A 116,610-nucleotide genomic window follows, 5' to 3' on the forward strand; every position below is an offset into this window, starting at 1 on the left:
TTACACTTTAACGAAAATCGGCCCCGGGTGCCAAGCGTTCCGTGGCCAAGCGATTTCTGCAAAGAGCATTTGAGCAAACAGATTCTATTTTTTGTTTCAAAAACCGTTTTCTTGATTTTTGTGTATCGCAGTAGCACTTTCGCTCTACGAGAAGTAGGGAAAGGCCCAGAAAGGGGATCCACCTTTCTGTTTATTTTTTTCTATAAATACCAATTACTAACTCAGCCGCTTGGTCACCTCATCGTGGCACTGCTCCTGCCTCCCCGTGGCAGGGCTGGTAACCTGGGTGGAAAAGATAAACACCCAGTGCCAAAAGGAGCCATCATAGATTCTACAAATTTTCCACCCTTCAACAGAAGCACATTGTTCAGACATTCCTAATTTTTTGGTGATACACTCTGTCTATCCAGCCTGTGGGTAAGTTATCTTCATTCATGAGTCAAAGACATCTAGAATCTATTGCAGGATCACCAAAAATGGTAAAGCGACTACAATCCGGAGATCTAATTGAAACAGCCACCACCAAACATTCAGAGTGGCTATTAAAGACAACATTTGGTGGGTTGCCAGTATCTGTTACTCCCCCACAATACCTCAAATTCATCAAAAGGTGTCATCACAGGATGTGACTTAATTACAGTGTCTGAGGAGGAATTAGTACAAGAACTTAGCAATCAAAAGGTAATCAGTGCTAAAAGAATAATGACAAAAAAAGATGGAAATCTCATTCCAACTCGTTCCATCATTTTAACTTTTAGCACTCCTGATTTGCCATCCTCAGTAAAAGCTGGATATTTAAACTGCCGAATTCGTCTATACATCCCGAATCATCTTCGCTGTTTTAAATGCCAGAAACATGGCCATTCACAGCAGGCATGCAGAGATGACGCCATCTGTCCTGTTTGTGGAGCAAAAGATCATACACAGGCAGATTGTCCAGCCACAATTCCCATTTGCCCCAACTGCAAAAGCAATCACCCCGCCTTTGAAAACAGGTAGAAAAATACAAAGTAGAACATAAAGTCACATATCCTGAGGCACGCAGACAAATAATGTTTCTCCAATCCAGAGTCTTTATATCGAAGCGCATGATCCTCCATTACATCTTCGTTGGAAATCATTACTGCTCCACTACGCTGCTACGATCCAGAGTCTTTCATCTCACCCCAGTTGGGAGTATCTTTATAATACTCGGCGGGATTTGTTATATATGACAGCAAGCCAAATGAAAACAGTCCTGCTTCACTCAGGATTAAAGAGCTTTCTCAGAGTTGGAATATCAATTTAAGCGATATTATTCATGACACAATTGCACCTGTTCCACCTTGGACATACGTTTCTTCCTCCCATGATACACATTTTCTGGAGTGGGGAAAGAATACTGTACCTTCCTTTAATATCAGGCAGTTGCACTTAGCTCACACTATTCTGAACTCCCATGCCTGTAAAGTCTATACTGACGGATCCAGAACAGCCAGTACGGTTGGTGCTGCTGCAGTTTTTCCTTCTCTAATGATTACTACTGCAGCGTCTTCACAGCCGAATTATATGCCATCAAATTAGCACTTAGTAAAATTATTGAACTTTCCATCTCACCTGCCATAATTTACACTGACTCGCTCAGTGCTGTTTCTGCCATAAGGAAGAATTTTTCATCTTCTCATCCTACCTTGAAACACATTCATTCTCAGCTATTTTCCTGCAGTGTGTCCAATCAATCAATCAGTGTTTGCTGGATCCCTGGCCATTCTGGTATTCCGGGAAATGAGAGTGCCGACCTCGCAGCTAAAAATCCTCAACCAGCTGTCCCAGAACATCCTCAGATTCCTTACACTGATTATAAGCCTGTTATTCGCAAAGCAAGTTATGACAACTGGTCACAGATCTGGAAAAGTAACCCCAACAATAAACTTTACCAGATAAAGCAAGAACCAAAGCTGTGGCTCTCAGGCTTTCGACAAAACAGACGAGAGAAAGTAGTACTGGCAAGACTCAGAATTGAACACACTCATCATACCCATCTGTTCCTGCTACTGGGTGAAGATCCACCCCAGTGTTTATCCTGTGACAGTCAACTTACTGTTAGGCATTTCCTCTTTGATTGTCCCTTTTATTCAACCATACGGTCAAACACTTTTCAGTCGGTCTCTAGGTTGAACTCATATGATTTAACTCATATCCTGGGAAATGAAGCAAACATAAAAGAACTTGTAATCTATTTAAAATGTATTGGCCTATATAGGAGTATTTAATAACATCTACAGCGGTATATTTCGACTAAATAAACTATGAGCAGACACAATTTGGCCTCAGTAGCCTTTGTGTCGTTAAGTCAAATAACAACAACAACCAACGAAAATCGTACACACAGAGAGAAAGAAAAGAATACTGTTTTTACACCGTTTTCTTGACTGGATTTAATGACTCGATTCAGCATGAGATCCAGAAATGTTACCACTTAACAAGTGGTAACATTTCTGGATGGAAGTTTAACTGGATGGAAGTTGCACTGGATGGAAGTTTAAGCTTACGAAGTAAATTGTAAACTTTTGTACATAATAAAATTTTCTTTCTTTTTTACAGTTTCATGTAGTTTAATTAGAATCATTCTTACTTTGCATTAAGTTAATCTGATTATTAGCTGCGTTAGCGTATATGCATAAGGCCCCTATTGTTTTCATGTCCGTCCGCATGTAAAAAATCGACTCCCCTTCAATGGATTTTCATGAAATTTTATATTTGGGCCTTTTAGAAAGATCTGTCTAATCATCCCAAATTTCATTAAAATCGGACCAATAGAAAACGATAATTATATTTATTTTCTTTCATATATATCATATAGGCTACTCATACTGTAGCTGAAGCACTGGGTATTGTTTGCTCGCCATGCGCTAGTTAGAGGCATGAATGGGCATTGTAGTGCCCATTCATGCGCAGAAACGAAATTTTCTCGGTTCGTGCATAAGTCGTTGCCTTTTGCTCTTTTTTTTTTTTTTTTGTGTTATAAATCGTGAATTATTACTACCTGTTAACGCCCCTGTAATGTAACGCTCTGCGTGCATTAACTAATTTGTTTCTAATTAGAAATAAAATATTTTTCTTCTTTCGAATACTTTTTTAGGACATGAAAAAATGAAGATTCAAAATATTTTAAATTATAATTTAATTCATTTCTATTGGGAAAAAAAGTTACATATGCTCCTCCTATATCTCTTTCCGTTAACAGCAGGTGGTTCTTCTAATAATCGTGACAGTCAGCGTGGAACATCTGACACAATGACCCCGCGTCACTGTCGAATGAAAACGTATGCGTGACCCTGCTTTGTCTATCATCCCTGCTGTCGATATTTTAACATCACAATGATCCTTGACAAAACATAGTGTCTGGTGTAATGCTCTACTGTACGTGAGATACTGAGCAGGTGAAACGTTACAGGTGATTTATGTACTGAACTCGTGGTGGTTGATTCCGGTAGTCAAGAGAGGTCAATAAGATGCTAATCAGTCTTTCCGTCTGCTTCACATGGCGTTTCTGAGAAATATGCTGTTGTTTTAGCCAACGTGCAATCAAACTCACTGAGATGATACAAGGGGCAGTGAAATTAGCCGCATCTATGAGGTGTTAGGGACTGTAGCCGGTTTACCTGTTTGCGAGATAAAACAGGAGGGGAGAGAGATGAAAAACCATGTGACATCAATTAAGAAGTTTCAAATTATCAACTGAAGGAAACAGAAGAATGATTTTGTCAAATCATATGTGATTTTTAAGAAAATTAGCATACATGCGTGGAGCGCCTATTGTCTTTACCTTATTCGTCGATCCGCATGTAGTAAATCTACTCTAAGTGGACGAATTTTCATGAAATTTTATATGGCTTTATTTGTCGATCTATACAAAATTTCATTAAAATCGGATCAATAGAAATCTGGCAATAATTTCTTTCCTTTTTTTTCTTTCTTCTTATTATTGTTATTTATTTATTATTTTTTTTTTGCATGCCATATATTGATATATACCCTATATTCCCCCAGGGGCTCACATCTGGTGAGTATGGGCTTGGCACATCCAGGGTCCTGAGCTGGATATCATCATTCTTCTCTTTCTTGGTGATTCCTTTCTATTCTCTCTCTCTCTCCGGAATTTTTTTTTGGCTGGTGCAGCATAAGCCTCAGGCTTCCTCGCACTATATGTCTAATAATAATAATTGCAGTTTAAGCACTCATATTACTTTTGTTGACAAAGGTAATATGGAGTACTTAAATGTTAAATCTGTTAAACAGATTTAACATTTCAAAAGGTAAAAGCAATTACTTTTTAACTAACTTGTTTACTGTGTTGGCACATGAACCGACGTAAAAATTCCTCAAAATGATAGGCATAATACTTGTATAGTTACTTACTTCTAACTACATGCTAAGCACTTTTGGAGTTAAGTTTAATAGCATTAAATTCAAATAAATCTAATAAAAATGAAGATAAGAATGATGGATGTTGGAATTTATCAATTTATAGCTCATAAAATGGTAATTCAAGTTAAAGCCACAATAATTTTGTCTTTAGTACGCTTTTTATTGCAGATGTTAACAGTTTCTGTCCCTGCAGAGACCAGATGCGACATGTCCGACATACCAAATTGGATTGAATGAAAACTTACTGAACAATTGTAAGCCTCAGTTCCAAGGTTAGATTCCTCATTCTTCATCATTTTATCTGATACAGAAATGATAATAGAATATATAATAGTGTATAAAATATATGTAGATAAAACTCATAAAATGAAATATTTAAAATTTATTTGCTATTAGTACAATTATAAAGTTACATGCAACGAAATGGATGATTTTGTAACATATTTATTCATCAAGAAATATCTCGATCACAGAATCATGTGACTGTACAGAATTGATGTGAATCTTCAAGGTCAATGTCAAGAACTAAAAAGCCTTTTAAACTGCATAAATTTTACAGTTATCGTCAATTAAAACAATATGGAATCTAACAGGCGTATTGAGGAATACTTTCATTATTCTCAGCTATTACCTCAACCCCTCCAGTGAGGTTAACTCCCAAGAACATGCGTATTAGAAGAAACCTGATCTGAAAAGTTTATATAATCCCTTCTGGAGAAGTAAATATTTCATAGTAAGATGAGTCATATTCAATATAATCTTCCAATTTAATTAAAACTTGGCAGCTTGCATAAGAGCTGTCAGCGTCTTTTCTAAACCGAGATATTATGAGTTGTCAAGTACTCAATATATGGATACTTAAAAAAAATATATCTGAGACAGATCAAAATTATGCTGCTATATTTCAATATCCTACGGGATAATTACGTCAAGAACCCGATTTCAATACAAAATTATAGAGTTAGAAATTCTGCGTGTAATTAAATCCATCACATCCCTAAAAATGAACAGGTATATTTAATGTTTATAGAAGTAACAAGATTTAGAGTACACTGAATGGTCACTTTATTAGGTACACCCATCCTTTTCATGAAACGAAAAGCGATTTCACTGACAGCACCATGCGATAAAGCAAGTCTGCTGATATCTAGTGATGCTGTTGTAACTCATTGAGAGAATGGGCAAGACTTGAGTGAAGTTGAATGTGGCCTTGTAGCGCGGGTCGCAAGGGCATGAGTCTCGGATACGGAAATCATGAGGTTTTCACGTGCAACAGTGTCTCGAGAATATCGAGATTCCAATAACCAAATAACATCCAGACAATGGCGATCCTATGGTTGCAAACAGTTCATTACTGACAGAGACCGACGGAGTTTAACTAGACTTGTATAGAGCTGGGGATCGAAAATCGGGTGCTGTTCCTCTGAGAGAAAAAAACAAGAAAGCAGTTGCAGTGTGTTCACGAACATCGATACTGGATGAAGAATAGGAAAAGAAGGTTGCGAGGTCTGACAAATCCCAGTTCTTGCTGTTTCTCCCTAATAGGAAGGCCGCAATATGACGAAGACGGCATGAGTCCATAGCCCCATCTTGCTAAATGGTAACAATGCAGGCAGGTGGTCGGCTGTAATGGTATGGAGAGTTTCTTGATGCCCAGCATCCCTGTGGCCTGCTTTCGACACTTCGTTGTGTCTGTACTACGAGAATCCAGGTTGCTCTGAGAGATTCAAGGGAGATTTACTCACTATCGATAGTAATGTGACTACTCAGTGTAAGCGTACAAAAAATTCAATACATTGGCTGAGTAAACATCACGTGAATTAAAATTTTAATTATTATTAGCCATATGGTGCAAGGAAGCCTAAGACATGTTGCACCAGCCAAAAAAAATTTAATTATCCCGAGAGAGAGAGAGAGAGAGAGAGAGAGAGAGAGAGAGAGAGAGAGAGAGAGAGAGAGTCAGAAGTAGAAGGGAATCACCAAGAAGAGAAGAATGATGATATCCAGCTTAGGACCCTGGGTGTGCCAAGCCCATACTTACCAGATGTGAACCCCCAAGTTCGTGCTTTTTTTCCTACTTATCATATGCTACAGAGAAACAGGTGAACGGGATCAATAACTCTTTGACCAAGAAGTATATTTATTCAATAATTTTGAATATAAATATATATATATATATATATATATATATATATTTGCATACGGATTGAACCATTAAAAAAAAAAACAGAACACTAAAGGAATTTCTCAATTAATTTACACAAAGTTAACAGAAGGTGGCGCTGTCATGAAGCATTGCTCTCGTCTGATGCCGGAAGCTATGTGTTTATAAATAAATTCTTGTTAAAATATGCATATAATTAAAAGAAACCGAACGCCCTTGTAGTTTATTTTAAGTCCAATTTAAAATATTCATATAGAATGTATATACAAAAATTTTAAATTGTATAGAGAGCATACCATAGAGAATAGTCTAACATGGAGGCTAAGACAACTATTCATATTGCAAAAGCAGATGACTGGCAGTGAATGTTAAAAATGCCCGTATGTTAAAAAATATTTTAAAAAATGGTACAATTGAAGTTTATTATACCTAAGTAAGTGTAGTTAAATAAGTTCTTGGTATACACGTAGCCTAAATAATAATAGTTATGTTTAGGTAGTATTAATTAATTATTTAAAAAAGGTTCTTATCTTCAATCCGGCTAATATTCAAAATGTTTTTAAATAGCGTTTGCTGATGAAAATCGTTCGAATTGGAAAATATTATGAGCATTTGGTAGCAGTTCATTAATTCTGATATTCGATGCTATGAATAATTAAAAATGTATTTTCGGTATTGACCAAATTTACTGTAATATTTGGTTTACGAAATTTCATATATGTGTTTTAAGAGATATTTGACAGTTGAAAATTTGAAGGTAATGTTTGATGTTTTCGAGTTGTATTGTAGGTTGCAGCCTCAGTTGTTTGGTTTTTCAGATTAATCTTAATTAACCATAAATATGGTTCGAAACCTGATGGAATTGAACAAAAGTATGTATAATTTCTTCGCATTTTCGAAGTTAAATATCTCTGAACTGGGTCTTATATTTCTTCGGTGGCGTAGGTATACAAAACCATGCCAAGTTAGGAATCAGTATCCCTGGAGAAAGAACTTAATTACAGCCACCTTTATATTAAATTTACAGGTATATAAACTATCCTACTAAATGTTATGGGATATTCCTCTGCAGGAACTTGTGTAACTACGAAATATGCAAATTTTTTGACCTATAAAGGTGATCAGTGATGCTCAAAATACATTTAAAATTGATAAGTACATGGAAAGAGATAAGGTTTCAGAATGGGGGGGATGGTCGTAGGGGAAGATACCTGTGCGTGCTATTGCCACTTTTTCAAAATCTCTTACCCGAAGACATTGATGGGAGGGGATGGCAAAAGGGAATACGCCATTTCCGGAATAACATCTCATCGTGGACAGCGCTGTGGGCTGAGAAAGGTGGTGGACGAACGTGGCCGTCTGTCTTGCATTGTTTCAGCCAACCGGAGAGCGAGCGACAGTGGCACAAATGACCGACTTCAACGAGGGAGGTGCCAGAAACGTCTCCACCAAGACCATCAGGCAATCATTTGGGTTATGGGAGCTGCCGACCCACCAGAGTCCCATTGCTACCACCACGACACAAGACTCTACGCTTCAACTGGGCGAAAGAACATCGGCACTTGACCTTGGATGATTGGAGACAGGTCCTCTGGTCCGATGAGTTCCGTTTCCAGTTATTTCGAGCGGACGGGAGGGTGCGTATCTGACGGAAACAGCACGAAGCTGTGCACCCGTCATGTCAACAAGGAACTGTCTAGGCAGGTGGGTGGTCGGTAATGGTCTAGGGTGTGTTCAACTGGCACACGTTGGGACCTCTGGTATGTCGACGCATCTCTAAACGGTTCAGGTTACATATTCATCCTTGCAGACCATCTGCCCTTCATGGTCATCGTGCCCCCACAGGGCAATGGACTCTTTCAGCAGCACAATGCCCCTTCCTACAGAGCCTTGGTGACTAGAACATGGTTCGAAGAGCATTCTACAGATTTTACCACCGTGGAATGGTCGTCCCGTTCATTGGACATGAACCCCGTGGAGCATCTTAGGGATGCTGTGGAAAGGTCCGTTCGAGCTTTGGATCCTCCACCCAGGAATGCGACAGAATTATGGACAGCGGTGCGGCAAGCGTGGATGGAAATACCTGCGGAACGTTTTTGTGAACTAGTTGACTCAGTGCCTCGCCGTGTGACTGCCCTTATCCGTGCGAAAGGTGGGCTTACCGGTTACTAGTTAGGTATCCCATAATTTCTGTCCACTCAGTGTACACATGGGCATATAAGTTAGTTCATTGTTATTGTTATTTCGTTTTTTTTAGGAGCATTAGCAACTAAGACCATATTGCTCCGGGGAATGCGGTGGTCATTCCCTGACATTTCCGCATCCTCCGTATTTGGTGGTCACGGGTTCGTACCCCAGTCTAATCAAGAAGCGTGTGCTATGCACTACTGCTCTTGGCCACGGAGGCGCCATAAGTTAGTTCATGGGTAGCCTTAATATGACAGTTTTGAAGTTGGAACGAGGAGAAGTGTCATGGTCTAAGGGTGTTTCTTGCAGCGCACAATACCACTGTCTTTTTGTCCACGTGAATAGCATAGTTGGTATAAGCACCACCCACCCTACATCGGGTGGAAAAGACTAGTTCGAATCCTGTCAATAACACGAGGAATTTATGGGCTTTTTTTACAACGTGGCTTAGTTAGTCGGTCTCAGGTGATGTTAGCATGGTTTTGTCTCCCCGAAATTTCCGTTTTTCGTCTAACGAACGGTAATCGACCACAGAACACACAAAATGTACGACATAATATATACGGTGCAGTATGGCCTAAGTTGCTGATGCGCCTAACCTTCCCCCCCCCCCCCCCCCACTGTCTTTCTACTAGAAATTAATAGAAAGTTCGCGACGCATCGATGCACTCACTTTAGCCAAAGATCGGTTAACAAGATGTTTTTTTTTTTTCAAAAATCCTTTTTTTTTTTTTTAATTTTTTTTATAACTACAAGTACCTGTGACTTTTGGTAGGATAGTGTATATTAACATAATTGGATTCTAAAGGTTCAATCCGCCAGGCCATAAAACATTTTAAATGGAATATAATGAATAATGTAAAATATAATCCAACAATAGCATTCGTCTAGTCTTGTTTCAATTGAGTAGCGGGGTAAAGGCCCCTGCTCGGTCGATTTTTCACTGATTGCGTACGTCAGTGTTTTTAAAGATTTCATGCCTAAACATTAAGAAATGCATACGCACAAATTTCATGTAGTATCACAAGATTATTTTCAGCTTAACGAAATTATATTTTCATTTGGAACTGTTTTTGTGATTTCTAACTGTAACCCTTTTGGAGTGTCAGATAGTTGTCGTTCTGTCGGCAATGATTTCTTTTTCTCTGTACCGAAGTAAAGTCTGAAGTCTGGCCTTTTCTATGTCGTCTGGATCAGGAGGAGGAGCTGCAAACACATGCTCATAAAGTAGCCCCGCAATAACACCTCCAAGAATTGGACCTACCCAATATACCTGTGGAGGGTAAGAAAGGGAAAACAAAAATAAAAAATTAATGCATTAGTTAAATATCATAATTTATTACAGAAGTTGCATATTTCCAAAGCATCTGATTTTTATCCACTCAATACTCACCCAATGATTGGTCCAGATGCCTGTAATTACAGCTGGTCCAAACGAACGAGCAGTATTCATACTGGAGCCAGTGTATTGTATCTAAAGAGGGATATTTTATATAAATAAATTTATATAAATAAATAATCACTATTTAATTATGAATAAAAAAGTGTATACAGTAGTGGCAAAGGCGCATCCATTAATTTTGTCTGGAGAGGGGGTGTACGTTCCACCTTGGTAGCTTTTACAAGTGTCAACATGTCACAGTAAAATTATTTGCAATTAAACGTACGGTATGCATTTAAGTTGTCACATGGTATGACACAAGTTCCTTGTTATCAGGTAGATGCTGTACGCTTGCGTTGGACTTAGTCGATCCAATCATCGAGAAGACAGGCGATTTTCAGAAAGGTGTTATTGTTGGAGCACGTTTAGCGGGAGCTACAATTGAGAAAACACGAAATCACTGGCGTGTTGAAAGCAACCATCTCAAAAGTATACCGTGAGTGGAAGACAAAATGAGAATGCAGCTCTCACTCAAAGGATAAAATTCCGTAGAAATTCGGTTTTTCAAGAACGAGACCCCAGGAATTTAAAGCAAATTGTGCATCAAAATAGATCTACTTTGCAGTAAATTGACTGAAAAATTCAATTTAGGAAAAGAAAGATCCATTTACAACCGAAAGAAAGATCTGGGATTTGGTAGTCGTACGAAAGCCACTTCTTTCTGTAAAAACACGAAAGCTTCGACTGGAGTGGTCCCGCCAACAGCAAGATTGGACTGGAACAGATCATATGGCTTGACGAGTCTCGATTTACACTTTATTTGCACGAATATTAGGGTGAAAGTGTAGCATGAACCTAACGAAGCCATGCATTCAGACTAACTCTTGTCCGCCGTCCAAGCGGTTGGAGGTGGTATTATGGTATTATTATGTTCTTTTAGTACGGACCAGGTCCACTCAAACCGTTAGAAGATACTATTACCTCCAGTGAATATCTTTCTGTCGTATCGGGCCATCTTCATCCTGATGTGCTTAATATTTACACGGATCGCGATGGATTCAAGACGACAACGCAACTATCCACCACACAAAAACTGTATCTGAATGGTTCTAGGAACATCCGAAATATTTCTCGCATAATTCTCCATATCTGAGTTCAATCGAGGATGTCTGAGATATATTGAAAGGGCAGTTCGGCTTCACATTTCTCTGCCGACCATAATACAGCAGCTGACAAATATCCCGATGGAAGAATGGTCAAACCTGGAGCTAGATGTCCTCAGATGCCTAGTGGGATTCATGCCACGACCTGTACAGGCTGTAATTCGGACAAAATGTGGTTCTGATAGATATCCTCTTTAGCGGGAATCGTGTCCTAGATTTCTATGAATAAAGAATTTTATTATTATTATATTTAATAAAGGTTTCTAATTTTTTGGGCAGTTAGTGTAAAGTCTACAGTGTACTTCTTGCTTTATAATGTTAATTGGAGTGTTATTGTTATTGTTGCTTTATAATGTTAATTGGAGTATCATAGGTTATTGTTATTGTCTGCTTCGTATTTTATCTGGGGATAAAATCAGTCATATTGCTGAGTTCTCATTAGGACCGTCTGTTCAGAGCTACAAACATGCATTACTAATCATTCCGGTAATTTATTCCAAAACCATTCTTGAATATATGTTTGTCCACGATTTATCCTCGTCATGACCTTTGAGTGATATATGATATGTCTTTGTAGTTCATCTACAATAACCTATCATATATCATTCGAAAGGTCTTCAAAAGGAATGGAGTTTATATTGAACAGAAATAAATAACTCTATTAAACATTATTCAAAGCCGTTCTTGAATATATGTTTGTCCACGATCTTACCCTCGAATTTTGCAGCTACAACGACATATCATATATCATTCAAAGTTCTTCGAATGTATAATATTAAACAGAATTAAATTAATATTTGATTACGAAATGATGTAAATGAATAATCACTTTTATCTCCAAGCTGAACAATTTCGCCATTTCATTATGATGTAATGTCGAAAGTATTGGAGCAGGCTGTAGATCTTAAGATTTTAACCGGTTGGTGGCCGAGTTTCATGCTTTAGTGTGATTTCTTAGAATCAAATTTCACTTACAACTTTATTTTCCACTTTTTTGATTCTTTTGACAAAAAATTGAAGGGAGTAATAAACGGCAACCGAGGTTCTTTACTTTGAATGTCGTGTTAAATTCTTGCTGTTAAAAAGACACGCTTGGTTATCATTTTATCATAATTCGCTGCATTGCTTCATTTTATGTACAGGGTGATTATAAAATAACTTCCAAGGTTTGAGTCGAATTGTGGAGTTAATGGTCGCCAAGAGCAAAGCAGCAATTTATCTACGATGATACTGACAAGGGTGCGACGCGTGGTGATTTAGTGAACCACTGATAGATGCTGAAGCTGTGTTATAATAATATCGACGCGTGCATAATCTCCTTCATAGTCCATATTCAAGTAACGTGGTGAAGCGGTAATACAAGTTGATAAAGAAATTTGAAGCCATAGGAACGCCTTCGTAGCCGAGTGGTCATGAGTGGGAATGCAGTAGCACACGCTCTTTGAGTTGACCGGAGTTCAAGCCCCTGACTGCTAAATACGGTCGATCTGCCAACCTGCACTGGACCAGCGTGGCGATTATGGTCCATTTCCCCTCAGTAATGAATTGTTGAGGAGATTTCCGTCCTGCAGTGATGGCAGTGATGATAATGGCTGCAGTTTAGGTTGCACTTTTGAATGATTGTGTAAAGGGTCTGCGTGGGTAGCACAGTGGTATCGTCGCCGTCCGCCTCACACTCGGTGGAAAAGGTCCTGGTTCGAATCCCGTCGATTGATGACGCGAGGAACTTTAATGGACTTTTTTCACTCAATTGCTGAATTAGTCGGTCTCAGGCGTAGATAGCAAAAAATTTTTTTTTTCTCCAGAAACGGGTTTTTTTGTTCAGCAAAACAGGCAAATCTTATACAAAGGGATAATCACCTCCTTATCCCTGCTAGCAAAATTCCTGTACATCATTGACACAACCCATGAGCTGTCCTGGCAGCATGTCCGCACTGCTCAGAGAACTTTATATCTGACTGCACAATTACTCCAGGTCTTTTTCATTCTCCAATTGCCTGAGTGCAGTACCACACAGTTGGTACGTTGTTCTGGGACTTTGCATTTGTCAATATTAAACTTTAGTTGCCACTTCTCAATCAATCTGTGTAACTTTTATAGATCCTGTTGCAGTAGCATACTGTCATTGCTGAAAACCTCGCTGCACTAGAAACACCAAAAGCAAAAGGTTTTAGCTAGTGCATGTGCTGTTTTTGTCAATATTAAGTGATATAACCCATAGTATGGTGATGTCTTAACGAGTCTCCACTTTCTTGACTTTTCACTAAATTTCTTACCATGTTGGAAGAGGATGAGGAATCGTCATACAAAATTCAATGGACAGATCAGATGAAACACACCGAAGTCTCCTGGGTGATGAAAATACATGAATTGTCTCAGCTAATTAGTCAAAATCGGATCCACATACCACTCATCAGTCTCCCTTTCATGACCTGAAAGCCCTCGTGGGTAGCATAGTTGGTAGATAGTCGTCCTCCCAACAGTGGGTGGGAAACTCCCGAGTTCGTTCGAATCCCGTCAGTGACGTTAGAAAGTTTTATGGGCCTGCGCCTCTTGATGATTGGTTGGTTTTTGTAGGGTTTTAGAGTATCATTTTTGTAGGTTTTGTAGGGTATCAGAAACTTAGGTCATATTGTGCCCTGTACAATAAGTCTATAAATTGCGTGTTGTGCTGTTTTTCTGGTTGAAAAAACCCGAGTTTCCGGAGGAAAAACTATGCTACCCTCTGCTGAGACCGATTTACTCAGCCACGTTGTGAAAATTACCCATTAATTACGCGTCATTGACGGGACTCGAACTCAGATCTTTTTCACCCGGTGTGGAGAGGATGGTGATTATACCAATTGTGCTACCGACGAAGGTGTACCTCTCGCCCGAGACCAACTAACTTAGCCAAATTGTGAAAAAACATTAAAAACAAAAAAATTCCTGCCATTATTGACGAGATGAATTCGACCTTAGGCCTTTTCCACTCAGCGTTGGAAGACAGTGATTATATCCACCGTCTTCCAACCGAAATTTTCGCCGTATGGTTGACTAATGTACAGGATCATGCGGAATACACGGACCGGAAATTGCGAGTGTTAATTTATCATCGACAACTTGATGGACTTCAATTCTGACTTTGGTACCACTAGAGATGTTTGACATATGTCAAGACATTTAGGAATACGCAGTGGTACAGTAAGTAAATTTTTCAGGTATTTTATTTACAAAAATTTTTAAAATAAACAATGTAATAAATGTTTATATTTAAATTGTCATTAATATTAAACTAACATCGTCCAGAAAATCAAAGCACACCCCTCGAAAACGTTAGCATTTCTAAATGAAAGTTTCAATCTGAAAATTGAGAATACTCTCTGAGTTCATAAATTACCGCCGGAAATGCTAGAAAATTAACCCAATCTGCTCGACAGATAGCGCTGGTCAGAATATTGCCAAGCTTAACCGGACTTAATAAGGAAATGCTTGTCCAAAGGAAATCCACTTGGCCAGCCTTATTACATTCCCCTTAACCTTACATACTGCATCGTTCAATTGTATTTAAGACAACGTGATCCTGTCATGGGAGTGATTCAAAAGTCAGAAATTACCGAGCACGAGGACACAGCTGTGTCATTTACCACAGGAAAAAACAAGTTGGATAATAGTTATCGTTAACTGAACCCAGCTGCCTACATAAAGAACAAAATGTCAATGAACAACACCACGTGAAGCAGCTGTAGCAGACGAACTGAATTGCGTGGGAATAGCAGACGAAATTGTGATCTGTATGAGCGTGAAGGGACGGCGCATGCAAAAACGCTTTGTCAGAAGTGATTTTTGAAAGTAAATATGCCGAAGGGTATAGCGTATTCATGAAGTTCGCACCACACATTTAACGCTACTATTTGTGCAAAAAAAAAAAAAAAGTCTAACTCGAGACTGGTCAGGTCAAATAATCTTTTTCCACTAACCATCGTGGCGTGGACGTCATCACTCCAGTCGAATCTTTTGATTTTTTACAAAAAGAAGTGGCTTACGTATAGGTACATGACTCCCAAATCCCGAATTCTTCAACTCCTGCCGCATAGTTCGGTTGGAAATGGGCCTTTCTTGGCCTAAATTGAATTTTTCAGTTATTTGATACACACTGAACCTATGCACAATTCGCTTTAAATTCTGCGATCTCCTTGGAATACCGACTTTTGCTGCATTTCTTCCTTTTACAGCTGCATTTTCCTTTCGTCTTCCACGCATTGTATACTTTTGAAATAGTTACTTTCGACACACCAGTGATTTCCTTTTTTTTTTTTTTTTTTTTGAGGAAAGTACATTATTTATCTGATACCAGGAACTTGTGATTATCGTGTGACAACTTACATTTGCATACCTACGCTAATTAAGCTACGTTTAATTAGCTGTTGTCGCCAATTGAAAAAGGTTTCTAATTTTTTGGCCAGTGAGTGCATTAAAAGAGAAATAAATTCGACGCATTTTAATGTAATGGAAACATAATGGACCGTTATCTGTAGTATAGCATAAAGAGAAAACTTAGGCGTGTGTTAAACTCCAAAACAATTAAGGCATGAGGCATCGGGATATTTGTAATTGCGCGTATCGCTCAGTCGGTTTGCTGTTTACTGGACGAAAATCAGAGTTTCCTGTAGAAAACCACGCAACCTTTTTCTGAGACCAACTAACTCAGTCATGTTGTGAATAAAAACCAACCGTTGCGTCCCCTGACTCTTCGATACTCTTCTCTTCTGTGACTGTTTGTCTTTTCATTTTCTGATCACTTCCTTCTAAACAATTCTTAAAACTTCGTACGATTGATAAAAAAAAAAGGCTTTTTATAAATTTATTTCTTTTTTTCTGATAATTCGAAACTTAAACGGTGACCTCAGTAAACGTCAGGGCACCCAAACACGCTGAAATGAACAGAAATCTCCAGAACGAATAACACGCTCTTACGCACCCACGTGACATATGACGTCACGTTGTTTATTTAATCGTGTCATTCATTTGTGACTACTATTCTCGATCCTGTTCTAATTTGTGCGAGTTCATTGCTATAATTACTGTCCTCAGCGTTCTAAGGATCAAGTAACGCTTGTCCGTCTGTCTGTCATCTCATTAACCCAACTTTGGCGAAGCCATTTTCAACTCGGAACAGATCCAAAATTGCGTGAACCGCTTGCCCTAAAGAATGCAGATAACGCTATCTCACTTGCTTGGCACCCTTTTAGTAGCCATAAATTTCGCTTACGTCGTTGTCTCTTTGTTCTGGTACAGCGATCCCCCCGAATTTGCACTTGATAAGATGGGCGAACTTTGTGGGAAATGCGCAGTAAAGCATGCATGATTGTAAAGAGATAACAGCCGAAAATACTGCTGTAAATTAGTTCGCATTGTTCCAGAAACATAATGCTCAACTAGCCCTGTATAAAGCAGAAAGTATTAAAAATATTTCGCTCAATGAACAGTGATCCAATCGTAAACTGTAATTAGGGCAAAGATTCTCAAACTTTGCGCACCCTCAAAAATATCTTATATTTTACGCCCCCAATCTTCCAGAACAAGAGATTTGATAGACTTTTATAGATTAATATTTACTTCAGTACATTTAATCTCAAATATTGAAATAAAACACGCTTTATACCTTGAGACAACAAAATGTAAGGTAAATGCCTTATTTTATTGCGGTTTGATTTGGTATGAAACAACAACAATATAAGACATTTGCCTTATTATATACACTGAGTTGGTTTTGCATTAGCAACATCTACGTAATATCCCCTGGGGCCTCCTTTTGGCCACAATACATCCCGTACACGTATTGCATGGACTGCACAAGATGTTGCAGGCTGTCCTGTGGCAGTGCTGCCCATGCATTGCACAATGTGTTCAGCAATGCTCGCACATTGTTAAGTGTATGGTCGTAGCATCGAATGGCCTTTTCCAGTAGGTCCCAAACATGCCCAATTGGGTTGAGATCATTGAGTTTGGCTGCCATGGGTTGTTGTTGTTGTTGTTGTTGTTATAGGGTTTTAGGAGCATCAGTGACATGCTATTCTCGCCTGAGACCGACTAACTCAGCCATGTTGCGGAAAAGGCCCATAAAAATTCCTCACGTCGTCGACAGGACTCGAACTCAGGCCTTTTCACACCCGATGTGGGGAAGATGGCGTTTCTACCAACTGTGCCGCCCACGAGGCCGCTGCCATGGGAGGACGGAAAATTCATTGTCATGTTTCTGAAGCCAGTTAGCAATCTGCGAACTTTGGGGAATTCATGACGCGTAGTCATGTTGATAGATGCAGGAGTTGTCTAGATACGCTGTCATACTTGGTCGGCAACGATAGAAATGTATGCGTTTTCTTCGAGCCATTGATTAACGGTGATCAGAGTACCCAAGGCATATCATCAAAACAGTCTCCAAACTATAATACCACGGGCGGAGATGGGGGAACCCCCTAGCGTCGTTAGACATCAATACACTTACTATAATACCACCGCCTCCATCCTGCCGAACACCAACGTTGAATTCAGGTGTTCCTTTCCTCCAATGCAGATATGCCCATCAGCACGATAGAGTTGGAAAGGGGATTCATTAGACTACTGACAGATATCCACATGTCAGTGGTCCAGTGTTGTTGCTGACGTGCCCATGCAAGGCGCAGTTTTTTGTGTCTCGCAGTGAGCATGGTACCTGTGATGGCTGTCAGAGGTACCATGTTCGTATAAGCTATGGCAGTTGCCATAGCTTATAAGAACTAATACAAACTAATGTCCCACGCATATTTCAGTTGGATATTGGTCTTTCTGTTCCAATGTTGTCCTGGGTAGTTAGCTGGGCTATTGTGCTGAGTCGCTGCCGCGACACGAGACGAGACACAGGACATTCACCGTTGGTGTCGACCTCACGTGGCTGTCCCTGTGACCTTTGGCTAGTTGTTCGACCGCTGTTAAGACAGTAATGGTCTGCGCGGTAGCACAGTGGTATCGTCACCGTCCTCCCCACACTGGGTGGAAAAGGCCCGAGTTCGAATCCCGTCGATGACGTGAGGAACTTTAATGGGCTTTTTTCACTCCGTGGCTGAGTTAGTTGGTCTCAGGCGTAGATATCAACGTTATTTTCCCCCACAAACGGTTTTTTTCGTCCAGCAAACAGGCAAATTGACCAGAGAACACACGCAATTTACAGACAAAATAGATATATGGGTAGATGTAATCATTTGCTTTCTTGCATCACATGCCACTACTACTACTACACATGCCACTACTACTATTTACAGGGGACCCTAATATCATAATTTTGTTAAGCCAGTCATGGTAGACTCGTGACATCACAGAATGGGAGTATTTAACCGTGTTGGCTGTTGTCGAGATACTGGCACCCACACGTCTTAACCCCACAACCATTCCCCGTTCGAAGTCGGAAAGATCTCTATGCCAACCCATTATTTTTCGCACTCAAAACTGATTACCACGTGTGCGAACCACAATCTTATATCAGCCGTTCCCGACTTTGAGTCTTCACCAGCTTCACAGATCAGTTCATTTCACACAGAGGATCTTGCTAATGTAAACCCAACTCAGTGTATATAATAATAATAATATTTCATATTAGGGTTACCCAAGAGAACTACTTTGTATTCGCCCACGTGTACAGTGTTATGTCCATAAATTGCTTATGTACTCTAGTCCATTTGCCTGTTTTGCTGGACGAAAATCCCTGAGTTTCGTGGGGAAGACCTTGCAGTCCACGCCTGAGGCCAACTAGCCCAGTCACGGAGTAGAAAAAAAAAAAGAGTTTATTACGTCATTGACAGGATCCGAACCCGGACCTTTTCCGTCCGCAAGGGGTTTTATATATAGTTTAACGGAACAAAAAAATTATAAGAAAGAATCCGCCTTATAGCTTTTTATTGCGCCACATCGGGTCCTCAGAAGTCTACAGTAAATATTATAGGTGTTTCACTGAGATCAAAGTTCGTAAGATATGATTCCACATCCCCTCTTTTCACCTGATAAAACTCTCTTCAGAGAAGTGAGCGTGTTTAACTTTGTTTGCCGTCTGCTGGGAGTGTGTCCCAGCGTCGTGTGTTTATCGCTTCTGTCTCCTGTGTAGAGGACCCAAGGGTTGATGTTCCGAGAGCTCGAAGCTGCAACTGATATCGGTAACTCAAAGTACTGATTAGAAGCCCTTTGGGTTATTTAGGATATTTCTAAATCCATTCCAAGTAAAATGAAAGTAAGGGGTCTTAAGTTTGCAACTGCCAGTTTTGGGCTTTGCAATTTTTTATAACTCGTCTCAACAGGATAAAATTTTGGTTGGATTGTTATATTATCCTAATTTATAATAGGTGACATTGGAAATGTAAAAGAACAAATTTCACTTTTGGAGATGGGTGTAGTCACTTCGAACACTTACTAGAGTAAGGAGTGTCCACTTTTCCTCCCTATATAATTTTCCTGCATCCATAATGCAATTTTTTTTATCATAAATATTTTCACGTTATGTGATTATATGATTATATAAGAGTCAAGAAACTTTTTCAGCATCCAGCATATATCACAGTGGGTTGTCTATTGGAGATTTTAATCCTCATATTCCTATGAGTGCCTCTTTAGCTATGCTATTTGTCATCCTTCAGGGAAGGTCACAGTTCGAATCCTATCGATGGTGCAAAGAATTATCGATGTCTTTTCAAGTACGACTGACTAAGTCTTAGGAAGGTGTTGGGTTTGCTTTAGATCTTTCACCCCACAAGAAAATAAATCAGACTTAGAACACAAATTTACAGAGCAATTACAGATCACTCGTGATCTCAGTTCCTTGGCACTAAACCAGAACAGCTTATCTACCCAGGGATATACTACCATTGGATCAGTCGGACCAATGAGAGTCTGTTGTAAGATTTTCGATGGATTGTCTAGTTAGCTGTTAAAAAATTAATTATATGTAATGAATAGCTGGTCTCAGTTGGTAGATTCAACCGAGATCATTAATGAAGCTGTACCTCCCTCCTTTAACTGCAGTGGGAGTTAAAGGAGGGAGGTACAGCTTCATTTTAGGAAGGATGCGATCTGTTGAAATGGGTGCAAAGAACAATGAGATTAGTTATGTTATGGAACAAGAGGGTGCTTTTATCAAGAAAGGCCTCAGTTCTGCAAATTGCAGCGTCTGGAGACTAGGCCAGTGACGAAGCTACCATGTAGGCAGGCAAGGCAATTGTCTCCTTGCCCTTTAGGGGCCCGGCGTCTTTGGCTGTCTCCTCTTTTTACAATTTTCATTAATTAAGTAGGGGTCCGAACATGTTCTTCGCCTCCGGGCCCGAAAAAGGGTATCTACGCTACTGGACTAGGCTACTTGCAAGTATATCTAATTGAGGTGTTTCAAGTTTCGAATGTTGAGTAAGCTGAATGCTGATAGAATCCTTCTTGCTCAGAGGAAGGATTCTATCAGCACTTGAGGGGGCATAAATTCAAATTGAGGAAGGATGGTTGCAGGATAGATGTGTGGGAAATTGCTTTCAGTTATTGGAACAAACTTTCATCTGGTTGTGGAAGTGGGAAGCTTGAATAAATGTATGGAAAAATTAGGAAAGTTATTAGAGGATGGACAAGTGATCTGGGAAACTTTTTTATTTTTATTATTATTTTTTTTATTGTGTTGTACAAGCTTTCTTCCTTTCTTCATTTGTCACTACTAATACATGCCGAATTGAAGAGTCACTCCCAATTATAAATAGCCGACTTACAACAATCATGCATGCGAACAAAACTCCATAAGATAAACGCCTCTTTTCCTGCTGTTGATGCTTTCTCACTCCCTTGCTGTTGTAAACTAGAAGCGATTTAGCGACAGCCACTTCCCGTAGCAACAATTTACGACACTGTCATGACTTGGGTTTTAGTGCATTAAAGAATATTCTCCCGTGTCATGCTTTGGACAAACAAAAGCTTTAAAATAATCTCAGTTTCCTCATATCTCCAGATGCATGTGCAGGAAGAAAGTATTACAGATTTTAATGAATTAAGACAACAACATCAGTCCCTTAATTCACTACACCACAGAGAGTTTCAGCAATTGTTATAGGCGCATCAGGCAACTTAAGCCATATTGCGCCTGTAAAATATGTCTGTAAATTGCGTCTTTCTGTGGTTGACTTGTTATTGGACGAAAAACCCGAGTTTCCGGAGTAAAAAACTATGCTGCTCTCGCCTAAGACCGACTAACTCAGCCACGTTGCGAAAAAGATCCTCGCCTCATTGACAGGATTCGAACTCAGGTTTTTTCAGCTCGTGTGGGGAGGACAGCGATTCTGCCAACTGTTCTACCCACTAGGGATAATCTGTGATATGAATTTTATAAAATCGAATCTAGCTAGCTATACTGGGTAAGCAAAAATCAGGGTTACCTATTCTCACGAGTAGTCCCTACGAGCGTTCTTTACCAGCTACTCCTCACACACACACACACACACACACACACACACACACACACACACACACACACACACACACTCTCTCTCTCTCTCTCTCGAATATACATCGGAATTGGAGTAATATGTAGTACTCGAATAATAGACAACGGTGAAGCTATCATACCGCCAGGTGTGCCACCGCGCGGGGGTCCGAAGGGTCACAGCTGATTCAATATGCTGAAGATCATGTGGGGACCGTTGAACAATCTGGCATTGGCACAGAATTTATAGTGTCACAAATAAATGTCAGGGTTCGAATCCTGTCGATGATGCGAGAAAATTTTATGAGCTTTTTTTTCACTCCGTGGCTGAGTTAGTCGGTCTCAGGCGTAGATAGCAAGGTTCCCCCCCCCCCGCCCAGAAAAGTGGGGTTTTTCGTCTAGCAAAGCAGGCAAATCGACCAGAGAACCCGCGCAATTTACAGGCATAATACATATATGGGTATATGTAAGGAATTACCGGGTGACCCTAATATAATAGTTTAATTTTTTAGTGTCACAAATAATGCATTAACTACCCACTAAAAAAGTCCTAGTTCATTGGACTTTCCAGCTAAACAAGGGATTCAGACCTGTATAAGGAAGGTGCATGAGCTACACAAGTCAGTTGTTCGTATCATAGTACGTAAAGCCGAGCTGAATGATTTCGAGTGCATTATAGCCCAAGTTGCTGATGCCCCAACAAATCTAACAACAACAACGACTGGTTTTGAGGGAGATATTATTGTTGGATGTCGCATTGCTGGCTTGCCCATGTTATCGTGTTTCATGTCATCATGAAATAGAAGTGTGGCAGTACCAGCAAGCCCAAAGATCGCAACGCTCACTACCGTGACCAGGGGTACTCGGATGGATAGTACAAAAATCTTGTCGGACATTCCTTCAAAGCATCACCCAGGACATTAAGGCATCAACAGAGGCTGAGGTCTGTATAGACACATTACGTTCGGAGCGCCACAGCCTCTGTTTTCATGAGAGAGCGGCGGCCCATAAGCCAAAGATCACCAACTGCAATCAGCGGCTTCATTGCAGTTGTATTTTGCCGTTCACCCCAGACAAAATTCGTAACATGCTAAAGAAGGGATGAAGTTACAGGATTTGCCAGAGCAATACGAAACGAGGAGATAAAAACAAATATACAATGCAAAGGAACAAAGTCACTAACCGCATTCGGTCAGAGAAGAGAAAATTTTATAGTTCCCAGCTTGCAGGCATCATAAACAAGCAAGGAAAAATGGGCAGTTTTGAATAAGCTGTTACCTGGACGGAAACTGAAATCTAATAACTTCATTAGAGATGTGATTGAGAATGACGCACTCATTTCAGATGACCATGAAAAAGCTTCATCATTTAGTAACCACTTCGTCTCAAGTGTGAATAAGCTTATTCATGGTGAAGGTAACACCAGAGACACCCACGAGAAACTGCCAAACATTCAATGAGAAACTTATTTTCCTGGCTCCACTCTCTGATCTGGAGATTTTAGAAGGACGTCAAATAAAAATTAAAAGGGGCCCCTAGCTTTGATGAAATCTTTGTTTCTTCGCTGAAAAAGATTCCTATCTCAATTCTGGTACAGCACTTTAATTGCCCCTTTCAATCTGGTAAAATTTCTTCAGTTTAAAAAGCAGTTATTATCCCTGTTCCAAAGGGAGCCCAATGCAACTCTGTCAACAGCTTCCGTCCAATAGCTCTCATCTTAGTTTTTGCAAAACTCTTTGAAAAAATTCTTCGTGGCAGACTCGTATTACTTGAAGCTAAATCAGGTTATCTATCAATAGCAGTATGCCTACCATTCAAAAAAGATCCACTGATCTGGCAATTGTTGACTTTTGTTCCAAGATCACTGATAGTCTTGAAAATGGCCACAGTGCAATAGCACTGTTCCTAGACTTATCTAAAGCTTTCGATTGCATAAATTATAATCTGCTCCTCAAAAAAACGCAACAATAATGGCTTGAAAAATTAACCTTCTTAAAGATTACATTACCGCGTGTCCATTTTCTGTAAAAGCAAATCAGTCTTATTGAGAAATTTCTCCGAGGGGGAGTACCTTAAGACTCACTTCTTGAAACTCTTTTATTTATTATTTTCATCAGTGAATTTCTTCATATTCTTCATATTCAACAAGCTGAAGCTTTTTTAAAATCATTTTTAATAAAAAATAAAATTTGAAGTAATTACAAACTTTAAAATCTAACTTATATTTAAAAAAAATAATAAAATAAATTAACTTTTAGTTAGAAATTTGATGAAACAGAAATAACAAAGGATAATATACCGGATGTTAATAGAATTAAATTATTTATTACAATTGTTAATTGAATAATAATTACATTATCCTCTTGTCAGATTTGCAGTTTAATGCAATGCAGAGAAAATATAATTATTATCAGATTACGGCAAATGAATAACTTCTCTGTTGAAGGGAATATGTAATTACTCTTGACACGTTAGTTGTAATAATGAGTTCAATTGTAATAGAGTAATGTCTATTTTTTTATAAGGTACGACGCCCACGTCTTCTTTGTTCAGTTATTAATATAAAATAATAATAAAAATAAAAAGAAATTCTGCTAAAACCATCACTTAAAAATCATGGATAAAGACGTCTACGAATATAAGAGAAATATAAGAAAAAGAGCTGTCCACACTCACAGAAACTGTTGTTGGTGTCGTAGGGCGAATTTTTGCTGCGTCAGCTTTCTGAATTGTTCGACTGTGACGTCATCTTATTTCGTAAATGGAGAATGCGAAGGTATAAGCACGGTGAATATGTAAATCTTAGTTATACCATGTTTGTGGATTGTAAACTTGAGTCAGTTTCCTTTCGTTCATTTTTCATTTGAACTAATTCTTGCAAGTTCCTTGCATCTATATGGCTTATTCCGTTCTCATTTCCAAATGGGAAAGGAACCAAGGAAATACGAATGACTTCTTAGAGATATCACAACCCTCTTACGTCTCCTTTTCTGTTTCTTTCCATTCAGATGACACACAGTCTTCGACTTTGCCGTTTCAGCTTATCTAATCAAAAACCCTACACGACATCTTAAGAGACTCGTGATATGTCTTTCTTAGAGCAATGCAGAAACTAATTCTCATGATTGTGTACATAAATAAAGAGAGAGAGAGAGGACAAGACATATTTCTCATTTATATTTTCATCTTCTATATACCTTCGACAAATTTAATTTCATTGAACGGCACTAGTGTGCTTTAAATATTGCGTGAAAATGAGGAAGAATCAGCTGATGCAACTAGCATTTGGAAAGGAACAGTGCACGAATTTTTGAGTGATACCCTTGTAATGTCTGTTGAATCAGCCTGCTTTCTGGATGCCCTTCAAGCAATGATCAGTAGCTGAAGCGTATAATGACAGAATAATGACTATTCGTGAAATAGCTGAAGAGGTAGGCGTTTCTTATGGCACATTGTCTAGCCATTTTAGCCTAAAAAAATGCGCCTGCAAGTGAAACCTCCATACTCATAGGATGTTTCCTTTTGACTTTATTTTGTTCCTTAAACTTAAAAAAACCTCGAAAGTCAAAATATTGATGATGTGGAAACCATTAAACAAAATACAACGGTAAAGCCGCCTGGAAATTCTGCAAATTGAATTTGTGAGGTACTTTCACCATCCGGCTACTGGAGAAGGGTGGAATAGGTGTACATGCTGAAAAAGCCTTTGAAAAGGATTAAACCCACCTCTGTAAGTACAATATCTTAGTTTTCACAGATTAAGGCTCGATACTTTTTTTTTATCACCCCTACAAGTTTCTGGTTTTTTCCACCGCATATGCGTGTATGTGTTTTCAAGGCTGGTTTGTGGAACAAAGCTCGGAATATTTCAAGATGAAAACGTAGTAAGATATATTTATTTTATAACTGTTCTATAATATCTGCACGATCCCAAGACTTGCCACTCCTTGGTTACAGGCTAGAGCCCAAATATAAAGGTCTTTAAGAACCCTTCCCAGTCATCGACAGGATTTGAACCATGACGTTACCATTTGAAGGTGCCAATGAAGTATCCTTTTAATTCTATCTCAATAGACATTACCTGGATTAAACAAAGGTGCAAAGAATGTTCAAGTTCAACTGACGCCTCCTGCCAATTGCTTTTAATAATATTATATTGTGCTTGTTTAACATTGCATCACGTTAAGTCAGAGGGAGGCACGGTCCAGCAGACATTGGGGTTTACATTTGCCAAGTACTCGTGCGCTGAGAAGAGCAATCTATACAATCTGTACTAACCCAAGCTGCTGACTACTTTTGCATAACGCAGGGTTATGACACGACACTACTTGAGGGTCCGCAGCATGCAATATCCGGGAAAGAGCTTTTTAAGTGTGTCAGATCCAACTGATGTAAGGGCAGCTGTTAATTAACTGTTTGCGGTATGTCGGTCATCATGTGCGCATTTATTGTGAAAAGTGGCCTGATACAGCATTTTCCATTAGCTTTTCCCTATTCGTTAACGCAGATAATTACTGTAATGGAACTCAGTTTCTCGATAGACGCCATCAGAGTCCCCACGTTATACTTCCTTGCATAAATCAGTTTTGCTTCCAGCAGTAGCCTGTTTAAAAGTTAATGCACATCATCACATATATTTCAACAAATTTTCTACACTGCTGCACAAAATTAACAGAACACGCAAAAAACACGATGTAACTCGCGCAGATGAAGCGGAAAAAAATTTGGTATGGTGGTGTACCGTAGAATAACGATGAAACGAGGACGTAGCAAGAAACGTCGGACAAGTATAAGGGACATTTATAGGGGTTGTATAAGAATTACCAAAAAGGTCAAATTACAGAAGTCGATACAAGATGCTCAAAATATGGTCACATGACATAAACATGGCGTATGATCCCCTCCAACGGCTAAACCACCTGAGAGAGTGAACCATGCTCGATATAAGGGTGTCTATAAGATCCTGTGGCAACAAATCCCATCCTTCTAACAGCGCTGACCTTAGCTCACCAAGTGACCGAGGAGTTCGCTGTCGGCGTGCAATGCGACGCCCAAGGGTGTCTCACACATGTTCGATCAGATTGACTATGAGGATCGTGCTGGCCACGGCAGGATATATTCAGTTTCAAGATATTCCTCCACCACTTGAGCTCTATGTGTAGTGGCGTTGTCATGCATGAAAAGAAAATCTGGGCCAACCGCACAAAAAACTCGCACATATGAGACTTTTTAGGTCGTCGAACCCTATGGGGTTGGACGATCTGTTCTCGGTACCTCTGCGCAGTTACGGTACCCCAATCAAAAACATGAAGAGGAGTGCGGCCGTTGATTATTATTTCGCTCCACACGAGAACACCGCCTCCACTGTAAGTGTCCATTTCTCTGATGTTGAAGGGATGGTACTGCATTCCTCGTTGTCTCTAGATGAAATAACGTGTAGAATCTGTTTTTAGGCTAAAATGAGACTCCTGTTTTATTGTGAACGGTGTCTTTGGCTACATTGTTCCCAGTAAAATATTCAGTTAAAATTTTTGTTCTGTTAATTTTGTGGAGCAGTGTATGAACAGGTGTATCAACCAGTATTTCATAAGTTTTAAGATATATTTATAATTTTTAAGGTATATATTTTAATTTCTGATTGAAGTCAACAAGCTTCCACTATATCATACGTTTCAGTAAGCTTCCGCAATTTTATAAGTTTTAATAAGCTTTCATGATTTCTTGAATTACATTTCACTTCGTAATCTCAGTGAGTGGTAAGTAATCCAGTCCAATCCAGACAGAAACGAAGAAATGATTCCTCAGTGGTCATTGGGAAACCGTTGATTATTTCCAACTCAATAATTTTTCTGCGTATACGGATATCAATTTTAAACTGTATTCGAAAAAATCTACGAATTTAAACATAACAAAAAATTCAGATACGTTTTTTCTATACTGATTTCATTCCAATGAAAAATTTGAATTTTCATGGCTTTTTCTAAATTTTTCTCCAAAAAATTAAATTTTTCATGCAGGCTACTGTACTAAAGACCAACAATTTCTTACAGTAATTCAGTTTTTGACGTCGAATCTATCTAATACACTTCGAAAACCTTCTTTTTCAGCAATAGGGCTTTTGACATTTGCTTTTTAACAGATGGGAATAGAAGACGAGGTCTTGAATTTTATGGAGAGATCTGAAATTTTGGGTTAAATGAATAAAAAAAAAATAAATAACACAAAAATTGGTGTGACATTACACAATCATACAGGACTAAGTAAACTTATCAACAGGAACATTGTTCTGACCTAATTGGAGAGGTAGACTCAGTATGTTTGATCTACCACTTCCAACCAAAATGTTAAATAACAGATAACATTGCCATCATTTGCTCTAATATTACATTGGCGTTTGATGCTATCGATTTGAGAACACTAATTTTATAAATTAAGAATTTTAATTGACTAAAAATCGACAGGCTTGTTGATCAGAGTTCTAACTAGAAACCAAAGTAATCATATTTCTAGACCAATCAAACTGTAGCCATCCTCGTAAAGGAGTCCAAAATTTGGACTTGTTTACATCATATATGTATAAAAGTACGTTGCAAAGGTTACTTACAGCAAACAGGTGGCATGTGGTTACTGAAAGTCCAATGGCGAGTGGCGCAGAACCTGACACATCAATTCGTTGGCTGTCACAAACAGCGAAGACGGTGAAGACCAAAACGAAAGTGATGAGGAACTCAATTCCGCATCCTTGATAACTGCTGAGGTTCTTATGGACAATAGTCATTCCCAAGTTTCCGTGTTGATCCACCGGGGTCAAGGCCTTCAGAACAGCAGAACCAGCGATAGCTCCGATGCACTGGCTACAGATATAGAAGAATGCCCGGATGAAGGAACACCTGCCGGTGACCAGCATGCCGCAAGTGACGGCTGGATTGATGTGACCTCCGCTGACATGACCTATGCCCTGCACAACGGTGGCTACCGTGATTCCAAATGCAAGGGCAATCTGCACCATGGTGGGACTGTAATCTTTCGACCACCCGCCTATGCATGACCCGCATCCGACCAGAACGAGGATAGCTGTCCCCAGAAATTCGGCAATCAGTGCCCTCCACAGCGAATTTCCTCCCGCCAGTTCGTTGATGCCGCAGACTGCTCGGAACTGCCGCACACGACCCATTGATAGAATGTAAGCCTGCTCAGCGCGAAAATGAAGAGAGAACACGTGGGATGCCAAACAGCGGTCTCTCGCCGTAAAGACACGCTTCGTATGGCTGAGTGATTGAGGAGAATTACAGGTGGCATTAAAAAAATGCAGCTGTCAGCCAATGAGGAGAGAGAGAGAGAGAGAGAGAGAGAAACGGAGGCGACCTCAGAGCTGATATGCTGTACGAGATGGATAGATGGAAAAAGAGAAAGAATGCGGTGCAGCAGATACGTGTTTATCTTTCTCTCCTCTCAACAAAAGCTGACCTGCAGATATCCGGTCTGTACCTCCTAATTTTGAATTTTCCGAATATTATTTTGGGCTTAAATTTTCCTGTTTATTTATGTTCATTTTGTGTGTTTATTTTGTGTTTATAGCCAATATCCCAAAACTATTTTATATTTTGTGTTCCTCCCTCGCTAAAACGCTTTGTGTTGCTTACTTTGTTAAACCAAAATGTTTCCCGCAGCTTCTTTACAACCTCCTTTAATATGACCAGGCAATATTATAAGCACCCAGGGTCTTACCCAATTTCGAGCCGAGTAGTTTTTCTGTTAGGTTCTCTTCTGTAATAATCAGTATCACTTATCCTATAGTGCTCAAGTACAGTACTGCATCTCCTTTGTATCTTCTAAAAATGTTAGAGAAAGGTAAAGTTTGCAGCAACACACGTTATCTTTTTACCTAGAAAGATATATAAAATACTGTGTATCAGTTCCTCTCAGTAATTCTGCTATCGGATGGGGGGCGGTGTGGACAAAGAGAAAACACCGCAAGGTTCCTGATGAGTAAGGCGAGGTTCTATTTAACAAAAATGTTTCACTTTCGTCCTCTCAAAGAAAGCTAGAGGGGTGGTCAAAACGTTCTGAGAACTGGGTATATAAAATGTATTAATAAATTATAGAAAATGTTATTTGATAACAACGCTTTATGAAATAACATTAAAAAAGTTGCATGTTAATGTCTTATGCAGTTTCTAAAATTTAATTTATTATATTGGTAAGTGGAAGAAGATTGAATACCCAGAAAGTGGAGCATCGTTCAGTTATAACCTTTTGACCAAATAATAATGACGTAATCCATGAAAGAATGACTAGAGTGTTTGGGGAAGTATCGCCCAGTTATGCCACCGTTGCAAGATCGTCGGCAGAGTTCAAAAGAGGACTGGAATCAGTTGAGGATGATCCAAAGTGTGGTCGGCCCTCTGAAGCAATCAGTTTTGAAACAGTCGCCATCGTTGAAGAAAAAATTTTAGAAAACAAGAATTGAAGATTGTGAAACTTGAAAAAGTACTTAACGTTTCCCATGGAAATATTTTAACAATAATACGTCCAATGTTTGTGCAAGATGGGTTCCCAGAAATATTTACATTCACGACAAACATCAGAAGACTGAGTCATCAAAAGAGAAAAATTGAAATTAATTCTTGTCACATTTTTAGTGACCGGGATATTTGAAATTGATTTTTATCCCGTTTTTGGTGACCGGTGATGAAACTTGGCTACATTTTTATTATCTTGAATCCAAATTAGGAAGCATGCAGTGGAAGCACAAGGTATCTGCTATTTGTAAGTTTCGAACCCAACCATTACCTGGAAAAGTCTTGGCCTCAGTTTTCTGGGATACAATAGGGTTCTGCTTAGGTAATTATCTTGCACCTAAAACATATAACAGGGGCATATTATGCCAGCCTTATACTAAAGTTAAAAGCTGCAATTCGGAGAAAAGACGAAGAAAATTGGTCATCGGGTTTTGATTCTCAACAAAAATGCATCCGTGTACAAAGCCCGGGTTGCATTGGGCATCTTCATGGAGCTCATTTTAAAGATAATGAAGAGCTAAGAGCAGCTGTGGGAGCCTATTCTGATGCCCAACCTGAGGATCTTTTTGAAGGATTAAACTCTTAGCAGATTAAATACAATATTTGTATTGAACTTCGGGGTAAATACATTAAAAAAAAAAGTAATAAAATAGAATTTGTACTTTTCTACTTGTCTTTTATACTCTGTTCTCAGAACTTTTTCATTGCTCCTCATACGTTTCAAAATTACAGGAACCAACACCAAAATCTATCTTAAAAACCTGCAGGAGGCATGGAACCATTTTATCTAGTTAGTTTGTCAAGCTACGATATACGTTAGGGAGGTCTGTAAGCTGATTCACAGAAACTCGCCCCTTCCAACTCTGCCTCTGTAATAGTTCCTCTCCTTTTCTCTCTCTCTCTCTCTCTCTCTCTCTCTGTTCGAACACGTGTGGAATGGAACTTCCGTCTCGTCAGTAAATATTACTGACCCACATTGATTCAATGGTTAAGAGAAAGGTCTTTGCTCGAAAACAAGCGTTTGGAGGGAATCCTTAGGACTTCCTTTCATTTATAGCGTTCCATAATTACCCAGATACTTTAAAAAACATTAATATAAAATATATATGTCCGATCATGGTTTACTAATATAAAGTTTTTTAAATACATCTGTGATCGGTTAAATCGGATGCAGATTTAATAGCTTTGAACAGTATATCTTCATATATTTTGTGTAGTGAAGCAAATATTGAAACAAGATGGCAAATTATTGTAAAAAAAAGATTTCTCGTTTATACTGCGGCAAGACAACCAGGACAATGGAATTTACAATAAATCAGCAATCACGAACCCTGGTCCACTCAAACAGCGCGTGTTATTGCACTGTCGCCCCTGGCCACTCGGTTATGTCAACCATCGAAAATATGATAATTTAAAAAATGATCCACATTATTCATTCGTTCACGTTTCCGAATTTTAAACAAGGGAATAGGGACATATGGATATTTTAATCCTCCCTATGCCCCAGTTTCAAAATTCGGAAAAGTGAATGAATCGATATATCCCCAACTCCACAAAGGTATAATAATATTTTCAATTTTAATATAATAATTTAGACTTTCAATTTCAGTTCTTCTTTATATCCGCATCATTAAACAATATCTATGAAAATATATTGTAGTCAAAACCCACACTTTCCAGCTTGTATGCAAAGTCCCCATATCACCTGCACACACACATCTTCTCCTGGAAATCGCAAACTGACTGAGCGCCCATGCTCGAACCTATCAGCGATTACATATATCGATACATGTCCTTCAATTTTAAAAACTTTGAAATACTTATTTCTTTTCTTTTTTACCACCTTAACTGTTCCCAGTTTCCTTCTAAACGGTAATATTTGAATACCCTAGATTAATTGTAGTTAAAGATTAATGTTTTCTTATCATAGGCATTTCTTTCAGTATCCATCTAGCGTTAAATATAAAACATAATTCATAATAAAAATAATTATAATATTTATAATATATCAATATAATTCATTTTACTAGTATTTTCCAGAACAAATTATAACAACATTTTTCACGTGCATCGAACGGTGCTAAGAAACCTGTTACAAGGTTTTGTCCCCGTTCTTAGGGGATGCGACGGGTGCAATACACTCGGACCCCGATTGAAAAGATACAGAGGGCCCTCACTCTCAGAAAGAACTGGGTAGGATCCAACGTTAATTCTTGCGCCCAATCTCCCGGAACTCTAGGAGCAACCCTGTCCTCATCTCCTAATAGTACGGGAAGAAAGCATTAACTCCCCCCTTAAAACCATTTTAAGTTACATTTCTTTTTTGATATCATAAAGTATATGTAAGAGAAACTTGAAAACTGATTCTTCATTAAATAAATCCGATTATGCGAAATATTCTCAAAAAACAATGCCGGATAGGCGAGGTTCGGATAATCGACTCCCACTGTTATAACTTTGCACCACATGAGATTTTTACCTGACCATCGAATGAGAGGGTCACTTACGTCCAGTTAAATATTTAAAAAAAGTAAAAAAAAAAAAAAAAAAGAATGGAGGTAGAATGTGTTACATGTAAACAGAAAATCATGAAACAAACGTAAGATGAACAGGTGGTAAATTCCAAATGTGATGATTATATTCTCTTTTAAAACTAATTGTTTTTTAAAATACGTTCAGTAATTAATTACTGACAGTAATTAATACTGTCAGTAACGTCATATCCAAATTTATACAGTTACAATAATTTATTTATGGCGAGGGACAATGTTTGTTGATGTTCGGAATTCTGTTTGTGTGAAACTTTTGATATTTAAAAATTTTTACTTTTGTGGGAGCTTAGCTTACAGAAGTGTACACTTTTCGATTTTGTAGATAGTTACATTCTGTATTAATTTTAACGTCTCTCAAAATGTATTTCAAGTGACGCCTTAGAAAGCAAAGAAAAAAAAATTGAAAAGCCAACAGCCGATTATTAATTATTAATTAACTGTCAGGACCTTTGATTTATTCATTAATCAGCATCAGTGTCACGCAAACTATTTCGGCCACCCTTTTTGACTCCTAGTTTCATCGGTGGACCTCTAGATTAAAAATGTTCCCAAAAACTTTTCTCTCAGAATTAATGTGACCGTGAAGGGGTGAGCTTGCATTTTTTCGCTGACCTGCCACGAACCCCTCGGAGCCCTCGTGTATGAATTTACTAAAGTATTAAAAATATGTTCTCAGCATATTGCGACATAGCGCCCAGTTTTTCTTTCGATAATAGATGGCAGCACTTGTTAGAAAAAAAACGAAGATGCCAAATTAAAATTTAAAAAAATTGCTAACTTATTATTTCCATTAAAATTTCGGCGATAATCGGCGAAGGTCAAATTGTTTTAGAAAGGGAATGAGATAGTTCTCGGAATGCAAGGCCACAGACCACGTGACACTTAATTCTTCCTGTTTATCGTTTCTCTTTCAAATCTTGAAAGAAAACCATCAGCACTTCCCACTTCAGGGTTCGAAGTCCAAGAGATCGATCGACTTCATTATTTCTTCATTTTTCCTTACGCTTTTTGGAGCGTTAGCTGCAGTGGCTCACGAGAGCTACCACCACCCCTAACAATGGAAAGAAAATCTTGGAATAAGGTGATTGGGTTCAGCGAGCTGAAAGAAAAGTCTTTTTGGAGAGCGTTGTGTGCCGAATGTCTCGGGGTGTGTTTTGTGGTTCTTTTAGCGTGTGGTTCGGGAGTGGTAGGGTGGGGAGACAACTACTCCCCCTCCATTCTTCATAAATCCATTTGCGCTGGCTTCACCATCGGCCTTATTGTAGAAATCATTTGCCACGTCAGTGGAGGTAACATCGACCCAGCAGTCAGCTTCGCTTTGTTAGTCACTGGAAAATACTCCATCGTCAAGTGTGTGGCTTATATATGCAGTCAGTGCATCGGAGGGACAATCGGCGCCGCTATCCTTAAGGGGATAACCCCTTATAATCAACAGGGAACTTTGGGGACTACAATGGTCCACAGTCACATCACATTGTTCCAGGCTTTTGGAGTTGAATTCTGCATCACTTTCCTCCTCATTTTCACAGTGTTCTCCGTAGTGGATCACAAGCGCTTGGATCTTAAGGGGTCCGGTCCATTCGTAATCGGAATTTGTGTTTTGGTGTGTCATCTGTTTGGTGTAAGTAATGTTACTGATTGATTATTGTCTTTGCTCATTCAGCTGCGTTGTAGATTTGTTTTGGTTTTATCTGTTTCATGTGAACGTGAAACAGGTACAATTTAATTACAATATTTAATTAAAATTACAGAAATTACAATATTGTAATGCTGGTTACTGACGCACACAATGTGTCCGAAAGTAAAACGGTTTAAAATGATCTGTCTCCTGAAAAAAGGGTGCTTTGTAATAATAAAAGAAAAAGTACGTTCTTTATGAATTAAAGTGAAATTTCAATAACACTCATTAAACCATACAGATTGTTATCAGGTGAATTTTATTGGACACAAAGTATTGCGCTAAGTTAACTCCGACAGAAAAGAACTATTTAATAATTGACGACGTTTCTGGATTCGTGTTGAGTCCTGCCATCAGGACTAATCGGGGAAGTTTTAAAGGAGGCACCAAGTGTACGGTGAAGAAACTACGATAGTTTTGTACGAAGAAGGACAGATCTCATTCATTTAAGTCGACCTTTTTTTTCCAGCCCCTTATACACCTCAATCAGACACCCCCATAGAAGTCTAGTTTTCCAACTTTAAAGTACACACCTAAGCTTCTTCGTATGTGCATGGACTTGAATTCAGTACTAATCTGGTTGCTACTCTGATCTTCTCCAGATGGCTGATGTCTTTTTTTCAGTTCGAAAAAAAAACAAAAGAACTATTACATTAGGGTCGGTCACCCTGTAAGTTATTACATATAACTATGTGTATTGTGTCTGTAAATTTCGTGTGTTCTCTGGCCTATTTGGTGGACGAAAAAACCCCAATTTCGGGAAAAAAAAACCTTGCTATCTACGCCTGATACCGACTAACTCAGCCACGGAGCAAGGGAAGCCCATGAAAGTTCCTCGCATTATTGACAGGATTCGAACCCGGGCCTTTTCCACGCTGTTTAGGGAGAACGGTGACAATACCACTGTGCTACCGCGGAGACTTTTTTCATTGTAATTTCTATAGCTCAGAAATATACTGCTTGATAAAATTAACAGAACAAAATGTTTTTCATGACTATTCTATTGTGAGCAGTGTCACCGAAGACACTGTTCACAATAAAATAGGAGTCCCTTTTTAGCCTAAAAACAGGACGTTATTTCATCTGGAAACAACGAGGAATGCGGTACCATCCCTCCAACATCACACCACCTGGACACTTACTGTACTGGCGCTGTTCTCGTGTGAGGCGGTATAATGATCAATGGCCGCACCACTCTTCATGTTTTTGATAGGGGTACCGTAACTGCGTAGAGGTACCGAAAACCCTATGTGCGAATATTTAGGAGTGCAGTTGGCCCAGGTTTACTTTTCATGCATGACAACGCCACTGCACATAGAGCTCGAATGGTGGAGGAATATCTTGAAACTAAAGATATCCAACGATTGCCGTGGCCAACACGATCAGCAGACTTAAATCCGATCGAACATGTGTGGAACCAGTGGCGCACTGGGTCTAAAAATATTGGTTGCCAGGAGACAAAGGGGGCCCATCCTTTAATAAAAATGATTTTATTAAAAATTTTTTATTAAAATAGTAATACAACGTAAATTTTAGTTGCATACAGTAATAATATTGGAACTTCTATTATATTTTCAAGCTACTAAAAGGTCATTAACATTTTGAACATATTGTCTAATGTTATTGCAAGGGGACCCACTTGCCATCGGGCAAGCTGATACCCTGACCAGTCCGCCACTGTGTGGAACCCCCTTGGGTGTCACATTGCACGCTGACAGCCAACTCCTCGGTCGCTTGATGAGCTTAGGTCTACGCCGTTGGAAGAATGGGATTTGTTGCTACAGAATCTTATAGGCACCCTTATGTGGAGCATGGGTCACCGCTGTCAGGCCTGTTTAGCTGTTGGAGGGCATCATACACCGTACTGATGTGATGTGACCATATTTTCGAGCATCTTGTATCGACTTCTGTAATGTGACCTTTTTGGTAATTCTTATACAACCCCTATAAATGTCCCTTATACCCAGAGGGGGGACTGGCCATAAGACTTACCCGGGGAAACTCAGGTGGGTCGGGAGGCCGGTGTGGTTTTGGTCATAAACATTAGCATGAGGCCGCTATAAGTTTTTCCCAGTTTGAATTTTTGACCAAGTCCCCTCTGCTTATACCTGTCCGACGTTTCTCGTTGTGTCCCCATTTCATCCTTATTCTATGGTACACCACCATGCCAAATTTTGTCCCGCTTCATCGCAAGCTGCACGAGTTACACCACGTTTTCTACGTGTTCTGTTAATTTTGTCGAGCAGTGAATTAGAAAATCTATCTAACCACCATTGTCTATAGTCAGTTAATGACATTCCTCCCTCTCTCTCTCTACTAGCAAAGGTCCTATGAATCATGCATAGGACACCATGGGTCCCTAGCCACCTGTTTACATGGAAAATTTTGTCACACTTTGAATCATAAGACCTAAGTCTGTTTCGTCTTGAACTATTTTTAGCTCTTCTCGTGATTTCTGGGTTTTTGTTCTCCAAACGCATAACCTTTATAAAGCAACATGGCCTGGGTCGGACTGGTAACCGCCCTTCCCGCCTTCAGGTCATCAGCAAACTTTGATAGATTCCCTTGAATACCCTCGTATATCATACAATATATGAAAATTAGAAGTAGGAGGATCGAACACTGTGCTCTGAGGGTTCCCACTTGTTACACTGGTTCACCCTGAAGACTGAAATTTATGATAACCTTCTATTTTCGGTCATGGTCATAGTATTAGTATTAGAAGTCTTTTAGTCAACCTATAATTTTTATCCCCAGCAGTGTCTTTCTAATATATTCTCTTATAATGCTCATACAAATTGTAATCATGTGGGTGTCCGTAACCGTTCCATGATTGCTTTTTTTAAAATTTACATTTAAGTATATTTATGTAAATAAATATATTTAAATACAGTGTATGCATTGTACACACTATATATAGTGAATTACTTACGCTCCATGTGTTCCCGTTCCAGTCTAGAAAGATCATCGATGTACTTCTGAAATGAATATAACCCGATTTTATTTGAAGAAAAAAAAACAAATACAAGTTTCGTGTGAATTCCCACTTTAGCACGTGTCTTTAGCTGTTAAGAACAGTTGGTTGTAGGAAGCTAATATATATATTTTTAAATAATATACACTGTGCTGCCACTTTATTAGGTACACCCACTAGCGTAGCTACCCTTTTTCGGGCCCGGAGGCAAAGAACGTGTTCCCTATTTAATTAAAGAAAATTACAAAAACAGGAGACAGCCAAAGACGCCGGGCCCCTAAAGGGCCCGGAGGAAATTGTCTTGCCTGCCTACACGGTAGCTACGCCACTGGGTACACCCCTGCTGTGCACACAAATGGTTTGTCCCACAACGTTGCAAATGACATGACCACAGTTGTGGATATAAATGCAGCAGAACAACCTTTCTAGTATCAGTTTAGCGTACAAACCGTAGCAAGAATGGGGAAAGGAGTGATCTAACGGACTTCAAATGTGGCATGGTAGTAGGCGCAAGACGTGCTGGACAAAGCATCTCTGAAACGGCAGTTCTCCTGAACTTTTTACGCACTACAGTTTCAAGGGTGTGTCGAGAATGGTGCAACGAACAGAAAACGTCCTCTCAACGGAACTCCTGTGGAAGAAAATCGCTTGTTGTTGATGATCGAGGTCAGAGGAGGATGGCTAGAATTGTACAAGCAAACAGACGGGCCACAATGTCGCACATCACGTCAGAATTCAACCTTGGTGCGCAGAACAAAATATCGCAACGGACTACTAGTCGCACTTTGTCGCGAATGGGCTACAACAGACGACGGCCACATCGCGTACCTTTGTTATCAGTGAAGAACAAGAGAGCACGCCTCCTGTGGGCACATCAACACCAGCAGTGGACTATCGAGGATTGGAAAACAGTTTCTTGGTCTGACGAGTCGAAGTTCCTGGTGCATCATGTTGATGGAAGGCTCAGAATTTGGCGAAAACAACATGAATCTATGGACCCGTCATGTCTGACGACTGCTGTACAAAGTAGTGGGGGCAGTGTTATGGTGTGGGGAATGTTTTCTTGGCACATGTTGGGTCCATTGATACCCATAGATTCACTTTTGAATGCCACATCGTACCTAAACATCGTTGCTGACCAAGTGCATCCGTTCATGTTGACAGTTTATCATCAGTCACATAGTTACTTCCAGCAGGATAATGCGCCGGTGCACAAAGCCCGAATCACTATGGAATGGTTCCAGGAACGTGACAATGACTTTTCTTTGCTGCAGTAGCCCGCTCAGTCCCTGGATCTGAATCGTATTGAACATCTTTGGGATGAGCTGGAAAGGGATGAGCCTTCACCTCCGTCGAATCTCAAGGAACTGCGTGACACACTCATGTCTGCATAGTACTCCATTCCTGCAGCACGTTTTCAGCATCTTGTTCAATCCATGACTAGACGAATTCCGGCTGTTTTGAAGGCTAAAGGAGGCTCAACACGCTGCTAGGTAGGTGTATCTAATAACGTGGCAGCATAGTGTAAGTTTACGTTCGTTTGAGAAATAATGATGACCTTTTCAGACTAAACCGAGGACGCAGACCCCTAGTGCTGCTATTCTCTCCTAAAGAGAACTTTCACACGTAAAAGAGACACTTTCCCACGTGGTCCAAATTCACATCCCATAGAAGCCGAGAGGGCCATGGCTTACTGACGTCACTCAGTGAACTGGGTGATAGCAGATTTTTCACGTTTCCCAGAATTATCAGGAACTGTTGGTGACCTTCCTTGACCTTCTATAATCGTACTGTTGATTACTTTCCCACACAGGCCACAAATATTCATCCAGGATTGTATTACGTTCATTCAAGCCCGAAGACTGGTTATTTAAAACACCGCCATCTGTTGGAAGTTGAAGGCACTTTTCTTTTGAATTATACAAAGAATGTAATAATAATTTCGTGTGTACGATATCGGAAGTAAATGAGTTCTGTGATCAAAGTGATGTAAGCCTCTTCTTCAGGTGGCAACGTACTGAATTTGAACGTAAGGTGATTAATGAAAGGTGGAAGACAGTTCATATACTGTACTTTTAAGAATAAGTTTGATTTTTTGTTTCCTTTTATTTTATGTTTTTATGCCCATAAACAAACAGATCATCTCATTTTATGTTACTGTTACTTTTGAAATACACTGCTTGACAAAATTAACAGAACACGTAGAAAACGTGGTGTAACAAGTGCAGCTTGCAATGAAGCGGGAAAAAGTTTGGTATGTTGGTGTACCACAGAAAAACGATGAAATGAGGAGACAGCGAGAAACTTCGGACAAGTATAAGGGACATTTATCGGGGTTGTGTAAGAATTACCAAAAAGGTCACAGAAGTCGACGCAAAATGTTCAAAAATATGATCGCATGACATCAGTATGGCGTATGATCCGCTCCAATGGCTAAACAGGCCTAACAGCGATGAACCATGCTCGATATAAGGGTGCGTATAAGATTCTATGGCAATAAATTTCATTCTTCCACCATCGGAGACCTTAGCTCATCATGTGACGGAAGGGTTGGCTGTCGGTGTGCAGTGCAACGCCCAAGGGCATTCCACACATGTTCGATCAGATTCAAGCCTGGGGATCGGGCTGTCCACGGCAGTCTTTGGATATTTTCAGTTTCAAGTTATTCCTCGACTACTTGAGCTCTATGTGCGGTGGCGTTTTTCATGCATGAAAATAAAATTTGGGCTCCTAAAAAGTTGCACATATGGTTCGAGGATCTGTTCTCGGTACCTTTGCACAGTTACGGTACCCCTATCAAAAACATGAAGAGGGGTGCGGCCATTGATCATCATTCCTCCCCACACGAGAACACCACCTGTACCGTAAATGCCTCTTTCTCTGATGTTGGGGCGCCTCCGTAGCCAGGTGGGAAGGAGCAGCAGTGCGTAGCACACGCTTCTTGATTAGGCCGGGGTTCGAGCCCGTCACCACCAAATACGGAGGATGCGGAAAGGTCAGGGAATGACCACCGCATATCCCGGAGCAATATGGCCTTAGTTGCTATTGCTCCTAAAAACCAAATAACAAACTAACATCTCTGATGTTGGAAGGATGGTACGGCATTCCTCGTTGTTTTCAGATGAAGTTACGTCTAGACTCTGTTTGTAGGCTAAACGGGACTCATCAGAGAATAGAGCTGTACCCAAAGTATCAGGCTTCAAGTCACATATTAAGGGTACCAATTTCAACGAGCTCTGCGGTTGTTTTGGGTTAATGCGATACAAACCACTGGCTTTCTTGTGTAGAGTCCACAATTGGGTTGAGCCTTCTTAACCCAGTCTGGTTGGAAATATTTTCACCTGTGACCGTAGCAACCTCAAGAGACGTTGATGGCAGGACATCGTCGAATTCCGTCTTGCTGTTAGAGCTGGATAGATCTGTTCTGGTTGACGTGCCCTCGGATGAATTTGGTCAACTCTTGTAATGGTTTCTGTCTGCTGAAATTGCACCCATAGGCCCCAGACGACACTGCGTGACATATTACGCCAGTGTGCCACCTCGCCTGCGACTGCTCGCTTCAAGTCGTCCAACGGTCTGCCATCTCAAAGAATCATCTAAACGATGATAAATAGCCATCCTGAGTACTGGAGGTGTCTGTCCCACCGAGCCAGCCAAAAAAAAAAAAAAAAAAAAAAATGGGAGTGAAGTGATGTAGTCGCAACCTTTGTTTTTATCGGCATGAATTATTTGCATAATGTGCGGCTCTGTAAGTTGGTAGATCGATTTCTATTGGATACTCGAAATTTGCATGCCAGGATGGCTATTATATCAAATTAGCCTTCGGCGACTCCGTTCTCAGTGAAATATTCGCGAAAAATATTTTATTCTGTTAATTTTGTCGTGCAGTGTATTTCACCAGATTGTGTATGTTTATTCCCGGTAAACTAGGAAGCATGCCTTTCGTCATAGGTGAATCGGTTTTTCCTCTAATTCCGAAACACTAGAAGTTATTAAATCACTGCAGATGGTGATAATCTCATCGCAAGGTTATTTTGTGAAAGGGCTATTTAATTTCATTGTACTTATACTTTTCCTGGGGAATATATGGCGCATCGAAACAAAATAATTGAAAGGCCCTGGCTCAGGGCCTTTCAATTACTTTGTTTTGATTGAGGTCTATCAAGCGAGATGGAAGACTCCAAATATAATGTAATTATGACGAAATTTTCGTATAAGAGAGTTTGTTTTTTTTGTTATTGTAGATCACACAATGTCCCAAAGGGTTCTCCATTAGGCTATCATCTGTCTATACTGCATCTAAGCAGTTTATCATCTGTATTATATTCCTCCGATCTAATTCCCATTGAAATGCGCTTTGCCCTACCATTAAAATTCTGACATCTCCCCTCCCTGTTGATAGTTGGTCATGTCCTAGTGGTATTTTATATTCGACATTATGAAGCATTTTGTTCATCTACTTCCTTTGAAAAATTAATTAAAACTGTTAACTATTAGCAACTTTATTTGCATACTGTTTCAAAAACTCATACGAAGCATATCTGCATAAATAATATTTTAATGTTTCCAGTATAAAAGTACTCTTTTAAACTACGAACTTCAGACATTTTAAGGGATATTCAAATTCAGATTCTGAAGGTAATCTGAGATCGAAATTGTAACCATTGGCATCTACCCACAATTCAAAAGCATTAAAGCGTGGCTTAGAGAAATCTGAATTTATATATAATGACTTTTTTGTTATTTTTATATAATTCTGAAATTATTATTTTTTTAAATTAATGTATTGGATATTTTTCTTCAAAGCATACTACTTTCCCAACTATTTTGCGCGTTGCAGATAGACAGAAGGGAAAATTAAATTAATTTATTAGAATCGTAAGTGCATATTTTAGTTAGGTTAACATTTTCATAAGTGAAAATCCATCACGCAGATTGTAAACATCCGTTTTGTTTTGCAGATGAAGTATACTGGAGCAAGTATGAACCCTGCAAGGTCATTTGGCCCCGCTCTTGTGTCTGGAGAGTGGACTCATCACTGGGTAAGTTCGATGTGCATAAAGAAGTAGCTGTGTAAGTCAAGAGGAAGCCGTCAATCTCCTATGGAATCCGTTAATCGCCACGCCTGCTACTGTACTTGACTTTCAAGTAGTCCCCACAGTACTGTTGTTGAGTTTTAGGAGCATTAGCTCCTAAGACCCAATAACAACAACAAATCATTAACAATCTTAAAGGCATCTTAATCTTAAAGATGTCATCATAGGAGTTTTAGATTTTGTTGCTTTATTTGTCGAATGGTAAGTAAAGTGTTAAACTTTTGCTTAATATAGTTTTTTTTTTAATGCAACAGGGCTGCGAAATTTGACTTCAAATGAGAATTCAACCCTCACTGGAGGACAACTTCGTTAATTTGGCCACAGTGTGAAAAAAATAAAAATATAAAATAAAATAAAAATATAAATCCCATAAATGTAGTCCCAGGACTCGAATCCAGTCGTTTTACACACGGGATGGGTGGGTATGTGTATAGTTAAAACGAATTTATGTTGTTGAAGGTTTTCAACAACATAAATTCAACAAGGGCTACAGCAGCCATATTGGGCCTTTCAAATTATTAATATAACAGTTTCAAGTTTGTAAGTTTTTAGAGGTGAGAGAACATCCTTATCTTCTTTAGAAAGGAGAGAGATTCATCTAGGTTTGCTTCATTTCCCAAGATACGCTTCATTGTTACAGGTTCCTGTAAACTTTTGTGAGACAGGAATGATTCAAAGCCTTTCCTGCTGATAATAGGAGCAGTCAAGTAAAATCTGTTTCACCGTGAGAACATTATGGCAATGAGTACACTATGGAGGGTCTTCTCTTCTGAGAAGGTAAAGATGAGTTATATGAGAGTGTTCAATGCGTGCTCTTGCAAGAACTACTTCTTTTCGTACTTTTTTGGTGCTGGAGTCCAGAACGATGGCTGGATCTTAATTTCCATAAATTTATTGTTGCTATACTCTTCCCATATATTTTTCCATTGAAATTGTAGTAGGTTTTTCGTATAATGGTTTTGTTGTCTTGGACAGGAATTTTCATATCAATTGAATTTGAATTTATTGGATGTTTTGCTGCCTGATCTGCTTTTTCATTTTCGAGCGTTTCATAATGAGCTGGGATCCAGCAGAATACCACCGTACGTTGTTTGACTTGTAACTGGATCAATCTACGTGCAAGGCAAAACATGGCAGCTTCTGTATGCAAAACGCTGAAGTCCTTGTTCAGATTAATGAATGTAGATGGATTGAAGCATGGAGAAAAGCAACTTCCAGTGAGGAATCATAGTACGTGTCCTGTGCATAGTGCATAGCGTTAGGGTTGGGCACCACCTGTGGTTTCCCACATCTGCCCCATATGTACGCTGTAAAGAAATACAGAGCACTGTAAATGCCAGAAAAGTGTTGTGTGTTGAATGCATAGTATTATGTTGGGTTCTGTTGTGTGTCCTGGCATTTGGCCGAAGGGCTCCTGATGAGACCCCACGTTGCCCGCACACACCACTAGGAGGTAGCCAGGCTGCCCATTATTCTCTGGCAGGTCTCCGTCAGAGTCGCCTAAGCTTTCTGAGCGGAGACCAATTAAAAAATAAAATAAATAAATAAATAAAAAATAATTAAAAAAAAAAATAAAAAAATAAGGTAGAGTGCGCCAGTACAGGGTGTACGAAAGAAGATGGGGGGGGTGAAAGTAAGAGTAAGGGGATGTCAGTGAAGGCATCCCCTAAGTTAACAGTGGAGCGTATGCCCCACCAGGCAAAAAGGGGAAGGGGATAACCCCAGAAGGGTAGAAAAGCCACGCAGCGAGAGTGGTGAGTGTGTCCTATATTTGGCGGTGGAGTGGGACAAGACCACTGGAGCGTACTCAACCATGTGGGTGAGTTAGCAGGTAATCCTACCCTGGATGTTCCAGGGTTAGCAAGTCGATGTTGATAAAACTGTCAAGTAGAGATTTTTATTACCGATTTGAGCAAGTCCCTTACGGGTTTGTATCCCTAGCTTCAGTTGGTTATAGAGTCCTGCGTCTCGCAAAGAGGTTCTGTGCGTACTCCGTTAGTAATTTGTAGTATTGTTCGTCAGAAATGAACAGATGCTCCTGTCCTTGAGGTATGTGTTGCAGTCCGGTGTATTGTGTTCCTCGAAGGTCGTCATAAATTGAGGAGTTATAAATAAAGTGGTCCCAATCTTCAATTTCTCCACATATACAGTACGGGTTATTGATGATTCCCAAGGTAGTCAACTTATGATTTATAGAGTCGTGTCCAGTTATAATATATGTAGTAGAGGCCAGGAGAGAACCAAGGCGGCGACTTTGGATAAACAAGTTTGACGTCCGGGATAAATTTACGTGCCCTATTAAAGATCAATCTATTTGTGCCATTCCAGAAAAATTGCAACGCCCTACATCAACGCTCTCGTGGTAGCACCATGATTATAATCGCCTTCCCCGTACCGGAGAAGACCTGAGTTCGAATTTCGTCAATGGCACGAAGAATTTTTATGGACTTTTTTTCAGTGTGGCTGATTAGTCAGTCTCAAGTGTGGGTAGCATGGATGGTCTTTCCTCCCAGAATTGCCTGTTTTCGTCCGGAAAACAGGCAAATCGACAGAATGCACGCAATTTACAGACAAGACTGGCACTTCAGAGGCTTACCTGCTTTGGCGCTTAAGAGACACTCAATATCTGGGGGGGGGGGTGTTCTCTTTCAGCATCGCAACGCATTATGTTGTACTGCATAACTTTTAGTAACTTGGTTTTAGGACGCGGCCATGCAAAAATTTCACTGACTTTTAGGTTGACGAAGAAATGGATCCAAATGTTGGGGTTTTGTTATCAAACATTGGTCCTGTGTCTGCTGAGGACGATACAGTGTATAATTAAGATGGCCGACGCATTATCAATAAAGGGTTATTTGAAATATGCATGTGTCTGGTTGCTTTTGGCAATATAGTGTATAGTGGGTTTGTAAATTGTGTTCTGTGATCAGTTTACCTCCTAATAATAATATTCCTTTTTATTAAGAAATTTATTGTTAATAAATTGGACCGTTAGTCATTATTGAATAATGTGTTTCATTATTCAATAATGAATGGGGAGTGATGTCTAACTACAGAGATAATACAAATGTTGTTCACAGTGACGGGTGCATCTACGATAGTTCAACGTAGTGTCTTTAAGTGTATTACAGCGGAGGGTGGTTCTCCAGTAGCAATTCAAGAGTGTACCACAAGTACTGAAATCCAGAAAATTGGATTTCAGTACTTGTGGATTGTCGTCGGTTACACTGAGAGGATGCTTTTTCACCAGATTGTTGTTGGTTGTCCTTGGGTTTCAGGCGCATCAACAACTTAAGCCGTATTGCGCTATAATATCTCTGTAGGCCATAGGCCACATTGTATATAATATGTCTATAAATTTGCCTTACTTCTGTGGTCGATTTGCTATTTGCTGAATGAAAACCAGAGTTTTCGGGAGAAAAACCATGCTAACTTCACTTGATACCAACTAACTCGGCCCCATTGTGAAAAAGACCCATAAAAATCCCTGACGGCATTGATAGGATTCGGTCTCAGGTCTTTTCCACCTGGTATGGGGGGGGGGGATAATTGTACCAACTGTGCTACCCACGAGGGCTCTTTCACCGGAGAAGAGAAAATAACTATCGTGAAGACTAACAGGGTGGTGGCACTGCATTTAGAAATAAGCAGCTTTGTACATATTTATATTGATACAAAATGCTATGCATTTATAATGCAGTACCGGAGCAACCAGGGATAACAGAAACCTGAGAAATGGGTCGGCTGCACAGGACTTAAAAATCGATATTATATAGCAATTAACCATTGATTAATACAGCCAAACAGTTCATATAATATCTAGCATTAATTAAATATATTTTTAGTATTAATAAATAAATTGTTTTACTAATTACTAATTTAAGACGGATTTTAATGTAATTGTTTTTCGCAGGTGTACTGGGTTGGACCCATGTTGGGTGGAGGAGTTGGTGGACTTGTTTATCACCACATCTTTGAGGCACCACCTCCCAGTCCCGAGGCTTTGGAACGAGTTCGCATGAAATCGCTTCTTCAATTTCAAGAAAAAGAAGCAGTGATCAACAGAACCACATCCGTGTGAATGACCATAGACTTCTTTACTTGTGGACGCGTCTTGAAGACGACTTTCTTCGCATCTTCCTTCATCTTTCTGTTCGTTACTTGCCACTGAAATAGAGTGTATATGTGTGTGTGGCAGCCATGTTTCGCTCAAATAGATCATAACGTTAATAGCTTAAGTTGAGAATAAAGAAGTAATAGTAAATGTTTAATGTTAATAAGTACTGAAACTTATTAATTAGTAATTTATAAGTTTCAGTACATCGAGATGGCATAGTTCTCAACTCAACAGTAATTGCAATGTAAAAAAGCTGGTTGTCAAGTCGTATCTGTTTTATTCACATTAAGAAATATTTCTTATCTAAAAATACTTCTTCAACAAACTTTATCACTCAATACTTTGTTAACAATAGTAATTGAACACGAATAACCGCACATTATCCAAATTTATATAATCTAATCTCTAATCTAATCCTGGCTCTCGTGGGTTACACAGTTGGTATAATCGCCGTTTGAAAGAGACCTGAGTTCGAATCCCATAGATGACGTGAGGAATTTTTATGTGGCTTTTTTCACAACTTGGCTGAGTTAGTCGGTCTCAGGCCTGGGTGGCATGGTTTTTCCTCCCGGAAACTCAGGTTTTTCGTCCAGCAAATAGAAAATTGACTAGAGAACATACGCAATTTAAAGACTATACACGGAGCAATATGGCTTTAGTCGCTGATGCTCCTAGAAAACGACTACAACAATAAAAATAAGTTCATAAGTTCTCTAATGCTGATGTAAAAAAGGACACAGTATAGTTACGAGCAAACATTGCAGTAAGAGTGTGGTTTATGGACATTTACCAGATGCCATGAAAACAAAATAGTTGTCGGGATGCCATACGGTAAGACCTAACATATGATATTTTGGAACTTTCTCACTGTCCCAGACTTTCATCTAGAATATTATATACTCAATGGCAAAAAAATTGGAAATTTTATTATCTAGTAGGATTCACCAAAGAGGACTAGGCAGGCTTATGTGCCTTATTACGGGAAAAAAATAGAACATAATCATATAAGATCTGTTTTTAAGTTGTCTTTTCTCTCAGTGTCCGCATTACTTTTGGCAACACAGTGCAATTTATCTGACAGATTTATTTATAGAAGGAGGACAACAGCGTCATGCTCTCAAAAATACTCGGGAAACCACACAAGCGAAACAGATTCATGTGTAAACCAGAAGTAGTTATTAAATGTAAATGATATCATATACACCAGTAGCAGCGAGTATTAGACAATCGTCACTGTGTGCTACTGTAATCCGCTTTAAATTTTCAAAGACAATGTCAACTGGCATTCTGAGAAAATGGAAGAATGTGGGAGTTACGACAGTTCCACAAACTGCTACAGAGAAGGATTGGCAGTCCTTGAAAAGGACTCAATCCTTCAAAGTAATCTCTTCAGAAGTCAAAAATTCAGGCATCAAACGGGTCATTAATGGACACTTTTGACCCATTTGTGGGTCATAAGTAGGTGTCCACTAATTCCGGTTATGCTTAAATCTGCCACTGATTGTTTGCTACCACTGTGCGATTCCGTGGGAAGGGCTCCGTGCTCAAAAGAAAAAAGGTCAAGAATTTTTGAGCAAATTATTAGCTACCTTTATCATTAGCTCACAATGTATCATTGTGAGGTTGGGTCCTGGTTCTTTATTGGCTGAAAAATTCTTAACCCTTTTCCTTTTGGGTCCCCTCCCCCTGCGAATTCAGAGCCCTGGTGCATGCGAACCACCTGCACTTTTAGGATAATGCACCACGGTCGCTCGCTACTGTGAATATATCGCATTTCCAGAATGATCACTGTTATTAAAAGGTCAAAATTTTTTTTGAGTGTTTTAAATTAAACAGGGCATTTTTTAATTTAAAGTACTCAAATGAACAAAATCGTGGTGAGACTCATGTTGGGTCTGTTAAGAAACAACTCAGTTTATTTAGTTCACTAATGTTTCTAATTCAACGAGTTAAATCTTCTCCTTCCCTTTAAAATTTCGGAAGAATGTTCGAGAAATATTATCCTTTCCCTCTCTCACGAATAAAATTTTTGATTACGTCTGATTTAAAAAAAAAACTATTATTTTTTTACAGGTACAAATATTGTAGTGCCATCTGGTATTCGATACTGCTACTCGAATGGAAATAATTATGACACTCAAATATAGCACTAAAATGAAATCAAAAGGTCATTTTTCTCTAAATTTAAAAACACCACAATGAACGAAAAAAATAATCGAAATTCAGAACAGAATAACTGAAGAAAACGTCGGTATAAATATCTAATTTGATCATTAAAAACACCAGCGATGTGACATCACATTTCATTTCTAATTATGCGTGCCAGATGGCGCTAGCGTCTCTTCAGAACTGGCACAGTGAGTAGTGAGTGTTCTGTAGTCATCCTTGATACTTTCCTTCCTATAAGTGGCCTTGTGGAAATAACTGGAGGGGGGAAGGGAAATGGGGTCATGCAGACGTAGAAACTTGAACTTCGTCTAGCATCCCGTCTTGTGTCTCCATCGAGAGGTAGCTGACGCCAGAGTGGGAATTGAATGACTTATATTAGTGATCTCCTGTAATGGCGGCTTCACCGGTGAACCTCCATGGCATGGCTTTTACGCCGGAACGCACTATGGTGCACGTGCGGGCACAGATTCGCAGGGAATTGTGTGAAAACGGGAGAAAGTCGACATGGATAATGTCCAAGTGCCGAGTTTTCTCACACATTGAATATGTTTGCCATTTGTGACCTGCCAAGTCCTCCTGTGTGCTTTGCCAACACTAAGGAGGGATATTCCTTACTTGATCGAACGGTAAGCTGTATTTTTAACACTTTAATCCCTCCGCGAGTGATATTTAACCCTTTATTTTGTACGTTTATAATCGGCGAAGGTCTTGCATCTCTCTTGTTAGACTGAAGGGTGGATGGTGTCTTTTTTCTTTCTCATGGCGTCCTAAGCATTGCGGGGATGAGAAGTGAGTGGTGAAAAATATCTCGTGCGATCTCTCAGGTATAGGGAAGGAGAAGATTGAACTGTTTGAGGTTGAAATTTAGAATTAAGGGTGCAGTTGGTTATGGATTTTTCATTGGAGATTTTCTTCTTCAGGACTGTGACCACTGACAATAATATACATATTGCAACCAGTGAAAGTATACACCAAAATTTATGGACAGCATGGTTTCGTGTGTTTCGATCCCCTGACGAAGACCTATGACTCATTTTCGGGAGTAGACATTTAGTAAATCTTTAATTGGATGTTTCTATCTTTACATAAAGATCGTGCCGAAGAAAAAGCATTACCCATCACATCTCGAATAATAGTGGCCAAATTTCTATTTATACTGGTCCAATTCCAATACAGCCACATAGGATCAAAGGAGTTACCAGGGGCGTCCAACCATTTTTTTTTTTTCTTGCTAGGTCAGAAAACAGATAAAATTATGAAGACTTCAAGAACAATTCCATAACGTAATTACTTTTCGAAATATAATTTTTTTATTATTATTTGAACTTTTAATGCTTTTTTTTAACATTTAATAATTACAAAACAATAATATTACATTACAGATGTGATGTAATAAAATTACAAATTTTATTATATCACATCTAATAAAATATATTGTGATATATAAATAAAATTGAGGTCCTTTCCAGTCCAGGACCTATAAAGCCCAATCCTGCATATGACGATGAATTACACCTCCTCGAGGAATCAGATTGATAACGTGTGAAAAAGAGATAAGCCAATAAAATGTATCAAGGTGAAATAAAACACCATCCTATAATCGGGTGTTTATTGTAAATTTAGGGTCCGGATTAACCTAATTAGTTAATCCCATGTGATTCAAAGTGTTTATTTTCTTATTGATTATCAATAAAGGATCACTTACCTATGTATATCCGAATCATTAAAATGCATATGAAAATATCTTAAGTTCTCAGGGCCGGCTGGTTTAAAAATATTGCCCCGGATAATTGAATCGTAATTCGATTCAAGAACAATTCCATAACGTAATTACTTTTCGAAATATAATTTTTTTATTATTATTTGAACTTTTAATGCTTTTTTTTAACATTTAATAATTACAAAACAATAATATTACATTACAGATGTGATGTAATAAAATTACAAATTTTATTATATCACATCTAATAAAATATATTGTGATATATAAATAAAATTGAGGTCCTTTCCAGTCCAGGACCTATAAAGCCCAATCCTGCATATGACGATGAATTACACCTCCTCGAGGAATCAGATTGATAACGTGTGAAAAAGAGATAAGCCAATAAAATGTATCAAGGTGAAATAAAACACCATCCTATAATCGGGTGTTTATTGTAAATTTAGGGTCCGGATTAACCTAATTAGTTAATCCCATGTGATTCAAAGTGTTTATTTTCTTATTGATTATCAATAAAGGATCACTTACCTATGTATATCCGAATCATTAAAATGCATATGAAAATATCTTAAGTTCTCAGGGCCGGCTGGTTTAAAAATATTGCCCCGGATAATTGAATCGTAATTCGATATAAATTTACTTAACTTGTATGCATTAATAGAAATTTAAGGAAAAACTTGTTCACATGGCTGAGCGTGTCCACCACTGCCATTGTCACCTAATTTGGAATTGTACCGAAATCGGTACAAACCCAGATTTGCCACCTAATTTGGAATTGTACCGAAATCGGTACAAACACAGATTAGGCTGCACTCACATCACATAATAAGAAACACTTCGTGGGCTGTACAGTTGGTAGTATCACCGTCCTCCCCACACCGGGTGGAAAAGATCTGAGTTTGAGTTCCGTCGAAGATGGGAGGAATATTTGTGGGCCTTTTTCACAAAGTTGCTGAGTTAATCGGTCTCAGGTACACTTGAATGGCTACTTTATTCATTAGATACATCTGTTTATTCATTAGATAAACCTGAAATCGTGCGGTCCTCTCCATGATGTCTAAGACTTTTGCTAGTAGGGAGAAGGACGTCGTTCTCTCTGTATACGAGATGGTGGTTGAATCTCATTTGGAGTTGTCGAACATTGGAATAAGTTGCCGCCCAACGTGGTAGAGGTCATGAATCTGGCTAAGTTAAAAGCAGGTTTGAATGGTTATCTTGTGGAAAAGGGAAAAATATAGATATTATTTTTATTTTTTTTAGCTGATGTAGAATCATTTAACCTCGGAGAATAATGTATATTCCTTTCAATCTATTTGATTATAATCGCTATCCTACCACACCCTGTGGAACAGGCCTAGGTTTGAATGCCTGTCAATGGAAGAAACTTTTTTTTTTTTTTTTTTTTACCCACACCGTTTGCTGAGTCAGGTGATCTTTCCCTAGAGTTGCACGATTTTCATCCTGCAAAAGTAATCGACCACAGAATACACATAATTACAAATGCCGTACACTCGCATCTCGTGCCCTTTGTTTCCTTGGCGAAATTTATAAAAAAAATCTACCTCATCTTCCCGTAAGTTAAAATTGAAGTGGACATTGTATCATCTTCCTGGGCCCAGCTCATCTCTGTTCAACCGATGAATGCTGGTATAAATGAATATCTTTAGCGTGTTGCAGATACTCAGTAAAACTCCAAAGAAAGAAAAACGGTCCCTGTGTACCCCACAGGGCATACTACACCACACGAACGTTTATTTTAAAGTACTATTGTAAATATACGCCTCTCCTTATCTTAAGCTAATTCCTTTCTCGAGAGTCTAGTGACATCTTGTCTAATGTATCCAATAAACAGTTGACTGATGATGACCATCCGTTTCTTTTTAGACAGTCACGCCATCTGGTGGAGTACAAATCTTCCTTCTCTGAACTACTTAATGTAATTTTTTTTATTATTAAAGTTTGTATTATTGTCTGTAAATTGAGAACATCTTATCTTCTGTTTTGAAGAGATGCTTTGAAGTTCTTGAGTGCTGTTCAAATTGTCCCTCTACTTCTTTATTTGAAAAGTTTTAGTTCAAGTTGCTCAATAGCTGTTTTAGTCTTCTGCGTTTGGGTTTTCTTACGATTGCAAAAAGCGGATCGTTGATTATTCGAAGTATTTAGGGATTGGCTAGTTCGCATAATCGGTCTTGGCTCCATATTCAACAAACCACCAGTTCTCGATTGGTTCTATTGAAAAGCCCCATTTTAAGGAATGGTACTAATTTTTCTACCGAACAGCAGGACATGCTGTCCTCAATGGGGAGTGATGTCTAACAAACGCCAACCATTATCCAAAAGTAGAGATAATAGTTGTTTACAGTGACGGGTGCATCTAAGATAGTTCAATGTAGTGTCTTTAAGTGTATTACAGGGTGGTTCTCCAGTAGCAATTCAAGAGTGTACGTGGACAAATCGTTACTGTGAAAGAATGAAAACTTTCCACGATTATCCTTTCCGAGGAGAAGCTGGTTTTCACAGATTAAAAGGATCTTGGAAGAAAAACTTCATCAGAGCGAATCTGTGTAAGATAGTCGATGTAGCCGGAAAAATTGGATATACATTGCTTCCAAATAAATGATTATTGTGTACCCTGTATGCCCAAAATGTGAAAACATCCTTGGCTTAGAAGAGGTTAGCGAAATCCATTTGTAGAATAGCATGACATACTATCCATCAAACTTCCTGCAGTTACTACTGCAGAAAGTTTGATTGTGAATTCCAGCAATTATTATTTTGTTTTTTTGGAATATATGTCTCATGGGCTGTCCATATACTGTAGCTGAAGCATTGGATATTATGCTTACTGACATGCGCAGAAACGAAATTTTTTCTGTTCGCGCATAAATAGTGCTTTTTTCTGTAAATCATTAATGTTTGCTAACGTGCCTTAAATGAAGTACTCTGCGCACATTAATTACCTTTTTTTTTATGAACAGCATAATTATTGGCATTTTAATCGATGGATTTTAGCTGCATCTGAAATTCACTGTAGTTATTTACAGTATTTTAAGGAGCAGACCATGTCTGCTAAATAAACTGTCCGCAATCCACCTTATGATGGTGGCTGCCCCACTAACCGCCTTCCCTCAAGAGTAAAGTGCGCAGCGAAAACGCTGCGGAGTTTAGTCTACGCGCGACCCTAGCCCTATCAAATTTTCGTGTACCCCTCGTCGCGAAGGGCGGTTTGTCTGTTGTGAGGGGGTGAAAAACCTCACGACCACGGTTTGAGACCGCCAAACTCAATGCTGAATGGAAAATTCCCATAAGGGCAGCAGCTGGAATCGAAACTCGAACAGCTATTCAGGAAGCCGGCAACGCTGCCACAAGGCCACCGTGGTCCCGTATGCTATGGCTTTAATTTCGGTATTTCACATCACATTTCTTACCAGTCACGTGGGTAGTGTGATGTGTTGCTAAACTTCCGTTACTTTCCATTGTTAGGTGTCGCTATAGACGTTTTCACATAAAAAAAAAAAAAGTTGAGTTAATGGAAGTATAGCGTGTACAGAAGAAGAAAAGCTAAAGAGGAGAGTATCGGAGGATGTAGGAGAAGACAACCATTTCAACGGGGTGGATTTCCACCTTAAAGCGAGCAAGGGAAAGGGAGCCCTCGAGAGGGTGGAAAAAAAGTCACATGCCAAGGCGTGTGGGATCACCATTTAGCTGTGATCCTACCCAGCCGCAGCAGTAGAAATCCTATCCTGAGGATCAGGGTTAGCATCTCACCCTAGAGGGCTAGGGTCTGCAGAGTAGAGAGAGTAGTGTCTAGCAGGCAAAGTAAGGTTAAGGATGTTCTGTCCTTTGTGAGAGGAAGTCTCCGTTTGGTGAAGAGGACCTGTGTTTCCTCGTTAATAAATAGGTATTCGTGACTCCGGGGTAGGTCGTGGATTGCAGTGATGAGGGCACTGCAAGAGATTGTCGTTCTACTCTTCCGGGTATCCTCTGATCACGTATAGTCACCCTTTCATTTCATGATAACATGCGACAATAACACCTTTCAACTCACACGCTCATACGTCTTCCTTATAGGTCTGAGGGACTTGTTTACCAGGGAAGGTTCAAGGATTTATGAAAACAGGGATCTTCGCATAGATTTTGGAAGGCAGTGTAAGTTATAGGTCTGCCTGTACCATCATCAATATAAAAAATTTGGTATATGGAGATTTACTCTGATATATTTATCAAGTTATTTTATGCTGATTGGATTCTAAAAACGAAATGTCTGACATAAGTTGTTTCAGATTTTTTTTCAATATGGCTGACCAGGACGATAACCTTTCTATGGCCTTATATTTTAATAAAACTCGGGACATGTGTTTGGTGACGAAGATATTCCAGTACTACGATGGTCAATACAAATAGACTGATAGCTCGAGATGTCTGTACTGCACAAAATACCCTTTGTTCAAAACTTCCGGAATGTTGGCCAGCATTCAGAATGAAGCCCGCTTAGTAAATTCGCACACGCGCAATACACAACTTAATTTTGGTTGAGTACCAAAACATTATCTTTAGGGTTGGAATATTTGAGAGAATGCACAAAACTGGACCAACACAACTCGCGTGTATTTCCGGATAATATAAACGAACTTTTGAGATCTGAATCGGTGCAACCCAAGTTTTACCTGTGCCTTTGGCTACTGTTCAAAAATACTGTTAAATATAGTTAAAGTGCCATCACGTGACTTGAACAGTTACTGTTAAGGGAACAGCTACTGAAGTTACTGGAGCACAAATATTCGGGATGGGGGGATTTCCCCGGTTGTAAACAGTCTGGCGTTCAGCTACATGTAAAATTCTTCTACTAAATGCTACTTGTTTCTCCCATTTCAAGTGGCAGCTGGTGGCACGTGAATTCCTTTCATTTATAATTCTTCAAAGCTGTCCTCGCATGACAATTTGTTGAAGGTCAACTATCTGGGAGAGATGATGCAACACGACTTCAGATGACAACACTCATTGGCAAATGACCTAAGTGGAGGCCATAGAATGAACGACAGATTCCCTAATTTTAAACTCAATTCGCTTATTAACCCTACGCCTAAATGTGCTTCTACTTAGTTCTAAAATGTGGTTGCTGCTTGCATTGGAAGGAAAGCAAAATGGCATTTGAGATGACCTAGAAAAGACCCGTAATTAACCCAAATTACAGGAACAAAGAAGTCATTACCCTACATGATCTACCATTTCGACTTTTAAAGACAGTGAAATTATAGTAATTAAGGTTTAGGACAAATTTTTGAACAACACTAGTCCAAAGGTTAGGCAGCAAACAAAAATATCATGCTGACTGCTCAGTGTAATACTTTTAAAAAGTATTACACTGAGCAGTCACTTTTTACGTACACCTACCTAAAAAGTACAATTTTTTTTCAGCCTCCTTTGGCTGGATGCTAATTGATTGATTCATGAAAAGGGTAGTGTACCTAATAAAGGGACCACTCGGTGTTTAAACGTGCGAGTACGATTTGTTGTAACCCAAAGTACACTAATATTTGGGGGAGGTTCAAAATGAGATTAAATTTGAGGTTAAAATTAGGGACCCAAGTCAATCTATACGCGTTGGTCCAACAGTGTAGCCCTCGTGGTAGCACGGTAGAATCGCCATCTTCCCCACACTGGGTGGAAAAGACCCGAGTTTGAGTCCCATCGGTGACATGAGGAATTTTTATGGCCTTTTGTAGCTTATATTACACGTGTGCTCACAGTTAGACATTTTTCAAAGTCTGGAAGATCACGTGTTTTCCCCATTCCGGATTGAGATTACTGCAGTCAAACAGCCTGCAGCAATATAAAGACTGCACAGGCTGTCTTAATGCAAAGGTTCGATTTGCCTTTTTGCTGGCCGAAAATCCTAAGTTTCTGGGAGAAAAAAGCCGTGCTAACCTCACCTGAGACCAACTACCTCAGCCACATTGTGAAAAATATCCGATAAAATTCCTCACGTCATCGACGGGACTCGAACTCGGGTCTTTCCCACCCAGTGTAGGGAGGACGGTGATTATACCAACTGTGCTACCCACGAGGGTTACCTCCAAGAGATTTATTAGATTCAGGAAACCTTTTGAATGGACTTTGTGGTCAGATAATGTTGATTTGCACAGCAGTGCATTATAATTAGTGTTTACCACTATTACAAATTTGCATAATTTTTATTTAGGCATTCTTTTATAACTTTTGAGTTAAAAGAAGTGAATTCCATCTTAAACCAAAATGCAGTATTCTAGGAAGTGTTTACATTTTGAGAACGTTCGTGGAATAATATAAAATGGAAAGTTGATGAGAGCGAAAAAAATGTTTTCAAGTATTTTCGAATTGGTGAAACGTTTGGAAAACATGAAATAGAAGGTAAGTAAAAGCGATCAAAATATTCTTGTTTGTTGAGATGGGTCAGGAACCACATTAGTTTAGTGTTTTCCAGTGTTTAATTCGTGTCCCAACGTTTGCCTGAGAATGAATTCGTAATATACCCCGTACAACCCTCAGGTAGCCTTTTGTTTTTATTTTGAAAACTTTTGTTTTATAATGATTGTTGGTTATTTTTGGGATTTATACTCACTGGCCAGAAGATCGGAAACATTTTGCAATTGGCGTCAAGAAATAATTAAAAGTATGATAGGTTTTCACATGATATGATTACAAGATCTTTGATGGAGGAAAACAAATGGTCTTACTGATTTTCAGAAAGGTGTTATTGTTGGAGCACATTTAGCAAGAGCCACAATTGAGAAAACGAAAGAAATTACTGGTGTGTCGAAAGCGACCATCTCAAAAATATACAATGAGTGGAAGATGAAAGAAGAATATAAAACGTGCATAGAATAGGTCTAGTGCACAGCAAATGACTGAAAAACTTAATTTAAGTAAAGGAAGATCCATTTCCAACCGAGTTGGAAGAATGAAGCAGGAGTTAAAGAATCTAGGATTTGATACCCGTATACGAAATCGAAAGATTCGCTTGGAGTGGTGCCACCAACGCTAACACTCCACTTTAGAACAGTGGAAAATGACTTACGAGTCTCGATTTACACCTTTATGTACCATTGGGATGGTAAAAGTATGACGTGAGCCTCATGAAGCCTGCATCCAGACTGTGGTGTCCACCACTCCAGTGGCTGGAGGTGATATCACGTTATAGGAGTTTGTTCTTTGGTACGGACTGGGTCCGCTCATACCGTTAGGCTTTCATTGAATATCCTACTCTCGTATTGGACCAACTTCACCCTGTAGTGTTTCATTTTTACCCGGATCGAGATCGATTCTTTCAAGACAACCACGCAACTGTTCTTCGTGCAAAAGGTGTATCTGAATGGTTCGAGGAACCTTCCGAAGATTTCCAAAACTTGGCCGCATAATTCTCCAGATCTGAATCAAAATTGAGAATATCTGGGATATGTTGGAAAGAGCAGTTCGGCTTCGCAGTTCTGTACAGACTACAATATAGCAGCTGTTAGATATCCTGATGGAGGAATGGTGAAATCTGGAGCTAGACTTCGTGGAACACCTAGTGCAATCCATTCTACAACGTGTACGGGCTACAATTCGGGCAAAAGGTGGCTGTACTAGATAATGAATAAAGATTTCTAATTCTTTGGTCAGTGAGTATGTTGGTGTAATGTCAGTTCTAATTGTCAGAACTGTCCAGCTATAACGCAACCACGATAGATTCCAGATGGGTGAATAAATTTTTCACTAAGGAAATCAAATCTCTGTTGTCAAATCTTACTAGCGTATGATCACTAATTAAACTTTAATAATTCTTTTACGATCAGGTAATGCAATCAAGTAATTGTAATTATAGAAATTATAATTAATGTTCAAAATGTCCACCTTATTGGACTGACGCTTGTCATATTCGGGACACCTCTGTGTTCGCAATTTCGTTCTGTTATTGGCTTTCAGTTCCTCCAATGTTTGGGATTTATTTTGTTTGTTTGGGACAGAAATTGTCCGTTGGGCTGACAGGTTGCAAGTAACAACTAGTTTCGTTAGTAGCGTTAACGTTCCTTGTCAAGATTTTGCAATGGAGCAACGAACGAATATCAAATCTTTCTTTAAAGTGGGAAAATCTGCAACAGAAATTGCGCATGAAATGTTAAAAACTGTTTATGCTGATGTGTTTGAATGGTATAAGCAGTTCAAGATGGAAGTGAGTATGAGGACAGAGTTGCTAAAGTCGGGAATGATGGTTGATGAGTTGGATGTGAATAAGGAGACGATTCTTCAAGTCCTGCGTGATGATTTAGGGAAAAGTAAGGTCTGTGCAAAATTTATGGTGCACGGCCTCACGGATAAACAGAAGCAACGAAGAGTGTCATCATGCGAAGACGTCATCCAGACTTATCAAGCAATCCTAATTTCCTCGACTGTATTGTCACTTGGGATGAGCATTGGATGCTTCAGTACGACCCAGAGACGAAGCATCAGAACACGACTGGACTCAAAATCATCACCAAGGCCCAGAGAGTTTCGTTTACAGAAGATCAAGACAAACAGAGGGTTCAGGTAAAAATTCCTTGTGATCCATAAGGAATTGTTACATGAAGGGAGAAATTCAATGCTGTGTTCTACGTACAGGTGCGTGAAACGCTATTGAAGTGCATTCCTTAGTGAGGCCGAAATTTCGAAAGAAAGGCTCTTGTTGCACGGCAATGCCTCCGCCCATCCACACGTCTTGTGAAGACACTTCTGACGAAACATGGCATTGTACAGATCAACTACTCACCCTATCCTTCCGATCTAGTACCAGCGAACTCCTTGTTTCCCAAGGTGAAAACTGACCTCAAAGCAAAGAGATTTCAGGATGTTGAGGACATAAAGATAAAGGTAATCCTCGAAAAAGAACATAATCTTTTTGGACGCCTTAATAAGTGCATGCGATCAGGTGGTGATTACTTTGAATAAAAATGAAACCATTTTTGAGCTCCTTCACTTTGTGTTCTTTTTATTGCACCAGTCCAGGAACTTTATTTCCACACCTCGTATGCTAATATACCGGATAGTCGTCTGTTTCTCATAAAACTATAAATACCTGTTAACCCATAAAGAGGGGTACTTGTAATGCACGGACTTACTCTTTTTACAGTGCACGTTTCGGGTTAACGGACCAGACAGCCACCCTATATGAAGACCTAAAATATCGTTGCATAGCAACGTATTTCGATTAGTCCTCGCAATTAGCATTTGTGTAGCGCCCAGCTTGTGAGGGGCAATGCTCCCGGCGTCGTCTGGGTGGGAAAAAAAGAAAAAGAGAAGCATACAAGCATACGTAACTGACACACTTTGCCTACACATTTTAATCCAAGCCGTTAAACTCTCGTTCGAGTGTGCCTGGAGAGAAAACCAGACTATTAAAAAAAACAAATGCGCAACCCTCTTTATTGATAACGGGAGTTGATAGTGTAAAAACATTCAAAGAAAAATATATTTATTATTGAAAAATTAATTTTATTTGACAATTTAAAAAAATAATAAATTTACAACTTTGACATTTTTTATAAGCACCAAATATTACTTAAGTTACGTTTAATTTACGTTAAGTTAATTAAGCTAAGTCGATTTAGTTCAGATATATACTAGTAGATGGCATTAGTTCAAATATATGCTAACAGATGGCAGTAGTATAGGATCATAATGTTTCTGGTGGGAAGCAATAGAGTTTAGTTCGGGATATCAATCATATTCATTAACACCGGTAATAATTGACTGAATAAAAAAAAATAATTAGGAAAAATAGCGGATATATTTTATAAATTAATTGAATAGAAGTTCATCTTTCGGTGCTGCAAGTAATTACGTGAACTGCGTTAGAAAAGCTGTTGTCATGGTAACGACTGTTGATTTAATGTGGTTAAGGCTAATACTTTTCTCGAAAATCTCAAAACTATTTTCAACGTCAACAAAACACAGCATTATTCCAATAGGAAATCGTTAACGTTGTTATACAACACCCACGTGATTTGTGACGCAAATTCGGGTGTTACACAACTTTTTTTATGTTTGGTATTTGGTGGACAGCAGGTGCAAACGATGTCCATTTACGGATCGATAGAATCAGTCCGCTAATCCCTCCGCCATGTATATTAAAGGGGAATTTGTTAGTTTGTCCCCCAATTAACTTAAATGCACTTAGAGGAATAATTCCAGACGTTCTTTTTAGTTTGTTTCTTAATTAAATGCCGAATAAATTTAAAATTCCAAATGGTTTTTCGGTGTCTCAAGGTAGTCATGGAAACCGTTCTGATCTCTTTGGGAAAAGTTACCATAGCAACAGACTTACCACACCAAATATATTATTCGAAAGGTGTTTACATATCCTTTTCCGAATGTTCAGCCACGTAGGCATATAAAGTATACGAGGTGTGATCAAAAAGTTCGGGGACTGAAGTTATATTTGGGAAATGACGAAACTTACTGACTATTCGAATTACAATGCTTCTGGAAGCATTCCTTTTCGGTATTTTGGGTCCTGTATAGCGTTCTGAACATTTCCTCACCAGTTGAAATATGCACATGAGATTGTGAGTAGCAATCAATTGAATAAATAAATATAAAAATATCCTTGTGCTTGACTACTCGGCTACAGCGACCTTTAAGCTTAGGAAATAAGAAAAAAATCACAAGGAGATAAATCCAAAGACTATGGTGGATGGAACACCACAGTGTTGAGGTACTTTGCAAGAAATTGTGAAAGGAAAGCGCTGAGTGTGCCGGGGCGTTGTCATGATGCAAGTGCCACTTTTTAAAGCCCGCTTTACCAGCTGTTTTCTACAAACAGCATCTCTTAATCGCTATAGAACTTTGTTGTATTCCTGGTTCACTGTTTAACCATGCAGCCAAATTCATAATGAAGAATGCCCTATGAGTCAAAAAAATAGATAAGCATAATCTTCACATATGATCGAGACCGTTTCGATTTTTTTTTTTGAGCTTTGAAATAAGGCATCCATTGAGAAGGGTGAACTTTGTTTCTGGGTCATAGACATTCACCTAGTAAAAACTGGGACACATTGGCGAAATCCTGACATGCAAGAAGACTCACCAAACATGTAACAAACTGAAACTCATTATGACGCTGCAATTTTCAAGATTCAACTCAATCCCCAAACCATTTAATCACACAATGTAATTAATTGTCATGGTAACTTACGTACGGATATTAAGAGCCTATCTTTGTTTTAAAATGTATTGGCGTCCAAATATTTTTGAGTGTTCTTATATACGTCCCAAAAAGAACCCTGGAAATTCTAAAGATTTCAGACAGTTACAATCGATCTTCAGTCTTAAACACTTCTTGTTTTTTTTATATAAACAGAAAACTAGATGTAAATTGATTTAGTTTCCTCTTGCAACAATCTTATTTTCCGATCAGCAATAGGGACGATTTCACCATCTTCAGCATCTCAAGTAGGATGACATGTCAAGTTGAAATATCTTAACGAGAATGGTTTGATGTTTCTTCACATGTCAGAGTTTCTCTACTTGTATCTAATATTATCATCTTAAAGTTTTTAATAAGATAAACGAATCTGCTTGTTCTCAAAATGAAGGAGCAACCTTTGATCTCTGCACTGATAGTTTCTTTCATTAAAATGAATAAGCAAAACGTCTAACGTCTTTGGTAGCTTGACCCGCAACTACTTTCAACCTGTGCTCTCTCAAAGGGATCACTTCAAACGTGATGGGGTATAATATTGCACCACTGAGGAACGTTATGGGTGAGTGCCCCGGTTCAAATTTCTATTTCTGAATAAACCAACAGATGGAAACTCAAGCGTTTCGCAAACGAACTCCGTTTCCCACACTCGTACATTGCAATTCGCAATCTTTCCTGGTTGCCCTAGTGGCTGAGGTAGTGGCTACGCTTCTTTTCTTCTCTTCCGCACAGAAAATTTCCTGTTTTATACACTTTGACCGAGTTGATATTGATGAAGGTATATCAAGCTGAATGCCTAAGTTTGTATGTGTACGAAGATTGACAGGGTGGTTAATGACAGTAATCAGGGTAAGCTACTGTACCAAGATCTAGAAAAATTAGGCAGATGGGCAGAGAAATAGCAGTTGAAGTTTTTAATTTTGAAAAATGCAAGGTACTGCAAGTGAGTAGAAGTAATCCCAGAATGACACACCAATTGAGTGGTTCTACTCTCAGGGTAGTAGAAAATGAAAAAAGACCTGGGGTAATTGCGCAGTCTGACATGAAGTTCTCTGAGCAGTGTAGACAGGCTGCTAGAACAGTTCATGGGGTTCTGTCAATAAATATATTTTATCCATCAGGGACAAGGAATTGATTATCCCATTGTATAAGGCAACGATTAGATTACATCTTGAGTACTGCATACAAGTCTGAAAGCTTCATTTTAAGAAAGATGCATGTTTCTTGGGACGGGTGCAGAGAACAGCAAATAGATGAGTTAAGACCACAAAGGGCTGCTCTTACTACAAAAGAATTCAGTTCTTCAAATTGCAGGTTTGGAAACTGGGCACTTGCGAGGAGACCCGATCGAAAGCTTTAAATGGATTGAGTAAATTTAATGATGGTGGTATTCTTACCCTTTCTCGGACAACACACACAGAGGGTCCACTTATATAATCCCAGTCCTCCCAACACCGCATGGAAAAGATCTGAGTTCGAATCCCGTCAATGAAGCGAGGAATTTTTATGGGACTTTTCTACAACATGGCTGAGGTAATCGGTCTCGGGTGGAGGACAGCATAGTTTTTTCTCCCGGAAACATCCATATTATACTGCGCAATAAGTTGCTGATGCCCCTAAAACCCTACAACAACTTAAATTGAGGGTGGATGACAGCAGGACAGTGTGCAAAAATTGCTTTCAGCAAGAGTAATTGATTGTTGCGCAACTATCCATCTGGTGTTGTGGAAATGAGCAGCTTGAATAAATTTAGGCTCTGATTTTCATCAGTTGATAGGTTTTATTATTTATTCGACAGGTGCTGATAAGATTTATAAAAACGTGTTACTTCCTTAACTTCTGCATTAGAGTGCACTTTACCTATTTCCATACAGCAATGGATATTGAAATTTGACACTACAAATAGCAAATAATTTGGCCCGGTTTGATCTGGGAGATGCGATTTTTCATCCCTAAAATAAACAACAAAAGAAATATTGCAAAATTTTACAGCTTGACGCGTTCCTTTCACAAAATCCAATTTGTAACCTTAATTATAAACTGAAGGTCACAGTTTGCTATTCTGGATTAGTTGATACACCTCAACTTTGACCCAGGAAAACGGTGGTACACCGCCTTATCTGTATATGGGAACTACGTTTCAAAAATGAACTTCGCTATTTTTACCTGACAGGTCACACCTTTTAGTGGTTTTCGTTGATCCAGGCCGAAGTCTGTAAAAGTATCGATTACGCTGTAAGTCAAAGTCCTCGTGCTTCGGTTGCACGTACAGAGAGCACTATTGGGTTAGACCACGCAGTCTTGCTTTGATCACGTTACCCCTACGACAAACTCGCCTTTGACTAAACGATGAGTGCGCGCGCACGCTTTTTTTTTTATTTACACATACGCGAAAGAGTAATTAAAATCTTACATTTAATTTATCTATAATCTTATGGTTCTATAATTGGACAATTTTTGGGTGCATCTCTAATTGGACTGACTGAAACTTCGGAAAATTTACTGGTGTCCATTACTAGTTCCATAATTTAAACAATATTGTCTGTAGGCTAAAAAGGGACTCATCAGAGAACTGTGCCCCATTTGTCAAGGCTCCAAGGGATAAGGATTCTATAAGAATTACCAAAATGATCAATTTGAGAACACATCGCCATTATAGAAGGCAATACAAGATACTCGAAAATATGGTCACATCACATCATTACGGTGTATGATCCCCTCCAAGGTTAGGGGTGTCTATAAAATTCAGTGGCAACAAATCCCATTCTTCCACCTGCACAAAACTTAGCTCAACAAGAAAGTGGCTGTCGGCGTTCAATGCGACTTCCCAAACAAATTCGATCGGATTGAAGTCTGGTGATCATGATGGCCACAACAGTCTCAAGATATCCTTCACCACTTGAGTTCCATGTGCATAGCGTTGTCGCGCATGAAAAGGAAATCTGGGTCAACCGCACCCCTAAAATGGCCCATATAAGGTTCGAGGATCTGCTCTCAGTACCTCTGTGCAGTTACGGTACCCATATCAAAATCAATAAGGGTGCCGCCATCGATCATTATTCCGTCCCACACGAGAACATCGTCTCTACCGTGTCTCTTTCTTTGATGTTGGAAGGTTGGTACCGCATTCCTCGTTGTCTCCAGCTGAAATAACGTCTAGAATCTGTTTGTAGGCTTCAAAGGGAAGCATCAGAGAACAGAACTGTATCCCATTTGTCAGGGCTCCAAGTCACATGATCATGGCACGAGTTTTGATGAGCTCTGCAGTGGTTTGTGGTTAATGGGACGCAAAGCACTGGTTTCCTTTGCTTAGAGTCCGCTTTCTTAAAACAGTCCGGTTGGAAATGTTTTCATCTGTGGCCGTAGCAACCTCAAGGGACAGTTGATGACACGACATCGTAGGGTTCCTTCTTGCTGTTAGAGCCAGACAGGTTTCTTCTGGTTGACATAAACTTCGGGAAACATTGGCCAGCTCTTCTTGTAATGATTCCTCTTTCCTGAAACTTCTTCCATAGTGGGATTACACTGCGTGAATTTGCATGCCACGATGAATATCATGAAAAACATTTTATTCTGTTAATTTTGTCAAGCAGTGTAGTACAAATAGAAAAATATACGTGGAATAAGTGGATTGAACAATTTACATAATAGCAGTATTTTTTAAAATCATCTCATTCTGAAGATATCTTTTTGAGCGAATAAAAAACTGCAACTTAAGCCCTCGTGGATAACACAGTTGGTATAATCACCGTCCTCCTCCAGAAACCTAGGACGTATTGCGCCACCCATGGTCTATATTGTTGATGCATCTACAACCCTACAACTCGTCCAATCAACCAGCAACCATTAAGGAATCCACTGGCATAATAAGCTTTAGTACCCGTCTTCGTTTGTGTCTTTTGTATGTCTGAATTCTATGGAAGCTCTTGAAGATCTTCAGAGTTCGAAAAGTGAACGTGGGTTAAACGTGGACCACGCTGTAAGTATTGCACGCTAACCCTTACCCTGAATTTGGATTTTTCATCCAGAAAAACAGCAACCCAACCGTAGAATGATGCCATTTACAGACATCATATACCGACTCCTATTGGCCTTAATTACCTCGGATTTATCCTAAACAGCCGAAGCATATCTTATCTTAATTGTCGTTTCTAGTTTTATTTTCTAAAGATCTATTTTAATGTCTTTAACACCAAATTTAAATGGAAATGAAAACCTATCTGAAAATTTGAGATTTTAGTGATAAATTTAATAAATACACAAACGAGAAACTTTTCCTCATTTCACGCAGTAGAAAATCCCCTAATAGGAAGCGGAAGTTGTATATCCGTTGTTTGTTGCATTTCCGCTTCCTAGTTCTATACTTAGACTAGGGCGCCGTCTGGTAGCAAACAAAACGCATTATGTTGTGGTGACTAATGAAAATAGTATTGAGTCACGTGTCATCATTAGCAATGATAGGGATTAAGATGTTAATGAATTGGTGCGTGATAAACAGGAAATTTCAGGATTCTGTAATTCCTGACATCAATCAAAGACTGTAGGAAAAAAATTACTGTTCACGTGATCGAGAGAAACGTTCCCTAATTTTTTAAGGAGCAGGATTGCTCTTGAAGAAAACCTTTCTATGGGGAAAGATACGAAATGAATTTAAATTGCAGCGCCAGGGGCAGATATTGTCAAATCACCTTGAGGGGGGGGGCTGCACAAACAGACGAAATTATCAAGGCTACTTAGTGTTTTTTTTAAATGAAGGTTAATAAAGAAAAGTAACTCTGATCGTTAAGGAATGTATTTCAAAAGAAACTGCAGTCAAGGTTGATATACGCACACGCCATCTGGTGATCATTATTTGGCACAGTTTCCCACGTTTTTTTTTTCCTGTTATTTGGAGAGTTCCTTCTCCATTTTCAAGTGCGCAGTCCCCCCCCCCGCCCAGGAAAACATGATATACACTCATGAGCCAAAATATTATGACTACCTAACTAAGAGTGTGTTCGGCTGCTTTTTCTTGTGATAACTACTTTCACCGGACACAGTATCGACTGCACGAGACCCCGGAATGTGTCCTCAGGTATTGTGGACCAGCTGGACAAGGACCTTTTGGAGTTTGGCGAATGATGTCTTCCACCGCATACCACAAATGTTTTCTGAGCAGTGCAGACAGGCTGCCAGAGCAGTTCGTCAATGATATACAGGAATTTTGCTAACAGAGATAAGGAGGTGATTATCCCCTTGTATAAGACAATGATCAGACCACATCTTGAGTACCGCGTACAGGTCTGGAGGCCCCCATTTTAAGAAGGATGTGGAGCTGCTGAAACATTACAGAGAAGGGCAACGAGATTGGTGAGGGGAACAAAAGAGTTGCTTTTACCAAGAGAGGCTTAAGTTCTGCAAATTGCAGCGTTTGGAGACCAGGCACATGTGAGGTGATCTGATTGAGGTGTATAAGGCCTTGATTGGTTTGAGCAAGCTCAATGCTGATGGGATTCTTCCTCTTGCTCAGATTCCGCACCTGAGGGGACATGAATTCAAATTGAAGAAAGACAGTTGTAGAATAGATGTGCAGAAATTTGCCTTTAGCCAGCGGGTAGGTGATTGCTGGAACAACCTTCCATCTGTCGTTGTGGAAGTTGGTGGCTTAAATAAATTCAAGGAGGAACTAGACAAACTTTTGGAGTGAATGGATGGATGAAATGGAAAGTGTTCTTTTTTTTTTTTTTTTTAGGTCCGTTATTGTATAAGCTTGCTTTCTTGCATCCTTTGCCTCTACTAAGGCTAATATTCGATGGGACTGATGTTTGGAATTTGGCCGCCAGGGGAGTACACGAAATCCGTGGAGATGATCCTTGAAACATTCTTGCACAATGCAGGCCTTCTGACACGGGGCAAGGGTTTGTTCAATGTAGAGGAGGAGGACCCAGCGATGGCCATGATACCACAGTCTGGTTTACCTGCTTGCAGTCGAATACACATCCTTCTATCGGCACCACGGAGCTGGAACCGTGATTCATTAGACCAGGTGACTGTTCCAGTTTTCCAATGTCCAATTACCGTGCCCACTGTAGGCAGTGATGTCGATGACGGTCGGCCAACATGAACACGTGACCAAGTCGCCAACTCCGTAGGCCTATCCGCTTGGTGTGTTCGGAAACGTTTCTCTGTGTGCACTCTGGTTATAGCGTGCCGTTAACTGAGGGATTGTAATCCATGTGTTGTCCCGGACAGCAAATGCCAACCGCCGTTCATCTCAACTGTCAACCAGTGGTGCTTGACCCGGAACGTTGGGTGGTTTTGCCACGCTTAAAACCATTCCTGTCGCACCTTCGTTACGGCGGTCTTCGGACAGCTGACATCTGCGGTTGCTAAGATGCTGGCCCCGGCCTGCATTGCGCCTTAAATTATTCCCCGTTCAGAGTCCGTTGGGTCTTGCCCTTTCCCCATTGCACGGGCTTACTATCGATGAATTGATATGCACTACTCGCACCGTCACTATATATGCTGCGCTGGTTGGTGACGTCACTCGGGCTGTGGGATGCTTCAACTCCTGGAGATAGTGATGGCTATAATGTTTTGTCACATGAGTGTTATCTATTCTCAAACGAACATTAATATTTGAAAACGCGAATTTTGAAATAATTTCAGGAATATTTTTTAGAACAGCTAAAATATGTCACTTACGATTCCTTCATCATAATACAATAATCCTTCGAAACTATAGCTCTATTGGGGTTTTCATATATGACTGTGTCTCTGGTGGATCAAGATTAGTCAAATAAACATCTAACCAATTACTATCCTGTGGTGAAACAGCTCGTTGAAGAGAGAGGGTAAACCGAACCATATCCTTTTGTCTTTGCTGAGAAGAAGATACTGTTATAGTGGGCTCAGGAACACCAATGCTCAACAGTGGGGGATTGAGAAACATTGGCAGATCTGATGAATCCTGTTTCACCTTGATGGGAAGACTAGAATATGGGGAAAATAACATGAATCCCTTGCAAGGGCCCTTCTGTAGGTGTGAAAAATTCAGGCTGATCGGTAATGGTGTGGGGAGTGTTTTCTTGATACACATTGGGTACCTTGGTATGCATAGAGCACTTGAATGCCACAGATTCTCTTCACGGCTGCAGTGTATCCGTCTGCTAATGGGTTCTTCCAACAGGATAATGCACCATTATTAAAAGGCCAGAATTGAGCAGAAATGGTTCGAGGAACATGAGAGAGTTCAGCTTACTGCAGTGGCCTTCCCAGTCAACAGATCTCAGTCCAATTGTCGGGTGAGGTGGAAAAAGCTCTTCAGAGTAGATCCATAATCATCCAGTTTTAAACTGTGGGAAATAATTAAGTGAACATGAACCAGCAGCTCTATGACACGCTTTCAACACTTCATTGAGTCTATGCCACCACAAATCCAGGTTGTTCTGAGATTTAAAGGGGAATGTACTAGCTATTAGGTATGTGTACCTAATAAAATGGACACTCAGTGCTTTTTTCTTGAAGGTCATTCACTGTTAGCGTGTAAAGTTTGCGCGAGTGAGTAGCTGCAGTTCCACGTGATTCAGCGTGTTAATTAAGACACATTAGGACATTTTACAATATAATTAAGTTCTGTTAACTTTTAGGTGTGCCTTCATTGGACCATCAATGCGCTATCTGTTAGTGTAGAAGGAGGAGGTTCAAGGTAAGTTAGCATAACCTTGACATTCATCTGTTAACGCAGAAGGAGGAAATGGAACCATTATTACCACGTGACGTGTATCAACTACCTGATCACTAGTTTGGTGCGTGGGATATACGGATATCATCTGCATGGAATATTCCTTGAATCAGAAGAGAATCGCCCGGAAGTTACGTTTGAGAGAACTTCCGGTGCAACTTCACGACGCCAAAGACCTTTTAAAAACGCGCAGATGAAGGGTAGTGGAAGGAAAGGGTGTTATTGATGGAAAAATCCCAAGGCTCTGTGCAATGGTAACCAGTGGTCCAGGAGGGGGGGGGATGAATGTCTTAGGAACCTCTTCGGTGTCGAAACCCGGTGTACCCTATTTTCAAGCCCTGGCCTTGTGCCTAATATTTAATTTGGTGGGCCAAATATAACGATGAATAAAAAGCAGTATCCTCATTGAGGGCTGTAAAGTTGGCATTTTTGTCACTAGGTGCTAATTTAAGCCGCCTTAACCTAATCGCAAGAAACGCCACTTGCTTCGTAGCGGGGGTCGTTATCGAAAAACGACCGGTAGCGCTGTTCGATAATGCAGTTTCCACAAGAAGCGGTCTCAACTGGCTCACGCAAGCGTTCGCTGTTTGGCCATTGAACGTTCCTGCGAGCTGAGTTTCAACGTGGCTACGGGGGTGAGAAAAGCTTGGGGGGATGAATACGGAGAACTATAGTGTAGCGAGATGGTTGCCTTGGAGTTGTATGTAATGTCCAGCGGTTTGTTGTTGTTACGACCTTCACATTTCATTCATTTCACATGTGTCCATAGTTGACAGGCACATAACCTGTCAGTTGAAGGCCAAGGTGACTCGCGGGTGAGTGTTGTCCAACCTGCTGTTTTCGAGTTTTGTGGAGCTCGTTAAGTTTCAAGCTTCGGTTCAACGGTAAGAAATGTCAGATGATTTTTGTTTAAAACTCTGCAAGTTCTGACAGATATTTCTAGTTCATTTTCACTCTTACATAACTTGAGTAGAATTCCAATTATCTGATTTTTTTCCCTCCTTTAATTTCTACTTTTCTTCCTAAAAATCCACTGAGTAATTTATGGAATAGCCAATTTATAAACAATTTTAATTTCATGATTGGTAATATTGCAGAGGTAGCAATGGATAATCTACTCAGCCTGCTTGGCTTTTTTTTTTTAATGGTAGACATCAAACTCAACTTTTCGAATCCTTTCCAGTTAAATTTTTATTTATATAGTCCCTTCATCTAACTTTCCATAAACAAGGATTTCCCCCTTGCTTTTAGAGTCGATTATACGAAAATATCCACCCTCGATTCCATTTGTTTTGGATAATCGGGATTCTACTTGTGTACTGTTTTAATTATTTAAATAACGTAGAATAAAACAAACATAATTTATTTGTTAAAAAAATGTAGTCATCTTTAGCATTTACATATGCGTCCCACTGATTCATTGATCTATACTAGATGACCGAAAGTATTCGGACGTCCCTCCAGGAATATTGTGTAATGTTAAAGTCCCCCTCCTCGCACCGGGTGGAAGAGACCGGATGGTTTTTTTTAATGGGTCTTTTTCCCAACGTGGCTCAGTTAGTCGGTCTCAGGCAAGGGTAGTATGATTTTTTCTCCCGGAAACTCCGGTTTTCATCCATCAAACAGAAAATAGACCAGAAAACACACGCAATTTATAGACAGTAAATACGGAGCAATATGGCCTTAGTTGCTGATTATCCTAAAACCCAACAACAATAGTTTCTGCATTGAAGTTTTTTTTTCTTTTGTACTACGACAAATAGGCCCAATTCAAACTAGAATTAGCAACCCAACACCATGAAGAGCTTCATTGTTAGGAGAGTGCACTGGACCAGGGAGTAAAAAGGTAAAGTGCAGCCATTATCAACCCACTGCAGGATGGAAGCCTCCTCAACAATTCATGTTGAGGGAAATGGACCATAATCTGCCACGCTGGTCCAATGCGGGTTGGCAGATCGACCGTATTCAGCAGTCAGGGGCTTGAACCCCGGTCAACTCAAAGAGCGTGTGTTACTGCACTGTCGCTCCTGACCACTCGGCTACGAGGGAGTATTCTTCAGGAATTCTCCAAATACTATATGAATTCAACCATCAGTACTCAACATTGTTTAACTACTCTTCGCTACAAGGTCTCTTTAGTTTTCTGGAGTCCACGAACGAGGCACTACTTCGAATGACGTTTGGCCTTGTGCAATACAGTGATTCCCCTAGAATCAAAGGGCTAAGCAACTCTCTATGGGCAATGCTTGTTTAAATCCTGTTGGAGGTTACCGAGATCCAAAGAAAAATACTTTTATTTTCTCTGAAGTCTTTTTTTTTTTTTTTTTTTTTTTTTTCATTCGATCTGTTCCTAGCGTTGACTAATTTGCAGTCATCAGTCTTATCGGATCCTGGTTTAGCTGTTGTATTACTCTTGGTCTTCCACTGTTTTCTTTCCACTTGGACTTTAGACAGCTCGAATAATTTGATGCAGGCATCGGCAAATTATTAACATGGTGAGATAATTTTACCTCCTTGAAATTTCGAAAGTTCTTACCAGGATTCATACTGATATCTCCCGACTGTATTTCCTTCATGATTTATATTTTTTTCCTTATTTTCTTACTGCCGGCTTGGGTCGTTCACTGTTATGGATGGCAGTCCTAATAATTTTGAGAGGATTGTGTTCAAGTGGTTATAAATTCCTATAGAAAATTTTAAAAGGGGAAAATTGAAAATATATTGGATTTCTGGGACAGGGACATTACCATACCATGTGATGGTTTTAATAGAAATAGAACTGGTATTAATAGAATACTGGGTGGAACATGGAAAACATCTATTCGTATTAACTTTAAGTAATTTCGATGTCGAGCTTGTCCTGTACTTTCCTATTGAAGTAATTTTGATAATTCCGTTGTTTCCTAATTACACTGGCCAAAAATTAGAAGCCATTATTCAGTGTCTAGTAGGGCCATCTTTTGAACAAATTACAGCAAGTACATGTGGCATTAATTCGATTCGGTGCCTGAAGAAGTCTAGCTCCAGATACCACAATTTTCTTCCAACAGGATATTTGTCAGCTTCTGGATTATGGTCAGTAGAGAACTGCAAGATCGAACTGTCCTTTCGAACATATCCAAGAGATTCTCAATTGGGTTCAAATCTGCAGAATTAGGCGGCTAGGATAGATGTTGGGTAGATCTGGGAATGTTCCTCGAACCATTCAGATACAATTTTTGTATGGTGGATAGTTGCGTCGTCTTCATTTTTATCCATCGCAAAAGGATAAAAATGAATAATTGCATGATCAAGTTGCTCCAATACAACAGAAAGATATTCAATGAAGGTAACACGACCTTCTAATGATATGAGCGGACCCAGTCTGCACCAGCAGAACATAACCTTTATCATGAAATCACCTTCACATGAATCGTGGACGTGGATGCCTTGCTTTATAAGGCTCATTCCTCAATACCATTGGTTTAAAAAAAGTGTAATTGAGACTACATGATCTTCTACACTAGTCCAGAGTTTATTCGAAAGATTCCAGTGAAGTAGTGCTGTTGGGTGGCAGTACTCCAGTCGAATCTTTCGACTTTTTTACAGAAACAAGTGGCTTTAGCATAAGCACAAGACTACCATTTTTCAGATTTTTTGACTCCATCTGCATAAATCGGTTGGAAATGGGTGGGTCTTGCTTAACTTAAATTGAATTTTTCAGTATTTGCTGCACACTGGGCCTTCTATTCTGACGCACAATTCCATTAAATTCCTGCGGTCTCCTCCATTCCTTTTAGAGGTCCAGTCTCCTCTAAATTTCAACTCTGTTAGTAATACTAAGTTGTATTTGACATGATTCATATTTGGATATTTAAGACGCTAAGAAAGACGCTGAAGAGGTGTATTCCCTCACAAAAATAGCAACATCTGATTCTGCATAGTGGCATATTATTTAGGGTAAGGTGCCATCGATGATCTCCTGCAACTGCGTCATCAACACTCTTGTGAGGTATACAGAACTCTGTAAATGCCATAAGTGAGTGTGACATGTTGTATGTGTATGGTATTGTGTTGGGTTTTGTTGTTTCTCTGGCTACTTGACCAAGTTATGATATTAGGCTCCCCCGTAAATGATTACATCTACCCATATATTTATTTTGTCTGTAAATTGCGTGTGTTCTCTGGTCGATTTGCCTGTTTGCTGGACGGAAAAACCCCAGTTGCAGTGGGGGGAACCTTGCTATCTATGCCTGAGACCGACCAACTAAGCCACGGAGTGAAAAAAGCCCATTAAAGTTCCTCGCGTCATCGACGGGTTTCGAACCCGGGCCTTTTTCACCCAGTGTGGGAAGAACGGTGACGATACCACTGTGCTACCTCGCAGATTCTGGCTACTTGACCGCACGGGGGGCCCCTATCTTGCCTGCTACCACCAATTGGAAGTGAGCCAGGCGGCTGCCCATTGTTCTCTGACTGGAATCCGTCAAGGTCGCCTGAGCTTACTGGAAGAAGTCCAAATTAAAAAAAAAAAAAGTGTAAGCAAGGGTGATAATCGAAGAATTGGAGTCAAAGCAAGGAGGAAGATGAGGAAAGAAGGCTCCTCCAAATGAGGGAGGCACCCTTGGTCTGGGAAGCCCACCTGAGCCCATGGACTGTATCATCTCGCACTCTAGGGGAGTGTCAGCAAGAGGAGCCTATCCGAAGTGGGGTTTGCAGGTGAGATGTCCCAGAGGACATAAGCAGTGATTCTGCAGTATAGGAACATAATTATGGTGGAGCTTTCCTATAGAACTATCAACCAGACAAATGCCCTCGTAGGTAGCACAGTTAGTTAGAAGAATCGCCGTCTTTCCCACACCAGCTAGAAAAGACCAGCTAGAGTTCATGTCCGGTCGATAACGTGAGGAATTTTTGTGTGTCTTTTTCAACGTGGTTGAGTTAGTCGGTGTCAAGCGAGGGTAGCATGTTTTTTTTTTTTTTTCCCCCTCCGGGAAACTCGGTTTTTCCTCTAGAAAACAGAAAATCGACCTCAGAACACAATTTACAGATGATAAACTGGGAGCAACATGGTCTTAGTCGCTGATCCTCCTAAAACCCAACAACAGCCAACTAACCAGTTCCTAAAACCCTACTGCAACGACACCCACCGGAGATATCACAATACTGTACAGTCACTGGTTTTCGCCATTGGTTTTATTTTGGTTGGGGAGATACAGGCAAAAATTTGTCTCCTGGGAGGGGGGAGAAGAATCGAATTTTTTCCAGTTTGAGGGGGTGAAATTTCATTCAATATTAGGAGGAAAAAATACATTTGCGTTGCAAACTGAAGAAAAGTAAAATATTTTTTAAATTTCCAGGGCGGTAGATTCCCCCCTCTCCCCCGTGCAGTTTCACCGTCCCATTCGGATGACCCTATTCATGTGTATCTTACTAATTATCACTTATCTAAAACCATCTTTCTCTCAAAGATGACTTTACTTCCTTAGGAAAATTTAAACAGAATTTATTGGAAATCTCCAGAATAGGAAACCGATGGAACCTCAGCACTCGCATTTGGCGAATTCGCTTTGCAGTTTGAATTCCACGAAACAATTCTCCAAGGTCTCCAATATATGTTTTTCTTCGTTTTCTCGCAGGAGAAAGGTTAAAGAAAAAAGTGGTGTAGCTGCGATCGTTTCCTTGAAAAGACGATGCAGTTTCGGAAAAAATAAAAATCATTTCCATTGTGGGCTACTGCAGTTGAGTTTTCTGCTGTCTAATAGCCATGCCCCTTTAATGACGTCATCAGCAAACGCCTATTTAATAACAGCATGACTATGCACATTTTAGCGAAGCAATTTCTTCAAATTGTGCTTGGCATGGTGCCAACTATCTCCTTCACTTCGTAATATTATACGATGGACAACATTAAATGACTGATAGTGTAATAAATGCAATTCATTTTTTCGTCATTGTATAATAGTGAGAAAATAACTTCTGTTAGGTAATAATAGTTCACAATTCAGATTGAGAATATTTGAGAAGAATATTGAAATATCCTTTTACCATTCGATTTAAAAAATAGGTTAAAACAAAATAAAAATAATTCTGTATTTATAATATTTATAAATATTAAAAAATCTTTCCAAAGCTATTTGACGAATTTAATAAATTACAATTTTGTTCAACTGTTATTATCCATGTATGAACGATAGTAGCGCCCCCACTACTCGACATATTCGCTATATTGAATAAAATGGTGGAAAATATGTAAAATATAATTATTCTTTTTTTCAAATTTTTTTTTTAAATATTGACTAGTTGTGACAGAATATTTTCCTTATAATTTTTTTAACATAATAAAAAAACTTTTCGAAGCTGTTTTATGAATTTAATAAGAAATTCGAATTTGTCCAACTGTTATTACGAACGACAGTAGCGCCCCCACAAATCACAACACTGCTCAGCATATTATATATTTTGTAAAATGGCGGAAAATATGTAAAATATAATTAATTCGGCTGGTTTTTAAAATTAAGGAAAACTTTATTTATCAAAACTAGTCAATATTAAAAAAAAAATGAGAATTAATTTCCTAAGAATAAGGAATATTTTCCTTATTCTAAGGAAATTATTTAAATTATATGAATGTTGAAATTATTGAGACAAACAGAAACAATGAATACACGCTTTGAATATTTGACATCGTGATATAATCTCTATGACCAAGGACTTTTGAAACATCCTATACTTACCAAACTCTGGAAATAATTTTTACAGATAACATGGAATAAATTTATGGAAACCATTTTGCTGACACATTTTAACATAATATCAAGGTGGCCCAAATGGATGTGACTCAGTTATGCCCTAACGTAAAATCGGGGGTATACCCTTCCCACAAGAAAATTATTATACAAACAAAAAACGCTACGATATTTATGAAATTATTCATGAGCCTTACCTAGATGAGGGACTTCGCGTGTGGAATCTTTTGGTGTGCCACAATTGGATCAGGACTCAGTTATGCGTATTGTGAACCTCTTGACATATGGGTGTAATTTTGAAAAATGAGTCAAATACTCTTATCAATTCAAGAGGTATTCTTGCAGAAATACCTCTTGTTTTTCTTTTAGGCGAAACACCCGACTTGAACCATATTGAGGCGTTTGTTCACGAACAGATTTCTTCTTCCGTGGGATGAAAAATACGGAATTATTCATCGGGGGAACCTTACTCCTCCGCCTGAGATCGGCTAACTACAGCCTCGGTTGAAGACTCTTAATTCCTCTAGTCATACGACGGAACTGGAACACACACACACACACACACACATCCCAAAACCAGTGGCATGTGGCAAAACCACTCTTACGTTGGACCTTTCTAATAGCAAAGCGAGTCAAGGAAGGACGTATACACCGGTGAACCAAAACATTATGAGCAGCGAGTCGTTATGCAAATCGTAGCAACTGCAGGTGAACTACGGTGCGTGCGTGGGTCGGGAAACGGTATAAAAAACACTTGATACTTAGCTCTGTTAATCAGTGTTACTCTTGTTCTTCAGATGGCAGCAGATTTAAGCGAGTTTGACAAGGGCCAAATTGTAATGGCCAGACGACTGGGGTCAAAGAATATCGGAAACGTCATGACTGGTGGGATGCTCATGGCCGTGGTTCATACCTACCGAAAGTGGTACGAGGCCGAGAAAACCCACGAATCGCCGGCGGTGTTGGACGACCATGGCTCGTCGATGCTCGAGGTCAGAGAAAGCTCTCCCCGCATGGTACGTGGAAACTGAAGGGCCACTGTGGCGCAACTAGCTGGTAATTCGAAAGCTGGTGACGGGAGTATTGTGTCATAACACACACACAGTACATCGAACCCTGCTGAAAATGGGGCTGCATAGCTGCAGGCCGCTCCCAGTGCCCATGCTAACCATGGTTCACCGGCAACAGCGCTTACAATGGGCACTCGAGCATCGAAACTGGACCTTCAGTAATTGGAAGAAGGTCGTCTGGTCTGATGAATCACGTTTTCTGTTGCACCATGTGGACAACCTGGTACGCGTGCGTCGTTTACCTGGGGAAGTGATAGCGCCTCGATGCACTTTGGGATGAAAACAACCCGGTAGCGTTTCTGTCATGCTTTGGGCGATGTTCTGCTGAGATACCCTGGGTACAGTCATCCATGTGCCGGCCACTCTGACGTCTACCACCTACCTAAACATCATTGCTGACCAGGTACACCCTTTCATGGCAACGTTCTTCACTTCTGGCGGTGCCGTCTTTCAGCAGGATAATGTGCCATGCCACACCGCCCGGATTGTTCGAGACTGATTCGCGAAACATGGGGAAGACTTCCAGGTATTGCCCTGGCCTCCAAATTCCCCAGACATCAATCCCATCGAGCATGTGTGGTTTGTATTGGAACAACAACTCCGATGTGCGGTGTCTCAACCACGAACCTTACAGGAGTTAAAGGATCTGCTGGTTACGTGTTGGTACCAGATACACACAAGACACATTTAAATCTTGTAGCGTCCATTCCTCGCCGGGTACGAGCTGTTTTGGCTGCACGTGGAGCACCAACATCATATTAGGTAGATGGTCATAATGTTTTGGCTCATCGGTGTATTTGGTATTTATATTGGTTACTACTTTAATGTAATTTATATTTTCTTTTAAGCTTTTGCAATTGGCCGATCGCAGAGGGAGGTGTAGCTTTATTACATTAATTGTTTAGGGGATTTCACTGCCAGAATCCCGAGTGGGAATACTTTTGTGGAGTTCATTTTGTATGCAAAAAATTAAACAAATTCAAAGAGGGGTAAAAAATTAAACTTCATACGGTTACATTTTTATATTCCGACAGCTGTCTGACTAGGGTTTATTTAGTAACTTCATTGTTATGGTAGCAAATACAACAGCGCTCAGATTTTTGTGTCAGCTTACTGATTCGAATGTGTAACCTGCGTACCAGCGAGAACATACGCGAATGGAATACCATCATTCCTGCTTTATACACACCCACTTACATGAAGTATTTTTTAAATAAATTGGTTAGCTTTAAAATATATTGCGAAGAAATGTCTAGTTATTACAGAGGTTAGCTTTCTGTTTTGAAATATAATTAGCATAAAACGAACTATTTTATTTAAATAAGCAGTAAAACCAACTGATCCTGAACGACTTTGTAATTAGTGTCATATGGTGTAGGGACAAGATTCGGGCGTATGTAACCATATATCCTTTTCCTCCACAATACGCACTGGCAAAGCGGATTTACTGAGGTCCAGGAGTGGATGCTGTTTCTAAAGTGTCCTCAAAGGCTGCGGGAAAGAAGAAAATCAGTAATAGTTAAGGTCCCAGCAACTTTATTTTTAGGGTATCTAAAAATGTGAATCAGGGTCCCAGACTGCGTAAATCCAGATTTTCTCATTAAGCCCACCTATATTATGGGTGGGTCTAATGAGAAAAGCTGGATTTGAAGTTGGGAATAACAATTATTGCTCCCAACTTCAGATCATAATATGATCTGAAGTTGTGAGCAATAATTATTTTAAGGAGTTGGACGCACCGCGCATGCGCCAAAATTAGCACGCATTTTAAAGTTTTCTGGTGAAACCGGGTTATCTGAACTCTGCAGTTGGGGAGGGATTTCTGTACATTGGGTGGGACCATTTACGGAGAAGTAAACTGCTGAAACAATTTGCAAAACTATTTCGAAAATATCAATTTTAATAAAGTTAATATGAGAATGCAATTGAGTTCAAGATTTAAACTGTTCAAATTGTTGGTAAGTAAACTGATATATGGACCATCCTATTTATTGGCAATTTGATTATCTTCACAAGACAATATTTCAGAAGAAAATGATTATTTCTTATATAAACCTTTTTATTTCATTACAGCTCGAATTAGATAATTTAAAATATTTTATGAATTTATTTTTTTCTTTTAGAAAGAAAAAATATACAAAGGTTGCAGGCTGTAGGCATTTTATTTACAGTGTCATAACCACCGCTCTATTCCCTTGATCCACGAAGCTCAAGAATGTTTACTTTGGAGAAGAGTTCATGGCTCGTGGAGTCCGCATCAGTTTAGTTTTTCGGAATAACACCTATGTTATGATCTTAAAAGAGTGAGGAACAACTGCAAAACATTTTTGAAAGGAACGCTTTTAGAATCCAGGGTATCTTGATTAGAAACTTCTTATGAGAGAAATCCCTTGGTGGTTTGAAATATGTGTGTACTCTATTAAATTCCGCCAAGTATTTCTGTATAAATACTGGTCACTGTAAAGGCCAGATGCAGTATTGGTGTGAGTTAGCGTTTGTGTAGTGTAGGATTGCATTGTTCGTGTAGTCATCCGGCCACTTTGCTACCAGTGAGCGGCAATCCCAAGGATCTCAAGTTGCCAAACCTGGCATCCGACCATGCCACGAAGAGGCGGGAACGACAAGACACCCATCCTAACAGTGGACATATCCCTCTACTGAATAGTGTCGGTCTTCAAAAGAAGACAATTTACATCCACGGGCGGAAATCAACCCACAGAAAATACTGTGCACCGTCTGAAAATATCTTCCATGAAAAGTGATACAAGCGTCGAAAAGTCTAGAGGTCAGTGAACGTCCCTCATATGCTAAATATGTTCAACGGGCAACAGATTGGTAAAGTGCAGGCTAAGGAACTACGTACGCATCACATATGCACTATCGGGATATCAGAGCCATATGTGAGCTTGGTGTTCTGTTGGAAAATAGCGTTTGGGATGGAGTGTATCAAGGGTAGAAGCAGTGGTCTTAGAATGGTCTCACCATAATGTGTTGCCGTCACCAGGTCATCAGTAACGACTAGAGATGAATGGCTATTGTAACTGATGGCTTCCAGATACCTTGATTTCCACTGTGGATTCCGATTCACGCTGGATTACCTCTGTTCTCAGTTCTTCGACCACGCATGCGGTCGTAATAGTTTCCAAGCAGGAACATGATTTGTCGCTTTAATAACTTTCTTATCTCCAAGAAGCTCTCCTTGCATCACTACAGACGCTGACGATAATGAAATGACGTCAGAAGCAGGCGAAGCAACAAGGAGACAATACGACCTTCCCGACATAGACGCAGACCAGGATGGTCTTACGTTGGAACGAAATCTGGCTCATTGTGCCAGATCTCTTTTCTGTTGCTGTTCAGCAGATCTATCGATCAGACCGCGCTGAGGTTCATCTGATGCCACCAAAACCTTAATGCCATGTCCGAGTACCTTTTTGTACCCATTGTTGCCAATAATTTCCTTCACTTAGGCCATATTGCGCAGTATATAATATGCCTGTAAATTGTGGGTGTTCTGTGGTTGGTTTGCTGCACAAGAACTCCACGTTTCCAGGAGAAAATAACTCGCCAGAGACCGAATAACTCAGCCATGTTGTGAAGATGACTCATAAAAATTCCTTGCGTCATCGATGAGATTCGAACCCAAGGTTTCTTCCACCCAGTGGGGGAAGGACGGTAATCATACTAACTGCGCTACCCACGAGTGCTTCCACTCCAGTACGTGAAAGTGCTCCTATAGAGGCCGCCGTAGCCTAGTGGTCAGGCGCGCCGGTGCATAAGTACACGTGCCTTGAGTGACCGGGGTTCAAGCCCGTGACTACTGAATACGGTGCTGTTTCTTGTATTCTGTCTATCTTGTGAACTCCTCTGACCGTTTGGTCGTCCCGGAGTATAAACAGAAAATTTATTTATTTTATTTATGATCGAGTGTAGCCAACAGAGAATTCAAACAAATTTCTGCCTAAAAATATGAATTTATCCAGGGGGCCCTTGTGCCAAAAATATAAAAAAAAATGACAAAACGTAGCTTTCAGCCTATTGAAGCATTGTGCACTCTTAAATGGTCATTCCCTCACCGTTATATTTGCTTGATGACATTCAAACACGTTTTCCGATTCGATAACTGATACGTTACCAAAAGTAGTTCTCGGGTCACTGATTAACATGCTAATCGTTTAGGTCCATATACGTCACAGTTATACAGCATATGCAATTTTGTCGGGTAAATCCAGCCATTCTTTCTGGTTGGGACAACGTCAGTTGATTTGTTTTCAATATTTTTGTAATCATAAATTGACATACTGGAGTAAAATTTTACATTTTCTCTCGATTTTATTTTAAGATTTTAAATTTGAAAATAAACACCTGAATTCATATTCAAACGTTTATTTTCAAATTTAGAATGCCAATCTTTTGTAGAATGGCTACTTTCTTTTAACTGATAAGGATTCGTATTCGAAAATATAATTTCGATATCCGATAGCCCCTATTTTTATTTAATTTTATTTTTTGCTTATTTTCACCACTGGAAATCTAAAGTAGTTATTTCAGAAATGTATCCAAATTAGGATGAATACTTCTTTCGTTATCAGTGACGTATTGGAGAGTTAGATTCCAAATTCAGACCTTGAGAAATGGAGGATCATTGGACTACTAACTTTGACGGATGGGTGAAGGCAGCGTTAGCTTTCGAGGTCGTCTTATCTTGCTGACGGTTGAGAAAGGAAACACCATCATAGATCTAGCCCGATAAACGAGGGTATATAATATATATATACACAAATATCTGTACACGCGTGCATGTATATATAAATTCCAGTACCCAAAATGGGTATTTAAACATAACAGGATTCAGCAAGTGTCCATACATAAACAGGAAGCTTGTGGATGGTTAACTCGAGTCCATTTTTAATCCGGTGAGATAAACTTCCTATTAAAAAAAATAGCAGTTTATTTTAATTGTTATAATTTAAATAAACTTTAAATATATACATTTTAATATAAGAAAAAGGCTAAGTTTCCAATCGGCGATTTCTGACATCAATTATGACACTTGTTGAAATTATATCCCCTTTCAAGGAATAATGTGGACAACTGGCGCATGCGTGGTGACAACTAGGCCATCGATTTTTCTGTTCATCATTGCACGCAACGAAATAAAATGGGGGAGAGAGAGTGTGGAGGGAATAAAAAAAGAACGACTAAATCGACTTGTTACTTCCACAAACGGAAATTGGGTCGATAGATCCGGAAGGGAATAGCAGGAGCTATTTTTCACAGCGGATTAAGAAAGGAGAAAAATCTGACAACGTAGTGACGTATGAATGCAATTATAATTAGTACTGCGCGTGAGCAGAACGTGATTTCTCGTGAATAAAGCTACCAAATGACAAACAACTTTCATGTAGATTTCAACGAATGCAGACGTGTTCGCCCCCTTCATGAATATAAAATAATGGAATTTTTAATATTTTTTTTCTCTATGAATAAATAAATTTTTAATGCTTTTCTTGGAAAAATATCCAAAATAATTTATTTATTTTTACTTCACTTTAAATCAGAGAATTAATTTAATGGGTAATATATGTTTTATAGTATTTATCCTAACTGCTGGCGGTTTTGGGCTATATTATTTCTCGAATTAATTTATTTAATAATTTATATTACATTCGATGGTATTTTTCCTGGTTGTTGGCGATATTGGGCTATATTATTTCCTGAATTACGAATTTAACTACGCATTTGATTGCTGGTACAGGGTTGCACAAGTTTGTGTATATTAAGGTCATTTCCACCCCTCACCCCCCTTTTTTTTCTTACGGAAATTACCGTTACATTTATTTCAATAGGCCTAATCAAAATACGAAACAAAAACGAAGAAAACTTTTGTTATCTTACCCGATGTTCGTGTCCTTTGTCCCGTTTAAATTAGACCCTTAAAACGATACTTTTGACGAATGTGAGTGCAGTTGCCGGTGACAGTCGAATTGCGTGCAATCCTTTATTACTTGGCGTTGTGCCATACTTCCTTCTGACGTCACACCAACCGTTGTGCACGTGGGGTAGCCAACTTTCGCACATGTTATCCCGTACTTTTACGTTGTCTTCCCACAACGGTGACAATTTACGGAGCTTTTGAGTCATGAATGAGTCCAACCCGCGCCGCAACCAGCGAATCTGAATCAAGGTAGGTTACTTTAGTTAAACCAGCGGTTAAGATTTATTTATGTATATTTAACTCCATTAATTAGTGCATTTATTTAAGTTGTATAGAAGTAATATTATGGGACCTTAGCATTTATTGATTATTAAAATAGTCCTGACATCAGTAATAGATTAATTTTGAATAATCATGTCAGTAAGGCTACCGTAATTTTAGTGCAATTTTTTTTTGAAGGTCGAGTTGAAATTCTTGCTGAGTGGTGTGAAGTGTTTTTGTTTTTAGGGTGAGTCATTGTACTTGTTTAATGCTCAAGCTGTTTTGCTAATTAAATCTTTCTGTTTTCAGATGAGCGACTAGATTGGCTGAAAGTGTAGCGCGTTTCATTGCATACGGGTAGTCAGAAGACCAATTTCTTACGTTAAAGTTTCCTCACGTTGCCACACATGGCATCCCCAATTTACAAGGATGTTGTTATTATAGGTGAGTTGTTTTTTAGAATTAAATCTATAAAACAAGTTTTACGCATGGACAAGCTGGGCTTTTGCCCAGTTCCTCAAGCTGATAAAGGGCCTTGTGTCATTGACAAAAGGGGAGGGTACAGTTATATATTAGAAGTAGCCTTGCGACTTCTAAGAGGCGCCTCCATAGCCAGGTGGGAAGGAGCAGTAGTGCGTAGCACACGCTTCTTGATTAGACCGGGGTTCGAGCCCGTCACCACCAAATACGGAGGATGCGGAAAGGTCAGGGAATGACCACCGCATATCTCGGAGCAATATGGCCTTAGTTGCTAATGCTCCTAAAAACCAAATAACAACAGCGACTTCTAAGAGATGGTCTTACCCATAGTAACCTAATTTTAACACAAGTTGTGATTGTCTCATTAGTCGACATGATTAATTTAAGAAAGCAGACAAGTTCTTGGTAAATTGTAATGCACTTGATGAAGGAAAGTAGAAACTTCCTACACTCACTGGCGAAAAAATTAGTCTTCATTCAATATCTAGTAGAACCACGTTTTGCTTGAATTATAGTCTGTACACGTCGTTGCATGGATTCCACTAGGTATCTAGCTCAAGATATTTGTCACCTGCTGTATTATGGTCGGTTGAGAACTGGTAAGCTAAACTGCCCTTTCCGACATATCTCGGACATTCTTAATTGGATCGTAGTCCCAGTAGAAATGAAGTATTGCACCGTGAAGTTGGTCGGATGTGAAAGAAAGATATTCATTGGAGGTAACATGACCTTCTAACTGTATGAATGGACTTAGTACACACCAGCTCAACATACCCCATATCATGATACTACCTCCAGCCGCTTAAGTGGTAGATAAGAGGCAGTTTGGATGCATGTCTTCATTAAGTTCACACCGCCCTTTAATCCTACTGTTAGTGCAAAAAAACTGTAAATCGAGACTCGTCAGACTATATTTTTTCTAATGTTCCACATTGCAATCTTGGTGTTGTGGCACAATCTAGTCAAATATTAAATTTTTTTTTTTTTTTTGTTACAGAAAGAATTGGTTGTTGTATAGACACACGACTACCAATTCTTAGTTTCTTCAACTCAACCGCATGGTTCGGTTAGAAATGGAATTTTCTTTGCCTATTATTTAATTTTTCTATTCTGACCCGAATTACGGGTCAGAATAGAAAAATTAAATTCATTATTGGAGTACGGGCTTTTTGTCGCATTTGTTCCTTTTTAGAACAGCTTTTCGTCTTCCACTCATTGTATACTTTGGAGATGGTTGCTTTCAACACACCAGTGGTTTCTTTTGTTTTCTCAATTGTGTTTGCTGATAAATGTGCTCCAACAATAGCATCTTTTTGAAAATCGGAGAGACCACCTGTCATCCTATGACCGGGCGATTAAGATGCAGCCCGCGAAAGCGATCAGAATCAGCCTTTATCTGCCACCAAGGAACTTGACAACTTACATTTGCATTCCTTACATTCAAATTATTGCCAATTGCAAAAGATTTTAATTTTTTGGTCAGTGAGTGTAGAACATCTTGCTAAGCACTATGTATAGTTCAGAACTACTCACGTTAAAGACGAATTTTGAACTACACATATCTAAGGTACAGTCTATGAATTAAATAATGCTAGAACTCATTTAGAATTCTGTTAATAAATTTTGTTTTTACAGGTAATGGACCGTCAGCCATTACCCTGTCGTACCTGCTTTCTGGAAACTGGCCGTTTTACAGTTCCTCTTCGCACCCTACAGAATTCTTGCATTGCAGACTAGAAGAAAGCAGAGATAGGTCCTTGGTCGAACAGGTATGTTCAGTAATGCACATTAGTTCTAAATATTTTCTATAATTTCAAAATATTTAGTATCTTTTAGTTGCCAAAGAATTGCTGGATTTGAATTTCTGTAGGTCGCGATTTTTAACAAATACAGGTGGAAAATAAACTGAACGTCTGTGTGAGATAGGAAGCCGAGTGAGTTTGAGAGGATTCATCAACCTGCTTACCCTACTCAGAGGAGTTTGAGAAGTTTTGGGGCACCACCAGATGTGCGAGTAATATTCTCATAGCAGGGCGAATTTGTACAGAGTCTGTATCTGTTTAGAAGAAAAGTTAACTCCGAGAGCGAAAATGAAAATCCAGTTTTTTAGATGAGGGAGAGGAAGTAATATTTGTGGTCTTGTCCAGAAATCTGAATAGCATCGAAAATGAGCATACGAGCAGTGCACTTTTTTTGAGGACATCAGACAGGACTTCAGTTAACTAGTTTTCTTTGCCCCATTGTTGAACAATCTGAGATCGGCATCTAAGGAACCGGAGGTGGACATATCAGTACTTGAGTGGTGGTGGAATATCCACCACCAATACTTGAGGCTGCACAGGCAGGGCTGGTAGAAAGTGTGTATGATGTGTGTGTACTGAATATGGATGCTCATGATAGGGGCGCCTTAAACCTAGACGTCAGGGACGGCTGCTGTCAACATCTAGGTGTAGCGCTCTAGAAGTTTTTGATGAAATTGACGTAGATGAAATTAATAAGAATGTTTGCTTCTGCAAAAACATTGTAATATTTATGATATTCATTTTTAAGTATTTTAATAAATAATTTTAAGTATAAGCATTTGTTGTAAAAATGTAATCTTCCTTACGCTCAAACGTGAAGGAAGCGTACAACCCTGGTCTAATCAAGAAGCAGTGTCCTACGCACTGCTGCTCCTGCCCACCTGGCTACAGAGGCGCCTGATATGAGATTGATGGAGGTTTGTGTGCATATTCTGTTGTGTACTGGCCACTTGGCTACGCAGAAGCATTAGTCACCTGTATAGATGATTCTGGGTACTCGCCCAATGTGCACAAGGTGATAACGGTGGATAAGACATGGTTTCATCATTTCGATCCAGAGAGTAAGCAACAAAATTCTGTTTGGGAGCCTGCGTCATCGCCAATACAAAAAAAAAGCAAAAGTTGTGGTTTCTGCAAGGAAGGTTATTGATGGTTCTCTTATTTTGACATTCAAGGAATGGTTCACCAGCATGCTGTGCCAACAGTCTGTATATGACTACTGCAAACGACCACAACTGCACGCAGGTGGGTGGATGCTGCATCGCGACAATACAAGACTCATAATTTTATCGAGTACTTACCAGTATTAATGTCAAATGTGTTCCTCATCCGCTCTACAGCGCTGACCTTGCACCCTACGATATCTTTATTTTCAAAGTTAAAGGAGCTGCGAGGAAAACGTTGTCAGAAGTTGTGAAGGCATGTTAAAAAAGGACCATGTTTCTGAAGGAAGTAATTGACCATTAATTATCCATCAAAATATGGATGATTAATAAATGTCCATGAAAAAGAAATTATGATCATTGAACAGATCTCGTACAAGAAGAGTAGGAGAAAGAATTGAACCTTGGGGCACACCAGAATTGTTGGTGGTGAAGTTTGAAGTAATGGCAGTCAAGTCTGTTTGTTTTTTTAAAATCTTGCTTGGTAATCTTGCATAAAAATAAATCTTGAAATTGTTTAATAGGTAATGAATATTATTAATTGTTTATAACACTAATTAAACCACAGTTCAGTTACTAACTCGATCTTCGTTTGATTGCAGGATCTGAGATATTTGAGCGAAGGTTTGGAAGGTCGTTCTAGTAACCCAGTGTCTGTGCTCTTTGACACTCTAAACCACCCAGAAGCAGATTTAGGAGTAGAGAATGCCTCTGCACTCACCTGGCACTTTGATCCTGAGTATGAAGTGGACCATGTAGTGATTGGAAAGGCACTGCCTGGAGGTGCATGGCAGGTAATTTTAATCAGCGTTGCTTTCTCTCTTTGGTACCTTGAATATTTTAAACTTATGTACATATTTAAACAAATATACAAGGAGTGATCATTTAACTTCGCGGACTAGTGCAAGATCTTATCTTAATTGTCATCTTCTGCGGATGTCTCCTCGAAATACTCTCCATTGAACTTTACACACTTTCAACACCCACGCATTAAATGCTTCTTGCAAGCCATTTTTCGAAAGACTGCGAGGTCCCTCCATTGTGGCTCTGCGAGCATCGTTGTATCGGACCCGAAACGCTTGCCTTTCAAAGCTTTCTTCGGACGTGGAAACAGGAAGAAATCGCATTAGGCTAAGTCCGATGAATAAGGGGTGGAACCTTGGAACCTATGGTAGTGACCATTGCCTGCACAATATTAGCCGTATGGGGCCTGGCAGCCTTGATGGAGAAACCACTTCACACCGGAATATGGCTGTCCTACTAAGACACTCATTACCCTACGCTTCATTCATCTCTTGAGCTGTTTGGTGCATTTAAGCCCTATTTGACACAATAACTAATAACAATCTGTATGTCCAACATAATACTTCCTTGAAAACGATCATTAGTGACACGCGGATAAATAACTCTTCACGCAACACTAGCTCGACAAGTACTGGCATGCGCACAGTCTGCTCAGTAGTGATCAGGGAGAGCGCCTCTAGCGGCACTTGTGGAAAATTCGCGCGGTACACATAAAGCCTTGCACCATTCCGCGAATTAAATGATCACCCCTTGTACATATCGTTAGTCATTCTATCCGTTAATATCCTGAGCCAACCAATGATATTCTTACTATTTCCTATTTCATTGTTAGCATGCTGGGCCAGTGAACGACAGGCGATCAACCACCAATTCAGATTTCCAATTTCTTTACCATCTTTGAAGTGGTCTTCTTATCCGGTGTATAAGTTCGCGTGTAAGCCGGTTCTGCGCGAAGGTTGGTTTAAAATAACTCTTTAAAACGAAACAAAACTCTGTCCAATGGCACATTGAACACATCTGGATATGTGTTTACAGACGCTGCCTGTGGAGCTACTTCTACTTCGTTAATGGATGTTGCAGTACATCAAATTACAGGTTCCAGTGTCTGTTCATTTTGAAGAAACTTTCATTGTCTTCTCGTTGGGAAGAAAACGTCGGGGATTATCTAATCCTGGCCAGAGTAATCAATCAGCCTGACATGGCTGTTTATGATCTATCATTGGCCAGCATGCCACAGGTGGCAAAATATCATGTTGACCAGTGAAGAACTGGGACAAGAAATCGACGCATAGATTGGCAATGACCTTGAGTATGGATAAGGGGACCAGGAGTCACGTTTTTATGGGGTTATCCCGATTTTGGTTTATACCCTGTTAACTTAAAGTTAAAATTAATAGTATACAATTTTTTGTTAATTTTGTATTATTCAAATATAGTATAAGGGATATTGAAAGGAATGGACATTCTTTGAATATCCTCTGTCTTCAAGTTGAATGCATGCTTTTGGAATTTAAGTAGGTGGGCGTCGATATAAAAGCTTGCTTGAAAAAGACAAGCAGAATTGCAGCGAAAAAGTTAAATTCTGGGCCCTTACTCCACAGCCCTGGAGTCCGAAATTTTTGGTCCATCCCTGTGGTGACAGCCCTTCAGTAAAGTAGTTTTGCCAGTGCAGTAAGTAGGACTGTTAAGCTATTGCAACTCCTGGTTTTATACAGCAAATGTGATCAGTTAACTTGATACCCAGAAAGTGGTGCCTAAGGCAATGAGGCGTCAGTATGTTGTGTTTTTTATAGTGTGTATTCTTAGGTCTGTTTGTCTATTTCTTAGCGAAAAACTGGAGTTAAATAATTGGAGACGAAACCTGACAAACCCGGGCACAGTGTGCAAAAAAAAAAAAAATAAATAAATAAATAAATAAAATAAAATAAATAAATAAACATGAAAGTTCCAAGACTGGATTTGATTCCTGTACAGGATTCAATCCAGTTGTGAAGAAGATCCAGTGAAGAACACAATTGTTATTAATACGATTTTTTTTTTTTTTGTATAAATTTATAGGCATTAGGAATATGTGCATAATGTCCCTGTTGTCTTCAATATGTCCGTCCGTCCGTCCGCGCGCATGTAACAACTCCACTCGTAGTGGACGAATTTTCATGAAATTCTATATTTGGTTTTTGTAAAACGATTTATGGACTTTTCCCAAATTTCATTAAAAAAAAAAATTCATTAACCAATAGAAATCCAACAATTATTAAATATTTATTTTTTTAAAATACATATCACATAGGCTATTCATATACCGTATGTTGTAGCTGAAACACTGGATGTTTGTTACCGTGCGCTGGTTGCAGAAAAATGTTCTTTTTGCGCATTTTCCTTTTTTGGTTGCTTTTTTCTCTTTTGTTTTTAATTGAATTATTACTATTTGCTAACGCTCTTCAAGTGTAACGCACTGCGTGCATTAACTAACTTCTTTCTAATTAGAAAACATAATTGTACTTGAATTAGAATTGTTTCTACGGTTAACTGACAATTTTACTTGAATTATGATTTTCATCCATGAAAATCTACTTGCCTTCCCATTGAATTATATTCCATGCCCAAGGTGGTTAAATTTTTGTATTATTAGCCAAATGTTTGTATTATTTCTTTAGAGAAGGTACAGGGCATTTTTGCTGGATAATTAACATATTCCAGCTATGTACCATAACTTTTTTTTTTTTTTTTTTTTTTTTTTTGGCTACAACCTCCAAATTGGTGCAGTTTAATAGTAACCTCCATGTCTCAATGTTATCAGTTAAAATTGAGACATAGAGAGCCAGTGAGTAGCAGAGTAGGGAAAGGAAAAAGTAAGCAGAAAGAACACGTCGGTTGCTGTGGTAACCAGTTATGTACAATTTCAACTTCCGTTTCGTCAGAAATAATATATTGGATCATACATTTTTCAATACCATTCATCAAAACGTGCGTCATTGCATCCGGGTTGTTAACTTGAGAAATTGAATTCTACTCTCTATTAGCTGGGAAGTTAAGGGCAACGTGTTTCTGGGACTCATGTCATATTTGTGCATCTTGAAAAGCCTGGAGGAACTGTACCACACATTTCTGAGAACTCAACTTAGAACTCAATTCTCATAAACTGCCTCAGCTATCGATACGTGGAGTACTGCTCTTCATGGAAAAGGCAACACCAAGAGCATTAATGATTTGAAGTGGTGGTCTTGATCTTTCCTGTATGTACTTAGGGATAAAAGTTGTAAAATTTGCTTTTCTGCAGCTCCACTTTTTTTTTAGAATGCAAAAAAATCATCTTCATTTTGGGGAAGCGTTCTCACCCTTCTGGCTTTTTGAGAAATGAAAAGCTGCAACCGTTTCTCGACATCCTTATTGGTTTAACAAGGCAGATTTTTGTATTTTAAATTTATTTTGGTAATTCGAAATCCATCTTCCGTGACAGTAGTTTCCTCATTCGTTTTTAGGCGTCTGGGTTCGATTCTTTCTATGGCCGGAGGAAAATTTGAAGTCTTCAATCGAGGCTGTAGTTAGCAGGTCTCAGTCGGAGGGAGTAAGGTTTTTCGGTCCACAAACACACACTTGTACAGACGTAATATACAATGGAGCAATATGATCTAAGTTGCTGATGCCCCTAAAAACCAACAAAAAATTCAGGACGTGTGCAAAACTACCAAGTTCAAAATCCCGTCAAGACCATACAGTTCCATCAGAAGGCCCAGGTACCTGGTTGTGATTTTGGAGATTTTTTTTTTTTTTTTGTTAAAATATCTTAGCTGTTTAAGAAACCCTTTGGGTAGTTTCCTTCTGTGTTGAGTTCGGGTGCATTGAGCCCAGCATATCTCACTTTTGTATAGCTCTAAAACCTGGAGGAATTGCATGAACTGACCTCACAGCCTTCTTTCCCCTTTGGCAAATAAAAATATTCCCAGGGATCGCTAGCATATTACTACTTGTGATTGCTATCTAAGGTTCTACTAATATTTTTATAGTGCGATACATTTATTTCGAAATTAAAATGCTTAATATTTTGGAATCATGTTTTGTATATCAAATTGAATATGCGCATCTGCATAATTTAATGCGATTGTTTTCTCTGTACAGAAAATGGAAGGTGGTACTCTTACTATCAGCCTAGGATCATGGATGGAGTTACCGAATCTTGGTATTAGAGAATGGGATGCAGCACGGAACAGGTGATTATCATTTTTGTTTCGGTTTTAATGAAATTTCGTTCCACCATGTTTGTTATGGTGTTTAAAGAGAGCAGTTCTGAAGCTGTACCAACTCATTACTAAAGATTAATAACCTTTTGTAATGAAGTAGAAAGGGTCTCTATCAGAAGAGCCCTTCCGTCTATGGTGGGAGCAGTTTGAGAACTCCTCTTTAAGAGGAATGATGGCGATTGTTTAACACCAGTAGGACAGGGCCATGGCAAGTGCAATACTCGAAGCGAACTTCACCTTTGACAGCCCAACCTGTTCTGATATTTTTTCTTTCCCTCCGTTAATATTAATGTCCCCTGAAAGTGTCTTCATTTATTTCATGTTGCTTCGGCCCTTCCAGTGGATATACACTCCCCTCCTAAAAGTTTGGAAGCATAGGTGTATGACACCCATTTTCGTCAATTTTTTTATTGAAATTAGCTATGACAGTAAGGTTTAATATAACAAAACAACACGCTACAAAGTATTTTAAGATTTTTTTTTATTAACCATTGAAAGCTATACTGATTTATTTTTTCATCAAATTATTCTGCACGTGATTTAATCAGTGCCTTCACTAACATCATTCCAAGCGATCTGCAAGGTTTCCTATATTTGTGAAGATGGCCAGACTTGACGGTCTCGATCAGGGGTGGGGAACCTTAGTACCAGGGCATAAGAACCTGTGAGGGCGCATTTTTGCTGAGAAAAATAATGGATCTTAAATTTTACAAATTCATAAGTATGAACGCGATCACACTAAGCACTATTAATTAAAATGTTATGTATTAATTAAGCACACAGTGTAATAGTTTAATTAACGAAACACCAAAGACACCACAGTTAAATATTTTAATGAAGCTTCTTACCTTGCACATTCTCATTAAGGTTATCATCTGTAAGTGATTCTTGGCTAAATTTAATGTTGAGAAAACAGTGATGCAATTTTCAATGCACCATTCCTCAAAAGTGGATATCTTTCAGTATCTACATAGGATTTATAAAATTCCAAAATAGATACACTGTTAAATTCGGATTTCAAAGTATTATTCGATTGTAATTGATTTAATTCTATTTGCAAGGAATCACGCGCTTCATCTTAGCATCACATCAAAAGGAGTTTCGTTAATCTTGAAACATCTTTAGAATTTTATTCAAAAGATTGGAACACTACAACATACTCCACTATCGATTCGGGTTTCAGTTTTAAGGTTGGAAAATGCACCATGCAGTGCTCTTTTTTTTCAGTTGAGTTATGAACAATTGCAGCATCGATTCAAAGCCCCTAATATTGAGAAGAAGAGAGGTAATAAGCTGATTTGGCCCTTGTAGTTTCAAATTTAGATCAATTAAGTGGCTAGTGCTATCGATTTTTCTTTATTCAAAAATTTGAATTTTTGAATAAAATCCCTCTGTACCGTTGTTTTCTTCTTCGTCATTTCTGTACCTCACGAGGTTCCTTTGGTATGCTTTTCCCATATCCAGGCCACTCCTATGAGAAGCTACAGGTGAAAACCTGACTGGTTCTTAAATTTTGCACACCAGTGTAGAACTAAGCAAAAGAACCATAAATGTTGCCAGCATTCAAAATTATTGCATTTAATTTGCAGTGATTTATCTTACCCTTCTTGTGTCGAAGTTGAAACCTGGAATATGTTGTTCTCCTATCACTTGTATAAGGACTTCAGTAATATTCTTAAATCAGAAGTTTATAACTTCTCTCCTGGAAATGAGCCTAATCGATATCTCGACTTTTCAGAACTTTTCTAGAACATGCTCACCTTCGTAATGTGGACGAGTACCTAGAATCATCTCTCCAGGTGACTGATGCTTCTGGATAGTTAAGTGTCCAGAACATAACAAATAACATGTACATTACTCACCCAAACTTACACAAAACACATTCTGGCCCTTTTACAGTGATTATGTTCTTCAGAGACACGAAGCGGATTTGAACAGACGTTACAGGTGCTGCCCCCCCTCCACATAATTAGGGTGGCCACAACATAATTTGCAATTCCCTCTCCTGTTGTTTAGTTGATAGAAAGTCCCTGCACAGCTAACAGTTGTGTTTTGGGTCATTGTCTTGTAATATAAAATTGATTCCACAAAGTCTAAAGGACATTGCATTATGTTAAAGAATGTTTTACAGCTTCTTTTCTTAAAATTCCTTCAATCATGATGACGTCATCCACTCCAGAGAAACAGACGCAACCTCAGATCATGATGGAACCATCACCATGCTTGACTGTAGGCACTAAACAATGTGGCACCCTTTCTGTTCTTCAGTTGATCTTGCATGTTTATCACAAAACTTAACCCAAACACTCTTTCTGAATGACGGGCGTTCGATTTTATAAGTTACAGTTCTTATTCCTAATTCATATCATTGCAAAACATATATATTCTAAATATTTTGAGTTTTTTGATTTTTATACATAATAGAAAATATTTTAATAAAAATTTGGTAAACAAGTTGCTCCTATTGAATAAAAAAAAAAATGAAACGTGATTCCAAACTTTTAGGTGGGAGTATAAGCAACATATAGTATGGAAATAGTTACAAGTTAAAGCATCAATTAAGACATCGTGTACTGTAATATATGATTTAGCCTGGTAGTTTGAAAAGTGTGTGTGTAAAAGTTAGGGGGGTGGCCATTTTGAATAATGTGGCTGAATCTTGTTTGCTAATGTACTTTCATGTGGCTATTAGTGACTTTTTTTTTATTCTTTCTAGAACAAAATGTGGTCTCTCGGGTTTGCGCCAAAAGCGGGCAACAGTTGGGAGCGTAGCAAAATACTACTGTGATTACGTGGAACATCAAGGTCTCGGCAAGTACTTTCTCAATGGGGCCATGGTGACCTCTGTGCGGCAGGTATTGCCGAATGGCTACATTCCAAATAGCATAAACCGTGACGTATCTTCATCGTGGGAGGTTCGTGGGCATAAACTGATGCACTGCAAAGATACAGGAGAGATGATTCCACAGGACTTTTGCTACATCACTCAGCATGTTGTGCTAGCAACGGGAAACTCTGATCAACCAAAGAGGTTACAAGTGCCGGGAGAAGATCTGCCTTTTGTGTTGCATTCCTTATCACAGCTAGAGGATCTAATTCAACAAGGGACTCTGTCTGCCACGTCAGGGAACCTCCTGGTGGTCGGAGCTGGATTGAGTGCAGCCGACGCAGTAATAGCGGCTCATTTTCACAATATTCCGACCATACACGTGTTTCGTCGCCAGGTAGACGATTCGGAACTGATTTTCAATAAACTACCCCAAAATATGTACCCAGAATACCACAAGGTATATCAGATGATGAGAGACTTTTCAGGGGATTGTTACGAGGGTTACAAAGCCTACTCCAAATATCAGGTAGCGAAGATCCTTTCTGATAAACACGTTTTGTTAATGCCATTCAAGGGTGAAGGACTTCCGGTATCAGTTCAAGTGTCCTATGTTTTGGTACTCATTGGTATGTGTCCCGATCTCTCCTTCTTGCCCAGGGGATCTATGAATCTCGGTATTCATCCAGAACTCCCTGTGGACTGCAAGTACAACCCAGTGGACGTTGACCTCTATACTCATGAATGTGTTCGTTATCCGGGTATGTTTGCCATGGGACCACTAGTTGGTGATAACTTCGTACGATTTGTACAAGGTGGGTCTCTTGCCATAACCAACTACATTCATCAAAAGTGGAAAAGGATCGTTTCAAAATGAAATATCGCCTTTATCCTCGCATATTTTCACTTGTGTTGATATTTTTTGAATCACGAAAGTTATAAACACTGTTGGCACTCATTTAAGGACTATGAACTCTAAATTCGTTTTACAAGAACGTCGACCACTCATTTATGAACTGTGACCGCAAGATTTGATCTTTCATTTTTAGATTAGTATACACTACTACACCGATGGGGACCAGACCTCCTAAGTTATATTATTGCAATGAAGTTTGGAATTTTATACGTTCCTTGTTGCTCATGTATATTTTTCAGTATGTTTCTAAAGTGTTAGTGCATCGCATTCTTTGTAAATGTACAGAAAGCAACTACTATATCATTATACAGTGTTATCATGTACAAACATGTAAGTTGGCTGAAATTTAATTTTGAGAATGTCAGTTTTAAGATTTCATTGCCAAAGTGGTGTATGTGAACTTGGTAAATTGAGGGGTGGGGGGAGAAGAGAAAAGACATTTTCGTGAATTGTTATAAAATTGATTAAAGCTCACTTTTTTGTTAGAATAACTGTATCCCATAATTAGAGTATTTGTGTGACCTGTTATATAACTTGAAATACAAGGTTTGACAATTAAGTTGCAGGACTGAGTCAGTTTAAACGAAACCAGCTAGAATGAAAGCTATTTTTCAAAGTATTCGTCTCGAGCAACTCTAAAAAAAATAATCTTGTAAGATTGTTCGTAGAGCTGTTGGAAACAGTTTTTAAATATATTTGAAAAGCGCCATCAATTCCTTTGGGTTAAACTTTTAAGTGTCTTATAAGTGCTAATAAGGAGTGATTCCAGATCTGCAGGGCATCTTTCTTTAGTTATAGCTATACCATTTAATGAACGTTTTGGGAGCCCTTTGTGTTGAGTTCTGGATGAGTTGCAACTAGCGTTCCCTCCTTCGTTTCAGTGGAACTTGGTTCTGTCACCTAAGTCCCCTATCACAACAGCTGTAACCTGGCTGCTTGTGCACAACTTATGATACACAGGTGAACTACACAGAGGAAGTAGTAATATAGGTTAACTGCCGCAGTGCGTTACATCATGGTCCTTACTTTGGCATAGCTCAATGGACCCAGTCCTTAAACTTAAATTGGCAAACCTCATATGGATCTTTAACTGTAATTACTGATGCTGTGTAATGAGCAGCTTTGATGTCATTTAATATGGTTGGAAACTGGGCAAATCCCAGTAAATATTGAGGAAAGTCCAAGAAGTTAAGTACTAATTCTTCCATTGTTTAAAGTACTATTGGAATGTAGTGATCCGTACATGTATCTCTAAGCTTAACTTCTTGCATAGCCCTCGTTCATCTGTTTCTTCATTGTGAGGTCAAACCAGCTGCTAAAATAGAAACTATTTTTATAAACTAGTATATTAGACTTTCATTTTGTCAAAGACAATGTTCCTACATGAAAAGGAGTTTGTTGTACTGAACATATTCATGAGTTAATTTTAATTTCAAGAAGGCCTTCGTCCTATTCCAAGGAATCAAATTAAGATTTTTCTAACCACTATTTTACGTTTTATAGTGCTTAGAGCTGTTTACATTCAGAGTTTTTCAAGTTTAATACTTTTGTACACATTTAGTCTTGGTATTTAGGGCAGAATTATTATAATTTAAAAAAATGTACACCAAAATTGTACTTCATCAGCTGAATAAATTTGGAATTCACAAACGGGGTAATTTATTTTGATTATTTCAGTAAATATGTTGGACTGTTGTGTAGGGTATTGGAAAAGTGAATAAATAACTTTCAAATCCATCTCGCATACGATGGAAATAGGAAACTTTTATGTGAAAAAAAGTGTACTCTCTTGTCCCTGGAAGAAAGGAGTTCCCGGGAAAAAAAGCATGATCAAAGATTGTAGGTTTCTGAGGTGTTGAAAACAAAAGCATAATTCTTTTTGCATGAGTCGGTATTAAGAAAAATTTTTCTGCATATAAATTTCAATCCACATAAGTGATCTGTGGAATAGCAATTTTCTCTGAGATGTACATAAGGCAGTAAATATTTGATCTTTCTAGTTGTAAGCTCAAGCATGAGTTACTGTAGTTGTATTTTTCAATTTCTTTTTGGAAATTATAAATAAGTAGGACCAGAATGCGACAGGAGTCCTATCATGCAACTCCAAGAAGTTGAGTACAACCATGAGCTATGCTGTTTTTAAAATATTTCTTTCCCCTCTGAATTTCGGACCTAGAAAAGTAGTTTTGATATTAATGGAAATCAACTTCAATTATTGGTAATTTTTTTTTAAACTAAAATTCCCAAATTATATTGGATGCTGAAATATTTAGCCCTGACCAAAACACTATTGATTATTAAAAGAAAATTCAGTATGTAGTTTTGCTTTCATATCCTGCAGTGTTGATTTAGGTGGATTACTGTTTACATTTTTGATATTTGTAAGTAGGATGAATTCATGGCCTCTCACAATTTTACGATGATATAGTTTTGTATACGGTGTCAGATTCAATGTAATAAGTTTTCATTCAGAATTTTATTCACCAAATAAGTTCACTAGTGTTCTGTAAATAATCATGCTCTTATCGAAAAGAAAAAAATGGATTATTGATCCTTTCTTTATCGAGTTTTATTTACAAATACCAACAGAAACATTATACATTCATTTGAAAATCGAAATACAGTAAATATCTGGTGGAATAAAAGATTATTCACCTTACTGATGACAGCAGTAGTATATTCTGAACAAAAAATCCATCGATTGTGATATTCTTTTTTTTTCCGATCCCAAGACAGTCCTTATTAGAAAATCTCAGTTCATTTTTAAAAACTGAGAACTTGGCGAGAAAAATTTTCCCCTTTTCTCACTAGGTTCCCACTCCGACTTCTATGGAATCGGAATCATCCCGAAGAATTTCCTGGAATTCAAGAAACTGGTAGTATATATATAGTTGAACCTTTGTGCAGAACAGTTTATCAAACTGAAGGAAGAATGTAGTGTGCCGTTATCCAAAAAGCTATGAATACGATTTTCAGTAAGTGGAAATAAGTTAACAATATGAGGAAAAGCACTAACTTCGCAAAGATTTCTGAGATTTAGAGAGCCATTTACCATTATTTGCAGTGAGCGATTGGAGACAAAACTCCCAGTTGCAAAACATAAGTTGGAAGACGTGTGCCAAACACGATCTAAAGTTTGGAAATGTCAAGAGCAACTGCTTGAGTTTAAAAACTTTCATTGAAATTCATAATCGAACTTTTCCATGTCCAAGATCAGTAATATAAGGTATCACTAGTGGAGTGACAATTACGTTCCACTGGTGACGAATCTCCATATTGATGATCATTGATCAGATGGAAAGGTTCGCAAAGCGTAAGTGCAGTGAAATGATAATTAGAAGGGAGGGATTTATTACTTTTTTTTTTCTTTCGAAATTGGTATATCACCCAAAGTAAAGTTTTGCTTAAAAACGTAAACATACCCAAGAAAATACACAATTTTTTTCACAAGACTGTCAACAAAACAACACACTATCCTGCTACAGTTCCAGTTTTAAACAAACTATTCACCTGAAGGAACTGCAGGATTTGACTTAGAAAAGACTATGATGTGAACGGGTCAGAAGTATAGTGAACCAAGATCCTTCAAGCCAATAATTTTTCAGTGAAAATGTAAACGTCCTTAGTTATTTAGCCGGCCGAGAGAAAGAGAGAGCAGTGGTGCCTTAGAACATCTGATAGTGTTCGTTGTGAGTAGGTCAAGTCCATCTTGCACAAGATTCAGCAGGAAAGTGATTCAAGTCACCATGTTTATAATCATAGTTACCTCTCCATTGCATTTGAATCTTAGGAAGTGGTTGTATAATTAATTTTAGTTACTGTAAGAGGATGAAAAGGTTTCTGACAATTATGTTGGCACTTTTGATTTGCAAAAAGCTCTTGCATTTTCAAATATCTGTTGCTTATTAAAAGAAAAATTCGTAAATATATAATTGTGGTGTCCACCCATTTAAAGATGGATGCTCTAATGATTTATGTGGAATGAGACAGGTGTAAGGGGGTCTCAAGAAATCTTGAATGTTTGTTATTACAAAGCACAGGGGTAAAGGGAAGGGGTAAAAGGGTTATTGCTTCCGTAAAGGCGACTACGATGGACTGAGACAGTATTTAAATTCTATACAGTGGGACCAACTGATGATGTTACCAACAGCAAATTCAAAATGGGAAGCATTCAAAGAACTTATCTTGGAAGCTACTAGGCTTTACATACCAACTAAGAAATATTGTTCAAGGTTTAGGCCAAAATGGATGTCAGATGAACTAATGAGGCATATGGCAGAGAAGAAAAATGCATGGGATACTTACAAATTAACACATGACACAGAAGCCTATGATAGATACAAGTTGATATGCAACCAAGTTACAAAGGAGGTTAGGCAGGCGAAGGCAGATTACGAGAAATCCTTGGCAAGGGATGCAAAGAAAAACAGCAAAGAGTTCTTTACTTATGTAAACTCTAGAAGGAAGGGGATGAATCAGATTGGTCCACTTGATATTGATGGGTCAACTGTTGATGATCCTGCTCAGGTAGCTAACAAACTAAATGAATATTTTGCATCGACATTCACACATGAGGAGTTATTCAGCAAGGGGAATGCCAGAGGTGTATTCAACTCTAGCAGTAAGCTACAGAATCTTGAAATAACTGGGAGTAAAGTGGAGGAGAAACTGTTGAAGATAAACACAAGAAAGGCACCCGGGGTGGATGGGATCTATCCAGTTATATTAAAGGAGGCAGCAAAGGAAGTAAGCAAACCCTTAGCCATAATTATGAGAGCTTCCTTGGACTCAGGGGAGGTACCCATGGACTGGAAATGTGCAAATGTGACCCCAATTCACAAAGGAGGATCAAAGGCTGACACAAGTAATTATAGACCTGTGAGCTTAACTTCTGTTCCAGGAAAATTAATGGAGGCACTGGTTAAAGAAGCACTGCAGGATCATTTAGACAAGACTTCAGTTATAGCTCACACACAGCATGGTTTTGTTAAGGGGAAGTCTTGCCTGACCAACTTGACTGGATATTATGATGCAGTAACAAAAGAACTGGATGCAGGGAATAACTTTGATATTATATACTTGGATCTTAGAAAGGCTTTTGATACTGTTGCACATGGAAGACTGCTACACAAATTGGAGCAGTGTGACATTGGAGGCAAATTGCTGCTATGGATAAAGGGGTGGTTGAGGGGGGAGAAGACAGAGAGTGGTAATCAATGGACACTGCTCATCGTGGACTAATGTTATTAGTGGAGTCCCTCAGAGCTCAGGGTTGGGTCCATTATTGTTTTCTGTATTTATAAATGATATTGATGATGGTATATCAAGCTTAATGTCCAAGTTTGCAGATGATACAAAGGTTGGCAGGGTTGTCAAGGACACTACTGACACTATGCTGCTGCAACAGGATCTGGAAAGGTTGAGCAGATGGGCTGAGAGGTGGCAAATGAAGTTTAACATTGACAAATGTAAAGTACTACACATGGGAAACAGCAACCCCAGAGCAACGTATCAACTCTGTGGTACTACACTGACAGTGGTAGAGAATGAAAGGGACTTGGGGGTGGTTGTGCAGGCAGATATGAAGTTCTCTGAGCAGTGCAGACAGGCTGCAAGAGTAGCTCATGGAGTATTGTCAATGATATACAGGAATTTTTCCAGCAGGGATAAGGAGGTGATTATTCCATTGTATAAGGCAATGGTCAGGGCACACCTAGAGTACTGTATACAGGTCTGGAGGCCTCATTTCAAGAAGGATGTAGAGCTGCTGGAACGAGTACAGAGAAGGGCAACAAGATTAGTGAATGGAACAAAGGGGTGCTCTTACGAAGAAAGGCTTAAGTTTTGCAAATTACAGTGTCTGGAGACTAGGCACCAGCGAGGTGATCTGATAGAGGTGTATAAAGCCTTGAATGGTTTGAGCATGCTGAATGCTGATGGGATTCTTCCTCTAGCTCAGAAAAATCACCTGAGAGGGCATAAATTCAAATTGAGGAAAGACAGATGTAGGATAGACGTGAGGAAATTTGCCTTTAGCCAGCGGGTGGTTGGTTGGTGGAACAGACTTCCATCCCTTGTGGTGGAGGTTGATAGCCTAAATAAGTTTAAGGCTCAGCTGGACAGGTATTTGGAATGAACAGAGGGGTGAAGTGGAAGTGGTTTTTTTTTTTTTTTTGGCTGATGCTGCATAAGCTTGCTTTCTTGCATCAAATGCCTCTACTAATGCTAATGCTAAAAGCATTTAAAAGATAACGCCAGCCAATCATCAGTCGTTTTCAATTCACTGCAGGATTGAAAACAATCCAGTAACGGCCATCCATTTACTACTCATGAATCTGTCAATCTCCGTTGTCTTCCAGGTTTTCTCTTCAGTACAATTGTTATTTTAATCTCTCGGTCATCATGTCTTCGAGCTGTGTCTTGTCCATTTCAGTTTTGATAAGGATGTCCTTTACTTGAGTTTGCTGCCTAATCTATTGTTTCTCTTATCTAACAGTCTGATTTCTACTATAATTTGTTCTATTCTGCACTGTGTAGTTTCAGCTTCTCTTCCATTCTTTTTGTGAATGCCCAAATTTCACTTCCATGTCATGGTGGGGAGTTGGTTCATTATTTTACGTTTCAGACAAATTGGGTTATTGCTCCTCAGTATATGACTATTTCCTGACTGAATGCTCTCCATCCGAAATTTATCCTTCTCCCAGATAAGTATATGAATTCACCTTTCCAATTACTGCTCCTTCAATGATTATATCCCTTTGTTATATACTTCACCATTAATTTTGCTTTAGCCATATTCATTTTTAGTTCTAAGTCCTTACTAACTCTGCATAACTGATTAAGATTTTCCTCTAATTCTTTGGGATTGTGGCTTATGATTGCAATGTCATCTGCAAATCGTAAATGGTTTAGATACTCAACATTCACATTGACTCCTTTCTGAAAGCTTCAAACGCAGCAGTAAACAACTTCGGAGATGGTAACAAATTAAGAAAGGAGTTCGACAAGGAGGCTATCTTTGTCTAGTCTAATAAAGGAGGTAGCATTCTCATAAATTTTCTTCAATGTCATAAAGTATGGGGTTTCTATGCCTTCTTTCCAGTGCCTGAAACATTGACATGCTGTATGGTGTCAAACACCTTTTCGTAATTCACAAATACCAAGCATAATGGTGTGCATGTGATCTCTAGTTGAGAATCCCATCCTAAAACCAGCTTGCTCTTTCGGTTGATTCTTATCAAGTATTCTTTCTAATCTGTTAGTAATGACCCTTGTGAACAACTTGTAGATGTGGGATAGCAAGCTAATTGGTCTATAATTGGTCAGAAAGTTTCTTATAGTACTTTCTGCTATTTGAATTATACCTTCTCTGCTATATATAAGGACACCATCACTATTCTTCAGTTTCATTTCTTTCTGTATTACTGCTGATTTAAGTCCTTTGTTTTCCCTTAATGCTTGTTCTATTTTTCTTGTGTTAAATCTTTCAGCCAATGCACCAACATTACTCTTTATTGTGACACTTTCGGGGGGGGGGGGAATCTGCAATATAAAGGTTGCACTTAATTTACTGAAGTTGAGCAACAACTCTTCTATGGCCGTCAATACAATTGACGCAGTATTCATGGTTTCTGATCACTCCTACCTACCAAATGATGCCGATTTCGGAGTTACAGAAAAAGTTTAGTAAGAAATATTCATTGATATCCAGACCTGACAATTGGATTAATATAATAAAAAAAAACAAACAAAAAACTCAAAGAAAAAAGACCGACCATTTAAAGCAGTTGAATTTAAGCACAATGATTTCTTGTCATCAGAGCCTCTAGAAAAGGTCATAATCAACAAAGGAAACAAAAAACATCAGCAAGGAGCCTGTCAACTGGCTTAACTTATCACTGCTACTGTTCAAAAGAGGGTGTCCCTTCTCAATATTTTACAAAAACTCATCTGGCGATTTAAAGCCATTCAAAGAAACTGACCTACAGAAGAAAGAGAAATTTATCAGACCGCTGTCTTCATTGGCACAAGTTAAACAAAATCAACTGTACAAAGCCCGTAATAAGTGCAAAGAAAGCAGACATGATTTCTTTATTGCCTTATATCTGTCCTTGGCACCATGGTTGCTACAAAAAGTTGTGGGTGGAAAAGCACTAGCATAGCTACCCTTTTTTGGTACTTAATTAATGAAAATTGCAAAAACAGGAGGGAGCCAAAGACACTGGGCCGGAGGCAATTGCCTTGCCTGCCTACATGGTAGCAATGGCATGTGGAAAGGAACACTGGATCTGCTGAAGTGCCTGAAGAGGAGTCAAATTATGCATGAATATATGTATGGCTAATAAAAGTACTTTTTTTTTTTTTGTGCAAAAAAAATAGTGATTTTAATTTCAATAATACATTTGTTTAAATGAAACAGCAAGTGATATTACTCATTCGTTCAATCCTAAATAATGAAAATAGTTAATAGGACTTTGTATTCTACAGAAGTGGGAAAATATTCCAGTTAAAGTGAACCAAGTTCATTTTTTTTTTTGTTTAAAACACAAATTTTTTTAAATTCCTTGTAAATTCAAAGACAAGATATTAACTATTTTCAAACAAATATTGACATAATTTATTTAAATTTCTCCAACAATGAATATTTTTATTGGTTCATACACAAAAGTTGATTTTTTTCAATACTATTTGAAGTAACTTGGTTCAATATCCTTCTGACCCACTCATACGACCCCTCTTAGAAAAAAGGGTTGTGTACACATTGCTAAAAATAAATTTTATTATAAACAGTCTCAAAATTCTCTATTTCTCAAACGTTAATTTAATGAAATTACAAAACAAATAAACCTCGAAAAGGAAGAAATCTAAAGCTGTTCAAAGCGACCTCCATTTTGTTCCATGCAGCATTCAGTGCAATGAATCCACAATTCCTGTGTACCTTTACTGTCTCAGGAATTACAAATGGTTTATAACTACTAAAATGAGTTTTTAATTTGTCTTGTGTGGTAATATGCTCAGAACAAGCCATATATTTCACATGGTCCCAGTCACCATAACTAAGGAGGTAAGCGTAGGTGGCCACTATATAACGCCAATTTTTGGGCCTATGATACAACAAAAAATTGGTTACGAAATTTTTATTAACTTCAACAGAAAACCATGGTTGCGTTTCAGCCAAGTCACTGACTTAGGTCATATTGTATTATGTCCATCTAGGTGTATTCATGGACCGACAAATCTAGAATAACGGAAGGAGCACCATACTTTCTCTGCCTGAGGTTGGAAGAGGACTTTAAAATTTTCTTTGGGGGAGTGACTAGGGCCAAAACCAGCGTATTATCAGAGAGAACATCATGTCAGTTAAATTAGCAAAAGAGGAATCGCAGTCTTCCATGTTTAACAAATTTTAAACTCCATAACAGACATGTTGATACCGCTACATATTTCACATCTAGAGATAGGCCCAGGATTTTCTAAAGGGTATGACGAAAATGGTTTGGGGAGTTTCTGTGCAATTTCAAAACAAACCGTATAACTTTGGTTTTATCATTATATGAACTGAAGTGTATTAATTGAATGTGAATATTTTGTCAGGTGATTGTTTTAGTTTGCGCAGGCTGAAAGTAATGACCCTGTTAAAATAGTCATGTCAGAATATTTATGAATAACTGAACAAAGAGAAAATTGTAAAAATGTTTTATTCAAACAAACAAGCAAGACGAGCGTCATATTCTGGTCTAAATTAGAAGTCATGCGGTTACTACACTTCTTTCAAATACCAGATTTTGATCCATTATTTGAGCAATTCTATCAGGCATTTTCAGAGAATATGCCTAAAACGCAGCGGAAATTGGCAGACAAAAAAAAAAAAAAAAAGAAACATTTAAAATTAAACGTGGAAAAAGGTTATTCTAAAGAAAGGAAATGGTGATAGTTCCTCTAAGAACTGAAAAATAGCACTTGCAAACAGACCTCAGCATGATGCCTTATTTACTTAGAGCTGAAGGAAAATTTATATAAAACACAATTTATTTTGATCTGGTACCAACCAGCAATAATTATCATGAAATAGATGGAAACTTTGAAAATTCAGTTCCAATCACTGTATTTCGTAGTCATACATGCTACAAGAAAAGTAGCAGACATGAAAAATATATCAGGTTCAATGTGTTTAAAAATCTATGAGATGACAAAAATGGAAAAGCAAAAGACGTGATTTACGAAATTATACTGTACTGCTTTTTATTATTATTTTTAGATATTTTTAAAAAGTGTTCTTTTAATAAAGAGCAGGAATGACTGACTAAATAAAATCTAACTTAATAGAACAAAATGTTAGTATGTAATGAAACCACCAAGGTTTGTTTGCTCTTTGGTGCAAATTTTTTCTCTGAGAGATAACCCATTACTCATGTACCTGGTTGCAATCGTTGAGATCATGCTTGATAGACAAAAGTTGGAAGACATTAACCTGAGCACCTAGGAGATGGTAGCAAGTGTTGTTTCTGCAATTTGGTTGAGGATCACAGAGAGAAAAGGCAATAATAGGATAAACATTCTATTCCACTGGCACTCAAATACTGTTACACATATACCATAAGTGACCAGTCGTGAAACCTAATTGCTCTCCAAACAAGAATATTTTTGAGTACAACAGCTGTTTTGAACTGGAAAATATGCAACTCATAAGCAATGAAAACCAAGACTGAGTCTTCAGTCCAGATAGCTGCAACCCAACGCTACTCCAGTTGTTGTCGTTTTAGATGCATCAGCAAGACTATATTTCTTGGTGAGGATGATATGCAGTGCTACTGTCGAGGGCCGCCAGTGACTTCCAGTCAATACAATGGAAGTATACCTCAGCATCCGCAAGTCCAGGACACAAGGGGGACGGAACCCTTTGCAGCAAAAGTTGGTTTCTGCCTAATGAATCTTATCCCCCCCCCAAATGACTACCTGCTTGAAACCATTGGCCTCAACAATGTCCAACTGTGCAGGTGCTGGAGCGCAGGTAGAGAGACCATCTGGCTTCACCCAACAAAGCTAATCCAACTACTCAGTTTCTTTGATATGTTACCAAACAGGCTGTCTTGTCACTCCTCTGCTTCATAATCATGTCTGCTGTCCACAATCTTCAGTAGCATGTCGCATACATAATATATCCACTACTTCATTTGACTTAGTGGCACATTTGTCCTTATGCTAATTTGAATGAAAATAACCATTTCATGGTTGGGTAATTTCAGTCACACAGTGTATTATAGTAAAAGTAGATGATCCAGTTGTGAATTATTTCCACAATACAACAAGAGGCATGCAGCATTGAAATTGTAAAAATTTTAGTACACGAGATGTGGCAATGATGTTCCAGACTGGTGCAATAAAGAGAACACGAAGTGAAGGAGCTCAAAAATGGTTTTATTTTTATTTAAAGTAATCATCACCTGGTCAAATGCACTTATTACACAGTTCTAAGTTTCATTTTTCTTGTCCTCAAAATCCTGAAATCTTTTTCCTTTGGGGAGTTTTCATTTTGGAAAAGAGGTAGAAGTCTGCTGGTGCTAAACCAGGAGAGTAGGATACAGATCATGTTTTCACATCGATCTGTACGTGTTTTGTCAGAAATGTCTTCACAAATGCAAAATGGGCAGGGTCATTGCTGTACAAGAACCAGCTGTCTCTCAAAATTGCACTTCAAGCCTTTGAAGCACCTGTACCTAGAACACAGCATTCTCTCCCCTTCAGGTATAAATTCCTTGTGAACCACTGTCCAAAAAACGTGATCGGCATTGTCCTGATCTGTAAATTAAATTTTCTTGGCCATGGTGATGATGGTGAAGTCTGCTGCATGCTCTAAAACTTAATCTCTAGGTTATAGTAAAACACACAACTCATCTCCAGTGAATCAAGGAAATTAGGATTATCTTGACAAGTCTCAATAAAATTTCACGACTCATTTCTGCTCATAGGTGATGCTTTGTGGCATAAATTTTGTTCTTTTCCCTAAATCATGAGAATTTGACTGATCATTTCATTCACATCCAACTCATCAGCCATCATTCTGAGGGTAGAACAATCTCTTACCACACTATTTCCAAAACTTTGCACCTCTATTCTCTTGTCTTTAAATTTGTTATCATTTATACTGGTACAACTTAACATTTCATACTTTTCTGTTGCAGCTTTTCACAGTTTAAAGCAAAATTTGATATTTGTTCGTTGTTCCATTGCAAATTCATGAACGGCATGTTTAACACTACTAAAAACTGATTATTACTTACAATTTGTCAACTTACTGTACAATCTCTGTACCATCACTGTTTGGCGGAGGTTTGGGCTGCAATGTAATTCCATTCATTTTCAACCTCATTGAACAAGACATCACAAATCTGTGGTCTTTATTGCCAACTTCATATAAGTTAGTGCATGAGCATTATGTCCATATATAACTAAAATTATTAGAAGCAAAGCAAAACAAAACTTGCAGTAACAAGACATTCTTACAATATTTCTTATTGTGAAATCTTTGATGAGTCAAAAGATATTGTGGAAAAATAGTATTTTGTATCTTGTCTGCATGAAATAGTTATGAAGAAAAATCCCTTCAGTGGATTACTTTCAATGTTCATCTATTCCTAAATTTACTAGATCACAATGAAAAAATTTTTCACAAAATTATGAATGATATTGCATAGCTGAAATTATATAGTTGTGGGAGCATTTTGTTTGAAAAGTTTAGAAAAATACAGTGAAACAGCCTCCATGTTTTTCACATTTTTTGAACGAATTCTATCTTCATCACAGCTTGCAACCAGTACAGCATAACACACATGATTTTGAATCCTTTTTATTTTGTAAATTTTTAAAAAACTTACAAACCTGGTCTTGAGATGCTGCAATTTGCAAACTGAAGCCTTTCTAGATAAGAGCACCCTTTTGTTCTCCCTTCACCAATCTGGTTGCCCTTTTCTGCAGTCCAGCCTAAACAATGGCCTTATACAAAGAGATAATCACCTTATCCCTGCTAGCAAAGTCTCAGCATATCATTGACAAAACCCCCATGAGCTCTCTTCCTGGCAGCATGCCTGCACTGCTCAAAGAATTTCATGTCTGACTGCACAATTACCCCCAAGTCTTTTTTTTTCATTCCCACTACCCTGAGTGTAGTACCAAAGTTGATGTTACTCTGGGGTTACTGCTACCCATGTGCAATACCTTGCATCTGTCAATGTTAAACTTCAAACTGCCATTTCTCAGCCCATCAACCCAATTTTCGTAGATCTTGTTGCAGTAGCTCACCACGATGACTGTTGTTAAATAACCTACCAACCTTTGTATCATCCGCAAACTTAGATATGTAGCGTGATATACCTTCATCAATGTAACCAGCACTGAACTCTACGTCATCTATATCACATCATTCAATTTTTGTTAAAAGGATTGAGGAAGAGTTGGGGAGGGGATACATGGGTTTGGATGTGATAAAGTATAACCCAAGTATACTGAGTGGACAGAAATCATGGGATACCTACCTAGTAATGGGTAGGACTACCTTTAGCCCACATAAGGGTAGTCACATGGTGAGACATTGAGTAAACTAGTTCACAAAAGTGTTCCACAGGTATTTCCATCTATGCTTGTTGCACCGCCATCCATATTTCCATCACATCCATGTTCTAGTCACAATGGCTCTGTGGGAAGGCTGATTGTCCTGCTGGAAGAGTCCACTGCCCTGTGGATGCATGATGACCATGAAGGGATGCAGATGGTATGCAAGGATGGAGACACAACTTGGATCATTCAAAAATGCATCTAGACGTACCAGAGGTCTCGCGTGCCAGTTGAACATGCCCTAGACCATTACTGACCACCCACCTGCCTGAACAGTTATTTGTTGACATGACAGGTGCATAGCTTTGTGCGGTTTCAGCCAGATACACACTACGCACCCTCCCAAAATAACTGGAAATGGGACTCATCTGAGGAGGAGACCCATCTCCAATCATTCAAAGTCCACTGACGATGTTCTGTTGCCCATTCGAGGTGTAGTCGTGTCGTGGTGTTAGCAAATAGACTCTGGTGGGTTGGCGGCTCCTATAACCTGCTGTGGCTAATGATCGCCTGAAGGTCTTGGTAGAGACGTTTCTGGCACATCCCTCAAAGTCGGCAGTGATTTGTGCCACCGTTGCTCTCCAGTTGGCTGAAACAACATGAGACAGACGTTGACGGCCACGTTCATCCACCACCTTTATCTGCCCACAGCGCTGTCCACGATAAGATGTTATTCTAGAAATGGCTTATTCCCAATACAATCTTGATACTGTCGAACAGGGATAATGCAATTTCTGTACCGCCTCCATGATACAGTGACTGATGTGTCGGGCACCAACAATCATCCCTCTTTCAAAGTTGGTTAACTCACATTTATCTATACTGACATTGAATTAATGTCTACATGAATGCAGTGATCTATATACCTGCCAAGCATTGGGTTGGTCCACTAACAAGATGGATGACATTGTGTTGCCCAGGAACCCCATGAATTGTCATTTCTCAGCCCGGTCTGTCATGTTAACAGAAGAGACTGCTTCTTCAAGGATGGGATACACTTAAATAGAAATGGTGCAAGAATATTTGCTGATGCTATTGAGACAGAGTTAGGTGGGTCGGAAAACTGCTAGCTTGGCAGGGGATACACGGACTAATAGATTAACAGTAGCCGTTGGCAGAGGTGAAAGTGATTCTTGCACTACGTCTACTGAAATGAGCAGCAGCCTGGAAAATAAGGTGCAGGGGATTCCAGAGACTGCTGGGAGTCATTGCGGAACAACTAAATACATGGGCTGTGTCAGGGTAGCTAAGAATAGGAATAGGTGAATGTATACTTGTGTGTACACCAATGCTAGGAGTTTGGTAAATAAATTTCATGAATTTGAGGTGTTGGTGAAAACTTCAAAGGCAGATATTGTTGGGATAACAGAGACGTGGTGTCACACAGATATAAGGAATGCAGAACTGGAATTTGGGGAGTACAATTTGTACAGGAAGGATACACAGGATAGGAAGGGAGGAGGGGTTATGCTATTGGTTAAGAAAAATAAAATTCAAGGAAGTGCAGCCAGTCGACATCACTGGACAGTGCAGTGTCCAGTCAGTTTAGTGTGACATGAGCATTGGGAGATCAAAATTGAGAGTACGAGTGTGTTATAGGCCTAACGACTCTCATGAGTAAAATAAACAACTGCATAGAGAAACAGAGTGGGACAGTAAATCAGAGTTCTTATAATGGGAAATTTTAATTTCCCAGATACTAACTGGAATTTGTGGGTTGGTCACACACTAGCAAGGCTTTTGTGGATTTATTGGATGATTGTTTTCTACAGCAGCATGTTCGGGAGGCAACTAGAGGGAGTAATACTCCTGATCTGATTATCAGTAGTGATTCTTCATGCATTAAGAATCTGTAGAAAAAGGAACCACTACGTGGCAGTGATCAGAGTGCTGAAGTGGAATTTACTCAAAGAGGTAACTACCATCAAGGGTAAAGGGTTTTTGCCTTCATAAAGATGACTACAGTGATCTGAGACAGTATTTAAATGCTATACTGTGGGACCAATTGACGATGTTACCAACAGCAAATTCAAAATGGGAAGCATTCAAAGAATTGATCTTGGAAGTTACTAGGCTTTTCATACCAACAAAGAAATATTGTTCAAGATTTAGGCCTAAATGGATGTCAGACGAACTAATTAGACATGTGACAGAGAAGAAAAATGCATGGGATACATATAAATTAACATGTGACAGAAGTCTATGATAGATAACCAAGTTACAAAGGAGGTTAGGCAGGTGAAGGCAGATTACGAGAAATCTTTGGCAAGGGAAGCAAAGAAAAACAGCAAAGAGTTCTTTACTTATGTAAACTCTAGAAGGAAGGGGATGAATCAGATTGGTCCACTTGATATCAATGGTTCAACTGTTGATGATCCTGCTCAGGCAGCTAACAAAACTGAATGAATATTTTGCATTTACATTCACACATGAGGAGTTATTCAGGGAGGGAAATGCCAGAGGTGTATCCAACTCTGGCAGTAAGCTAGATAATCTTGTAATAACTGAGAGTAAAGTGGAGAAGAAATTGTTGAAGATAAACATAAGAAAGGCACCTGGGGTGGATGGAATCTATCCAGTTATATTAAAGGAGGCAGCAAAGGAAGTAAGCAAACCTTTAGCCATAATTATGAGAGCTTCCTTGGACTCAGGGGAGGTACCCATGGGCTGGAGATGTGCAAATGTGACCCCAATCCACAAAGGAGGATCAAAGGGAGACAAATAATTATGGACTTGTTAGTTTAACTTCTGTTCCAGGGAAATTAATGGAGGAACTGGTTAAAGAAGCATTGCAGGATCATCTATACAAGACTTCATAGAGCTCGGACACAGCATGGGTTTGTTAAGGGGAAGTCTTTTCTGACCAATTTGACTGGATACTATGATGTAGTCACAAAGGAACTGGATGCAAAGAATAATTCTATCATATATTTGAACCCTAGAAAGGATTTGATACTGTTGCACACGGAAGACCGCTGCACAGATTGGAGAAGTTTGGTATTGGAGACAAATTGCTGCTATGGATAAAGGGATGGTTGAGTGGGAGAAGAAAGAGAGTGGTAATCAACGGACACTGATCTTTGTGGACTAATGTTATTAGTGGAGTCCCCCAGGGTTCAGTGTTGGGTCCATTGTTGTTTTCTGTATTCATTAATGATACTGATGATGGTGTATCAGGTTTAATGTCCAAGTTTGCAGATGATACGAAGGTCGGCAGGGTTGTTAATGACAGTAAAGACTACTACAGGACTGCCACTACTACAGGATCTAGAAAGTTGAGTGGATGGGCTGAGAGGTGGCAACTGAAGTTTAACATTGACAAATGTTAAGTACTAAATATGGGAAGCAGTAACCACAGAGTAATGTATCAACTGTGTGGTAGAGAGTGAGAAGGACCTGGGGGTAATCGTGCAGGCAGATATGAAGTTTTCTGAGCAGTGCAGACGGTCTGCAAGAGTAGCTCATGGTGTCTTGTCGATGATATACAGGAATTTTTCTAGCAGGGATAAGGAGGTGATTATCCCCCTTGTAAAAAGCAATGGTTAGGCCACACCTTGAGTACTGTATACAGGTATGGAGACCTCTTTTTAAGAAGGATGTAGAGCTGTTGGAACGAGTACAGGTAAGGGTAACAAGATTAGTGAATGTAACAAAGGGTTGCTCTTACGAAGAAAGGCTTAAGTTTTGCAAATTACAGTGTCTGGATACTAGGCACCTGTGAAGTGATCTGACTGAGGTGTATAAAACTTTGAATGGTTTGAGCATGCTCAATGCTGATGGGATTCTTCCTCTTGCTCAGAATAATCACCTGAGAGGGCATAAATTGAAATCAAGGAAAGACGGTTGTAGGATAGATGTGCAGAAGTTTGCCTTTAGCCAGCGGGTGGGTTGATTGCTGGAACAAACTTTCATCTGTCGTAGAAGTTGATAGGTTAAATAGATTTTAAGGCAGAACTAGACAGACATTTTGGAGCAAGTGTGTGATGGTGAAATGAGTAGGGTGTGTTTTTTTTTTTTTTTTTTTTGGCTGATGCTATAGAAGCTTGCTTTCTTGCATCATGTGCCTTTGATAATTCTAATTCTTTCATTATAATAAAAACAACACTTTTCTATTATACTCACTTTGTCAGATTTTTCTTCAAAATAATTATGTAAGAGATGGGGGGGCATACTCATGTATAACCAACTAATAAAAAACACTATGCTTTTCTATTACACTACTGGTTCACCTGATATCAATGTTCTTATAATATCTGGTTTACAACATCAGTGAGTCAATTGTGCAAATTTAATTACTTAAAATTTGCATTTACAAATCCTGGTTAATATCAAACTCAGTTTCCAGTCAAGACTTTTTAAATGATATAAGTTTTATCTATGTAGATGCAAAACCTGAGAACAAACATATATTCAAGAACTGTTTTAATAATGTATAACAAATTGCAAGAATGCCTTTCTATTAAAGACTTTGTTTTGCTTCTAATTTAGTTATGTATACACATGATGTTAATGCACTAACCTATATATACACTAAATTTTACAAAGATTTTGATTTAACTTATTAGTTGAATGGAGAGATGTTACTTACTTTCTGGAATAGTTTCTACATTAAGATGAATGTGGAGATGATAATCAAGCCATTTCCTTTAGTTTCCTTTTCAAAATCAGTGACAGGAAAAAAGAAGCTAAATATTGTAAAACTAAAAAAAAAAAAGTGAGTAAAAAATAGGTTTTCATTTAAATCAAGTTTTTAGAATTGAAGTATATTTTCCCACTTCAAGAGCAATATGATTTCACCTTACAAGATCACAATACCAACATTACAAACAGAAATAGTTATTCACCATTTCAATTTTATGTATTCTGATCTCATATAAAACACAATTCTCCATACACGAAGACTTTTATTCAACATCTGGCTTTGAAATAAAATGCAAATTCAGAAGGGTGGGAGGAAGGAATATATAAAAACAGTTATGTCAATTATAAACATAAAACACTGCTATTCAATATAAAAAACAATAGTCTTGGTTTGTATTTCAAGTATCGGAACTGCCATTTATTGCTGCTATGTTACACACTTCAAACTTTAATTTTATGTTATGAGCTACAAGCTTTCAAAGTTCATGGAATGAAATAAATTCATTTAATCAATAAAATCATCTCACTGATAAAAAAAAAAAAAAAAAAAAAGGAGGGGGGGGGGGGAGAGGATGTTAGTTTACTATGAAAGTACAGTAAAAATGGCTTTGAGAATAATTAGCAAAATTTCTTATTTACAAGTTTAACAATCCAGTTGTTAATATTAAAAGAGAAACTTTGATGCACCATAAATATAGAATATACATTTTTTTTTTTATTATTTTTTTTTTGTTTTTACACATAAATCTTTTCATTTTTAATTTTTTTTTTTATTCTTCTTGACTACCTTAAAAATCAAAGATATCAGTATGCAGTAAGTGCTAATTTTTTTTTTTAGCCTTTCACTTGATACACTGAAGATCACATTTAATACATTTTTATTAGCAACTTTTGACTAAACAACACAACTGCAATACTGATATTTAACCTACCCCTGGAAAGTAATTACAAATGATATACAAGGAAGAAGAAATTCTTGAGCAATGGCTTCGAACTATTCCTTAGAATATATAAATCATGACTAAAATTACACATCTTATTTGCGGAAATTTACGTTAATAATTTAAGGAAGAAGTTGTTTGGAATCATTGCTTAAAAAACAAAAACAAAGGTGTCATTCCAGATATATCTTGTCTTCTAGAAACTCCTCAAATACCATAAATGTGATTTGGTCACAAGATAAATTCTTCACGAAAATGGAAAAAGGGAATTTCAAAAAATATTCATTTTGCTTTTATTTATTTTTTTAAGGAAGGGGGGGAGGGTCTAAAAACTGTATAACTGCTATTCACTTTAAACACCACTTGATAACATCACAGTGAAAATGATTTCTATATTTTTTCCCATGACTAAACTAAACTTTGAACTAAAACTATGACTTTTTATTTCTAATTTTTCTAAGGGAATAATGCTCTCGAGATTCAGTGAAATAGAGTATTATGGCATATACTTTCATTAATTACTTTTCTACTTCAGCATAAGATGTTAGAATGCTAACAGTTTATCAATTTGAATAGTAATTATGTATATATACTAACAATAAACCATTCAGCACAAATATTTCTAGGACTTTTAAATAACCAAATATCAATAGTAATGCATAAGCTAAGTGAAATTTTTTATATATAGTGAACTATCTGTAAAAATATAAACTACATGTGACAAACAGAGAAAGTTACTGTTTCGTTATTCTATTTGCTTCTAAAGTTTACAGTTTACACTTCAAAAAATGTGCAATTTGACTGTTTCATAATATTTTAAGAAAAAACAGCAAGAGTGTGGTGTATATCTTTGACAAAACAGGGTACATTTCATATGTCTACACCCACGAGGTAGTGTTAAAAACCGGGAGTAATCCATCATTATTTACAAAATTTCAATTTATGTTACAACTTTAGTAATTCTTTTTTAATTCATTATGTCAATTTGATATCTGTCGAACTTTAAAGAAGCAGTTAATGAATTAATGGGGATGGAGAGTTCTGACTTTGGAAGAGTGATTTTCAGCTGAGTGGAAGCATTCGGAAGGTAAATTTTCACATCTTTTCTACATATCTATGGTATCACTGAATCTCTGATTGTAATGATCTTTTCCTCCAGGACTGATAACCTTCTCCTTTCAAAACAGATAAATTGGTCTTATAACATGGTAAATAAAACTTATAATGGTGGTCAATAATGCTTGGATACCACCTAAAGTTCAAAATTCTAGAAAGAATCTGAAATACAACCAATAAGTTTGACTAAATGCATGGATAAAAGGAATAAAGGATAGGGAATAAAAAAAAAAAAAAAATATCACGAACACCAAAATACTAACTAACGTAAATAAAGAAATGCATGTATTTGAAATAATAAACTTCAAAATTACTTGGGGATTGGATATGAAGCTGCAAAAAGCGAAATTTGGTTAGATACAATTATTGCAGTTGAAAATGGGAAGACTTGTTGAATGGAAATGTGAAAAGCAGATTAAGAGAATAAAACAGAGTGGATTATTGTGAAATCAAAATATCAGCAAATAAGCCTGGAAAATTAAGTCTCTCTCCCACTTATAAATATATATTAATCAATGATAAAAACAAGTTTAAATGTGTGAAAGATTAAGGGACTTGCATA

At 38.7% G+C, this 116,610-nt stretch overlaps 3 protein-coding genes across 8 annotated transcripts; 2 read left to right on the top strand and 1 right to left on the bottom strand.

The window, feature by feature from the left end:
- Window positions 1-3,203: 3,203 nt before the first annotated feature.
- Window positions 3,204-29,017, bottom strand: LOC150078727 (aquaporin AQPAe.a-like). Of its 2 annotated transcripts, XM_090383693.1 has the most exons (4): window positions 28,366-29,017; window positions 10,155-10,235; window positions 9,855-10,034; window positions 3,204-3,644 (listed from the first exon to the last, which is right to left on the bottom strand). In XM_090383693.1, exons 1-3 carry the CDS (start codon window positions 28,933-28,935, stop codon window positions 9,867-9,869), a joined length of 819 nt encoding a protein of 272 aa, XP_090239819.1. In that variant the 5' UTR covers window positions 28,936-29,017; the 3' UTR covers window positions 3,204-3,644; window positions 9,855-9,866. The 2 variants fall into 2 exon arrangements, with proteins under 2 accessions (XP_090239819.1, XP_090239818.1); XM_090383692.1 differs by lacking the exon at window positions 3,204-3,644 and having other exon boundaries at window positions 9,482-10,034.
- Window positions 29,018-33,855: 4,838 nt separating this feature from the next.
- On the top strand, window positions 33,856-46,802 carry LOC150078728 (aquaporin AQPAe.a-like). Its single transcript, XM_090383694.1, has 3 exons — window positions 33,856-34,456; window positions 42,449-42,529; window positions 46,497-46,802. Exons 1-3 carry the CDS (start codon window positions 33,893-33,895, stop codon window positions 46,662-46,664), a joined length of 813 nt encoding a protein of 270 aa, XP_090239820.1. The 5' UTR covers window positions 33,856-33,892; the 3' UTR covers window positions 46,665-46,802.
- Window positions 46,803-49,018: 2,216 nt separating this feature from the next.
- Window positions 49,019-97,387, top strand: LOC150078729 (oxidative stress-induced growth inhibitor 1-like). 5 transcript variants are annotated; one of them, XM_090382255.1, is made up of 6 exons: window positions 49,019-49,495; window positions 83,816-83,950; window positions 85,622-85,755; window positions 87,554-87,745; window positions 91,875-91,966; window positions 94,713-97,387. In XM_090382255.1, exons 2-6 carry the CDS (start codon window positions 83,914-83,916, stop codon window positions 95,698-95,700), a joined length of 1,443 nt encoding a protein of 480 aa, XP_090238381.1. In that variant the 5' UTR covers window positions 49,019-49,495; window positions 83,816-83,913; the 3' UTR covers window positions 95,701-97,387. The 5 variants fall into 5 exon arrangements, with proteins under 5 accessions (XP_090238381.1, XP_090238383.1, XP_090238382.1 ...); XM_090382257.1 differs by lacking the exon at window positions 49,019-49,495 and adding an exon at window positions 70,257-70,393; XM_090382256.1 differs by lacking the exon at window positions 49,019-49,495 and adding an exon at window positions 82,093-82,223.
- Window positions 97,388-116,610: the final 19,223 nt, after the last annotated feature.

This window comes from Mastigoproctus giganteus, chromosome 10 (genome assembly GCF_048544385.1).
Source record: "Mastigoproctus giganteus isolate SK-2022 chromosome 10, ASM4854438v1, whole genome shotgun sequence".
NCBI classification, from domain to species: domain Eukaryota; kingdom Metazoa; phylum Arthropoda; class Arachnida; order Uropygi; family Thelyphonidae; genus Mastigoproctus; species Mastigoproctus giganteus.

What these genes read in the sequence shown, in the direction of transcription:
- LOC150078727 (XM_090383693.1), bottom strand. Translation starts at nt 28,935, where the DNA reads ATGGGTCGTGTGCGGCAGTTCCGAGCAGTCTGCGGCATCAACGAACTG. An exon ending in CCACATGCCACCTGTTTGCT is followed by an intron (nt 10,236 to 28,365) that starts GTAAGTAACCTT and finishes ATCCCTCTTTAG; the next exon opens with ATACAATACACTGGCTCCAG. An exon ending in GCATCTGGACCAATCATTGG is followed by an intron (nt 10,035 to 10,154) that starts GTGAGTATTGAG and finishes TACCCTCCACAG; the next exon opens with GTATATTGGGTAGGTCCAAT.
- LOC150078728 (XM_090383694.1), top strand. Translation starts at nt 33,893, where the DNA reads ATGGAAAGAAAATCTTGGAATAAGGTGATTGGGTTCAGCGAGCTGAAA. An exon ending in TGGTGTGTCATCTGTTTGGT is followed by an intron (nt 34,457 to 42,448) that starts GTAAGTAATGTT and finishes TTTGTTTTGCAG; the next exon opens with ATGAAGTATACTGGAGCAAG. An exon ending in GAGAGTGGACTCATCACTGG is followed by an intron (nt 42,530 to 46,496) that starts GTAAGTTCGATG and finishes TGTTTTTCGCAG; the next exon opens with GTGTACTGGGTTGGACCCAT.
- LOC150078729 (XM_090382255.1), top strand. Translation starts at nt 83,914, where the DNA reads ATGGCATCCCCAATTTACAAGGATGTTGTTATTATAG. An exon ending in CAAGGATGTTGTTATTATAG is followed by an intron (nt 83,951 to 85,621) that starts GTGAGTTGTTTT and finishes TTGTTTTTACAG; the next exon opens with GTAATGGACCGTCAGCCATT. An exon ending in ATAGGTCCTTGGTCGAACAG is followed by an intron (nt 85,756 to 87,553) that starts GTATGTTCAGTA and finishes GTTTGATTGCAG; the next exon opens with GATCTGAGATATTTGAGCGA.